Source organism: Scyliorhinus torazame, chromosome 20 (genome assembly GCF_047496885.1).
Source record: "Scyliorhinus torazame isolate Kashiwa2021f chromosome 20, sScyTor2.1, whole genome shotgun sequence".
NCBI lineage: Eukaryota > Metazoa > Chordata > Chondrichthyes > Carcharhiniformes > Scyliorhinidae > Scyliorhinus > Scyliorhinus torazame.
This window is the reverse complement of record NC_092726.1, coordinates 77,650,200-77,794,378: the sequence shown is the minus strand read 5'-3', so window position 1 is coordinate 77,794,378 and position 144,179 is coordinate 77,650,200.

Genomic DNA, 144,179 nt, shown 5'->3' with positions numbered 1-144,179 from the left:
TGAGGGAGCACTGACAATGCTGTCTGTGTGTGGGAGCACTGACAGTGCTGCCTCTGTGGTGGGAGCACTGACAGTGCTGGCTGTGTGGTGGGAGCACTGACAGTGCTGGCTGTGTGGGGAGCACTGGCAGTGCTGACTGTGTAGTGGGAGCACTGACAGTGCTGGCTGTGTGGGGAGCACTGACAATGCTGGCTGTGTGGGGAGCACTGACAGTGCTGGCTGTGTGGGGGAGCACTGACAGTGCCAGCTGTGTGGGGGGATCACGACAGGTCTGGCTGTGTGTTGGGAGAACTGACAGTGCTGGCTGTGTGTGGGAGCCCTGACAGTTCCAGCTGTGTGGGGGGATCACTGACAGTGCTGGCTGTGTGTTGGGAGAACTGACAGTGCTGGCTGTGTGTGGGAGCCCTGACAGTTCCAGCTGTGTGGGGGGGATCACTGACTGTGCTGGCTGTGTGGTGGGAGCACTGACAGTGCTGGCAGTGTGGTGGGAGCACTGACAGTGCGGGCTGTGTGGGGGAGCACTGATAGTGCGGGCTGTGTGGGGAGCACTGACAGTGCTGGCTGTGTGGGGGGATCACTGACAGTGCTGGCTGTGTGGTGGGAGCACTGACAGTGCTGACAGTGTGGGGGGAGCACTGACAGTGCTGGCTGTGTGGAAGGGAGCACTGGCAGTGCTCCCTGTGGAGGGGAACACTGCCACTACTGCACTTGGGTGGGAACACTGGCAGTGCTGGCAATGGAGGAGCACTGGCAGCACTGGCTGTGGGGAGCATTGGCAGTGCTGCTTGTGGGGGACCCACTGGCAGTGCTGGCTGTGGGGAGCAGTGGCACTGCTGGCTCTGGGGAGCAATGGCAGTCCTGGCTGCAAGCGGGAGCACTGGAAGTGTTGGCTGTCGGGGTGGAGCACTGACAGTGCTGGCTGTGTGGGGAGCACTGACAGTGCCAGCTGTGTGGGGGGATCACTGACAGTGCTGGCTGTGTGGTGGGAGCACTGACAGTGCTGGCAGTGTGGGGGAGCACTGACAGTGCTGGCTGTGTGGAAGGGAGCACTGGCAGTGCTCCCTGTGGAGGGGAACACTGCCACTACTGCACTTGGGTGGGAACACTGGCAGTGCTGGCAATGGAGGAGCACTGGCAGTACTGGCTGTGGGGAGCACTGGCAGTGCTGCTTGTGGGGGACCCACTGGCAGTGCTGGCTGTGGGGAGCAGTGGCACTGCTGGCTATGGGGAGCAATGGCAGTCCTGGCTGCAAGCGGGAGCACTGGAAGTGCTGGCTGTCGGGGTGGAGCACTGGCTGTGCTGGCTGTGTGGTGGGAGCACTGACAGTGCTGGCTGTGGGGAGCACTGACAGTGCTGGCTGTGTGGGGGAGCACTGACAGTGCTGGCTTTTTCGGGGAGCACTGACAGTGCTGGCTGTGGGGAGCACTGACAGTGCTGGCTGTGTGGGGGAGCACTGACAGTGCTGGCTTTTTCGGGGAGCACTGACAGTGATGGCTGTGTGGGGGATCACTAACAGTGCTGGCTGTGTGGGGAGCACTGGCAGTGCTGGCTGTATGGGGATATCACTCACCGTGCTGGCTGTGTGGGGGAGCACTGACAGTGCTGGCTGTGTGAGTGAGCACTGACAGTGCTGGCTCTGTGGGGGGAGCACTAACAGTGCTGGCTATGTGTGGGGAGCACTGACAGTGCTGACTGTGTGGGTGGAGCACTGACAGTGCTGGCTGTGTGGGGAGCACTGACAGTTCTGGCTGTGTGTGGGGAGCACTGACATTGCTGGCTATGTGGGGGGTGAGTCACTGACAGTGCTGGCTGTGTGGTGGGAGCACTGACAGTGCTGGCTGTGTGGTTGGGAGCACTGACGGTGCTGGCTGTGTGGGGGGAGCTCTGACAGTGCTGGCTGTGTGGTGGGAGCACAGACAGTGCTGGCTGTGTTGTTGGGAGCACTGACAGTGCTGGCTGTGTGGTAGGAGCACTGACAGTGCTGGCTGTGTGCGGGGAGCACTGACAATGCTGGCTGTGTGGTGGGAGCACTGACAGGTCTGGCTGTGTGGTGGGAGCACTGACAGTGCTGGCTGTGTGAGGAAGCACGGACAGTGCTGGCTGTGTGGTGGGTGCACTGGCAGTGCTGGCTGTGTGAAAGGGAGCACTGGAAGTGCTGCCTGTGGAGTGGAACACTGCCACAACTTCACTTGTGTGGAACACTGGCAGTGCTGGCAATGGGGGAGCACTGGCTGTGCTGGCTGTGGGGAGCAGTGGCAGTGCTGGCTGTGGGGAGCACTGGCAGTCCTGGCTGTGGGGGTGCACTGGCAGTGCTGGCTGTGTGGTTGGAGCACTGACAGTGCTGGCTGTGTGGTGGGAGCACTGGCAGTGCTGGCTGTGTGGTGGGAGCACTGACAGTGCTGGCTGTGCGGTGGGAGCACTGACAGTGATGGCTGTGTGAGGGAGCACTGACAATGCTGTCTGTGTGTGGGAGCACTGACAGTGCTGCCTCTGTGGTGGGAGCACTGACAGTGCTGGCTGTGTGGTGGGAGCACTGACAGTGCTGGCTGTGTGGGGAGCACTGGCAGTGCTGACTGTGTAGTGGGAGCACTGACAGTGCTGGCTGTGTGGGGAGCACTGACAATGCTGGCTGTGTGGGGAGCACTGACAGTGCTGGCTGTGTGGGGGAGCACTGACATTGCCAGCTGTGTGGGGGGATCACGACAGGTCTGGCTGTGTGTTGGGAGAACTGACAGTGCTGGCTGTGTGTGGGAGCCCTGACAGTTCCAGCTGTGTGGGGGGATCACTGACAGTGCTGGCTGTGTGTTGGGAGAACTGACAGTGCTGGCTGTGTGTGGGAGCCCTGACAGTTCCAGCTGTGTGGGGGGGATCACTGACTGTGCTGGCTGTGTGGTGGGAGCACTGACAGTGCTGGCAGTGTGGTGGGAGCACTGACAGTGCGGGCTGTGTGGGGGAGCACTGATAGTGCGGGCTGTGTGGGGAGCACTGACAGTGCTGGCTGTGTGGGGGGATCACTGACAGTGCTGGCTGTGTGGTGGGAGCACTGACAGTGCTGACAGTGTGGGGGGAGCACTGACAGTGCTGGCTGTGTGGAAGGGAGCACTGGCAGTGCTCCCTGTGGAGGGGAACACTGCCACTACTGCACTTGGGTGGGAACACTGGCAGTGCTGGCAATGGAGGAGCACTGGCAGCACTGGCTGTGGGGAGCATTGGCAGTGCTGCTTGTGGGGGACCCACTGGCAGTGCTGGCTGTGGGGAGCAGTGGCACTGCTGGCTCTGGGGAGCAATGGCAGTCCTGGCTGCAAGCGGGAGCACTGGAAGTGTTGGCTGTCGGGGTGGAGCACTGGCAGTGCTGGCTGTGTGGTGGGAGCACTGACAGTGCTGTCTGTGGGGAGCACTGACAGTGCTGGCTGTGTGGGGGAGCACTGACAGTGCTGGCAGTGTGGTGGGATCACTAACAGTGCTGGCTGTGTGGGGAGCACTGGCAGTGCTGGCTGTGTGGGGATATCACTCACCGTGCTGGCTGTGTGGGGGAGCACTGACAGTGCTGGCTGTGTGTGGGGAGCACTGACAGTGCTGACTGTGTGGGTGGAGCACTGACAGTGCTGGCTGTGTGGGGAGCACTGGCAGTGCTGGCTGTGTGTCGGGTGCACTGACATTGCTGGCTATGTGTGGGAGCATTGAGAGTGCTGGCTGTGTGTGGGGAGCACTGACAGTGCTGGCTGTGTGGGGGGTGAGTCACTGTCAGTGCTGGCTGTGTGGTGGGAGCACTGACAGTGCTGGCTGTGTTGTTGGGAGCACTGACGGTGCTGGCTGTGTGGGGGGAGCTCTGACAGTGCTGGCTGTGTGGTGGGAGCACAGACAGTGCTGGCTCTGTTGTTGGGAGCACTGACAGTGCTGGCTGTGTGGTGGGAGCACTGACAGTGCTGGCTGTGTGCGGGGAGCACTGACACTGCTGGCTGTGTGATTTGAGCACCGACAGTGCTGGCTGTGTGGTGGGAGCACTGACCGTGCAGTCTGTGTGGTGGTGGCACTGACAGTGCTGGCTGTGTGGTGGGAGCACTGACAGTGCTGGCTGTATGGGTGGGAGCACTGACAGTGCTGGCTGTGTGGTGGGAGCACTGACAGTGCTGGCTGTGTGCGGGGAGCACTGACACTGCTGGCTGTGTGATTTGAGCACCGACAGTGCTGGCTGTGTGGTGGGAGCACTGACAGTGCTGGCTGTGTGGGAGAGCACTGACAGAGCTGGCTGTGTGGTGGGAGCACTGACAGTGCTGGCTGTGTGGGGGGAAACACTTGCAATGCTGGCTGTGGGGAGCACTGTCAGGGTTTTCTGTGGGGGAGCGCTGGCAGTGTTGGATGTGGGAGGAGGGAGCACTTGCTGTGCTGGCTGTTGTGAGGGGGTACTAGCAGTGATGGCCGTGTGTGGGGAGTACTGGCAGTGCTGGCTGTGGGTGGAGCACTGGCAGTGCGAGTTGTGGAGGGGGGCACTGTCTGTGGAGGGGAGCATTGCCAGTTCTGGCCTTGTGGGGGAGAGCACAGGCAGTGCTGGCTGTGGGGGAGCTCTGGCAGTGCTGGCTATGGGGGGGTGCACTGGCAGTGCTGGCTGTGGGGGTGCACTGGCAGTGCTGCCTGTGGAGGAGAGCACTGGCTGTGTAGGGGAGCATTGCCGTTATTGTCTGTGTGGGGAGCACTGGTAGTGCAGTATGTGTGTGGGGATGAGCACTGGCAGTGCTGTATATGGGGAGCACGGGAAGTGCTGGCTGTGGGAGCACTGGCAGTGCTGGCTGAATGGTAGGGAGCACTGGCAGTGCGGGCTGTGGAGTAAAAACTGGTAGTGCTGGCTGTGTGTGGGTTGCACAGGCAGTGCTGGATGTGGGAGTAGCACGCAATGCTTGCTGTCTGTGGGAGCACGGGCAGTGCTGGTTATGGGGGGCGCACTGGCAGTGCTGGCTGTGGGGAGCACTGACAGTGCAGACTGTGGGGGGAGCACTAGGAGTGCTGATGTGAGTTGAGCACTCTGCAATGCTGGCTGTGGGGGGAGTACAGGCAGTGCTGGCTGAGAGGGGAGCAATGGCAGTGCTGTCTGTGGGGGTGCACTGGCTGTGCTGGTCGTGCGCGGATGCTCTGGCAGTGCTGGCTTGGGGACCACTGGCTGTGCTGGCTGTGGGGTGCACTGACATTGCTGGTTTTGCAGGGGAGAACTGGCAGTGCTGACTGTGGGAGCACTGGCAGTGCTTGCTGTGGGGAAGCACTGGCAATGCTGGCTGTGGGGAGCACTGGCAGGGTTGCCTGTGGGGAGCGCTGGCAGTGTTGGACGAGGGAACACTGGCAGTGCTGGCTGTTGTGAGGAGGCACTGGCAGTGATGGCCGTGTGTGGGGAGCTCACACACACACAGGCACACACACACAGGCACACACACACAGGCACACACACACAGGCACACACACACAGGCACAGGCACACACACACACACAGGCACACACACACACACAGGCACACACACACACAGGCACACAGACACACACAGACACACACAGACACACAGGCACAGGCACACACACACACACACACAGGCACACACACACACACACACAGGCACACGCACACACACAGAGGCACACACACAGGCACGCACACTGCAATGAAGTTACTGACAAAATCCCCTAGTCGCCAAAATCTGGCGCCTGTTCGGTAACACTGAGGGAGAATTCATAATGTCCAATTCACCAAACCTTCGGGACGTCAGGGAGGAAACCGGAGCACCCGGAGGAAACCCACGCAGACAAGGGCAGAACGTGCAGACTCCGCACAGACTGTGACCCAAGCCGGGAATCGATCCTGGGACATGGAGCTGTGAAGCTACAGTGCTACCCACTGTGCTACCGTGTAACTTACAGTGCCGTGTAAAGAATGACACACATACACCCCCCCCCCCAGACACACACAGACGCGTACAGAAAAACACATACTCAAACTCAGACAGGTTGGGTCAATACATCTTTCAAATGGAGAGAGATCACATCTCCACCTTTAACTTGGAGAGGTGTATCTGGCCTGTGTGTGACCCAAGTCACACACTGACTCTGAACATCCTCACAACAGCTTGGGGACAGGCATTTCTAAAGCACTTTTCATAACCTTTGGGTATCACAAACTGCTTCACAGGCAACGGAGCCCTTTTGAAAAGTGGTAATTTAGGAAATGGACCAGCTAATTTCAGAGAGAGAGAGAGACACAGAAACAGGATGAGATTGTGCTGTACATGTTTCAGAGCTGTCACTGAGACACACATGAGATGTACAATATCAATTATTATTCTGAAGCATTTGATTAAATCACCCCGAGACTAAATTCCAGTGTTTCAGAGTAAAGCTTCATCTACACTGCCCATCAAACACTCACAACTGTCTGGGGTTAAATACAGAGTAAAAATCCCTCTGGCCTGTCCAAGGAATTTTTCATTGCAGATAGTTATTTTTATTTTTTGGAAAAGCAGAACTTAAATCGCACAGAATCCCAGGGTGGACTCTTGTTTATTGCAATCATGAGTTCAGCACTTCACATTTAAACATGAAGTTTAAGCTCCGATTACAGGTGTCTGCTTGTCTGGAAATTCAATGTTCCTGTAGCTTTTTCACTTGTCTGAAGTATTTGAATAATAGGCCTTGGTTAATCAATCCTTTCTCACAGCACATGGAAATTGTGAATCTTCAAGGCTCTCAGTCCAATGTAGTTAACAAACAACTGCATCCTTTGATCAGCAATCCATTTCCCAACCTTAAATAGATCTCACACATTTCCATAATGCAGGAATATCTCCATCAAAACTTCGAATCAGTTCACAATACACTTGTTAACACTTGCCTGTATGAAGTAAATTCTACTGACAGATTCCGAAAGCTGCACAGAAAAATGACTGGTTATTTTAAACTTTGAAACGGAATTATTTTAACTTGTCCATCAGTCCTATTAAACTGAAATGTTGTCCCTGTGGGATGACAGTCTCTCAGTAAGATTGAAACATTGAGGAACCCCACGTACTACATTTGACAACATCTGTGGCACTTCCAAAATCTACGATACATTGCTGTCTGTATTGTGTGAATCCAGCTGTGAAATATCTGCACAGTTTAAACTTCCACTGTTTCTGCCTTCTCATCATTGATAAAGAACAGAGTTAATCTTTGTAAATCTAAAGTACATCATCTTACATTTCCCGACACTGAAATGAGTCCACCAGTTCAGTCTTCAGACAAAATATGAATATCTCTGCAATTTGGTTCAGCAATGTTGCTTACAATGCTGTCTAATGCTTGGTGTCATTGGCAAAATAGGATGCATTAAAGGGCTAATTTACATAACGAAACTGTGTATGTGCGTGTGCGCGCACGCACACATGTGTCTATGTAGGAGTGTATGTGTGTGTACGCATGTCTCTGTACACGTGTATGTATCTGTCAGTGTGTGCACGCGCATGTGTTTGTGTTTGACAAACTAATCCCACCGCAGTTTTCTCCACATAGCCCTGTATCAATCCCCACACTAATCACACTGCGCTACTATCTCCCCATAGCCCGAGAGCAATCCCCAAACTAATCACACTGCCCTACTATCTCCCCATAGCCATGTATCAATCCAAGCTAATCCCACTGTCCCGCTCTATTCTCATAGCGCTGTATCAATTCCAAACTAATCCCACTGCCCCATCCTCTCCCCATAGCCCTGTAACAATACCCAAACTAATCACACTGCCCTACTATCTCCCCAGAGCCCTGTATCAATCCCAAACAAATCCCACTGCTCCACTCTACCCTCACAACCCTGTATCAATCCCAAACTAATCCCACTATCTTCACATAGCCCTGTTCCAATCCCAAACTCATCTCACTGCCCCACTCTTTCCCCGTAGCCCTATATCAATCCAAAACTAATCCCACTGCCCCACTCTCTCCTCATAGACCTGTACCAATCCCAAACTAATCTCACTGCCCCACTCTTTCCCCGTAGCCCTGTATCAATCCAAAACTACTCCCACTGGCCCATTCTCTCCCCATAGCCCTGTATCAATCCCGAAAACTATTTGCGTTGCCCCACTGTCTACCCAAAGCCCTGTATCAATCCTCAAACTAATCCCACTGGCCACTCTTCCCATAGCCCTGTGTCAATCTCCAAACTAATCCCACTGCCTCACTCTCCCCATAGCCCTATATCAATCCCAAACTAATCCCACTGCCTCACTCTCCCCATAGCCCTGTATCAAACCTCAAAATAATCCCACTGCCCCACCCTCCGCATAGTCCTGTATCAATGCACAAACTATTCTGACTGCCTAACACTCTCCCCATAGTCCTGTATCAATCCCCAAACTAATCCCACTGCCCCACTCTCTCCGCATAGCCCTATATCAAACCTCAAACAAATCACACTGCCACACTCTCCTCATTGCCCTGTATCAATCCCCAAACTAATCCCACTGCCCCACCCTCCCCGTAGCCCAGTGTCAATCCCCAAACTAATCTCACTGCCCCGCTCTCTCCACATAGCCATGTATCAATCCCCAAACTAATCTCACTGTCCCACTCTCTCCCCATAGTCCTGTATCAATCCCCAAACTAATTCCACTGCCCCACTCTCCCCCCGTCGCCCTGTGTTAATCCCCAACTAACCCCAGTGCCCCACCCTCCGCATAGCCCTGTATCAATCCCAAACTAATCCCACTGCCCCGTTCTCTCCGCATAGCCCTGTATCAATCCCAAACTAATCGCACTGCCCCACTGTCTCCCCATAGCCCTATATCAGTCCCCAAATTAATCCTACCTTCCCCGTAGCCCAGTGTCAAACCCCAAAATTAACCCATTGTCCCGCTCTCTCCCCATAGCCCTGTTTCAATCCCCAAACTAATCTCACTGTCCCACTCTCTCCCCATAGTCCTGAATCAATCCATAAACTAATCCCACTGCCCCGCTCTCGCCCACCATAGCCCTGTATCAATCCACAATCTAATCCCACCGCCTCGCTGTCTCCCAGCATAGCCCTGTATCGATCCCCAAACTAATATCACTGCCTCACTCTCTCCACATAGGCCTGTATCAATCCCCAATCTAATCTCAGTGCCCCCACTCTATCCCCATAGCCCTGTATCAATCCCCAAACTAATCCCACTGCCCCGCTCACTCCCCATAGCCCTGTATCAATCCCAAACAAATCCCACTGCCCGGCTCTATCTCCATAGCCCTGTACCAATCCCGAAACTAATATCACTGCCCCGTTCTCTGCCCATAACCCTGAATCAATATCCAAACTATTCCCACTGCCCCATTCTCTCCCCCTAGCCCTGTATCAATCCCCAAACTAATCCCACTGACCACTCACTCTCCATAGACAGTACCAATCCCAAACTAATCTCACTGCCCCACTCTTTCCCCGTGGCCCTGTATCAATCCCAAACTAATCCCACTGCCCCATTCTCTCCCCATAGCCCTGTATCAGTCCCGAAAACTATTCGCATTGCCCCACTGTCTACCCATAGCCCTGAATCAAGCCGCAAACTAATCCCACTGGCCGCTCTTCCCATAGTCCTGTGTCAATCCCCAAACTAATTCCACTTCCTCACTCTCCCAATAGCCCTATATCAATCCCAAACTAATCCCACTGCCTCACTCTCCCCATAGCCCTGTATCAAACCTCAAAATAATCCCACTGCCCCACCTTCCGCATAGTTTTGTATCAATCCTCAAACTAATCATACTGCCTAAATTTCTCCCCATAGCCCTGTATCAATACCCAAACTAATCCCGCTGCCCCACTCTCTCCGCAAAGCCCTATATCAAACCCCAAACTAATCCCACTGCCACACTCTCCTCATTGTCCTGTATCAATCCCCAAACTAATCCCACTGCCCCACCCTCCCCATAGCCCGGTGCCAATCCCCAAACTAATGCAACCCTCCCCGTAGCCCTGTATCAATCCGCAATCTAATCCCACCCTCCCCGTAGCCAAGTGTCAATCCCCAAACTAATCTCACTGCCCCGCTCTCTCCCCATAGCCCTGTATCAATCCCCAAACGAATCTCACTGTCCCACTGTCTCCCCATAGTCCTGTATCAATCCCCAAACTAATTCCACTGCCCCACTCTCTCCCCGTCGCCCTGTATCACTCCCCTAACTAATCCCACTGCTCCACTCTCTCCCCATAGCCCTGTGTCTATCCCAAACTAATCCCACTGCTCCACTCTCTCCCCATAGCCCTGTGTCTATCCCAAACTAATCCCACTGCCCCGCTCTCTCCGCATAGCCCTGTATCAATCTCAAACTAATCCCACTGCTCCACTGTCTCCCCATAGCCCTGAATCAATCCCCATACTAATGTCACTGCCCCACCCTCCCCATAGCCCGTGTTAATCCCCAAACTAATCCCACCCTCCCCGTAGCCCAGTGTCATTCCCCAAACTAACCCCACTGCCCCACTCGCTCTCCCTAGCCCTGTATCAATCCCTAAACTAATCCCACTGACAAACTCTCTCCCCATTGCCCTGTATCAATCCCTAAACTAATCCCACTGACAAACTCTCTCCCCATAGCCCTGTATCAATCCCAAGTAATCCCACTGCCCCGCTCTCTCCCCATCGCCCTATATCAATCCCCAAACTAATCCCACCCTCCCCGCAGACCAGGGTCAATCGCCAAACTAATCCCACTGCCCCACTCTCTCCCCATAGAACTGTATCAATCCCTAAACTAATCCCACTGCCACACCCTTCACATAGCCATGTATCAATCGCAAACTAATCCCACTGAGCCGCTCTCTCCCCATCGCCCTATATCAGTGCCCAAATTAATCCTACCCTCCCCGTATCCCAGTGTCAATCCCCAAAATTATCCCATTGCCCCGCTCTCTCCCCATAGCCCTGTATCAATCCCCAAACTAATCTCACTGTCCCACTCTCTCCCCATAGTCCTGAATAAATCCCCAAACTAATCCCACTGCCCCGCTCTCGCCCACCACTGCCCTGTATCAATCTCCAATCTAATCCCACCGCCTCGCTGTCTTCCAGCATAGCCCTGTATCGATCCCCAAACTAATATCACTGCCTCACTCTCTCCACATAGGCCTGTATCAATCCCCAATCTAATCTCACTGCCCCACTCTATCCCCATAGCCCTGTATCAATCCCCACACTAATCCCACTACCCCGCTCACTCCCCATAGCCCTGTATCAATCCCAAACAAATCCCTCTGCCCGGCTCTATCTCCATAGCCCTGTATCAATCCGGAAACTAATATCACTGCCCCGTTCTCTGCCCATAGCCCTGTATCAATATCCAAACTATTCCCACTGCCCCATTCTCTCCCCATAGCCCTGTATCAAGCCCCAAACTAATCCCACTGACCACTCACTCTCCATAGCCCTGTATCAATCCCAAACAAATCCCACTGCCCGGCTCTATGCCCATAGCCCTGTATCAATCCCGAAACTAATATCACTGCCCCGTTCCCTGCCCATAGTCCTGTATCAATATCCAAACTAATTCCACTGCCCCAATCTCTCCCCATGGCCATGTATCAATCCTCAAACAAATCCCACTGCCCCATGCTCCGCATAGCCCTGTATCAATCCCCAAACTAATCTTACTTCCTAACTCTCTCCCCATAGCCCTGTTTCAATCCCCAAACTAATCCCACAGCCCAACTCTCTCCGCATAGCATATAGCAAACCACTAACTAATCCCACTGCGACACACTACTCATTGCACTGTATCAATCCCCAAACTAATCCCACTGCCCCACCCTCCCCGTAGCCCGGTGCCAATCCCCAAAATAATTCAACCCCCCCCGTAACCCTGTATCAAACCGCAATCTAATCCCACCCTCCCCGTAGCCAAGTGTCAATCCCCAAACTTATCTCACTGCGCCGCTCCCTCCCCATAGCCCTGTATCAATCCCCAAACTAATCTCACTGTCCCACTCTCTGCCCATAGCCATGTATCAATCCCCAAACTAATCCCACTGCCCGGCTCTATCCCCGTAGCCCTGTATCAATCCCGAAACTAATATCACTGCCCCGTTCTCTGCAAATAGCCCTGTATCAATATCCAAACTATTCCCACTGCCCCATTCTCTCCCCATGGCCCTGTACCAATCCCAAACTAATCTCACTGCCCGACTCTTTCCCCGTAAACCTGTATCAATCCCAAACTAATCCCACTGCCCCATTCTCTCCCCATAGCCCTGTATCAATCCCGAAAACTATTCGCATTGCCCCACTGTCTACCCAGAGCTCTGTATCAATCCCAAACAAATCCCACTGGCCGCTCTTCCCATAGTCCTGTGTCAATCCCCAAACTAATCCCACTGCCCGGTTCCCTGCCCATAGCCCTGTATCAATATCCAAACTAATCCCACTGCTCCATTCTCTCCCCATAGCCATGTATCAATCCTCAAACTAATCCCACTGCCCCATGCTCCGCATAGCCCTGTATCAATCCCCAAACTAATCTTACTGACTAACGCTCTCCCCATAGTCCTGTATCAATACCCAAACTAATCCCACCGCCGCACGCTCTCCGCATAACCCGATATCAAACCACTAACTAATCCCACTGCGACACTCTCCTCATTGCCCTGTATCAATCCCCAAACTAATCCCACTGCCCCACCCTCCTCATAGCCCGGTGCCAATCCCCAAACTAATTCAACCCTCCCCGTAGCCCTGTATCAATCCGCAATCTAATCCCACCCTCCCCGTAGCCAAGTATCAATCCCCAAACTAATCTCACTGCCCCGCTCTCTCCCCATAGCCCTGTATCAATCCGCAAAGTAATCTCACTGTCCCACTGTCTCCCCATAGTCCTTTATCAATCCCCAAACAAATTCCACTGCCCCACTCTCTCCCCGTCGCCCTGTATCAATCCCCAAACTAATCTCACTGCTCCACTCTCTCCCCATAGCCCTGTGTCAATCCCAAACTAATCCCACTGCCGCGCTCTCTCCCCATCGCGCTGGATCAATCCCAAACTAATCCCACTGCCCCAATGTCTCCCCATAGCCCTGTATTAATAACCAAATTATTCTCACTGCCCCACCCTCCACATAGCCCGGTGTCAATCCCCAAACTAATCCCACCCTCCCCGTAATCCAGTGTCATTCCCCAAACTAATCCCACTGCCCCACTCTCTCTCCATAGCCCTGTATCTATCCCAAACTAATCCCACTGCTCCACTCTCCCCATAGCCCTGTATCAATCCCCAAACTAACTCCATTGCCCCGCTCTCTCCCCATAGCCCTGTATCAATACCAAACTAATCTCACTGCCCCGCTCTCTCCCCATAGCCCTGTATCAACCCCCAAACTAACTCCATTGCCCCGCTCTCTCCTCATAGCCCTGTATCAATACCAAACTAATCTCACTGCCCACTCACTCCCCATAGCCCCGTTTCAATCCCCAAACTAATTCTATTGCCCCTCTCTCCGCATCGCCCTGTACCAATCCACAAACTAATTCCACTATCCACTCTCACCATAGCCCTGTAACAATCCCTAGACTAATCCCAATTCCCCACCCTCCCCGTTGCCCAAAATCAATCCCCAAACTAATATCACTGCCTACTCACCCACATTATCCCAGTATCAATCACAAAATTAATATCACTGCCTCACTCTCTCCTCATAGCCCGGTGTCAATCCCAAAGTAATCTCAGTGCCCCGCACTCTCCCCATAGCCCTGCATCAATCCCCAAATTAATATCACTGCCTGACTCTCTCAACATAGACCTGTGTGAATCCCAAACTAATCTCACTGCACCGCACTCTCCCCATAGCCCTGTATCAATGCTCAAACTAATCCCACTGCCCTGCTCTCTCCCTATAGCCCTGTGTCAATCCCCAAATTAATCTCACTGCCCCGCTCACTCCCCATAGCCCTGTATCAATCCCAAACAAATCCCACTGCCCGGCTCTATCTCCATAGCCCTGTATCAATCCGGAAACTAATATCACTGCCCCGTTCTCTGCCCATAGCCCTGTATCAATATCCAAACTATTCCCACTGCCCCATTCTCTCCCCATAGCCCTGTATCAAGCCCCAAACTAATCCCACTGACCACTCACTCTCCATAGCCCTGTATCAATCCCAAACAAATCCCACTGCCCGGCTCTATCCCCATAGCCCTGTATCAATCCCGAAACTAATATCACTGCCCCGTTACCTGCCCATAGCCCTGTATCAATATCCAAACTAGTCCCACTGCCCCATTCTCTCCCCATGGCCATGTATCAATCCTCAAACAAATCCCACTGCCCCATGCTCCGCATAGCCCTGTATCAATCCCCAAACTAATCTTACTTTCTAACTATCTCCCCATAGCCCTGTATCAATCCCCAAACTAATCCCACAGCCCAACTCTCTCCGCATAGCCCTGTATCAATCCCCAAACTAAACCCACTGCCCCACCCTCCCCGTAGCCCGGTGCCAATCCGCAAAATAATTCACCCCCCCCTGTAACCCTGTATCAAACCGCAATCTAATCCCACCCTCCCCGTAGCCAAGTGTAAATCCCCAAACTAATCTCACTGCCCCGCGCTCTCCCCATAGCCCTGTATCAATCCCCAAACTAATCTCACTGCCCCGCTCACTCACCATAGCCCTGTATCAATCCCCAAACTAATCTCACTGTCCCACTCCCTGCCCATAGCCATGTATCAATCCCCAAACTAATCCCACTGCCCCGCTCTCTCCCCATAGCCCTGTATCAATCCCGAAAACTATTCGCATTGCCCCACTGTCTACCCAGAGCCCTGTATCAATCCCAAACAAATCCCACTGGCCGCTCTTCCCATAGTCCTGTGTCAATCCCCAAACTAATCCCACTGCCCCGTTCCCTGCCCATAGCCCTGTATCAATATCCAAACTAATCCCACTGCCCCATTCTCTCCCCATAGCCATGTATCAATCCTCAAACTAATCCCACTGCCCCATGCTCCGCATAGCCCTGTATCAATCCCTAAACTAATCTTACTGCCTAACGCTCTCCCCATAGCCCTGTATCAATACCCAAACTAATCCCACCGCCCCACGCTCTCCGCATAGCCCGATATCAAACCACTAACTAATCCCACTGCGACACTCTCCTCATTGCCCTGTATCAATCCCCAAACTAATCCCACTGCCCCACCCTCCCCGTAGCCCTGTATCAATCCGCAATCTAATCCCACCCTCCCCGTAGCCAAGTGTCAATCCCCAAACTAATCTCACTGCCCCGCTCTCTCCCCATAGCCCTGTATCAATCCGCAAAGTAATCTCACTGTCCCACTGTCTCCCCATAGTCCTGTATCAATCCCCAAACTAATTCCACTGCCCCAGTCTCTCCCCGTCGCCCTGTATCAATCCCCAAACTAATCCCACTGCTCCAATCTCTCCCCATAGCCCTGTGTCAATCCCAAACTAATCCCACTGCCCCTGTCTCTCCCCATAGCGCTGTATCAATCCCAAACTAATCCCACTGCCCCACTGTCTCCCCATAGCCCTGTACTAATAACCAAATTAGTCTCACTGTCCCACCCTCCACATAGCCCGGTGTCAATCCCCAAACTAATCCCACCCTCCCCGTAATCCAGTGTCATTCCCCAAAGTAATCCCACTGCTCCACTCTCCCCATAGCCCTGTATCAATCCCCAAACTAACTCCATTGCCCCGCTCTCTCCCCAAAGCCCTGTATCAATACCAAACTAATCTCACTGCCCCGCTCTCTCCCCATAGCCCTGTATCAACACCCAAACTAACTCCATTGCCCCGCTCTCTCCTCATAGCCCTGTTTCAATACCAAACTAATCTCACTGCCCACTCACTCCCCATAGCCCCGTTTCAATCCCCAAACTAATTCCATTGCCCCTCTCTCCGCATAGCCCTGTAACAATCCACAAACTAATTCCACTATCCACTCTCACCATAGCCCTGTAACAATCCCTAGACTAATCCCAATTCCCCACCCTCCCCGTTGCCCAAAATCAATCCCCAAACTAATATCACTGCCTACTCACCCACATTATCCCAGTATCAATCACAAAATTAATATCACTGCCTCACTCTCTCCTCATAGCCCGGTGTCAATCCCAAACTAATCTCAGTGCCCCGCACTCTCCCCATAGCCCTGCATCAATCCCCAAATTAATATCACTGCCTGACTCTCTCAACATAGACCTGTGTCAATCCCAAACTAATCTCACTGCACCGCACTCTCCCCATAGCCCTGTATCAATGCTCAAACTAATCCCACTGCCCCGCTCTCTCCCTATAGCCCTGTGTCAATCCCCAAATTAATCTCACTGCCCCGCTCACTTCCCATAGATCTGTATCAATCCCAAACAAATCCCACTGCCCGGCTCTATCTCCATAGCCCTGTATCAATCCGGAAACTAATATCACTGCCCCGTTCTCTGCCCATAGCCCTGTATCAATATCCAAACTATTCCCACTGCCCCATTCTCTCCCCATAGCCCTGTATCAAGCCCCAAACTAATCCCACGGACCACACACTCTCCATAGCCCTGTATCAATCCCAAACAAATCCCACTGCCCGGCTCTATCCCCATAGCCCTGTATCAATCCCGAAACTAATATCACTGCCCCGTTACCTGCCCATAGCCCTGTATCAATATCCAAACTAATCCCACTGCCCCATTCTCTCCCCATGGCCATGTATCAATCCTCAAACAAATCCCACTGCCCCATGCTCCGCATAGCCCTGTATCAATCCCCAAACTAATCTTACTTCCTAACTCTCTCCCCATAGCCCTGTATCAATCCCCAAACTAAACCCACAGCCCAACTCTCTCCGCATAGCCATATATTAAACCACTAACTAATCCCACTGCGACACACTACTCATTGCCCTGTATCAATCCCCAAACGAATCCCACTGCCCCACCCTCCCCGTAGCCCGGTGCCAATCCCCAAAATAATTCAACCCCCCCGTAACCCTGTATCAAACCGCAATCTAATCCCACCCTCCCCGTAGCCAAGTGTCAATCCCCAAACTAATCTCACTGCCCCGCACCCTCCCCATAGCCCTGTATCAATCTACAAACTAATCTCACTGTCCCACTCTCTGCCCATAGCCATGTATCAATCCCCAAACTAATCTCACTGTCCCACTCTCTGCCCATAGCCATGTATCAATCCACAAACTAATCCCACTGCCCGGCTCTATCCCCATAGCCCTGTATCAATCCCGAAACTAATATCACTGCCCCGTTCTCTGCAAATAGCCCTGTATCAATATCCAAACTATTCCCACTGCCCCATTCTCTCCCCATAGCCCTGTACCAATCCCAAACTAATCTCACTGCCCGACTCTTACCCCGTAAACCTGTATCAATCCCAAACTAATCCCACTGCCCCATTCTCTCCCCATAGCCCTGTATCAATCCCGAAAACTATTCGCATTGCCCCACTGTCTACCCAGAGCCCTGTATCAATCCCAAACAAATCCCACTGGCCGCTCTTCTCATAGTCCTGTGTCAATCCCCAAACTAATCCCACTGCCCCGTTCCCTGCCCATAGCCCTGTATCAATATCCAAACTAATCCCACTGCCCCATTCTCTCCCCATAGCCATGTATCAGTCCTCAAACTAATCCCACTGCCCCATGCTCCGCATAGCCCTGTATCAATCCCTAAACTAATCTTACTGCCTAACGCTCTCCCCATAGCCCTGTATCAATACCCAAACTAATCCCACCGCCCCACGCTCTCCGCAGAGCCCGATATTAAACCACTAACTAATCCCACTGCGACACTCTCCTCATTGCCCTGTATCAATCCCCAAACTAATCCCACTGCCCCACCCTCCACATAGCCCGGTGCCAATCCCCAAAATAATTCTACCCTCCCCGTAACCCTGTATCAATCCGCAATCTAATCCCACCCTCCCCGTAGCCAAGTGTCAATCCCCAAACTAATCTCACTGCCCCACTCTCTCCCCGTCGCCCTGCATCAATCCCCAAACTAATCCCACTGCTCCAATCTCTCCCCATAGCCCTGTGTCAATCCCAAACTAATCCCACTGCCCCTGTCTCTCCCCATAGCGCTGTATCAATGCCAAACTAATCCCACTGCCCCTGTCTCTCCCCATAGCGCTGTATCAATCCCAAACTAATCCCACTGCCCCACTGTCTCCCCAGAGCCCTGTATTAATAACCAAATTAGTCTCACTGCCCCACCCTCCACATAGCCCGGTGTCAATCCCCAAACTAATCCCACCCTCCCCGTAATCCAGTGTCATTCCCCAAACTAATCCCACTGCTCCACTCTCCCCATAGCCTGTATCAATCCCCAAACTAACTCCATTGCCCCGCTCTCTCCCCATAGCCCTGTATCAATACCAAACTAATCTCACTGCCCTGCTCTCTCCCCATAGCCCTGTATCAACCCCCAAACTAACTCCATTGCCCCGCTCTCTCCTCATAGCCCTGTATCAATACCAAACTAATCTCACTGCCCACTCACTCCCCATAGCCCCGTTTCAATCCCCAAACTAATTCCATTGCCCCTCTCTCCGCATAGCCCTGTACCAATCCACAAACTAATTCCACTATCCACTCTCACCATACCCCTGTAACACTCCCTGGACTAATCCCAATTCCCCACCCTCCCCGTTGCCCAAAATCAATCCCCAAACTAATATCACTGCCTACTCACCCACATTATCCCAGTATCAATCACAAAATTAATATCACTGCCTCACTCTCTCCTCATAGCCCGGTGTCAATCCCAAAGTAATCTCAGTGCCCCGCACTCTCCCCATAGCCCTGCATCAATCCCCAAATTAATATCACTGCCTGACTCTCTCAACATAGACCTGTGTCAATCCCAAACTAATCTCACTGCACCGCACTCTCCCCATAGCCCTGTATCAGTGCTCAAACTAATCCCACTGCCCCGCTCTCTCCCTATAGCCCTGTGTCAATCCCCAAATTAATCTCACTGCCCCGCTCACTCCCCATACCCCTGTATCAATCCCAAACAAATCCCACTGCCCGGCTCTATCTCCATAGCCCTGTATCAATCCGGAAACTAATATCACTGCCCCGTTCTCTGCCCATAGCCCTGTATCAATATCCAAACTATTCCCACTGCCCCATTCTCTCCCCATAGCCCTGTATCAAGCCCCAAACTAATCCCACTGCTCCACTCTCTCCCCATAGCCCTGTGTCAATCCCAAACTAATCCCACTGCCCCGCTCTCTCCCCATAGCGCTGTATCAATCCCAAACTAATCCCACTGCCCCACTGTCTCCCCATAGCCCTGTATTAATAACCAAATTAGTCTCACTGCCCCACCCTCCACATAGCCCGGTGTCAATCCCCAAACTAATCCCACCCTCCCCGTAATCCAGTGTCATTCCCCAAACTAATCCCACTGCCCCACTCTCTCTCCATAGCCCTGTATCTATCCCAAACTAATCCCACTGCTCCACTCTCCCCATACCCCTGTATCAATCCCCAAACTAACTCCATTGCCCCGCTCTCTCCCCATAGCACTGTATCAATACCAAACTAATCTCACTGCCCACTCACTCCCCATAGCCCCGTTTCAATCCCCAAACTAATCCCACTGCCCCGCTCTCTCCCTATAGCCCTGTGTCAATCCCCAAATTAATCTCACTGCCTCACTCTCTCCCCATAGCCCTGTATCAATCCCCAATCTAATATCACTGCCTCACTCTCTCCCCATAGCCCTGTATCAATCCCGAAACAAATCCCACTGACCACTCACTCTCCATAGCACTGTATCAATCTCAAACAAATCCCACTGCCTGGCTCTATCCCCATAGCCCTGTATCAATCCCCAAACTAATCCCACTGCCCCACTCACTCCGCATAGCCCTATATCAAACCACTAACTAATCCCACTGCGACACTCTCCTCATTGCCCTGTATCAATCCACAAACAAATCCCACTGCCCCGCTCTCTGCCCATAGCCCTCTAACAATCACTGAACTAACCCCACTGCCCCACACTCTCCCGTAGCCCTGTATCAATCCCAAACTAATCTCACTGCCCACTCACTCCCCATAGCCCCGTTTCAATCCCCAAACTAATTCCATTGCCCCGCGCTCTCCCCATAGCACTGTATCAATACCGAAACTAATCCCACTGCCCCCACTCTCTCCCCAAAGCCCTGTATCAATTCCCAAACTAATCCCACCGCCCCACTATCTCCCCATAGCCCTGTACATATCTCCAAACTAATCTCACTGCCCCGCTCTCCCCCCCCCATAGCCCCGTTTCAATCCCCAAACTAATCCCATTGCCCCGCTCTCTCCCCATAGCACTGTATCAACCCCAAACTAATTCCATTGCCCCGCTCTCTCCCCATAGCACTGTATCAACCCCAGACTAATCCCATTGCCCCGCTCTCTCCCCATAGCACTGTATCAACCCCAAACTAATTCTATTGCCCCGCCCTCTCCCCATAGTCCCGTTTCAATCCCCAAAATAATTCCATTGCCCCGCTCTCTCCCCATATCCCTGCACGAATCCTCAAACTAATGCCACTGTCAGTCTCCCCATAGCCCTGTATCAATCCCGAAACTAATCCACTACCCCACCTTTCCCGTAGACCAGAGTCAATCCCCAAACTAATATCACTGCCTACTCACCCACCATAGCCCTGTATCAATCCCCAACTTAATATCACTGCCTCACTCTCTCCACATAGCCTTGTGTCAGTACCAAACTAATTTCACTGCCCCGCTCTCTCCCCATAGCCCTGTATCAATCCTCAAACTTATCCCAGTGCCCCGCTCTCTCCCCATACCCTGCGTCAATCCCCAAACTAATCTCATTGCCTCACTCTCTCCCCATAGCCCTGTATCAATCCCCAATCTAATCCCACCGCCTCGCTGTCTCCCAGCATAGCCCTGTATCGATCCCCAAACTAATATCACTGCCTCACTCTCTCCACATAGTCCTGTATCAATCCCCAATCTAATCTCACTGCCCCACTCTATCCCCATAGCCCTGTATCAATCCCCAAACTAATCTCACTGCCCAGCTCACTCCGCATTGCCCTGTATCAATCCCAAACAAATCCCACTGCCCGGCTCTATCCCCATAGCCCTGTATCAATCCCGAAACTAATATCACTGCCCCGTTCTCTGCCCATAGCCCTGTATCAATATCTAAACTATTTCCACTGCCCCATTCTCTCCCCCTAGCCCTGTATCAATCCCCAAACTAATCCCACTGACCACTCACTCTCCATAGCCCTGTATCAATCTCAAACACATCCCACTGCCCGGCTCTATCCCCATAGCATAGTATCAATCCCGAAACTAATACCACTGCCCCGTTACCTGCCCATACCCACGTATCAATATCCAAACTACTCCCACTGCCGCTTTCTCTCCCCATGGCCATGTATCAATCCTCAAACTAATCCTAATGCCCCATGCTCCGCATAGCCCTGTATAAAACCACAATCTAATCTTACTGCCTAACTCTCTCCCCATAGCCCTGTATCAATCCCCAAACTAATCTCAATTCCCCACTCTCTCCGCATAGCCCTATATCAAACCACTAACTAATCCCACTGCGACACTCTCCTCATTGCCCTGTATCAATCCACAAACATATCCCACTGCCCCACCCTCCACATAGCCCGTTGCCAATCCCCAAACTAATTCAACCCTCCCCGTAACCCTGTATCAATCCGCAATCTAATCCCACCCTCCCCGTAGCCAAGTGTCAATCCCCAAACTAATCTCACTGCCCCGCTCTCTCCCCATAGCCCTGTATCAATCCCAAAACTAATCACACTGTCCCACTCTCTGCCCATTGCCCTGTATGAATCCCCAAACTAATCCTACTGCCCCGCTCACTCCCCATAGCCCTGTATCAATATCCAAACTATTCCCACTGCCCCATTCTCTCCCCATAGCCCTGTGTCAATCCCCAAATTAATCCCACTGACCACTCACTCTCCATCGACAGTACCAATTCCAAACTAATCTCACTGCCCCACTCTTTCCCCGTAGCCCTGTATCAATCCCAAACTACTCCGTCTGCCCCATTCTCTTCCCATAGCCCTGTATCATTCCCGAAAACTGTTCGAATTGCCCCACTGTCTACCCATAGCCTTGTATCAATCCCAAACAAATCCCACTGGCCGCTCTTCCCATAGTCCTGTGTCAATCCCCAAACTAATCCCACTGCCCCGTTCCCTGCCCATAGCCCTGTATCAATATCCAAAATAATCCCACTGCCACATTCTCTCCCCATAGCCATGTATCAATCCCCAAACTAATTCCATTGCCCCGCGCTCTCCCCATAGCCCTGTATCAATCCCCAAACTAATTCCATTGCCCCGCTCTCTCCCCATAGCACTGTATCAATTCCCAAACTAATCCCACCGCCCCACTCTCTCCCCATAGCCCTGTATATACATCCAAACTAATCTCACTGCCCCGCTCTCTCCCCATAGCCCTGTATCAATCCCCAAGCTAATTCCATTGCCCCGCCCTCACCCCATAGCCCCGTTTCAATCCCCAAACTAAACCCGTTGCCCCGCTCTCTCCCCATAGCCCTGTATCAACCCCAAACTAATTCCATTGCCCCGCCCTCTCCCCAGAGCCCCGTTTCAATCCCCAAACTAATTCCATTGCCCCGCTCTCTCCCCATAGCCATTCACGAATCCTCAAACTACTGCCACTCTGACTCTCCCCATAGCCCTGTATCAATCCCGAAACTAATCCACTACCCCACATTTCCCGTAGACCAGAGTCAATCCCCAAACTAATATCACTGCCTACTCACCCACCATAGCCCTGTATCAATCCCCAACTTAATATCACTGCCTCACTCTCTCCACATAGCCCTGTGTCAGGGCCAAACTAATCTCACTGCCCCGCTCTCTCCCCATAGCCCTGTATCAATCTTCAAACATATCCCACTGCCCCGCTCTCTCCCCATAGCCCTGTGTCAATCCCCAAACTAATCTCATTGCCTCACTCTCTCCCCATAGCTCTGTATCAATCCCCAAACTAAAATCACTGTCCCAATCTCTCCCACCATAGCCCTGTATCAATCCCCAATCTAAGCCCACCGCCTCGCTGTCTCCCAGCATAGCCCTGTATCGATCCCCATACTAATATCACTGCCTCACTCTCTCCACATAGTCCTGTATCAATCCCCAATCTAATCTCACTGCCCCACTATATCCCCATAGCCCTGTATCAATCCCCAAACTAATCCCACTGCCCAGCTCACTCCCCATAGCCCTGTATCAATCCCAAACAAATACCACTGCCCGGCTCTATCCCCATAGCCCTGTATCAATCCCCAAACTAATCCCACTGACCACTCACTCTCCATGTCCCTGTATCAATCACAAACAAATCCAACTGCCCGGCTCTATCCCCATAGCCCTGTATCAATGCCGAAACAAATATCACTGCCCCGTTACCTGCCCATAGCCCTGTATCAATATCCAAACTAATCCCACTGCCCTATTCTCTCCCCATGGCCATGTATCAATCCTCCAACTAATCCCACTGCCCCATGCTCCGCATACCCCTGTATCAATTCCCAATCTAATCTTACTGCCTAACCCTCTCCCCATAGCCCTGTATCAATCCCCAAACTAATCCCACTGCCGCACTCTCTCCGCATAGCCCTATATTAAACCACTAACTAATCCCACTGCGACACTCTCCGCATTGCCCTGTATCAATCCACAAACTAATCCCACTGCCCCACCCTCCCCATAGCCCGGTGCCAATCCCCAAACTAATTCAACCCTCCCCGTAACCCTGTACCAATCCGCAATCTAATCCCACCCTCCCCGTATCTAAGCCCACCGCCTCGCTGTCTCCCAGCATAGCCCTGTATCGATCCCCAAACTAATATCACTGCCTCACTCTCTCCACATAGTCCTGTATCAATCCCCAATCTAATCTCACTGCCCCACTATATCCCCATAGCCCTGTATCAATCCCCAAACTAATCCCACTGCCCAGCTCACTCCCCATTGCCCTGTATCAATCCCCAAACTAATCCCACTGCCCCGGACACTCCCCATAGCCCTGTACCAATCCCAAACAAATCCCACTGCCCGGCTCTATCCCCATAGCCCTGTATCAATCCCGAAACTAATATCACTGCCACGTTCTCTGCCCATAGCCCTGTATCAATATCCAAACTATTCCCACTGCCCCATTCTCTCCCCATAGCCCTGTATCAATCCCCAAACTAATCCCACTGACCCCTCACTCTCCATAGACAGTATAAATCCCAAACTAATCTCACTGCCCCACTCTTTCCCCGTAGCTCTGTATCAATCCCAAACTAATCCCACTGCCCCATTCTCTCCCCATAGCCCTGTATCAATCCCGAAAACTGTTCGCATTGCCCCACTGTCTACCCAAATCAATCCCAAACAAATCCCACTGGCCGCTCTTCCCATAGTCCTGTGTCAATCCCCAAACTAATCCCACTGCCCCGTTCCGTGCCAATAGCTCTGTATCAATATCCAAACTAATCCCACTGCCCCATTCTCTCCCCATCGCCATGTATCAATCCTCAAACTAATCCCACTGCCCCAGGCTCCGCATAGCCCTGTATCAATCCCCAATCTAATCTTACTGCCTAACTCTATCCCCATAGCCCTGTATCAATCCCCAAACTAATCCCACTGCCCCACTCTCTCCCCTTAGCCCTATATCAAACCACTAACTAATCCCACTGCGACACTCTCTTCATTGCCCTGTATCAATTCCCAAACTAATCCCACTGCCCCACCCTCCCCATAGCCCGGTGCCAATCCCCAAACTAATTCTACCCTCCCCGTAACCCTGTATCAATCCGCAATCTAATCCCACCCTCCCCGTAGCCAAGTGTAAATCCCCAAACTAATCTCACTGCCCCGCTCTCTCCCCATAGCCCTGTATCAATCTACAAACTAATCCCACTGCCCCGCTCTCTCCCCATCGCCCTGTACCAATCGCCAAATTAACCCCACTGCCCCTCTCTCTCCCCATAGCCCTCTAACAATCACTGAAGTAACCCCACTGCCCCACTCTCTCCCGTAGCCCTCTATCAATCCCAAACTAATCTCACTGCCCACTCACTCCCTATAGCCCCGTTTCAATCCCCAAACTAATTCCATTGCCCCGCGCTCTCCCCATAGCCCTGTATCAATCCCCAAACTAATTCCATTGCCCCGCTCTCTCCCCATAGCACTGTATCAATTCCCAAACTAATCCCACCGCTCCACTCTCTCCCCGTAGCCCTGTATATATCTCCAAACTAATCTCACTGCCCCGCTCTCTCCGCATAGCCCTGTATCAATCCCCAAACTAATTCCATTGCCCCGCCCTCAACCCCATAGCCCTGTTTCAATCCCCAAACTAATCCCATTGCCCCGCTCTCTCCCCATAGCCCTGTACCAACCCCAAACTAATTCCATTGCCCCGCCCTCTCCGCATAGCCCCGTTTCAATCCCCAAACTAATTCCATTTCCCCGCTCTCTCCTCATATCCCTGCACGAAACCTCAAACTAATGCCACTGTCACTCTCCCCATAGCCCTGTATCAATCCCGAAACTAATCCACTACCCCACATTTCCCGTAGACCAGAGTCAATCCACAAACTAATATCACTGCCTACTCACCAACCATAGCCCTGTATCAATCCCCAACTTAATATCACTGCCTCACTCTCTCCACATAGCCCTGTGTCAGTACCAAACTAATCTCACTGCCCCGCTCTCTCCCCATAGCCCTGTATCAATCCTCAAACTTATCCCACTGACCCGCTCTCTCCCCATAGCCCTGTGTCAATCCCGAAACTAATCTCATTGCCTCACTCTCTCCCGATAACCCTATATCAATCCCGAAATTAATCCCACTGCCCCACTCCCTCCCCACATAGCTGTATCAATCCCCAAACTAATGTCACTGCCCCGATCTCTCCCCATAGCCCTGTATCAATCCCCAAACTAATCCCACTGCCCCGCTCTTTCCCCACTGCCCTGTATCAATCCCCAAACTAATCTCACTGCCGCTATCTCTCCCCATAGCCCTGCATCAATCCCCAAACTAATCCCAATGCCCCGCTCTCTCCCCATAGCCCTGTATCAATACCAAACTAATCTCACTGCCCTGCTCTCCCCATAGCCCTGTATCAATCCCCAAACTAATCTCACTACCTCACTATCCCCATAGCCCTGTATTAATCCCCAAACTAATCTCACCTCCGCGCTCATTCCCATAGCCCTTTATCAATCCCAAAATGATCCCACTGACCAGCTCTCTCCCCATAGCCCTGTATCAATCCCAAAATGATCCCACTGCCCCACTCTCTCCCCATAGCCCTGTATCAATACCCCAACTAATCCCATTACCCAGCTCCCTCCCCATTGCCCTGTATCAATCACAAACTAATCCCACTTTCCTGCTCTCTCCATAGCCCTGTATCAATCCCCAAACTAATCCCCCTCTCCCCACAGCCCTGTGTCAATCCTAAACTGATCCCATTCTCCCGCCAGCCCTGTGTCAATCCCCAATCTAATCCCACTCTTCCCACAGCCCTGTAACAATCCCCAAACTAATCCCACTGCCCACTCTCTCCATAGCCGTCGATCGAACCCGAATCTAATCCCACTGTCCGTTCTCTCCCCAAGTCCCTCTATCAATTCCCCCAATTTTGTTGCTTAAATTTAGAGTGCGAAATTATCATTATTTTTCCATTTAAGGGGCAATTTAGCGTGGGCAATCCACCTACCCAGAACATCTTTTGGTTGTGGGGGTGAAACCCAGGCAGACTCCGGTGGAATGTGCAAACTCGACAGAGACAGTGACCCAGGCCCGGGATTCGAACCCAGGTGCTCAGTGCCGGAGACTGCAGTGCTAACCACTGGGCCACGTGCCGCCCTTATCAATCCCAACTTTATGTGACTGTCCCACTCTCTCCACAGGCCTGTGTCAAATCCCAAACGAAATCCATACCCCATAGCTGTGTCAATTCCAAAACTAATCCCATCACCCCATATCCCTGCGTCAATGCCAAAACTAATCTAACTGCCCTGCTCTCTCCCCGTAGCCCTGTATCAATCCCAAAACGAATCCCACTGCACCGCTCTCTCCCCATAACGCTGTGTCTAGCCCAAACTAATCTCAATGCCCCACTTTCTCCCCATAGCTCGATAGCAATCCCAAACTAATCTCACTGTCCACTCTCTACCCATAGCCCCTTTTCAATCCCCAAACTAATCCCATTGCCCGGCTCTTGTACCATTGCCCTGTATCAATCCCAAACTAACCTCACTGCCCCACTCTCTCCCCATAGCCTGTATCAATCCCAAACGAATCCCACTTCCCGACCCTCTCCATATATCCCTGTATCAATGCCAAGCTAAACCCACCGCCCCACTCTCTCCCATAGCCATGTATCAATCCCAAACGAATCTCAATCTCCCGCTCTCTCCCTATAGCCCTGTATCAATCCCGAAACTAATCCGACTTCCTGACACTCTCCATATACCCCTGTATCAATGCCAAGCTAATCCCACTGCCCCACTCTCTCCCATAGCCCTGTATCAATCCAAAACTAATCTCAATGCCCCACTCTCTCACATAGCCCTGTATCAATGCCAAACAAATCCCACTGCCCCACTCTCTCCCATAGCCCTGTATCAATCCCAAACTTATCTCACTGCCCCGCTATCTCCCTATAGCCGTGTATCAATCCGCAAACTAATCCCACTGAGCCGCTCTCTCCCCATAGCCCTGTATCAATGTCAAGCTAATCTCACTGCCCCACTGTCTCCCATAGCCCTGTATCAATCCCAAAAGAATCTCAATGCCCCGCTCTCTCCCCATAGCCCTGTATCAATCCCGAAACTAATCCCACTTCCTGACACTCTCCATATACCCCTGTATCAATGCCAAGCTAATCCCACTGCCCCTCTCTCTCCCATAGCCCTGTATCAATCCCAAACTAATCCCACTGCCCCACTCTCTCCCATAGCCCTGTATCAATCCCAAACTTATCTCACTGCCCCGCTATCTCCCTATAGCCCTGTATCAATCCGCAAACTAAACCCACTGAGCCGCTCTCTCCCCATAGCCCTGTATCAATGTCAAGCTAATCTCACTGCCCCACCGCCTCCCATAGCCCTGTGTCAATCTCAAACTAACCCCATTGCCCCGCTCTCTACCCATAGCACCGTTTCAATCCCCAAACAAATCCCATTGCCCCGCTCTCCCCCAAAGCCCGTTTCAATCCCCAAACAAATCCCATTGCCCCGCTCTCTACCCATAGCACCGTTTCAATCCCCAAACAAATCCCATTGCCCCGCTCTCCCCCAAAGCCCGTTTCAATCCCCAAACAAATCCCATTGCCCCGCTCTCTCCCCATAGCCCCGTTTCATTCCCAAGCTAAGCCCATTGCCCGGTTCTCGCCCCATTGTCCAGTGTCAATCCCAAACTAATCCCACTACCCAGCTCTCTCTCCTGTATCTATTCCCAAACTAATCCCACTGCCCCACCCTCTCCACATACCCCTGCCTCAATCCCCAAACTATTCCCACTGCCCCACTCTCTCCCTATAGCCCTGTATCAATCCGCAAACTAATCCCACTGAGCCGCTCTCTCCCCATAGCCCTGTATCAATGTCAAGCTAATCTCACTGCCCCGCTCTCTCCCCATAGCCCTGTATCAATTTCAAACTAACCCCATTGCCCCGCTCTCTCCCCATAGCCCTGTATCAATACCCAAACTAATCCCACAGACCCTCTGTCTCCCCATAGCCCTGTATCAATCCCAAAACGAATCCCACTGCACCGCTCTCTCCCCATAGCGCTGTGTCTAGCCCAAACTATTCTCAATGCCCCACTTTCTCCCCATAGCCCGATAGCAATCCCAAACTAATCTCACTGTCCACTCTCTACCCATAGCCCCTTTTCAATCCCCAAACTAACCCCATTGCCCGGCTCTTGTCCCATTGCCCTGTATCAATCCCAAACTAACCTCATTGCCACGCTCTCTCCCCATAGCCTGTATCAATCCCAAACTATTCCCACTTCACGACACTCTCCATATACCCCTGTATCAATGCCAAGCTAATCCCACTGCCCCACTCTCTCCCATAGCCCTGTATCAATCCCAAACGAATCTTAATGCCCCGCTCTCTCCACATAGCCCTGTATCAATCCCGAAACTAATCCCACTTACTGACACTCTCCATATACCCCTGTATCAATGCCAAGCTAATCCCACTGCCCCACTCTCTCCCATAGCCCTGTATCAATCCCCAAACTAATCCCGACTGCCCCATTCTCTCCCCATAGCACTGTACCAATCCCCAAACTAATCCCACTGCCCCACTCTCTCCACATAGCCCTGTATCAATTCCCAAACTAATCCCACTGCCGTACTCTCTCCACATAGCCCTGTACCAATTCCCAAACTAATCCCACTGCCCCACTCTCTCCACATATCCCTGTATCAATTCCCAAACTAATCCCACTGCCGCACTGTCTCCACAAAGACCTGTTCCAATCCCCAAACTAATCGCACTGCCCCACTCTCTCCCCATAGCCCTGTATCAATCCCCAAACTAATCCCACTGCCCCACTCTCTCCCCATAGACCTGTTCCAATCCCCAAACAAATCCCATTGCCCCGCTCTCTCCCCATAGCCCTGTATCAATCCCTAAATTAATCAGATTGCCCGGCTCTTGCCCCTTTGCCCTGTATCAATCCCAAACTAACCCCACTGTCCCACTCTCTCCCCATAGCCTGTATCAATCCCAAACTAACCCCACTTCCCGACACTCTCCATATACCCCTGTATCAATGCCAAGCTAATCCCACTGCCCCACTCTCTCCCATATCCCTGTATCAATCCCAAACAAATCTCAATGCCCCGCTCTCTCCCCATAGCCCTGCATCAATCCGAAACTAATCCCACTTCCTGACACTCTCCATATACCCCTGTAACAATGCCAAGCTAATCCCACTGCCCCACTCTCTCCCATAGCCCTGTATCAATCCCAAACTAATCCCACTGCCCCGCTCTCTCCCATAGCCCTGTATCAATCCCAATCTAATCCCACTGCCCCACTCACTCCCATAGCCCTGTATCAATCCCAAACTTATCTCACTGCCCCGCTCTCTCCCTATAGCCCTGTATCAATCCGCAAACTAATCTCACTGAGCCGCTCTCTCCCCATAGCCCTGTATCAATCCCAATCTAATCCCACTGCCCCACTGTCTCCCATAGCCCTGTATCAATCCCAAACGAATCTCACTGCCCCGCTCTCTCCCCATCGCCCTGTATCAATACCCAAACTAATCCCACAGACCCTCTGTCTCCCCATAGCCCTGTATCAATCCCAAAACGAATCCCACTGCACCGCTCTCTCCCCATAGCGCTGTGTCTAGCCCAAACTATTCTCAATGCCCCACTTTCTCCCCATAGCCCGATAGCAATCCCAAACTAATCTCACTGTCCACTCTCTACCCATAGCCCATTTTCAATCCCCAAACTAATCCTATTGCCCGGCTCTTGTCCCATTGCCCTGTATCAATCCCAAACTAACCTCACTGCCCCGCACTCTCCCCATAGCCTGTATCAATCCCAAACTAATCCCACTTCCCGACACTCTCCATATACCCCTGTATCAATGCCAAGCTAATCCCACTGCCCCACTCTCTCCCATAGCCCTGTATCAATCCCAAACGAATCTCAATGCCCCGCTCCCTCCCCATAGCCCTGTATCAATCCCGAAACTAATCCCACTTCCTGACACTCTCCATATACCCCTGTATCAATGCCAAGCTAATCCCACTGCCCCACTCTCTCCCATAGCCCTGTATCAATCCCAAACTAATCCCACTTCCCCACTCTCTCCCATAGACCTGTATCAATCCCAAACTTATCTCACTGCCCCGCTCTCTCCCTATAGCCCTGTATCAATCCGCAAACTAAACCCACTGAGCCGCTCTCTCCCCATAGCCCTGTATCAATGTCAAACTAATCTCACTGCCCCACCGCCTCCCATAGCGCTGTGTCAATCTCAAACTAACCCCATTGCCCCGCTCTCTCCCCATAGCCCCGTTTCAATCCCCAAACAAATCCCATTGCCCCGCTCTCCCCCATAGCCCCGTTTCCATCCCAAACTAATCCCACTGCCCCACTCTCTCCCCATAGCCCCGTTTCAATCCCCAAACTAATCCCATTGCCCCGCTCTCTCCCCATAGCCCCGTTTCAATCCCCAAACAAATCTCACTGCCCCGCTCTCTCCCCAAAGCCCTGTATCAATCACAAACTAACCCCATTGCCCCGCTCTCTCCCCATAGCCCCGTTTCAATCCCCAAACAAATCCCATTGCCCCGCTCTCTCCCCATAGCCCCGTTTCAATCCCCAAACAAATCCCATTGCCCCGCTCTCTTCCATAGCCCCGTTTCCATCCCAAACTAATCCCATTTCCCGGCCCTAGTCCCATTGTCCAATCCCAATCTTTTTTTAAAAATATATTCATTACATTTTTTAACACAGTTTTTGTCCCTTACAAACAATCCCCCCACCCCACCCCCCACCCCCCCGGAACAAAAAAAAACGAGAAATCGCGCAGAGCAAGATATATACATGGCAAAATGATATATTTACACAGCTTTGTACACTGGCCCTCACCCGTACGTGCCAGTTTCCCCAACCCTTCATGTTATCTCTTGCTCTTCCACACCCACCCAGGCAGTCGCCCTTTCCCCCCCCCCCTTCCACCCCCCTCCCCGGACGTCCCCCCCACCCCCCCCCCCCCACCCCCAGTGCTGCTGCTGCTGACCGACCTTCCTCTAACGCTCCGCGAGATAGTCTAGGAACGGTTGCCACCGCCTGTAGAACCCCTGCACAGACCCTCTCAAGGCGAACTTAATCCTCTCCAACTTTATGAAACCAGCCATATCATTTATCCAGGCTTCCACGCTGGGGGGCTTCGCCTCCTTCCACATTAGCAAGATCCTTCGCCGGGCTACTGGGGACGCAAAGGCCAGAATGCCGGCCTCTTTCGCCTCCTGCACTCCCGGTTTGTCCACTACTCCGAAAATTGCTAGCCCCCAGCTTGGCTTGACCCGGACTTTCACCACCTGGGATATTGCTCCCACCACTTCTCTCCAGAACCCCTCCAGTGCCGGGCATGACCAAAACATATGGACATAGTTCACCGGGCTCCCTGAGCACCTCCCACATCTGTCCTCGACCCCAAAGAACCTACTCAACATCGCCCCCGTCAAGTGCGCTATGTGGACCACCTTAAATTGTATCAGGCTGAGCCTGGCACACGAGGAGGAGGAATTAACCCTACCTAGGGCATCGGCCCACAGACCTTCCTCCATCTCCTCCCCCAGCTCCTCCTCCCATTTACCCTTCAACTCATCTACCAGCGCGTCCCCCTCTTCTTTCAACTCCTGGTGTATTTCCGACACCTTGCCCTCCCCGACCCATACACCCGAGATCACCCTATCTTGAAAGTCTTGTGCCGGGAGCAACGGGAATTCCCTCACCTGTCGCCTCACAAAATCCCTCACCTGCATATATCTAAAGGCATTTCCCGGGGAGTCACTCGAACCTCTCCTCCAGTGCCCCTCGGCTCGCAAACGTCCCATCGATGAACAGGTCCCCCATTCTTCCAATCCCCGCCCGATGCCAGCTCTGGAACCCTCCATCCATCTTCCCCGGGACAAACCGGTGGTTACCCCTGATCGGGGACCACACCGATGCTCCCATTGCACCCCGGTGCGGTCTCCACTGGCCCCAGATCCTTAGCGTTGCCGCCACCACCGGGCTCGTGGTATACTTTGTCGGCGAGAGCGGCATGCTCGTTCCTTTACAGGGCGCCATCTCCATCCTCTTCCATGCCGCCCCTTCTCCCTCCATAACCCACTTGCGGATCATCGCCACATTTGCTGCCCAGTAGTAGCTCCCCAGGTTTGGCAGCGCCAAACCTCCTTGGTCCCTACTGCGTTCCAGGAACCCTCTCCTTACCCTCGGGGTCTTTTTCGCCCACACAAACCCCATAATACTCCTGCCTACTCTCTTAAAAAAGGCCTTAGTGATCACGATGGGAAGGCACTGAAACACAAACAGAAACCTCGGAAGGACCACCATTTTGACCGACTGCACTCTACCCGCCAGCGAGAGCGGTAACATGTCCCATCTTTTGAAATCCTCCTCCATTTGCTCCACCAACTTCGTCAGATACAGTTTATGTAGGGTCCCCCAACTCCTGGCTATCTGGATCCCCAGATACCGAAAGTTCCCCTCCACCCTCCTAAGCGGTAGGTCCCCTATCCCTCTTTCTTGGTCCCCCGCCTGTAATACAAAGAGCTCACTCTTCCCTACATTGAGCTTATAGCCTGAAAACTCCCCAAACTCCCATAGAGTCTGCATGACCTCCACCATCCCCTCCATTCGATCCGCCACGTACAGCAACAGGTCAGCCACATATAGCGACACCCGATGCTCGTCTCCCCCTCGGACCACCCCCCTCCATTTATTAGACTCCCACAATGACATGGCCAATGGTTGCATCGCCAATGCGAACAACAGGGGGGACAGGGGGCACCCCTGCCTCGTCCCTTGGTACAGTCGAAAGTACTCCGACCTCCGCCGGTTCGTCACTACACTCGCCATCGGGGCTCTGTAAAGGAGTTTAACCCAATTGATAAACCCTACCCCGAACCCAAACCTACGCAGCACCTCCTAGAGGTACTCCCACTCTACTCGGTCAAAGGCCTTCTCTGCGTCCATAGCTGCCACTATCTCCGCCTCTCCCTCCTCCGATGGCATCATTATCACGTTTAAGAGCCGCCGCACATTGGTGTTTAGTTGCCTGCCCTTTACAAATCCCGTCTGGTCCTCGTGGATTAACCCCGGGACACAGTCCTCGAACCTCGTGGCCAGCACTTTTGCCAGCAACTTTGCATCCACATTGAGGAGCGAGATCGGCCTGTACGATTGACATTGCAGTGGGTCCTTGTCCCGCTTTAGGATCAACGCAATTGTCGCTTCCGACATTGTCTGGGGCAGGGTACCCTCTTCTCTTGCCTCACCAGTAGCGGGGCCAACAGGTCTGCGGACTTCCTGTAGAAATCCACCGGGAATACGTCCGGTCCCGGGGCCTTCCCCGCCTGCATGCTCCCCAAACCCTTGCTCAGCTCCTCCAACCCAATCGGAGCCCCCAAACCAGCCACCTATTGCTCCTCCACCCTCGGGAATCTCAGCTGATCTAGTAATCGTCTCGTCCCCTCTTCCCCCGCTGGGGGCTGGGATCTGTACAGCTCTTCATAAAAGGCCTTGAATACCTCGTTTATTTTCGTCGCACTCAGAACCGTGGCTCCCCTTCCATCTTTGACTCCCCCTATTTCCCTTGCTGCCATCCTCTTACGGAGCTGGTGTGCCAGCATCCGACTAGCCTCTTCCCCATACTCGTAGGTCGCCCCCTGCGCTTTCCTCCACTGTGCCTCCGCCTTCCCTGTGGTCAACAGGTCAAACTCCGTCTGGAGCCGTCGTCTTTCCCCAAGTAATCTTTCCTCCGGGGCCTCTGCGTATCTCCTGTCCACTCTCAAAATCTCCCCCACTAACCTCTCCCTTTCCATACCCTCTGTCTTCTCCCTGTGAGCCCGAATGAAAATTAGCTCCCCCCTGATCACCACCTTCAACGCCTCCCACACCACCACCACCCGCACCTCCCCGTTGTCGTTGGCCTCCAAGTACCTTTCGATACACCCCCTCACCTTCCCACACACCACCTCGTCCGCCAGCAGTCCCACATCCAGCCGCCACAACGGGCGTTGGTCCCTCTCCTCTCCCAGCTCCAGTTCCACCCAGTGCGGGGCATGGTCCGAAACAGCTATAGCCGAATACTCCGTCCCCTCCACCCTCGGGACGAGCGCCCTACCCAGAACAAATAAATCTATCCGGGAGTAGGCTTCGTGTACATGGGAGAAGAAAGAAAATTCCTTGGCCTGCGGCCTTGCAAACTGCCATGGGTTCACTCCCCCCATCTGATCCAAAAAAACCCAAGTACCTTGGCTGCCGCTGGCCTCTTTCCAGTCCTTGATTTGGTGCGGTCCAGTGCTGGATCCAACACTGTATTGAAGTCCCCTCCCATTATCAGGCCTCCTATCTCCAGGTCCGGAATGCGCCCCAACATGCGCTTCATGAATCCTGCATCATCCCTTGCAGCCGACCGCTCACCATTACATATCGCCCTCCATTGTCCGCTACAATAGTCTTGGCCTCAAATGACACCCGCTTTCCCACCAATATTGCCACCCCTATATTCTTCACGTCCATTCCCGAGTGGAATACCTGTCCTACCCATCCCTTTCTTAGCCTGACCTGGTCCGCCACCTTCAGGTGTGTCTCTTGGAGCATGGCCACGTCCGCCTTCAGTCCCTTAAAGTGCGCGAACACTCGAGCCCTCTTCACCGGCCCATTGAGGCCCCTCACATTCCACGTTATCAGCCGGATTGGAGGGGCTCTCACCACCCCCCCCCCCACCCCCCACGCCCCGCCGACTAGCCATCTCCTTTTCTGGGCCAGTCCCGTGTCCACACCTCCCTCACCCACCAGTCCCCCAGAGGGGGGACCCCGGTCCCGTCTACCTCTTCTGTGTCCCATTCCCTTTCGTCCAGTGCAGCAGCAACCCTTTTTCTCCCCCTCCCCCCCCTCCCCTCCCCCCCCGCTAGACCCCTGTCTAGCTTTTTTGCTCCCCCCATGTCACTCCCATAAGTCAGCTGACGCCTGATGACCCCAGCTTCCCCCGCCGTCCCATTGACCTCCCCACGTGGTAGTCTCCCAATCCATATGCATTCCTTTGTTCCCCTTCCCGCCTTTCTTCCCGCGCGTGGGAAAAAACCCCGCACTTTCCAAAGCTCGCTCCACCCCCTCCGGTGCAGTTCCTGTCGCAGCCTTGTCTCTCTCCCCCAGCCCATGTAACATTTCCTGCGCATGATTGACCCCCTATATACAACAACCATCACACATCAAACCTCAAACATCCCCCCTACCCTCACAAACCCTCCGTTAGAGTCCAACTTTTCGGCTTGTACAAAGGTCCACGCCTCTTCAGGCGTTTTGAAGTAATAGTATTGGCCCTTGCATGTGACCCACAGCCGCGCTGGCTGCAGCATTCCGAATTTCACTTCTTTCCGGTACAATGCCGCTTTGGCCCGGTTGAAACCCGCTCTCCGCTTTGCAACCTCCGTGCTCCAGTCCGGGTATAGTCGGATCTCTGCATTGTCCCATTTACTGCTCCGCTCCTTCTTGGCCCATCTCAGGACCCACTCTCTGTCCGTGAACCGGTGGAACCTCACCACCATCGCCCTTGGCGGCTCATTTGCCTGGGGCTTCTTCGCCAGCACCCGGTGTGCCCCGGCCAACTCCAGCGCCTCCAAGGGGCCTTCGTGCCCATCAGCGCCTCGAGCATCGTGCTCGCGTATGCCCCGGCATACCCAGGATTCACAGATTCTTTCTCCTTGACCTGTTCTCCAGGTCCTCGAGTCTTCCCGCCCACCTCTTGTGTAGCGCCTCGTTCTGCTCCCCTCTCACCGCCAGGCCCACGAGCTCATCCTCGTTCTGACTGACTCTTTTCTGTACCACCTGGATCTTAGATTCGTGGGCCTTCTGCGTGATCCCATGACCTTCAATTGCCGAAAGCATAGGCGCCAACATCTCTTTGCGCATCTCCTCGCGCTGCTCCTCGAATCAGCGCTTGATGAACTCCTGCAGCTCCCCTTTGTCCCTGGTCGCCGCCATTTTGTTTTCTTTCCCTCGCTTCTCCCGTTGCTCCAGTGCCGCTCCTTTGGCCGTTACACTTCTGGTCCTTTTCATAGAAGTTGGCAGTGTTTGCTTCACCAGTCTGCCCCCAAAAGTCTATGGAAACTCCTGAAAAAGGTCTGAGAGTCGGTTCCAGATGAGAGCTGCCAAATGCACGACCTACTCCTCCATGGCCGCGACCAGAAGCCTCGTCCCTGCTTCTTCAATGGCCCTGGTAGATCTTTTCACAGTTGTTCCCTCTGCTGCTAGGATTCACCTTTGATAGAGTCAAGTCAGATTGCAGCTTTAAGCTTGCCCTTCCCCCGCCTGCATGCTGGAAGAGGCCTTTGTCTATTGCTGCAGCTCAAGCCAAATCTTTTACTGTTTCTGCCGGGTCTGGTAGTCAAAAGGCTTAACATTCCTGGGGGACACTGTCAGGGGAATGCTGCAGTCTTCTTCCCACGCCGGGAAATGTCAAACAAATGCCGTGGGGGCCCTGTAAAAGAGCCCAAAAGTCCGTTCCAAGCGAGAGCTGCCGAATATGCGACCTAACTCTGCATAGCCGGACCCGGCAGTCAGTGTGTATGTAAAATGTACACTGCTGGAAGGAAAGTCAGTGAAAACAGTGCCTTACAGTAAACAGAGAAATTAAACCCTACACTACTGGAAACAGTCTATGTAAAACTTACCTCCAGTAAACAGTATTTAAACAGCACCATACAGTAAACAGAGTGAAAGTAATCCTTACATTAAAGTGAACAGACCCTTTGTAAACTGTGCCTTCTAGTAAAACGTGTTAATGTAAACCGTACACTGCTGTAAACAAAGACTATGTACACAGTGCACTAACGTAAACAAAATGTAACCTGTGCCCGACAGTAACAGAGTCTATGTAAACAGTGTCCTACAGCAAAGAGGGTGAAAGTTAACCATACACTTCTGTAAACAGAATCTATGTAATCAGTGCCCTACAGTAAACAGTGTTTCTGTAAATCGTACACTGCTGTAAACAGTGACTATGTAAACAGTGCCCTACGCTACACAGTCATCCTAACAGGGCGCTATAGTAAACAGTGTTTCTGTAAATCGTACACCGCTGTAAACAGTGACTGTGTAAACAGTGCCCTACGCTAAACAGTCATCCGAACAGGGCGCTATAGTAACCAATGTTTATGGAAACCGTACACTACTGCAAACAATCTTTGTGCATGTGCCCTGTAGTTTATATAGTCTATTTAAATAGTGTCCTGCATTAAACGCTATACTAAAACCGTACATTTCTGCAAACGAAGGCTATGGAAACAGTGCCGTACAGTAAACAGTCTCATTGTAAACCGTACACTGCTGTAAATAGTCTCTGTAGACAGTGACCTACAGTTATCTGTGTTTATGTAAACTGTACATTACTGTAAACAAAGTCTATGTAAATATAGCACTACAGTAAACAGTGTTTATATAAACGGTATACACTGGAAACAGACTATATAAACAGTGTCCTGCTGTAAACAGGCTGCATAAACAGTGCCGGATAGTTAACAGTCTTTATGTAAACCGTATACTGCTGTAAATAGTCTACGTAAACAGTGTCCTGCTGTAAACAGTGTTAATGTAAACCGTACACTGTTGTAAACAGTCTATGTAAACAGTGCCTAATGTAAACAGAGTCAATTTAAACAGTGCCCAACAGTAAACAATATTTAAACCGGACATTGCTGTAAACAGAGTCTATGTGAACTGGACCTGCAGTAAACAGTGTTTATGGGAACAGTACCACTGTTGTAAACATCGTCTATATAAACAGCGTACTGCAGTAAACAGTGTGTATGTAAACCGTACACTGCTGTAAAGTCGACGTAAACAGTGCCCTACAGTAACCAGTGTTTATATAAACCGTACACTGCTATAAATAGTATGTGCAAACAGTGCGTACTGTAAACAGTGTTTATCAGAACCGCACCCTGCTGTAAAAAGAGTCTGCGTAAACAGTGCCATACATGATTGCTGACCATACAACTGTAGTGGGTAGGATCTCAAACAGCGATGAGACAGAATACTGGACGGAGATCGAGAACCCAGTGGTGTGGTTGAACGACAATAATCTCACCCTCAATGTCAGCAAAACTGAAGAGCTGGTCATTGACTTCAGGAAGTGAAGTATTTTATACGCTCCTCTCTGCATCAACGAAGCCGTGGTGGAGATGGTTTACAGCTTCAAATTATTAGGTGTGCACATACAGATCATATGTCCTTGGTCGACGCTAAGACCAAGAAAGCACTGCAGCGCCTATACGTCCTCAGGAAACTAAGAAAATTTGGATTGTCCAAACTGACTCTTACCGATTTTAGTAGATGCACCATAGAAAGCATCCTATCTAGCTGCATCACAGCCTGGTATATCACCTACTCGGCCTAACAACGTAAGAAACTATAAACAGTCGTGAACACATCCAGTCCATCACACAAACCCGCCTCCCGTCCATTTACTCTGTCTACACCTACCGCTGCCTTGGGAAAGCGAGCAGCAGAATCCGATACCCCTAACATCCGGTCTACTCACTCTTCCAACCTCTTCCATCTGGCAGGAGGTACAAAAGTCTGAGAACACGCACGAACAGACTCAAAAACAGCTTCTTACCCGCTGTTACCAGACTCCTAAACCAACCTCTTATGGACTGGTCTGATCTATTCGCACGCTTCTCTACTGAGTAATACTCCACCTGTATGCTTCACCCGATGCCAGTGTCTATGTATTTACATTGTGTAGTTTATGTTTACCCGATGTATTTTCTTTTCATTTCCGGAATAATCTGTGTGAACTGTACGCAGAACAATGCTTGTCACTGTGCCCCGGTTCACGTGACAATAAACCATTCCAATCCAATCCAGCTCTGCCCAATAACCAAAAGCCTGTGTTCCAGGGTGTGCGCGACTGCTGCAGTCATGGAGAAAGAAACATCTTAGGTTGAAATGCAATTAGGCATTGTAAAAGCTTGGGCGAATGCAATTTTGTTTGGATTAAGGAGATTCCCTAATTTTTAATTGAAGAAGAGGACGTTTACTCAAGCAAATTAATGAATCCATTTTGTGTTTTCACATGACACACTGTACCCCATATCTGCAAGAACACTCAAGACGTTCTGAAAATTGAAAAAAATGAAAATCGCTTATTGTCACAAGTAGGCTTCACATGAAGTTACTGTGAAAAGCCCCTAGTCGCCACATTCTGGCGCCTGTTCGGGGAGGCTGTTACGGGAATTGAACCGCACAGCTGGCCTGCCTTGGTCTGCTTTCAAAGCCAGCGATTTAGCCCTGTGGTAATCAGCCCCTGAACCATCCAGGACCAAGCATCCCGCTTGATTGCGCCCACTTCCGGAAGCACTGACACCCTCCACCGCGGACGCACAGTGACAGCGCTGCAATCCATCCCAAAATGCACTGTGGTAACTCATCAAGGTTTCTGAGCCAGCACCTTCCAAATCCACAACCACTATCCTCTGGAAGGACAGCAAAAGGCCGTAGGTGGAGTTCTTCCCTCAAGTCACACACAACTCCCACTTGGGATCATAGAATCGTTACTTCACGGCACCGGGAAAAATTCCTGAAACTCCCTCCCTAAAAGCATGGTGGGTGCATCTGCATCTCATGGATTGCAGCGGTTCAAGAAGGCAGCTCACCACCTCCTTCTCGAGAAGAACTAGAGATGGGAATTAAATACTGCCCGAACCAGCAACTCGCAAATCCCATAACAGTGATCTCTCTAATGCTTCGAATTTCTGGGAGCTGGTTTAGCACAGTGGGCTAATCAGCTGGCTTCTAATGCCGAACAATGTCAGCGGCGTGGCTTCAATTCTGGAACCGGCCTCCTCGAACAGGCGCCGGAATGTGACAACTAGGCGTTTTTCACAGTAACTTCATTGAAGACTACTTGTGACAATAAGCGATTGCTATTATTATGAACTGTTCTCAATTATTCCGGTGGAGTGCATCAAGTTACTTCAGCTTCGGAGGAATCTGGTTCTATGGTATTCCTAACAACAGGACTCCTGGTACACAGAAACAATGTGCTTGATGCAGTAAAGTGGAAGGGTGTGTGATGCAATCTAACCTGGCTTCAAACGCTCTCCCCCTTTCTCTCTTTAACACTCTCCTTCGTTCTGTTTCTGTTTCTGTTTTCTTTCTCTTGGTATCGGGTGAAGGTTTGATTTGCTGCAGTTCCCCTGAGCAGAATATTCTTCCACATCGTTTTCCAGTCAGACACATTCTGTGACATTGTTGCTTTTTGGAACCACTGCAAACATGAAGTGTACTTGGAATTTCACAACAGGATATTTTCTCCATCATTACTGTGTCTGTGCCCATTACTGTGATACAGACACATGGTTAGGATATTGAATACAGGAGTTGGGACGTCTTGTTGAAGTTTTAAACGACATTAGTAAGGTCACACTTGGAATACGGTGTATAGTTCTTTTATTCAAACGACATTATTAAACCAGAAAAAGGGCTGAAAAGATTGACAAGGGCGCTATCGGTACTTAATGGTTTGAGTTGTCAGGAAAGACTGGATCGAATGGGTCTTTTTCCCGAGGATCTTTGGAGGTTCAGGGGTGAACACACAGAGGTCTATAAAATAATGAAGGGCATAGATAAGGTACATAGACAACACTTTTCCCCCAGAGGTAGGGAGTTGACAACTAGAGGGAATAGGTTTCAGGTGAGACGGGAGATATGCAAAAGTGTACAGACGGCAATTTGTTCACACTGAAGGCGGTGAGTGTCTGGAACTGTAATTGGCAGCAATCGAGGCGGTTACAATTTTGCTTTTTACAAAGCGTTTTGATAGTTATATGGGTAAGATGAGTACAGCGGGATATGGGCGAAATGAGGGCAATTGGGACAGGCTTAGTGGTAAAAACTGAGCGACATTTGCAAGTTGAACCTCCGGGCCTGTTTCTATGCTGCAAACCTGTCTAACTCTATCCCACCTTCCATCTCTGGAATGCAGCAGATTCGAGCACACCCTCTGTCTGGCCAAATCGGTTTGAAATGTTGCTGTGGGTGTCTCCATCCATTATTTTTATGACAATGATCTTTAACAGAATGAAAGGATCTGAGGAACAGGCAGGAAATGACATTCAGGCAGAAGCTCAGCTATGATCAAGTTGAATGGTGGAAGAGGAGTCAGTGGCCGTGCAGTCTCCCCATGTTGTCATTGGTTATCAGTTCCAGTTGTCACATTACTTGCTGATGGATATGGCTGCAAGATAAGATTTCTAAGTTACATCCAAGAGTTATTTCTATATTCATGGATACAGTTCATTTAGAGCCACATTATGCGGACCTAACGTAATTTTAGATGTGTCGAACGGATCTCACATCTTCACCTTTTATATCCAATAACGCAGCCCCAGCGTATCCCAGCATCCCGAACGGGGAACTACTAACCGATTCCCACAGCGAGTGGTTCTGATCTGGTCTGCACGGCCTGGGATTTCGGTGGAGGCAGATACAACAGTGGTTTCAAAACGGAATGGGAGTGACAAGAATCAAATGCATCCCTCTGGGGAAAGGCGGTCGAATGAGATTGAATGATCTGATAAATCTATATTGGCGCTGAGGTCAAACGGAATGAATGTCCCCCGTCGCTACGTCACGCACTTTTAAGTTGCTTGGTGTCGCCTGGCTGTGAGATGGTAGGGACCAGCACCTGGAGTTTCCCCTCGATGTTATCCACCACGTGAGTATGATCACGGCAATGAGACCATAAGACCATAATACATTGGAGCAGAATTAGGCCACTCGGCCCATCGAGTCTGCTCCGCCCTTCAATCATGGTTGATATTTTTCTCAGCCCTATTCTCCTGCCTTCTCCCCATAACCCTGATCCCCTGATTAAACAATAATCTATCTATCTCTGCCTTAAAGACACTCAGTGAATTGGCCTCCACAGCTTTCTGTGGCAAAGAGTTCCCCAGATTCACCACCCTCTGGGTGAAAGAATTCCTCCTGATCTCTGTTTTAAAGGATCGTCCCTTCTATCTGAGATGGTGCCCTCTGGTTTTAGTTTTTCCTACAAGTGGAAACATCCTCTCCACGTCCACTCGATTCAGTCCTCGCAGTATCTTGTACGTTTCAATGAGATCACATTTCATCCTTCTAAACTCGAACGAGTACAGACCCAGAGTCCTCAAACGTTCCTTATACGACAAGTTGTTCATTCCAGGGATCATTCTTGTGAACCTCCTCTGGACCCTTTCCAAGGCCAGCACATCCTTCCTTAGATATGCCCAAATCTGCTCACAGTACTCGAAATGTAGCCTTATACAGCCTCATAAGTACATCCCTGGTCTTATTTTAACCCTGTTGACATGAATGCTAACATTGCATTTGCCTTCTTAACTGTTTTTCAAACATTTTATACATGGACTCATTTTTAGCAAACGACCAACCTTCGGGACCCATTGCGGCCGACCTTCGTGGCCCAGGAAGGCAGTCATTCGTGACCCACCATTTGTGCTTACCTTTAATGCGAGAGCTGAGCTTGCTTGGTCCTCACAATCTCACTCCAAGCAGGTTCACAGGGGGAGAGGTCTCTGCACATTCCGGGTGCTGGATTCAGCCGGGTCCTTTCGTAGAATTTGCAGTGCAGAAGGAGGCCATTCGGCCCATCGAGTCTGCACCGGCTCTTGGAAAGAGCACCCTACCCAAGGTCTACACCTCCACCCTATCCCCATAACCCAGTAACCACACCCAACACTAAGGGCAATTTTGGACACTAAAGGCAATTTATCATGGCCAATCCACCGAATCATCACATCTTTGGACTGTGGATGGAAACCGGAACACCCGGAGGAAAGCCACGCACACACGGGGAGGATGTGCAGACTCCGCACAGACAGTGACCCAAGCCGGATTCGAACCTGGAACCCTGGAGCTGTGAAGCAATTATGCTATCCACAATGCTACCGTGCTGCCCCTTTGCGCCGTCATCTTAGTGAGGACGGAAAATCCAACCTCGTACACGGAGGTCGTTGTGAAGGGCAAAAGCAACAAAATGCTTGTTTTACTCAGCTCCGGAGACTCCTCGGAGACGCTACTCCAAAATGCTGACAGTTTGATTGACTCGTGCCGTGATTTTAATGCGCTGTCAAAACTGAGGCGCATTTGGAATCAGTCTGCCAGCTCATCTACACTTTCCTTACTAATGCTGTTTTCTTTGACGTCCCGGTGCAGTGTGGGGGACATCTGGTGATGTTGGCTTTGCATCGCAATTCCAAACTTTCAATGGGTTTTGGAAAGCTGCGATATCTTCACAGAGCCGAAAGCAATCACCATTCTTCTCTTGTTCTTTGAGGTCCAGTTCATTTGGAATTGAAAAGATGATAGTTAGCCTCCAAATTTCATCAGCAATCGAATCAGCAGAGAGGACAATTTCTCCAGGAGGAAAGTGTGGAATTCGTACCTCAGTTCGTAAGCTCTGAATGTCTCCCCTGTTCAGTGATCATTACTTCAAGCGGATGATGTCAACCGTCATTGGGATTGACTGATCGCTGTATCGATTCAATGCTTTAATGTAGTTTTAATGGGCAGCAAAACACTTTCAGCCACCCTTCGAGGGCGACGATGTGATGAATTCCAATGGCTCTCATTATATCCCTTGCCAAACGTTCAGTTCAGTGCATGGTGAGACCATGAGGGATATAGACACTCTCCAGATCACTTGAGTAATGTTTAGGGATGCAAAACAGATCGAGATAATAGCCTTGTTCATCATCAGTGATCACCGCGCCTTCAGCTGCCGCCATCCGCGATCGCACTTTGACCCCAGGTTCAGGTCCCAACACTCCGGGCCTCATGAGCACTAATGAACGCCGCAACGGCTGGCCCCGTGACCCTCCCGACACCTGCCCGCGACCCACCTGCGTGTTGCCACCTCGACTTTGAAAATGCCTGATTTATGTGCATTGTATCCGTGCCGGAATCCAGCGTCAGCTTTAGCTGACTGGCTACTTCACAGCATCAACGTAATTGTAAGTTCAAACCTGTCTCGCCATGAGCGCTGTCTGGCGTTTTTAATATTTCCAAAACATGTGTTTGCAACGATTAAAAGCAGACCCAGATTTCTAAATTAGAAGTAGATGTATTTTTTAGAGGTTGCACTACAATTATTTTTAATGCGGCTTTTAGAACATAGAACATAGAACAATACAGCGCAGTACAGGCCCTTCGGCCCACGATGTTGCACCGAAACAAAAGCCATCTAACCTACACTATACCATTATCATCCATATGTTTATCCAATAAACTTTTAAATGCGCTCATGTTTACTTTCAATGCTTTACTTTCCACGTGTTTACTTTCTGGTTCTCACTGAGGAAAGGCAAGTTCGAATCTAGCTCTGCAATATAACTGACCTCTTTGATTTGATTTATTAGTCTCACATTATTAGTCTACAGTGAAAAGAATTGTTTCTTGCATGCTATACAGAGAACGCATACCGTACATAGGGAAGGAAGGAGAGACTGCAGAATGTAATGTTACAGTTATAGCTCTGGTGTAGAGAAAAGATCAACTTAATACAAGGTCGGTCCATTTAAATGTTTGATGGCAGCAGGGAAGAAGCTGTTCTTGAGCCGGTTGGTACGTGAACTCAAACTTTGGTATATTTTTACAGCCGGAAGAAGGTGGAAGATGGTATGTGCGCGGTGTGGGGTCCTAAATTATGCTGGCTCCATTTCCAAGACAGCGGGAATTATAGATAGAGTCGATGGATGGGAGGCTGGTTTGCGTGATGGATTGGGCTACATTCACATCCTTTTGTAGTTTCCTGCGGTCTTGGGGAAAAGCAGGATCCGTACCAAGCTGTGATACAACCAGGAAGAATGCATTATATAGTGCATCTGTAAAGGTTGGTGAGAGTCGCAGCTGACATGCCAAATTTCCTTAGTCTTCTGAGAAAGTAGAGTCTTTGGTGAGCTTTCTTAACTATAGAATCGGCATGTGGGGACCAGGGCAGGATGTTGGTGATCTGGACACTTAAATGATTGAAGTCTTTGTACTTAATTCCCATTGATGTAGACCGGGGCATGTTCTCCACTACGCTTCCTGAAGTCGATGACAATCTCCTTCGTTTTGTTGACATTGAGGGAAAGATTATTTTCGTGCCCCAGTTTACCATATTCTCTATCACACTTTATCAATTATTCACAACTTAAATGGAGGAAAAGTGCATTAGCAAAACTTACTTTATTGATTATCTGATTTTATAATTTAGAAATAATATTATATCGTGGGAGTGTGCCTTTAAGAAAGGTTTTTGCCTCATCACATGGCTTCAGTGATGTCATTTTGTGGGTGAAGCTGAGCTGTGGCTGTGTGATGTTTTTACTTTCGCTTTCAATTTTGATTATTGTGGACTCAGACAGAGAAAAGAAGTGTTTTCGTCAGTTTATCTATTTTCACTGTTAATATCGGACTTAGTACAAGAAAAACATTGGTTATAGTTATCTGCTTTGGTAAATCAAAAACATATAGTTTTCTCTCCGGAATGGTTTTAAACCTGCTGGTGAGACGAAATTAAATTCTCAGGAAAAATCAGTCTTATTCAGGTGAGAATGCAGAGTGCTGCCACGGCCTTGAAATTTGTTTTTTCGTTCATGGGATTTGGATTTGGATTTGGAACAGTTAAGGGGCGTTTCATTATGTATTATGCATAGGGTACTGTAGGTATATGGTATCGTTCTGTTTGTAATTGATAATCATTCTTGCTGTGTTTGTTTATATACATATGTTTACTCAGCTGCATAGATCATCATAGAATTTACAGTGCAGAAGGAGGCCATTCGGCCCATCGAGTCTGCACCGGCTCTTGGAAAGAGCACCCTATCCAATGTCAACACCTCCACCCTATCCCCATAACCCAGTAACCCCACCCAACACTAAGGACAATTTTGGACAGTAAGGGCAATTTATTATTGCCAATCCAACTAACCTGCACATCTTTTGACTGTGGGAGGAAACCGGAGCACGCGGAGAAAACCCAGGCACACAGGGGGAGGATGTGCAGACTCCGCACAGACAGTGACCCAAGCCGGAATCGAACCTGGGACCTTGGAGCTCTGAAGCAATTATGCTACCCACAATGCTACCGTGCTGCCCCACGGGTTTTTAGAATAAAGCTTGTGTTGATTAAAGTGTTTAGGAAGACTGTTGAATCACACCTGAAGGGGAGGCTCTTTTGTTCATCCTAGCCAAATTCAACATAAAGCTTGTCGGTCAGTTGGACTTCATAACATTGTTTGGAGTTTCTTAACCCTGGCCTATAACAATTATTTACTCAGGCAAATGCAATTATCTATTTTGTGTTTTGTACGTGATACAGTATTCCACATATCACGAAAAGCACTCAAGTAGTTCGACACCATCCTGGACCAAGTATCCCGCTTGATTGCTCCCCCTTCCAGAAACATTCAATCCCTGCACCACAAACGCCCTGTTTACCATCCCAAAATGCACTGCAGTAACTCACCAAGGTTCCTTAGACATCAACTACCAATCGTACAAACACTATCATCTTGAAGGACAAGAACTCCATAAAAGCACGTTGGGTGTACCCACACCTCATTGACAGCAGCGGATCAACAAGGCAGCTCATCGCCACCTACTGAAGGGCAATTCGGGATGGGAATTAAATTCTGCCCGAACCAGAAACTCGCAAATCCCGTAAAAGTAAACTTTTTATAGCATTGATGCTTTGAATTTCTGGAACATGGGATGAACTGATTCCCATTATTACGGTAGAGTTCATCATATATCTTCTGCTTCAGAGGAACCTGGATCTAAGGTATTTCTAACAGCATGAATCCAGGAAAACAGAAACAATGTGGTTGCGGCAGTAAGGTGGAACGGAGTGTTGTGCAATATATCGTGGATTTAAACACTCTCTCCGCCTTTCTCTCTTTAACACACTCCTTTGTTCTGTTTCTGTTTTGTATCTCTTGGTTTCGGGAAAAGGTTTATGTTGAGCAGAATATTGTACCATATTTTCTGTTCAGTAAGACATATTTTGCGACTTTGTTACTTTGTGGAACCATTGCAAACATGAAGGATAATTGGCACTACATGACACGAAGGTGGGTATTTGCTCCATCATTACAGTGTCTGTGCCCATCATTACTGTTATACAGACACATGGTCAGAACATTGGAAATAGGAGTTTGGACGCCTTGTTGAAGTTGTACAAGACATAAGTAAGTCTACACTTGGAATACTGTGTACAGTTCTGGTCTCACTAGCATAGAGATAATATTATTCAACTAGAAATAGTGCTGAAACGTTTTACCAGGATGCTACCGGAAATTGATATTTTGAGTTATAAGGTGCGTTTGGTCCGCTGGGACATTTTCCCCTGGAGTGTAGGAGGCATAGGGGAGAAATTCTCGAGGTCTATCAAGTTAATAGGGCAGAGGTAATGTAGATCGTCAACATATTTTCCCAAAGATAGGGGAGAGTAAAACAAGTGGGTATAGGTTAAAGTTAGAGAGGAGACACACAAAAGGGTCCAGAGAGTAATTCCTTCACAAATAGTGCGCTGAGTGTCTGGACAGAGTTGCCAGAGGAAGTAATAAAAGCGGGTACAATGTTGTCTTATTAAAGGGATCAGGGGTTATGGGGAGAATGCAGAAGAATGGCGGCATGGATAAGTTGGGCCGAAGGGCCTATTTCCATGCTGTAAATCTCTCGCACTCTGTGACCCTATCCCATCTTCCAGCTCTGTCACGCTGCAGATTCGAGCACTCCATCTCTATGTCCAAGTGATTTTGAAATTTTCCTATGGGCGTCTGCCTCTATCTTTCTCATGGACAATGATCCCTGAGTGATTGAAAGGATCTGAAAAACAGGCAGGAAATGACATTGAGGCAGAAGCTCTGCTGTGATCAAACTGGATGTTGGGGCAGGAGTGAGTGGCCGGGTCGTCTCACTATGTTGTCATTTGCTATCAGTCCCAGTTGCCACAGCGCTCGCAGATGATTATAACTGCGCGATAAGATTTTTAAGTTACATCTTTCCATCAATTAATTCAATGTTCGGGGATACAGTTCAGTTATCTTGTCTGCACAGCCACTGAGCTTGGTGGAGGCAGATACAACAGTGGTTTTCAAATTTCAATATGAGAAACGACAGCAATCAATGTCATGCCTCTGGGAAAAGGTCGGCCGAGTGGGATTGAATGATCTGCTAATCTACAGAGCCGCTGAGGTTAAACGGAATGAATGGCCTCTGTCGGTACTTCACGCACTTTTAAGTTTTTAGTCACGTCTGGCTGTGAGATGATATGCACCAACACACTGGAGTTCCCGTCAATGCTACCCACCACGGCGAGTGTGATCACGGTAATCCGTCATATACAATGTGTCCATGTTCGAAGCCAGCGTCAGCTTTAGCTCACTGGTTACTTCACAGCATCAACTTAATTGTAAGTTCGAACCTGTCTCACCGTGGGCGCTGCCTGGAGCTTTTATTATTTCCAAAACATGTGTTGCATAAATAAAAGCAGCAGCACATTTATAATTAGAAGTGGGTGTATTTTGTTTAGAGGTTGCATTCATTGTTTTGAAAAGGGGCTTGCGCCACGTGTTTACTTTCTGATCTCACACTGCGGAAACACAAGTTCGATTCCAGCTCTGTACACTTTGAAGGTGGTTTGTGGAGGAGCTGTTGTCAAGTGACAGTTAACCCGAGTCAATTCTTCAGTGTTTCCCTCCCTACCTCCTCCTCTCACCGAAAGAAAGACAATCACTGTAAGGATCCCAGCCGTGTAAAGATCAAGAGGGAGACTCGAGGGCAGGAAGAAGTGGAAAGGAGTTAAACTTTGACGTCACAGCCTGCAGTGAAAGAGCGCGAGGAGAGCGGCGGAGACTCAGTGAAAGAGCGCGAGGAGAGCTGCGGAGACTCAGTGAAAGAGGGCGAGGAGGGCGGCGGGGTCACAGTGAAAGAGCACGAGGAGAGCTGCGGAGACTTAGTGAAAGAGGGCGAGGAGAGTGGCGGGGACACAGTGAAAGAGCGCGAGGAGAGCGGCGGAGACTCAGTGAAAGAGCGCGAGGAGAGCGGCGGAGACTCAGTGAAAGAGCGCGAGGAGAGCAGTGGAGACTCAGGCAAAGAGCGCGAGGAGAGCGGCGGGGACTCAGTGAAAGAGCGCGAGGAGAGCTGTGGAGACTCAGTGAAAGAGGGCGAGGAGAGCGGCGGAGACTCAGGGAAAGAGCGCGAGGAGAGCGGCGGGGACTCATTGAAAGAGCGCGAGGAGAGCTGTGGAGACTCAGTGAAAGAGGGCGAGGAGGGCGGCGGAGACTCAGGGAAAGAGCGCGAGGAGAGTGGCGGGAACTCAGTGAAAGAGCGCGAGGAGAGCAGCGGAGATTCAGTGAAAGTGGGCGGCGAGGAGAGCGGCGGAGACTCAGGGAAAGAGTGCGAGGAGAAAGGCGGGGACACAGTGAAAGAGCACGAGGAGAGCGGCGGAGACTCAGGGAAAGAGCGCGAGGAGAGTGGCGGGAACTCAGTGAAAGAGCGCGAGGAGAGCAGCGGAGATTCAGTGAAAGTGGGCGGCGAGGAGAGCGGCGGAGACTCAGGGAAAGAGTGCGAGGAGAAAGGCGGGGACACAGTGAAAGAGCACGAGGAGAGCGGCGGAGACTCAGGGAAAGAGCGCGAGGAGAGCGACGGGGACTTAGTGAAAGAGCGCGAGGAGAGCGGCGGAGACTCAGTGAAAGAGCGCGAGGAGAGCGGCGGAGACTCAGGGAAAGAGCGCGAGGAGAGCGGCGGGGACTCAGTGAAAGAGCGCGAGGAGAGCGGCGGAGACTCAGTGAAAGAGCGCTAGGAGAGCGGCGGGGACACAATGAAAGAGCGCGAGGAGAGCGGCGGAGACTCAGTGAAAGAGGGTGTGGAGAGCGGCGGTGACTCAGTGAAAGAGCGCGAGGAGAGCGGCGGGGACTCAGTGAAAGAGCGTGAGGAGAGCGGCAGAGACTAAGTGAAGGAGCGCGAGGAGAGCGGCGAGGACACAGGATAAAAGAGCGTGAGGAGGACTGCGGAGACTCAGTGAAAGAGCGCTAGGAGAGCGGCGGAGACTCAGGGAAAGAGCGCGAGGAGAGCGGCGGGGACTCAGTGAAAGAACGCGAGAAGAGCTGTGGAGACTCAGTGAAAGAGGGCGTGGAGAGCGGCGGTGACTCAGTGAAAGAGCGCGAGGAGAGCGGCGGGGACTCAGTGAAAGAGCGCGAGGAGAGCGGCAGAGACTAAGTGAAGGAGCGCGAGGAGAGCGGCGAGGACACAGGATAAAAGAGCGTGAGGAGGGCTGCGGAGACTCAGTGAAAGAGCGCTAGGAGAGCGGCGGAGACTCAGGGAAAGAGCGCGAGGAGAGCGGCGGGGACTCAGTGAAAGAACGCGAGAAGAGCTGTGGAGACTCAGTGAAAGAGGGCGTGGAGAGCGGCGGAGACTCAGGGAAAGAGCGCGAGGAGAATGGCGGGGACTCAGTGAAAGAGCACGAGGAGAGCGTCGGAGACTCAGGGAAAGAGCGCGAGGAGATCTGCAGAGCGCGAGAAGAGCTGCGGGGACTCAGTGAAAGAGCGTGAGGAGAGAGGCGGAGACTCAGTGAAAGAGCGCGAGGAGAATGGCGGGGACTCAGGGAAAGAGCGCGAGGAGATCTGCAGAGCGCGAGGAGAGCGGCGGGGACACAGTGTAAGAGTGCGAGGAGAGCGGCGTAGGCTCAGTGAAAGAGCGCGAGGAGAGCGGCGGGGACTCAGTGAAAGAGCGCGAGGAGAGCAGCGGAGACTCAGTGAAAGAGGGCGGCGAGGAGAGCGGCGGAGACTCAGGGAAAGACTGCGAGGAGAGCGGCGGGGACACAGTGAAAGAGCGCGAGGAGAGTGGTGGGGACTCAGTGAAAGAGCGCGAGGAGAGCGGCGGAGACTCAGTGAAAGAGTGCGAGGAGAGCGGCGGAGACTCAGGGAAAGAGCGCGAGGAGAGCGGCGGGGACTCAGTGAAAGAGCGCGAGGAGAGCGGCGGAGGCACAGTGAAAGAGCGCGAGGAGAGCGGCGGAGACTCAGGTAAAGAGTACGAGGAGAGCGGCGGGGACTCAGTGAAAGAGCGTGAGGAGAGCGGCGGAGACTCAGTGAAAGAGCGCGAGGAGAGCGGCGGAGACTCAGTGACAGAGCACGAGGAGAGCGGCGGAGACTCAGTGAACGAGCGCGAGGAGAGCTGCGGAGACTCAGGGAAAGAGGGCGAGGAGAGCTGCGGGGACACACGATAAAAGAGCGCGACGAGAGTGGCGGGGAGACAGTGGAAGAGCGCGAGGAGAGCGGCGGGTACACAGGATCAAAGGGCCCGAGGAGGGGAGTGGGGAGAGAGGATACAAGAGCGCGAGGAGTGCGGCGGGGACACAGCTGCCGGAGAAGTGGCCGTCAGATTTTCGGCAGGAGCAGTGGCCAGGGGTCTGTCAGGAAGGTAAGTTTTCCTCTTTCAAAACTTTAAAATCTTACCTTGAAGAGTGGCATCACAGCAAAGCAGTGACCTGATTGGCTGGGAAGGAAAGTGCTCCAATTAGCAGTAGCTGGGAGAAACGTAACTCTTCGTGTGTTGGTAAGTGTGGAAGGGAAGTTAATGAGTTACCAATTTAGAAGCATGCTGGGAATATTAACTATATTTTAACACTATTTTTGAGCGAAAATAAGGAGGTCAAGTAATGTAAACGAAATGCTGCTTAGTATCTGGTACTGGCCTTATTATGATAATAAGTTGCTCTTCAGAAGGACAACAACATGCGGACTCGAATTGTTTTCAAACCAAGGGCAAAACATTCATATTTCGTCTAGCGTATGTTCCCAAGCTTTATCTCTTCAAAGTTGTTTATTTCAACCTATCAATATAATGGTTTTTCACTGCAGAACTCAGAGTGCAGTGCCTTGGCTTTGCAGCTGAAAGAATCTCTCTCCACAAGTATATTTGTGTAAATAAATTTCCTTAAATCGAACCACGAGGTATTTATCTTTATTTTGATTTTCACGACAAATTTACTCAATTTCCAATGATTGATTTTATAGGCATTAGCTATTCTTCGAGACGTATATTTTTTCTTTGTCAATTCAGAAAAGAATTGCAGTTTTCCTAATTTAACGGGACGTGAACCCCGAAACGAATCTCTAAACAGGACTGTCTCAGCTGAAAGGGAGAGAGCTACAGCGCGACCCCAGCTGAAAGGGGGGTCTGCGGCTCGGCAGCCTTAATTACTGGCCAGTGACTCATGCTCGGAGAGTTATCTTAGTTAATAAATCAATGATAGCGGCATGGGAAGAAAAAGGTGCCTTAGAGACTGAAATAAAAATAAAAAGACTTCGAGGTTCGTGAAAGGATAAACAGCGGTGTGCGCTCCCTGTAGTATTTGTGAATGATTTCCGATTTCCGCGGTTGTTGTTATTGTTATATCTATGTTCTAAAGCATTTTGCAGAAGGGACGATGAGCACTAAACTCGCCGCTCCCTCACAGGTCGTCCCAAAGCCTCGGTAAAGATATCCGGAGCGAGAAATAAGGTGAGCTCCTGAAAGAGGACAGATAAGGGAGTCAAAATGAGTAAGACAATGAAAAGAAACAATCGTAAAGCAAAGGAATGAGATTGGTAAACCTATATGTCCCGTATAGGAATCTAATGAAGCTGATCCCCTTTCGGAGAAAAGAACAGGGGAGTAAATCGAAGATTCAGGTAAAAGCGAGATTTGTCTGTCGCCGTGAGATAAGGCTAACGGTTAACTGTGATATTTGTGAGCTGTGAGAATCTGTGTGTTTTGTTTAACCAATTAATTTTAGTCAAAGCATGAAGTGGGTTGTATTTTTTATCGTCTGTCTGTGTGAGTCAGAGATTATAACTTCAGTGATTTTTGTTGAGATTTCTCTAATGAACGGTAACATTGGAAATTACGATCAGTTTAATAGAAAGAAAGTGCCTTTACGAATGAAAGTAATTGAATATGAATACGTTTTTAGATTACGTGAAAAACCGTAAATGGCATCATGCCAAGTTCTCTGCCCCTTAGATTCTGCAGGAAACATTAACCATTTCAGCAGACAGTTGATCTTTTCTGAATTGACAAAGAAAAAATATACGTCTCGAAGACTAGCTAATGCCTATAAAATCAATCATTGGAAATTGACTTAAATGTGTACTATGTATAGCCTCCTCCCAGGGAATGTGTTGCTGCTTCTAAAGTACTCTTATGGTGCATCTTTGCTTTGAAGCTTTGGGATTGCAGTCCCACGCGACATAAATGGGGGCTGGGTTCCCAATAATGATAATCGTTTGAATGAAGGAAATGAGTCCCTCGAACACTGGTTGGAAATAAAGGGAAAGAGGCTATCGTGCAAGGGGCCAAGGAGCAATTAACCCCCAGGAAGGATGTACCGCAACTAGCGACACCTGACCCTATTAGGCAGACAGACGCTCTGCAAATTAGGAAGGGTAATACATCGCATTGGTAATGGAATGTTTATAGAACTGTCTCAAATATGAGCTCATCAGCTGAAAAATGTAATAACTTCTGAGACTGCGCCCGATCGCTCTGTGTCTGTGTTCTATGCTGGAAGCTGAACTTGAACCCTTACAGTACCACTGTAAAAAAAATAAAATAAAAACTGCAGGAAGTCTTACAAAAGATTAATGACCCTTGGGCACAGCTACTAAAACACTTGTTAGAGTCCAGATGAGAGAATATAGTGACCCATTGCACGGCTTGGTATGCTCGTGAGGATGAGCACGCATACAATTTACAAACACAAAGTCACTTAGGAAAGCAGACCTCATTACATGTCACTCCTTTTTATTTTTCGGTGTTGTGGGATTAGGAATGTTAGTACAGTTGACCTATAGACAGAGGGACCTTTTTAGGATGGGTTTACCTTCAGAACCCCATTTAACATTGGCCGTAAGACAAAGCAAATAGGAGAAGTGATCAAAGAGGCCAAATGAAAAAAATAATACATGGGATTTATATTGAAATGGACGGACGAAATTGCCTGATAGAATTTTATGGCAAACAGGATGGGAAAGTGACCTGGAAAGAGGAGCAATGACCCACTACATTTGAAAGACAACAACCTCCCCGAGAGAGCCATCATTTGCTCCCTTCAATCCTGGCCCAGGTACTGGCACATCTACGGGCCCCAACATAAAAATCATGTTGGAAAAGTACATTCTGCCCCAGCGCATAGGGTGCAGATACAGAAGAACGTTGCCCTGCCCTGCCTAAAACTATACAGGTTGGCACCGGAAGCAGAAAAAGAGATAGAGGGAGTGACCAATGCACTATTACAGCAAGGGGTGCTGAAGAGAACACAAAGCCCCCGTAACACCCCTATACTCCCCATTCCAAAGGTAGGAAGTCCCAATGAGTGGTGGTTTGTGCAAGATCTTTGAGCCATCAATAAAATTGTTATCACTATTTTCCATTGGTGCCAGACATAAATGTCATTTTGTCTTCTATACCACCAACAAGGACACTTTCTCAGCCTTTTTCTCCATACCATTGCACCCGGAAGGTCAACATCAATTTACCCTACATATCGGAATTAACAGTATTAAAAGTGACTTGGACGAGTGCCAGTTGTCTGCAGGCTCAACAGTCCCTCAATATGATGACAATTTATTGATAGCCTCAGAGGGAGGGCTAGTTTGTCAACAGAATACCCTTGTGTTATTATCACATCTGGCAGAAAGAGGGCATAGGGTCTCAATGGGCAACCTGCAATTCTGTCAGGAGACAGTTCCGTATTTTGGATTTCAGCTGCAGCAAGGACAGCGGAGGCTTGGGTCTGAAAGAATACCGGCTGTAGCAAGGGTACCAACACCACGCACGGAAAAGGAAACCTTTACCTTCCTCGGAATGGTGGGCTATTGCAGGCAGTGGATACTGGACTATAGAACGATGGACACAGTATTGCGAAAGGCTACCCTACGGGATGCCCCTTCAGTTGTTACCTGGATCCCAGAGAGGGAGCAAGCATTTCGTAATTTGAAACAAGCCATGATTAGCGCCGCTGCCTTGGGACTTCCTAATTTCAGCAAACCCTTTACTCTTTATGTGAATGAAGCAGGGGGATTTGCAACAGGGGTCCTGGTGCAAGAGCATTGAGGAGGGAAAAGACGCCTTGCCTATTACCCGGTGTGGTAAAGGGTATGTCAAATTGCTTAAGAGCAGTAGCAGCCACAGCGGCCATAGTAGAAAAAACATCAGTTTTGCTGCTGCTTAATTCATCCGCAACGTAGCATTTTACTGCGACTCGACACACTGGGTACGAAGTAATCCTCTCTAAAACCAACTTTACCTACAAGCGAGCGCCAGCTGTCAACCCTGCTACACTCTTACCCGCGCCCTAGGAAACAGAACATATGGATGATCATGACTGTTTACTATTGGTTGAAGCCACCACAACCTCTCTACCTGATTTATTGAGTCACCCACGAGAAAATCCAGACATCATCTTTCTCACCAATGGGTCAGCAAACCGACCAAATGATCTGACCCTCCTGGCCGGCGATGCAATAGTAACTCCATTCAAGATTGTGGAAGCTTTTGCTCTGCTTTCGGGAAAGTCTGCTCAAGCGGCCGAATAGTTTGCCCTTACTAAAGCATGTATTCGAGCTACAAATAAAACAGTCAACAGTTATACTGATTCCCGATCCGCTTTTGGGGCCGTACATGATTTTGGCCAGTTATGGAAAAATAGGGGATTCATTACTTCCTCCGGCCAACCTATTAAACATGCTAAATTGGTTTTAAATTTACTAGATGCGGTTCAGCTGCCCAGCAAGATAGCCGTTTTAAAGTGTGAAGCGCATACTATCGCAGACGATGACGTCTCATGCGGCAATAGATTTGCTATAACATAGCAAAGGAAGGGGCTCTCAAACATCAGCCACAACTGCCAGCGGCTGTAATTGAACTTCCATCCACCATAACAGAACCAAAGTTAAAACAGACACAGGAGCAAGCCTCGCTACAGGAGCATCACTCTTGGTTAAAAGCAGGTTGCTATCGAGACAATTTTGTTAGGTGGTTAAGGGCTTTGAAAATAGACCAAACGTATGAAGCTCACAGGGAAACTAGACTTTTGGAGGAGTTTAAAAATTCAATTCCTGATGTAGTGAGAACTCATATGGAAGAACAGAGGGTTAAAACTGCGAGATTAGCAGCAGAAATGGTAGATGATTATGAATTAGTTCATAAATCAAAGCTTGGTTTCCGACATCAATTTCAGCTGGTGAGGGATAGAAACGGGGGACATGAGAAACACTCAAGTGGCAAAGGTAAAGGTGATGTGATGGGAGACAATAAAGAGAGTGTACCTCAGATTAAAAAATAAATCCAGGAGGGTGGAACATAAGTGAAAAGTTTCAATTATTTTCACTGTGATAAACTAGGCCATGTGAAGTCACAGTGTTCGTGGTTGAAGAAAAGCACTGGGAAGGCTGATATGGTAAAACAGGATAAGACAGTGGGGTTTGATAAAGTGGTCAAGGAAAGCCCAAGTGAAGCAAAGGAGGTGCAAAATATTGTACAGCCTGTTCAAGAGGTGATTGATGAGAAGGTGCCAGATCTTTTTAAAGAATTTACTTGTGTGGGTAAAGTTTACTCATGTGTATCAGGAGCAGTAGGCAAATAAGTCACAATTTTAAGAGATACGGGAACTAGTCAATCTTTGATGGTAAGGGATGAGGAGTTATGTAGTCCGGGATCAATGTTGCCAGAAAAGGTGGTAATATGTGGAATTCAGGGTGAGGGGAGTAGTGTTCCATTATAAAAGGTGAGGTTGAAAAGTCGAGCGAAGAGTGGCGAAGTGATAGTAGGAGGAATAGAGAAATTATCGTGTCCAGGAATAGTTTATCTTGGGTGATGATAGAGCTGGATCGCAGGTGGGAGTTGATAAGCCAATGGAACATCAGACAACTGAAGTGTTAAAGGACGAATATCCTGCGATTGTGATACCAATCGGTATTAACAGTGACAGGGAAACTCATTTCACTAGCAAATTGACCAAAGCCCGAACAGAAGCCATGCGATTTGACTGGAAATTGCATATCCCCAATCAGCCCCAATCCTCAGGAACGGTGGAAAGGGCAAATGGAATAATTAAAACTGCAGTTACAAAAGTGTGTCAACAAAATGGGCTGCTGTGGCCAGATGCCAGACCCATAGTAATGTATGCCCTGAGAAATCAGAGAAATCGTAATACGGGTTTAACCCCGGATGAGAAAATAATTGGAACGTCCCATGTCAACTGGAACTAAACCCCCAATGACTCCAGCGGCAGTACCCATAATATGGGCAGATGAGGCATCACTAAAGTATGCCCAGGCCATGTGTGAAACCGTTGAAAAAAAACAAATACATGAAAAGGTGCAAAAAGTTCAGATGCATCCAAAAGAGGGAAATACACACCCTGAAAACCTGGAGATCAAGTGTATGTGAAAGCATTAAACAAAGATTATTTTTCTCCCAGGTGGAATGGACCCGACCAAGTGCTGCTAACAACCCGAACAGCCGTTAAAGTAAAAGAAAAGCCAGATGGGATCCACGCAACTCGTGTAAACTACATCATACAGAACTTTGAGAGTACTAATGAGACGCTAACCTGAAGAGAATGACGGCGTTGATGTTTTTATATTATCATATTACTCCAACATCATGTCGAGGGTAAATTGCATACTGGCACCTTAATATACATGTCTCACTCATACACAGAGAGGGTAAATAAATTCAGTTGTTCGGTTTGTACACAAATTTCCAGATGCTTGGAGGAGGGCTTCCCTGTGCGACCTATCCCATTCGGCAGTAAAGAGATAGCAGAATAGACTCTGAGACAAAATAGTACAGGGCGTGGAGAAGATACACAGATATGTTAGATTGGAGATCAGCTGGATACGAGATGATTAGGTTTGAAGGATGGTGGTGGCCTAGATTTAATGTGACACGTCAGCCGCCCTGTTTGATCCTTCCCAATTATACTGGAGTTCCAAAAGGTAGCATATGCTTTAGGAAACATAAAACATATGGGACCTACCCAGTCGGCACAAGTCAGTGCGGCCAGACCTTGAATTGGCAACCCCCTATGCCCCGCCTTACAGTTAAAGGGCTATTCGTCTTTGACTGGTCAGCGGTTGAAAATCGTACTAATGGAGGCCCCTGGGAAGGGGACCGATTAGACTCATGATGACTGATAGTAAAGGAAACCTGACCGCATATAACAGCACATACTTTATCTGTGGACGCAAGGCTTCTTCATGGTTACCAGAAAATTGGGAGGGCTCCTGCTATTTGGGATACGTAGTGCCTTATGTACATCACGTCCAACAACTAAAGAACCATCCACATCACAGGACGACACGCAGTGTTATGACATGGGCACAAATGTTGGGAATCATGATGCCACCATTAGGAATGCATACGAACTACGCGTATTAAGAGACATCCTTGAGCAGGTAGCTAATGACACTGCGGAAGCTGTTCACCAAATAGAGACTGAGATGGTTGCTATAAGAGCAGTTGCCCTACAGAATAGGATGGCCCTTGATTTCTTGTTGGCTGAAAAGGGAGGTACTTGTGCCCTGATTGGCAGTGACTGCTGCACATACATCCCTGATAACTCAGAGAAAATTGATAACCTGGTGGATCACATTCGTCGCGAGGTAGCACGATTGCATGAGGATGAGGGATGGGACTTTGGCTTTGGATGGTTGGGAACATTCGGACAGAGGATTGGGATTTAGATTGTAATCATTATTGCAATGCTGATTGTCGTATGGTTACTGTTTAAATGTTGCTCAGGATGTTGTCAGGACATGGGGGCGCGGATGTCAGCTTTGCCTCCATGGTCCCAGCCTCTTAACAAACAGGTGTCTATCATACGTCCATTCCCCGTACATTATAACCCACCCTTTGCTGCTGAGGACACTGTGATATACTAACAATGTGTTGATCATATGATCAACAAGGAGGGAATTGTAGAAGGAACTTTAGTTGGCGGATTAGTTGCCTTAATACCCTGTATTCCTTCTTAACTGGCTGCTTGACTATTTCATGGCAATAGGCACTTGGCAAAGCATGATGGACATATTAGCTTTATTTCAGTCAAGAAGTTCTGCATGCAATAGGCAGAAGGTCAGACTGTCTAAACAAGTGCACAGCTGCACATTTTGCTGAGCGTAGACAATTATTATTGCTCTTAGGCTGGAAATTCAAGGCCTGTTGTTTAATCCTGCTCGCTTTTCTGTGTCTGGGCTTATCAAAGGAATGCCTTGATTTTTCTAAATATTGCTTATTAAACCATATTAAGTACTGCTATACTCTTGTAAGGTGGGGACAATTAGAAGGACGGTGGTCACTCTAACTTCCTCCACAAACTTCGTGTTATCATAAAAGACCTTTGGGAAACCTCGAAGTTTTGGCTAGTTTTTTCCACAAGAGTGCACATTGAACTTTGAATGCTAAAAAAGTCCAATCTTGAGAAAAAAAAGACCCTCGGCTACGATTGTTCTCAGACTCTGGTCCATTGCTGGAATATTCCACTCGATCGATCTCAGATTCTGATCCCTCCTCTCGGTATCTCTGAAGCCACTGATCTCTGTCAGTGTTGAAGCTGGTGCCCACACTACAGTTTGGGAGAACACATTGAAATGACTCCATTATTAATAGCAGAGGAAAAGCCTCCACTGACACAATTAGGATCCATGGAGACTGACATAAATTACAGTCACTGAACAAATAGGGTCAGCCAACCCCTTTCAATCCAACACTTTTTACATCACAATGAAGTAGAATATTAACCCGGTCTAGCTGAGCCATGATGTGGAGCTGCCGCAGTTGGGCTAGGGTCTGCACAGTAAGAAGGCTGACAATGCCAGGTTAAAGTCCACCAGGTTTGGTTCCAATCACTGGCGTTCAGAACGCCCGAGGAAGGAGCTGCGCTCCGAAAGATCGTGATTGGAAACAAACCTGTTAGACATTATCCTGGTGCTGTAAGACATCATACTGTAGCTTAGCCGTGTAAGAGTGGCTTGAGATTGGATTGGATTTGTTTACTGTCACGTGTGCCGAAGTGCAGTGAAAAGTATTATGCTGCGTACAGTGCAGACTGATCATTCCAGACATAAAAAACAGAGAGCATGCATAAATACACAATGTAAATACATAGCCACAGGCATCGGGTGAAGTATCCAGGAGTACAGTGCTGCTCAGTAGAGAAGATGTGTGAGGGGAACAGAACAGTCCACAGAGGGTCATCCATGATTCTGATAACTGAGGGAATAAGCTGTTTTTGAATCTGTTAGCGCGTGTGTCAGACTTCTGGCTCTCCTGTCCGGTGAAATACGTTAGAAGAGTGAGTAAGCCACTCGGGGATCTTTGATGATGCTGCCCGCTTCACTTCGCCAATGCAGCTGCAGCTGTCGACAGAGTCAATGGATGGGGGCAGGTTCGTGTGATGGACTGGGCTGTGTTCACGACTCTCTGTAGTTTTCTGTGGTCTTAGGCCGAGTAGGTGCCATACCAGGCTGTGACGAAGCCAGACCAGATGCTTTCCATGATGCATCTGCAAAAATTAGTAAGAGTCAACATGCCGAGTTTCCTTAGTTTCCTGAGGCAGCATAAAACCATAAGACCATAATGTGGAGGTGCCAACATTGGACTGGGGTGTGCACAGTAAGAAGTCTTACAAAACCGTGTTAAAGTCCAACATGTTTGCTTCGAATCTCTCGCTTTCGGAGCGCAGCTCCTTGATTCACCTGAGGAAGGAGCAGTGCTCCGAAAGCTAGTGATTCGAAACAAACCTGTTGGACTTAAACCTGGTGTTATAAGACTTCTTGCTATAAGACAATAAGACATAGTAGCAGAATTAGGCCACTCGGCCCATCGAGTCTGCTCCGCCATTCAAGAATGGCTGCTATTTTTCTCATCCCCATTCTACTCCCTTCTGCCTAGAACCCGTGATCCACTTATTGATCAAGGGCATATCCATCTCTGTCTTAAAGACACTCAGTTATTTGGCCTCCACATCCTTCTGCTGCAGAGTTCCACAGATTCACCACCCGCTGGATGAAGAAATTCCTCCTCATCTCTGTTTAAAAGGATCACCCATTTAGTCTGAGATTGTGTCCAATGGTTCTAGTTTTTCGTACAAGTGGAAACATCTTCTCCAAATCCACTCTATGCAGGCCTCGCAGAATCCTGGATGTTTTAATAGAGACTGAGACTGTGCTGTAATTCCCACTGACCTGTGCTGACCCAGTTCAGCACCCTCTGAAACAGACAGAGAGAAGCAATGGAACACGGAGAATGCCCAGTAGTTCTGAATGGCATGTGCTGTCCCAGCAAATACCCCTCTGAAACAGTACGAAGTCTTACAACACCAGGTTAAAGTCCAACAGGTTTGTTTCGATGTCACTAGCTTTCGGAGCGCTGCTCCTTCCTCAGGTGAATGAAGAGGTATGTTCCAGCAACACATATATAGACAAATTCAAAGATGCCAGACAATGCGTGGAATGCAACCATTAGCAGGTGATTAAATCTTCACAGATCCAGAGATGGTGTAACTCCAGGTTAAAGAGTTGTGAATTGTGTCAAGCCAGGACAGTTGGTAGGATTTCGCAGGCCAGATGGTGGGGGGTGAATGTAATGTGACATGAATGCCAGGTCCCGGTTGAGGCCACACTCATGTGTGCGGAACTTGGCTATTAGTTTCTGTTCGGCGATTCTGTGTTGTTGCGCGTCTGAAACAGACCGAGAGAAGCAATGGAAGACGGAGAAGGTCTAGTAATTCTGACTGATCAGTGCTGTCCCAGTAAATATCCCTCTGAGCAGTACCGATTTCAGACGAGACTGTACTGAGTAACACAGCGCAATGAGAAGTACTGGACAGTCTTTGTGTAAATATCTATCGCACAGGGCCATTGCTTCTCGCAGGTTGTCTTAAGGGGAGCTGACTTGAGACAGCAAAGGGCAGTGGGAATTACTGGACAGTCTGTAACTTTGTACATATCGATCACATGGTATCATTGCTTCACTCTTATTGTTACAGAGAGGCACCGCGACAGCACAGGATGGTGAGAAATACTGGGCAATGTCTGTGTAAATATCTATCACAGAGCATCGTTGCATCTCTCTAACTAATAAAACGGGAAATGAAAACATTAATGGTAAGTGACGCGGCAGGTTGTTAAAGGCAGATATGGGTTCGACGACAAGGAAAATTAGGAGAAAGGTTAAGAGGAAATATAACTTAGGAGAAGTTACTGATCGAGGTGTTAAGATTAAGAACAGAGGTTAAAAAAAAAGCCAACATAAGTTACTTTACATGAATGCTCGTAGTATTCAGAATAAGGTAAATGAGTTGATGGCGCAAATCATCGTGAATGACTATGATTTAGTGGCCATTACTAAAACATGGTTAAAGGATGGTCATGACTGGGAGTTAAATATCCGATGGTATCAAACCTTTCGGAAGGACAGAGTGGATGGTAAGGGAGGTGGTGTAGCTCTGATATTTAAGGATGGCATCCAGGCAACAGTAAGGGATGACATCGGTGCTATGGAGGATCAGGTTGAATCCATTTGGGTGGAAATCAGGAATAGTAAGGCGAAAAAGTCACTGATAGGAGTGATCTATAGGCCACCAAATAGTAACATTATGGTGGGGCAGGCAATAAACAAAGAAATAACAGATGCATGTAGAAATGGTACAGCAGTTATCATGGAGGATTTTAATCTACATGTTGATTGGTTTAAACAGGTCGGTCAAGGCAGCCTTCGGGAGGAGTTTACAGAAGGTATCCGCGATAGATTCCTAGAACAGTATGTAATGGAACCTACGAGGGAACAAGCGGTCCTAGATCTGGTCCAGTGTAATGAGACAGGATTGATTCAGGATCTCATAGTTAGGGATCCTCTCGGAAGGAGCGATCACAATACGGTGGAATTTAAAATACAGATGGAGGGTGAGAAGGTAAAATCAAGCACTAGTGTTTGTGCTTAAACAAAGGAGGTTACAATGGGATGAGAGAAGAACTAGCTAAGGTAGACTGGGAGCAAAGACTTTATGGTGAAACAGTTGAGGAACAGTGGAGAACCTTCCAAGTGATTTTTCACACTACTCAGCAAAGGTTTATACCAACAAAAAGGAAGGACGGTAAAAAGAGGGACAATCGACCGTGGATATCTAAGGAAATAAGGGAGAGCATCAAATTGAAGGAAAAAACATACAAAGTAGCAAAGATTAGTGGAAGGCTAGAGGACTGGGAAATCTATAGGGGGCAACAGAAAGCTACTAAAAAAGCTATAAAGAAGAGTACGATAGATTATGAGAGTAAACTTGCTCAGAATATAAAAACAGATAGTAAAAGTTTCTACAAATACATAAAACAAAAAAGATTGGCTAAGGTAAATATTGGTCCTTTAGAGGATGAGAAGGGAGATTTAATAATGGGAGATGAGGAAATGGCTGAGGAACTGAACAGGTTTTTTGGGTCGGTCTTCACAGTGGAAGACACAAATAACATGCCAGTGACTGATGGAAATGAGGCTTTGACAGGTGAGGACCTTGAGAGGATTGTTATCACCAAGGAGGTAGTGATGGGCAAGCTAATGGGGCTAAAGGTAGACAAGTCTCCTGGACCTGATGGAATGCATCCCAGAGTGCTAAAATAGATGGCTAGGGAAATTGAAAATGCACTAGTGATAATTTACCAAAATTCACTAGACTCTGGGGTGGTCCCAGCAGATTGGAAATTAGCAAACGTGACAGCACTGTTTAAAAAAGGAGAGAGGCAGAAAGCGGGTAATTATAGGCCAGTGAGCTTAACTTCAGTAGTAGGGAAGATGCTGGAATCTATCATCAAGGAAGAAATAGCGAGGCATCTGGATGGAAATTGTCCCATTGGACAGACGCAGCATGGGTTCATAAAGGGAAGGTCGTGCCTAACTAATTTAGTGGAATTTTTTGAGGACATTAACAGTGCGATAGATAACGGGGAGCCAAAGGATGTGGTATATCTGGATTTCCAGAAAGCCTTTTGTCAAGGTGCCACACAAAAGGTTGTTGCATAAGATTAAAATGCATGGCATTAAGGGGAAAGTAGTAGCATGGATAGAGGATTGGTTAATGAATAGAAAGCAAAGAGTGGGGATTAATGGGTGTTTCTCTGGTTAGCACGCAGTAGCTAGTGGTGTCCCTCAGGGATCAGTGTTGGGCCCACAACTGTTCACAATTTACATAGATGATTTGGAGTTGGGGACCAAGGGCAATGTGTCCAAGTTTGAAGACGACACTAAGATAAGTGGTAAAGCAAAAAGTGCAGAGGATACTGGAAGTCTGCAGAGGGATTTGGATAGGCTAAGTGAATGGGCCAGGGTCTGCCAGATGGAATACAATGTTGACAAATGTGAGGTTATCCATTTTGGTAGGAATAACAGCAATTTTAAATGATAAAATATTAAAACATGCTGCTGTGCAGAGAGACCTGAGTGTGCTAGTGCATGAGTCGCAAAAAGTTGGTTTTCAGGTGCAACAGGTGATTAAGCAGGCAAATGGAATTTTGTCCTTCATTGCTAGAGGGGTGGATTTTAAGACTAGGGAGGTTCTGCTGCAACTGTATAAGGTGTTAGTGAGGCCACACCTGGAGTATTGTGTTCAGTTTTGGTCTCCTTACTTGCGAAAGGACGTACTGGCACTGGAGGGTGTGCAGAGGAGATTCACTAGGTTAATCCCAGAGCTGAAGGGGTTGGATTACGAGGAGAGGTTGAGTAGACTGGGTCTGTACTCGTTGGAATTTAGAAGGATAAGGGGGGATCTTATAGAAACATATAAGATTATGAATGGAATAGATAGGATAGATGCGGGCAGGTTGTCTCCACTGGCGGATGAAAGCAGAACTAGGGGGCATAGCCTCAAAATAAGGGGAAGTAGATTTAGGACTGAGTTTAGGAGGAACTTCGTCACCAAAAGGGTTGTGAATCTATGGAATTCCTTGCCCAGTGAAGCAGTGGAGGCTCCTTCATTAAATGTTTTTAAGATAATGATAGATAGTTTTTTGAAGAATAAAGGGATTAAGGGTTCAGGTGTTCGGGCCGGAAAGTGGAGCTGAGTCCACAAAAGATCAGCCATGATCTCATTGAATGGTGGAGCAGGCTCGAGGGGCCAGATGGCCTACTCCTGCTCATAGTTCTTATGTTCTTATGTTCTATTGCTGAGAGATCTGTACTAGGACTGCAGAGGACAGTGCGAAGCACTTGACACTAAATGTGCAAATAAAAATCTCATTGTATCATTGCTTCTCTCTGGCAGTCTCATGGACAGCTGTTTTGGGACAGCAGAAGACAGTGAAGATTACTGGACAGCCTGTAACTGTGCAAATATCTATCCCGACATATAACCCGCTAAAACTATAAAATATAAGAGCTTCATAGAACTAATCATCCCAACGACTTCATTATCTTTCCACATCTGTCTTAAAGTTCAGAGAATTTTGAAAGTGGCAAAACAAATGGAAAGGTAGTCAAGAAAGCATATGAAATGCTTTCCTTCATTGGACAGGTCATCGAATATAAAAGCTGGCAGGTCATGCTACAGTTGTCCAGAAACTTGGTCTGGCCGATTTGGAATATTGTGTACAATGCAGGTCGCTAAGCGGAGAGGCTGAATAGACTCGGATTGTTTTCATTAGGACGGCGGAGGTTGATGTGTGACCTGATACAGGTCTACAAGGTTATGAGAAGCATCGATAGAGTGGACTTGCAGGATCTCATTCCCAGGGTGGAGAGGTCAGTCACCAGGGGCCATAGCTTTAATGTGGGTGAGTCAATTTTTACAGCAGCTGTGCGAGGCAGGTACTTTGCACAGAGGGTGGTGAGTGACAGGAGAATGTGGACGCAGATAAAGGCCGAGTTAGACATTGATGTCTGGAGACATTTAGGGATGGATAAATTATGTTGGCCATGTGTAAGATGGGACATGGCAGAAGGAACAAAAAAACAGCTCGTGATATTCTGTTCACAGCAGTAAACGATAAAAATAACTCTTTTCTGGGAGCCCATTCAGACAGAGACAATGATACCATGAGATAGATGGTTCCACAAGGGGGAATCTCCTGTAACATGACTGATCTAGTGTATGGGCTTCAACGCAACTGCAGTTAGCCACTGTGCCGAGAAAATCTCTCTTTCCTTATTGTTTAAAGTAATGATTGGCTCCTGCTCTGGACTACATTTGAGTGCAGATTCCCAGAATCCTGGTTAATATTTCCTTTTCTCTGAAATGGCGGAGTTGGACAATGAGTTCTCGGGAAATTTAGGGATGGACAAGTCATGCTGGCTTGCGTGACACAGAGCATGGCAGAAGGAACAAAAAGCAGCTCATCATATTCTTTTTCACAACACGAATATAAAAACATACCTCTTCCCTGGGAGCCCTTCTCCAAGCAATTCTCCAAGCGCCAGACTGTAGAAAAACACCAGAATCAATCAAACACAATGTATTCAAATCAAATATATATAGTTCCAAGCTCATCTGTCCCACAACAATTCTCAAACATTCTGGACAATTGCAAGATTTGCACAGCACATGGAGACGGGTGAACTGAACTTTTCCACTGCACGGAGCAGGTTTAATAATAACGATTCAATTCAAACCCACATACTGGAGATCTGACACAGTAATAACACATACTTGAGCAGTTCAGCAGGTCAGGCACGTCGATGAAGATAAACCTGGTTAAAGATTCAGTTCAAGATGTTCTTCCATCAAAACTGAAGAATTTAAGAAATGTCAGAGTAAATAAACTGGCGGAAGTGAGCAGTGGTCAGGGTGAACAAAGGAGATCTGTGAGAGGGTGGAGACCAACAACATTGAAGAACAAAATATTTCATGATAAAAAGAGAGAGAAACGACTTCGCCAAGGGGTAGTTGTGCCTACCAAATCTGTTAGAATTCACCGAGGAGTTGGCGAGGAAGTTGGACAGAGGAGAACATGTGGACGTGATGTACTAGCATTTCCATAAGGCCTTTGACAAGGTGCCGTGCAGGAGGTTGCCAAATAAGATAATAGACTATGGTGTTGCGGGCAAGATACTGGCGTAGATAGATGATTGTCTGATTGGCAGAAGGCATAGTGTCAGGATAAAGGGGTCTTGTTCAGGATGGCTGTCGGTGGGTTTTATGTCATGGGATACTGATGCAGTTACAGACTGTCCAGTAAATCACTCTGGCATGTGCAGTTCCAGTGCCGCTTCCTCTAAAACAGTTCCAGAAAACAATGATATTATGGGATAGATATTTACAATTTTTAAAGACTGTCCTGTAATTCTCACTGAATTGTACTCTCCCAGTACAGCACCAACTGACACTGTATCCCTCCATTACCCGCCCGTTCATTAGCCTATCAAGATACATCTGAAACACTGCTATCGTTCCGGACTCCACCACCTCCACTGGCGACTCGTTACAGCGACCCACCAATATTTAGGTGACAAAACGTTCCCCGAACATCGCCCCTAGGCATCGCCCTCTCACCATGAACTTGTGCCCGCTTCTAATTGAGGCTTCTGACTATTCACATTGTCTATACCTCTCGTAATTTTGAACCTCAGTCATGTGACTCCTCAGCCTCCGTCTTTCCAATGGAAAAAAGACGAATTTATTCAAACTCTCTACAACAGCTAACACCCTCCAGACCAGGCAACAGACTCGTAAAGCTTGTGTGCACTCTCTCATAGGCTTCCACGTCCTTCTGGTCGTGTGGCGACCACAACTGCTGCGATATTCCAAATGTGGACTAGCTAACGTTTAATACAACAGTAACATGACCTGCCAACTCCTGTACTCAATGCCCGTCCCATGAAGGCAAGCATGCTGTATGTCTTGTTCGCCACATTATCCACCTGCTTTGCCACTTTCATGGAAGGATGGACCTGAACGCCCAGATCCCTCTTATGACAATCGTCCCAAAGGTCTAATTTAATGCATAATTCACAGCTGGATTTTATCTTCCAAAATGCATTACCTCGCATTTGACAGGATTGTACTCCATCTACAATTTCTCAACCGAACTCTCCAATCTCTCTATATTTTGCTGCATTCTCAGACAGTCCACTTCACGACCTCAATTCTCAAACAATCTGGACAATTGCAAGAATTGTACAGCACATGGAGACGGATGAACTGACCTTTTCCACTGCACAGAGCAAGTTTAATAATAACGATTCAATTCAAACCCACATACTGGAGATCTGACACAGTAATAACACATACTTGAGCAGTTCAGCAGGTCAGGCACGTCGGTGAAGATAAACCTGGTTAAAGACTCAACTCAAGCTATGTAATGTCATCTGCAAACTTTCTAATCAGACCATGTACATGTTCCTCCAGATTCTTTATATGTATTACAAACAGTGGTGCCAAAACTGATCCCTGTGGAACACCAGTGGCTACAGATCCACATTCAGAAAAGCTCCCTTCCACTGTTCCTCTCTGTTTTCTACATCCAATCTAGTTCTTTCTTCATCCAAACCTCTGGATTACCTAGTCTTTTCGACATGGAGCTGATCCCCGAGATTTCATTGAGACAGGGCAGCAGGCCAAGCAGAGAAGTTCACAGTTTGAACAAGGTAGAGAATTAAATGAATCGGAAGCTCACAGGCAAGCTTGTGGTCTGAATGGAGGTATTGCGTGCCGTTTCACCACTTCCATGACTGTGATACACTGTGTATCCTCAGCTGCCGCCTCTTCCCCAGAAGCATCAATTTAAACACGGATGCTTAACTGAAAACAGACTTTCACGTCCACAATTTGGAGCAGGCCTCAAAATCTGGTTGCGGCTGAATTTATACCTGATAACTTAGATGTGGAAAACAAAAAAGGATTGAGGAGAATTGATTCCAAACGTTCATTCAGTGAAAGATTCGTCAAATATCACCACGGGTGGAGGGTGGTTTAAAGAATAGGTTAGAAGCAAGAATAATAACACTTGCTAACTTGGTCATCTTCGTTAGTGATCAAAACATGAGTCATCATCGTGATCGTCCTTGCGAGTCTGATGACCAATGTGTAATCTTCAGCGAAATCTACGAGACAAGAATTCACCCGAGCTGCCCATGATTTATGTGGTTCATCCAACCTGATGTGGGCGAAAAAACAACACTTAAAGTAAAATTCAGCAGATGATAAAAAATGAATAACAAAAGAACAAAACACGGACACAATGCTAAGTATCTGAGAACTGAATTCACTACTAAAATATATAGAACTATTAATTTCATATTTATTTGGAAGGAGTAGATACAATATTTTCCAGGTGCCAGAGTTTCCAGATGAGGGCAGGTTGTTTCCACTGGTGGGTGAAAGCAGAACTAGGGGGCATAGCCTCAAAATTAGGGGAAGTAGATTTAGGACTGTGTTTAGGAGGAACATCTTCACCCAAAGGCTTGTGAATCTATGGAATTCCTTGCCCAGTGAAGCAGTAGAGACTCCTTCATTAAATGTTTTTAAGAAAAAGAGAGATAGTTTTTTGAAGAATAGAGGGACTAAGGGTTATGATGTTCGGGCCGGAAAGTGGAGCTGACTCCACAAAAGATCAGCCATGAACTCATTGAATGGTGGAGCAGGCTCGAGGGGCCAGATGGCCTACTCCTGCTCCTAGTTCTTATGTTCTTATGTTCTTAATATGAGTGTAAGTTAGCTATCAACATAGAATAAAGTTGCATGCGTTTTATTCTAAATATAAAAGATAAGAGATCTCAGAATAGACATTGGACAACTGGAAAATGACGCTGGGAAGTACTAATTGAGAAAAAGGAATTGGAAGAGAATCTGAAAGGTACTTGGCATCCGTCTTCACAGTGGAAGACACCAATGAGACACGAGAACGGCTAGAGAATCAGGGGGCAGAAGTGAGTGAGGGGCCATTACTAAGGATACAGTGTTTGGGAAAAGAAAAGGTGTGGGGACGGATTAGTCACCCAGACCGTTTCCACCACACACTTGCTTTCTGACGGGGACAGTTGAGGAGATTGTGCAGGCATTGGTGGTGATCTTTCAGGAATCATTATCGGCAGTGAGGTCCACTGCGGAGGTTAAAATTGCAAATTTAACACTCTGAATAAGGAGGGAGGGAGGCAGAAGACGGAAAATTATCGTCCGTTTAGCCTGATTTCGGTTATTTGTAAGGTTTTAGAGTCATTTATTAAGGATAACATTGAGGAGTACTACAGCTTCGCCTTCAATACCATAATCCCAGCCAAACACATATCAAAGCTCCAAAACCTAGGACGTGGCTCCTCACTCTGCAATTGCATGCTCAAGTTTCTGACCACAGACCACAATCAGTAAGAATTAACAACAACACCTCCTCCACAATAGTCTTCAATACCGGGGCCCTGCAAGGCCGCGTACTTAGCCCCCTCCTATACTCTCTGTACACACACAACTGCGTGGCACAATTTGGTTCCAACTCCATCTAAACGTTTGCTGACGACACGGCAATGGTGGGCCGGATCGCGAATAGCGACGAGTCAGAATACAGGAGGGAGATTGAGAACCTACTGGAGTGGTGCAACGACGTCAATCTATCTCTCAATGCCACCAAAACTAAAGAGCTAGACATTGAATTCAGAAAGCAAATTACTGTACACAACCCTGTCAGCATCAACGGGACCGAGGTGTTGATGGTTAACAGCTTCAAATTCCTAGAGGCACACATCACCAAAAATCTGTCCTGGTCCACCCACATCGAGGCTACCATCAAGAAAGCACAACAGCGCCTATACGTCCTCAGAAAGCTAAGGAAATTCCGCATGTCCACAGTAACTCATAGATTATCATAGAATTTACAGTGCAGAAGGAGGCCATTCGGCCCATCGAGTCTGCACCGGCTCTTGGAAAGAGCACCCATCCCAAGGTAAACACCTCCACCCTATCCCCATAACCCAATAACCCCACCCAACACTAAGGGCAATTTTGGACACTAAGGGCAATTTATCATGGCCAATCCACCTAACCTGCACATCTTTGGACTGTGGGAGGAAACCGGAGCACCCGGAGGAAACCCACGCACACACGGGGAGGATGTGCAGACTCCGCACAGACATGTGACCCAAGCCGGAACCGATCCTGGGACCCTGGAGCTGTGAAGCAATGGTGCTACCCACAATGCTACCGTGCTGCCCCCTTTTATGGATGCACCATAGAAAGCATCTTATCTGGCTGCCTCACACCTGGTATGGTAACTGCTCGTCCCAAGACCTCATGAAACTTCAGAGAGTCATGAAGACAGCCCAGTCCATCACACGAACCTGCCTCCCATCCATTGACTCTATGCACACCTATCGCTGACTGGTGAATGCGGGCAGCATAAACAAAGACTCCGCCCACCCGGCTTATTCAAATCTTCCAACTTCTTGCATCGGGCAGGAGACACAAGAATCTGAGAACATGCACGAACACGATCAAAGATAGCTTCTTCCCAGCTGTTACCGACTACTAAACGGCCCTATGATGGACTGAACTTAGTAACACTATACCACTGTATGCTTCACCCGACGCCGGTGTCTATGTATTTACATGTGCGTCGTGTGTTGCCCTATCATGTATTTTCTTTTCTTTTACTTTATTTCTTATGGACTTCATGATCTAGTTGAGCTGCTCGTAGAAAAATACTGCACCTCGGTCCACATAATAATAAACAAATCCAATCCAATCTAACTGCATGGGAAATAGGACTGAGTCACCATTGCTTCGTTAGTGCGAAATCATGCCTGACAACTCTCTTATATTTTCATAAGACGCACCAAGTAAGTTAGACAAAAGAGAACCTAGGACTGGAGCCATTTAGATTTCCAGAAGACCTTAGGTAATGTGCCGTACAGAAAGCCGCCAAATCAGAGCCCATGTCATTAGGGCAAGTTACTGGCATGGATAGATGCTTGGATAGTTGGCATTGACAGAGAGTGGGGACAAAGTGATCTTTTTCAGGATGGCACATGGTGATGACGCTTGTTCCGCAGGGGACAGTGTTGGGACGACAACTATTCGTGATATACACAAGCGATCTTTCAGAAGGAAGTGCGTGCATTGTTGCAACGTTTGCTGATGATTCCAATATATAGAAAGGGACAAGTAACTTTTTCTAAGTGGGAGGCTGCAGAAGGACTTTACCAGGCTGGGAGAGTGGGTAACGAAGAAGCAAATGAAATATGATATGTAACATCGTGCTTTTAAATACTTTGGCGGGGCAAATATTTTCTGGCACCATTTTCTCAATGGGAAAAATCGTTGGCTATCAGAAGCATAAAGAGAAGCCCCAGTTAAATATTCGGTGTAAGTTACCATTGAAGCTCAGCTGGTAGTTGGGAAGGCAAATGTACATGTTAGATTTCATGTTGAGGTGGCTACAATACAAGACACGGATGTACTGTTGAGTCTGTATAATGCTCTGCTCAGACTCCATTTGCAATATTGTGAGTAGTTTTAGGCGTCTAAAAGGGCCATCCTTTAGGGCGCTTCACAAAAGGCTCTGGGGCAAACTCAGAGAGTGTCCTTAAGACATAGATGAATATGTTATTGATAAATAACGAGACCGACGGCAGAATTGACAATACAGCTCATATTTCTTACCTGGTTAAATTACGGAATAGATATTTAAACAGTTACAAATTGTCTAGTGATTCTCACTGACCTGTGCTGTCCCAAAACTGCTCCCTCTGAAACAGCCGGAGAGAAGTAATGCTAAACTGGGATAAATATTTACACATCTCCGATCGAGTGATTCGTACAGTCCTCTGTGATCCCAGCACAGCTCCCTCTGTAACAGTCAGAGAGAAGCAATGATACCATGGGTGGATATCTGCACAGAGACTATCCCGTAATTCTCACTGAGTTATGCTGACCCCGTACAGCTCCCCCTGAAAAAGACAGAGCGAAGCAGTGAAATAATGGGACATATATTTAGACGGAGGCTGTCCAGTAATTCTGGCTGACCTATGCTTCCCCAGTACAACTCCCTCTAAATCATTCAAAAGAGCCGATGATACCGTGTTACATCAGAGTTAACAAACCAGGGGATGTGAGGAGTGGGACTAATTTTAAAAATGATCACAGGATCATACATTTACAGTGCAGAAGGAGGCTCTTCGGCCCGTCGAGTCTGCACCGGCGCTTGGAAAGAGCGCCCTACTTATGTCGTCGCCTCCACCCTATTTACCAGTAACCCCACGTCACTTTGTGTACACTAAGGGTCAATTTCGCATGGCCAATCCATCTAACCTGCACACCTTAGGAACTTGGGAAGAAACCGCAGCACTTGGACGATACCCACTCTGACGAGAGGGGAAAGTGCAAGCTCCACACAGACAGTCAACCGAGGCCAGAAATTAACCGGGGTTCTCTGGAGTTCTGGGAGAGCAGTGCTAGCCATTGTGCCACCTTGTCGCCGTGCCGAGAAGTTGTGTGTGAGGGTGGAACCCAATAAATATTGAAGAACAACACATTTCTGTATGGAAAGACAGGGGGACTGTTAATGGATGGAGTCATGAAACAAAGATTGTGCCGAAATGAGGTCTGATTAATACACGAAACTCATCTGAATGTAACATGATGAGCGAAAGAAACAAAACAAGACCAGCAAAGTGAAACACAAATCAAACACAGAAAGAAAGATGGAAACAGAGGTTTTGGGGTAAAGTTGTTTCACTCAATTTTGAGTCCAGAAATACAAAGGACCAAGGACAAATAACATTGCAGCGTAGGAACAGGCTCCTCTGTCCACCAAGCCTGCGCCTATCCAGATTCCTTATTTCGGCCTACTACATATTGCCCAAAAGATCTGTACCCCACCATTACCCACCCGTTCACCCGTCTATCAAGATACATGTGTTCCCCGCACAGCCGCCCGAACCTTACCCCCTCTCACCATGAACCTGTTCCCGCCGCGCGTAACTGAGACTTCCACCCTGGGAAAAATACTTCTGACTATTCACCCTGTCTATATCACCCGTAATTTTACAGGCATCAGTTAGGTCTCCTGTCAGCTCCCGTCTTTACAATAAAACAGTCCGAGTTTATTCAACCTGTCCTCACAGGTAACACGCACCGGACCAGCCAACATCCAGGAAAAAAATATTTGCTCTCGCTGCAAAGCAACCACCTCGTGTGGAGACGAGAATTGCACGCAATATTCCAAATGTGGCCCAGCTTAAGTTTATACAACTGTAACATCACCTGCTAACTCTTGTACTCAATGCCAGTCCCGATTAAGGCAAGCATGCCGTATGCATTCTTGAACACCTTATCCAACTGCATTGCTAATTTCTTGGAACTATGGACCTGATGCCCAGATCTCTCTGTATGTCAATGATGAAGGATTGTGCCATTTGCTCTTCCAAAATGCATCACCTCGCATTTCTCCGGATTGAACGCCATCTGTTAATTATCTGCCTAACAGTCCATTCTATCTGTATTCTGTTGTATTCCCAGAGAGACCCTTCACGATCTGCAACTCTAGCTATCGTAATGCCATCTGCATACTTGCTAATCAGACCATCGACATTTTCGGCCAGATATTTATATGTATTGCAAACAACAGTGGTCCCATCTCTGATCGCTGTGGAACACCACAGGCTACAGATCTCCATTCTGAAATACTCCCGTCCACTCTTACTCTCTGTGTTCTACAGCCAAGCCAGTTTCTATTCCATCCAAAGAGGAGGATTGGGAGTCTGGACGAGAAGGAGCTGATTCTCGAGATTGCATTGAGCTTCACTGGAACATTGAAGCGGACAAAAAGCAGAACGGTTACAGTTAGAGCAAGGTGGAGAATTTAAAGAATCGGAAGCTCATGGCCAAGCTTGTGGAGGCTTAGATGAATTGTGTGCCTTTGCCACAACTTCCTTGTCTGCGAAACTCTATGTATCCTCAGCTGCCACCTTTACCCACGAGGCACCAATTTAAATACGCTTCCTTAATTGCATACACACTCCGAACCCCAGAATATGGATAAGCCCTCTGGTCTCGCCTGAATTTATAACTGATAATATCGACAATGTAAAAGAAAAAGGGAATTAGGTGAATTAATTCCAAAACATTATTTCGGAGTGTCCTTGAGACAGACATGAATAGGTTATTGATTAATAAGGAAATCCAGCAGCCGAATGGCCCAATGTTGCTCACATTTCTTCTGCTCATACCGGATTATATCACGGGATAGATAATTCCACTTACAGACTGTCGAGCAATTCTCACTGACCGGTGTTGTCCCAAAACAGCTCCCGCTGGAACAGCCAGAGAGAATAAATTATACCATTGGATAAACACTTACAATGAGACTGTCCAGTGATTCTCATTGTTCTTTCCTGTTCCAGCACAGCAGCCTCTGAAACATTCAGATAGAAGCTATGATATCATGGTATATATATTTGTACAGTGGCAGACTGTCCAATAATTCGCACTGACCTGTGCTGTGATAATACAGCTTCCGCTGAAACAGTCAGAGGGAAGCAATGAGACCATGGGATAGATATTTGCTCAGTTATAGACGGTCCAATAATTCTCACTGACCTCTGCTGTCCCAATTACAGTTCATTTTGGAACAGTCAGATAGAAGCAATTGTACGTGCAGTAGATATTATCACAGAGACTGTCCAGTAATTCTCACTCACCCGTGCTGAACCTGATGGACTCCTCTTAAACAGACAGAGAGAAGCATTTAATACTGGGAGAGATATCTACACGGAGACAGTCCAGTAATTCTGACTGAACTGCGGTGTCGCAGTGCAGCTCCCTCTGAAACAGACAGCGAGAAGCAATGATACAATGCACATCTATTTGAACAGAGGCTGACCTGTAATTCTACCTGACTGTTCTGGCCCAGTACCGCTCTATCTGAAACAGACAGAGAGACGCAATAATATCATGGGATAGATAATTACACGTTGCCTGTCCAGTAAATCTGACTGACCTGAGTAGTCCCAGTACAGCTCGCTCTGAAACATTCAGAGAGAGAACAATGAAACTATGGGGTAGTTATGTCCACATATGTGTCCTGTGCTGTAACTTGACTGACATGGTTTATGGATATCCAGCAGAGGGCAGCAGATCGGAGCCGCTGATTGGCTGTTGCGGGGAAAATTTGCATCATGCATTGCGGTCACTGTATCCAGAAGGTGTACCTGAGCAAGATACCCTCCCTGTTCAAGTGAAGGCAAGCATCCAGCAGAGGGCAACAGAGCGGAGCCGCTGATTGACTGTTGCGGAGAAGATTTGCATAAGTGCATTGCGGTCACTGTATCCAGAAGGTGGTTGTGGAGGAGCTGTTGTCAAGTGACAGTTAAACCGTAAACACTTCTTCAATGTTTCACTCCCTACCTTCTCCTCTTACCAAAAAAACCCAATCACTGTAAGGATCCAGCCGAGTAAAGATCAAGAGGGAGACTCGAGAGCAGGTAGAAGTAGAAAGAGGTTGGACCGTGACGTCACGCAGCTGGAAAGTGATTGGCTGGTGACTGGTAAGTAGTTTTTCTATTCACTGAGGTGTGTTGCTAAGGTAAGGTTTTTCTATTTCAATTTTTTTTTTATCGTGTAATTGATAACAATTTTTCTCTTTTTTTCCTTTTTCATTTATCTATTATTTGATATTTTAGTTGGATTAAGTTAAGCTTAAGATTAAAAATGGTAGAAGATCTCAGACCCATGTTATGCTCCATTTGCTCAATGCGGGAGCTCAGGGACATGGCTGATGTCTAGGGCTCCTTCACGTGCCGGAAGTGTGTCCAGATGCAGCTCTTGTTGGACAGAATTAGGGCTCTGGAGCTGCCGATGGACTCACTTTGGAGCATTCGCGGTGCTGAGGAGGTCGTGGATAGCACGTTTACCAAATTGGTCACACCACAGATTAGGATTGCTGAGGGAGAAAGGGAATGGGTGACCAAAAGGCAGAGGAAAAGCAGGAAGGCAGTGCAAGTGCCCCTTGCGGTCATCTCCCTCCAAAACAGGTAAACCGTTTTGGATACTGTTGGGAGAGATCGCTCACCAGGGGAAGGCAGCAGTCGCCAGGTTCATGGCACCCTGGCTGGCTCTGCTGTACAGAAGGGCGGGGGAAAGAGTGGAAGGGTTATAGTCATAGGGGATTCAATTGTAAGGGGAGTGGATAGGCGGTTCTGTGGTCGAAAACGAGACTCCCGAATGGTATGTTGCCTCCCAGGTGCACGGGGATGTCTCAGATCGGCTGCGGGACATTCAGAAGGGGGAGTGTGAACAGCCAGTTGTGGTGGTGCATATAGGCACCAATGATATAGATTAAAAACGGGATGACTTCCGACAAGCAAAATGTAGTGAGTTTCGAGCAAAGTTACAAAGTCGGACCTCAGAGGTAGGAATTTCAGTATTGCTACCAGTGCCACGTGGTCGACAGAATAGAAATGAAAGAATAGGCAAAATGAAAGTCTGGCTTGAGAGATGGTGCAGGAGAAAGGGGTTCATATTTTTGGGACATTGGGACCACTACTACAGATTGGACGGTCTACAGCTGGACCGGATTGGAACCAATGTCCTTGGGGGTGCTTTTGCTAACGCTGTTGGGGAGGTTCTAAACTAAAGCCGCAGGGGGATGGGAACCAAATGAGGAGATTAATGGACAGTAAGGAGGTGTAACTAAAGACTGTAAGAAATTAGATCATGAAGTCACCGTGACTAAGGGGAAGATTAGGCAGGGAGCAGATGATCAACGCAAAGTGACTGGTGGTCTGTGGTGCATTTGCTTTAATGCAAGAAGTGTAGTAGGTAACGCAGATGAACTTAGGGCTTGAATTAGTACCTGGGAGTATCATCTTATTGCTATTACTGAGACTTGGTTGAGGGAAGGGCATGACTGGCAACTAAATATCCCAGGGTATCGATGCTTCAGGCGGGATAGAGAGGGAGGTAAAAAGGGGTGGGGGAGTTGCATTACTAGACAGAGAGGATATCACAGCTGTGCTGAAGGAGGGCACTATGGAGGAGTCGAGCAGTGAGGCGATATGGGCAGCGCTCAGAAATAGGAAGGGTGCGGTAACAATGATGGGGCTGTACTACATACCTCCCAACAGCGAGAGTGAGATAGAGGTACAAATATGTAAACAGATTATGGAAAGATGTCGGAGCAACACGGTGGTGGTGATTGGAGATTTTAATTTTCCCAACATTGACTGGGATACACTTAGTGTCAGAGATCTAGATGGAGCAGAATTTGGAAGGAGCATCCAGGAGGGTTTTCTACAGCAATATGTAAATAGTCCAACTCGTTAAAGGGCATTAATGGCCCTAGTGTTGGGGAATGAGCCCGGCCAGGTGGGTATAATTTCAGTGGGGGATTAATTTGGGAATACCGATCACAATTCCGTAAGTTTTAGAATACTCACGGACAAAGACGAGAAGGGTCCTAAAGGAAGATTGCTAAATTGGCGGAAGGCCAACTATACCAAAATTCGGCATGAGCTGGGGATTGTGGTTCGGGAACAGCTGTTTGAAGCTAAATACACATTTGATATGCGGGAGGCTTTTAAAGAGAGGTTGATTAGAGTGCAGGACAGACATGTTCCTGTGAAAATTAGGAATAGAAATGGCAAGATAAGGGAACCATGGATGACAGGTGAAATTGGGAGACTAGCTATGAAGAAAAAGGGAGCATAAATAAGGTCTAGGCGACTGAAGACAGACGGAGTTCTGGAAGAATATCGGGAATGTAGGACCAATCTGAAACGTGGAATTAAGGGGACTAAAAAGGGTCATGAAATATCTTTAGCAAACAGTGTTAAGGAAAATCCCAAAGCCTTTTATTCATATATAAGGAGCAACAGGAGAACTAGAGAAAGGGTTGGCCCACTCAAGGACAAAGGAGGAAAGTTATACGTGGAGTCCGAGAAAATGGTTGAGATTCTTAACGAGTACTTTGCATCGGTATTCACCGAGGAGAGGGACATGACGGATGTTGAGGTTAGGGATAGATGTTTGATTACTCTAGATCAAGCCAGCATAAGGAGGGAGGATGTGTTGGGTATTCTAAAAGGCATTATGATGGACAAGTCCCCAGGTCCGGATGGGATCTATCCCAGGTTACTGAGGGGAGTGAGAGAGGAAATAGCTGGGCCCTTAACAGATATCTTCGCAGCATCATTGAACACTGGCGAGGTAGCAGAGGACTGGCGAATTGCTAATCTTGTCCACTTGTTTAAGAACGGTAGCAGGAATAATCCAGGTAATTATAGACCGGTGAGCGTGGCGCCAGTGGTAGGCATGCTGCGAGGGAAGATATTGAGGGAGAGGATCTGTTCCGATTTGGAAGAAAATGGGGTTATCAGTGAAAGGCAACATGGTTTTGGGCAGGGAAGGCCATGTCTTACCAACTTAATAGAATTATTTGAGGAAGTGACAAAGTTGATTGATGAGGGAAGGGCTGTAGATATCATATACATGTCAGTAAGGCATATGATCATGTTCCCCATGGTAGGCTAATGGAGAAAGTGAAGTCTCATGGGTTCCAGGGTGTACTAGCTAGATGGATAAAGAACTGGCTGGGCAACAGGAGACAGAGAGTAATAGTGGAAGGGAGTTTCTCAAAATGGAGAAACCAGTGGTGTTCCCCAGGGATCCGTGCTGGGACCACTGTTGTTTCTGATATACATAAACGATCTGGAGGAAGGTATAGGTGGTCTGATTATCAAGTTTGCAGATGACACTAAGATTGGTGGAGTAGCAGATAGTGAAGGGGGCTGTCAGAGAATACAGCAGAATATAGATAGATTGGAGAGTTGGGTGGAGAAATGGCAGATGGAGTTCAATCCGGGCAAATGCGAGGTGATGCATTATGGAAGATCCGATTCAAGAGCGAACTATACGGTAAATGAAAAAGCCCTGGGGAAAATTGGTGTATAGAGAGATCTGGGTGTTCAGTTCCATTGTACCTGAAGATGGCTGCGCAGGTCGATAGAGTGGTCAAGAAGGCATACAGCATGCTTTCCTTCATCGGAAGGGGTATTGAGTACAAGACGGAGGTTGAGGGGGGAACCTCATTGAGGTCTACAAAATCATGAGAGGTATAGACAGCGTGGATAGCAAGAAGCTTTTTCCCAGAGTGGGGGACTCAATTACTAGGCGTCACGAGTTCAAGGTGACACGGGAAACGCTTAAGGGAGATATGCGTGGAAAGTTCTTTCCACAGAGGGTGATGGGTGCCTGGAACGCATTGCCGGAGGAGGTGGTAGAGGTGGGCACGATAGCGCCATTTAAGATGTATCTAGACAGATACATGAATGAGCACGGAGCAGAGGGATACAGATCCTTAGAAAATAGGCGACAGTTTTAGATAGAGAATCTGGACCGGCGCAGGCTTGGAGGGCCGAAGGGCCTGTTCCTGTGCTGTAATTTTTATTTGTTCTTCTTTCTTTGTTCTTTGAAACACAAACTGCAGTCAGCCCCGTGCCGATGAAATATTTCTATCCTTACTTCTTGGCGTGATGATTCGCTCCTGCTCTGGTCTACATGTGACCGAATATCCACAGAATTCTGGATGAATGTGACCTTCCCTATGAAATTGCCGAGTTAGACACTGCATTCATGGGAAATCTAGGGAAGGATAAATCATGCTAGCCTTGTGTGAGGTGGCACATGGCGGAATGAACAGAAAAAACAGCTCATTATTTTCCAATTCCAGTCACATCCATCCCACAACAATCCTCAATCCATCTGGACAGTTGCTAGAGTTGGAGACCACATAGAACATAGAACATAGAACAATACAGCGCAGTACAGGCCCTTCGGCCCACGATGTTGCACCGAAACAAAAGCCATCTACCCTACACTATACCATTATCATCCATATGCTTATCCAATAAACTTTTAAATGCCCTCAATGTTGGCGAGTTCACTACTGTAGCAGGTAGGACATTCCACGGCCTCACTACTCTTTGCGTAAAGAACCTACCTCTGACCTCTGTCCTATATCTATTACCCCTCAGTTTAAAGTTATGTCCCCTCGTGCCAGCCATATCCATCCGCGGGAGAAGGCTCTCACTGTCCACCCTATCCAACCCCCTGATCATTTTGTATGCCTCTATTAAGTCTCCTCTTAACCTTCTTCTCTCCAACGAAAACAACCTCAAGTTCATCAGCCTTTCCTCATAAGATTTTGCCTCCATACCAGGCAACATCCTGGTAAATCTCCTCTGCACCCGCTCCAAAGCCTCCACGTCCTTCCTATAATGCGGTGACCAGAACTGTACGCAATACTCCAAATGCGGCCGTACCAGAGTTCTGTACAGCTGCAACATGACCTCCCGACTCCGGAACTCAATCCCTCTACCAATAAAGGCCAACACTCCATAGGCCTTCTTCACAACCCTATCAACCTGGGTGGCAACTTTCAGGGATCTATGTACATGGACACCTAGATCCCTCTGCTCATCCACACTTTCAAGAACTTTACCATTAGCCAAATATTCCGCATTCCTGTTATTCCTTCCAAAGTGAATCACCTCACACTTCTCTACATTAAACTCCATTTGCCACCTCTCAGCCCAGCTCTGCAGCTTATCTATATCCCTCTGTAACCTGCTACATCCTTCCACACTATTGACAACACCACCGACTTTAGTATCGTCTGCAAATTTACTCACCCACCCTTCTGCGCCTTCCTCTAGGTCATTGATAAAAACGACAAACAGCAACGGCCCCAGAACAGATCCTTGTGGTACTCCACTTGTGACTGTACTCCATTCTGAACATTTCCCATCAACCACCACCCTCTGTCTTCTTTCAGCTAGCCAATTTCTGATCCACATCTCTAAATCACCCTCAATCCCCAGCCTCCGTATTTTTTGCAATAGCCTACCGTGGGGAACCTTATCAAACGCTTTGCTGAAATCCATATACACCACATCAACTGCTCTACCCTCGGCTACCTGTTTAGTCACCTTCTCAAATAACTCAATAAGGTTTGTGAGGCATGACCTACCCTTCAGAAAGCCATGCTGACTATCCCTGATCATATTATTCCTATCTAGATGATTATAAATCTTGTCTCTTATAATCCCCTCCAAGACTTTACCCACTACAGACGTGAGGCTCACCGGTCTATAGTTGCCGGGGTTGTCTCTGCTCCCCTTTTTGAACAAAGGGACCACATTTGCTGTCCTCCAGTCCTCTGGCACTATTCCTATAGCCAATGATGACATAAAAATCAAAGCCAAAGGTCCAGCAATCTCTTCCCTGGCCTCCCAGAGAATCCTAGGATAAATCCCATCAGGTCCCGGGGACTTATCTATTTTCAGCCTGTCCAGAATTGCCAACACCTCTTCCCTACGTACCTCAATGCCATCTATTCTATTAGCCTGGGGCTCAGCATTCTCCTCCATAACATTATCTTTTTCCTGAGTGAATACTGACGAAAAATATTCATTTAGTATCTCGCCTATCTATTCAGACTCCACACACAATTTCCCATCCCTGTCCTTGACTGGTCCTACTCTTTCCCTAGTCATTCTCTTATTCCTGACATACCTATAGAAAGCTTTTGGGTTTTCCTTGATCCTTCCTGCCAAATACGTCTCATGTCCCCTCCTTGCTCGTCTTAGCTCTCTCTTTAGATCCTTCCTCGCTACCTTGTAACTATCCATCGCCCCAACCGAAACTTCACACTTCATCTTCACATAGGCCTCCTTCTTCCTCTTAACAAGAGATTCCACTTCCTTGGTAAACCAAGGTTCCCTCGCTCGACGCCTTCCTCCCTGTCTGACCGGTATATACTTATCAAGAACACGCAGTAGCTGATCCTTGAACAAGCCCCACTTATCCAGTGTGCCCAACACTTGCAGCCTACTTCTCCACCTTGTCCCCCCCAAGTCACGTCTAATGGCATCATAATTGCTCTTCCCCCAGCTATAACTCTTGCCCTGCGGTGTATACTTATCCCTTTCCATCATTAACGTAAACGTCACCGAATTGTGGTCACTGTCCCCAAAGTGCTCTCCTACCTCCAAATCCAACACCTGGCCTGGTTCATTACCCAAAACCAAATCCAACGTGGACTCGCCTCTTGTTGGCCTGTCAACATATTGTTTCAGGAAACCCTCCTGCACACACTGTACAAAAAACGACCCATCTATTGTACTGGAACTATATCTTTTCCAGTCAATATTTGGAAAGTTAAAGTCTCCCATAATAACTACCCTGTTACTTTCGCTCATATCCAGAATCATCTTCGCCATCCTTTCCTCTACATCCCTAGAACTATTAGGAGGCCTATAAAAAACTCCCAACAGGGTGACCTCTCCTTTCCTGTTTCTAACTTCAGCCCATACTACCTCGGAAGAAGAGTCCCCATCTAGCATCCTCTCCACCACCGTAATACTGCTCTTGACTAGCAGCGCCGCACCTCCCCCTCTTTTGCCTTCTTCTCTGAGCTTACTAAAACACCTAAACCCCGGAACCTGCAACATCCATTCCTGTCCCTGCTCTATCCATGTCTCCGAAATGGCCACAACATCGAAGTCCCAGGTACCAACCCATGCTGCCAGTTCCCCTACCTTGTTTCGTATACTCCTGGCATTGAAGTAGACACACTTCAAACCACCTACCTGAACACTGGCCCCCTCCTGCGACGACACATCTGTGCTCCTGACCTCTATACTCTCATTCTCCCTTACCCTAAAACTACAATCCAGGTTCCCATGCCCCTGCTGCATTAGTTTAACCACCCCCAAAGAGCACTAACAAATCTCCCCCCCCCAAGATATTTGTGCCCCTCAGGTTCAGATGTAGACCATCCTGTCTGTAGAGGTCCCACCTTCCCCAGAAAGAGCCCCAGTTATCCAAAAATCTGAATCCCTCCCGCCTGCACCATCCCTGTAGCCACGTGTTTAAATGCTCTCTCTCCCTATTCCTCATCTCACTATCACGTGGCACGGGCAACAACCCAGAGATAACAACATGGAGACGGGTGAACTGAGCTGTTCCACTGCACGGGTCAGGTTTAATCATAAAGATTAAATTCAAAACCTAATCCTGTGTGGACTGGAAATCTGACACAGGAACAGTACATACTTGGGAAGTTGAGCAGGTCAGGCAGCATCGATGAAGATACACCAGGTTAACATTTCAGTTTAAGATATCCTTCCATCAGAACTGAAGAATGATATAAGTGTCAGAGTTAATAAACTGATGGAAATAAGGAGGGATCAGGGTGGAGAAATGAGAAGCTCTGTGAAAGGGTGGGACCAGCAACCATTGGAGAACAAAGTATTTCATAATACAACGCCAGAGGGAATGGTCATAGAACTAATAACGAAACAAGTTGTGTCTAAACGAAGTGTTATTGATAGGTGGAACCGATTCGAATGTAATAGGATGAGATAAATCAACAAAACAAGACAAGAACCCCAAAAAGTCAAACAGAAATCGAAAACATGCAACAAGATGGAGACCGAGGTTATGAGATAAAGTTGTTGAACTCAGTGTTGATTCCAGAAGCCTGTAGATTGCCGAGTCTGAACAATAACGCTGATTATCGAGCTTCCTTTGAGCTTGACTGGAACAGTCCAGAAGACCATGGAACGGAAGGTCGGAGTTGGAGCAAGGTGGAGAATGAAACTGAGAAAGAATCGGAAGTTCATCGTCCAGCTAGTGGATTGGATGAAGATGTTGTGCGACGTTCTGCACCACGGCTGCGATGCTCTGTGTATCCTTAATTGCCACCTTTTCCCATGAAGCACCAACTTGAACATGGAAAACTGACTGCATAGACGCTCCCAAGTCCAACATCTGGATAACCCCTCAAATACCTGTCGTCAGCCTGAATTAATTCGTGACAAAATGGACATGATTAAAGATAAAGGGAGATAGGAGAATTGATTCCAAAACGTTTTTTCAGGGAACAATTTGACAAATAATGCCACAGGTAGATAAAAGTTGGAGGTATATTTTGGGTTAGACAGAGATTATTTAATAATAAAAACAGATGTTACCTTGATCGGCCTATTCTAGTGATTAAAACATGAGAGGCATCGCGTTAAACGTCCATGAGATTCTAATAACCAGTGTGTAGTCTTCAGAGGAATCGACCAGACAAGGACTCACCCCGAGTAAACCAGGATAGATGTGGTTCACCCACGAGAGCGGGTGATGAATCATACTCACAGTAAAATCCGGCAGATGATAAAAATATAAGTAATGCAAGATCAGAACATGGAGACAGATGGTAACCGACAGTTGACAGCTGAGCAGTTGATAACCGAAGGGGCGACTAAAAATCTGTAGGGATCAACTTTATATTAAATAGTGGGATAGGTAGGCACAGAAATGTCAGCCAGCTAGTAATATAAATTAAGATTGTGGTAGTTTTGGATATTTAAACGAAAAGAGAGAATTAGTAATGGATATTGGACCATTCGAAAATGATGCTGGAGAAGAGGTAATGATGAACATTGAAATGACAGAGGAACTGAAGTTGTACATTGCATCAGTATTTACGATGGAAGGTACCTAAGAACAAAGAACAATATAGCACAGGAATAGGCCATTCGGCCCTCCAAGTCAGTGCCGAACATGATACCTGCCGAAGCTAAAGCCGTATGGACTTACAGAGTCCGTATCCGTCGTTCCCATACTATTCATATATTTGCCTAGATGCCCTTAAATGCCGCTATCGTACCTGCTCCCACCACCTTCCCAGGCAGCATGTTCCATATATTTACCACAATCTGTGTAAAAACCTTCCCTCGCACATCTGTTCTAAACGTTTCCCCACGCCCTTTAAACCCATGTCCCCACGCACATGACTCTCTTACCCTAGAATAAAAACTCTGACTGTCCACTCTGCCGATGCCACTCAATCCCCGAGACCTCAATCAGTTCGCCTCTCAACCTCCGTCATTCCAGTGAGAGCACAGTGCCTATCCACTCTCTCTTTACAGCTAATGCCCTTTATCACTGACAACGTCCGAGTAAACCGCTTCTGTAGCCTCTCCAAAGCATCCACCTCCTTTTGGTAGTGTGGCGACCAGAATTGTACACAAATTCCAAATGACGACTAACTGAGTTCCTTTAAAGCTCCAACATGACATGCCAATTTTAATATTCAATCCCTCGATCTATAAAGGCCAGCATGCCGTAAGCCTTCTTGACCACCTTATCCACATGTTCGTTGATCGGTGGACATGCACGCACACATCTCTCTGCCTGTTAGTACTCGCAAGTGTTCTACCATTTAATGTGAAATTTCTACATGCATTGGACGTTCCAAGTGCATTACCTCGCACTTGCCCAGATTGAACTCCACCTGCCATTTTTCCGCCCAAGACTCCAACCAGTTCATATCTTGCTATTCCCACGGACAATCCTCTTCACTGCCCGCAACTCCACCAATTCTTGTGTCGTCTGCGAACATACAAATCAGGCAAGCTACATTTTCTTCCAAATCATTCAGATGTACACCACAAACAACAAATGCACCACAATTGATCCTTGTGGAACGCCATTACTCACAGCCTTCCATTCAGAAAAGCACCGTTCTGCTGCTACTCTCTGTATTCGGTATCTGTTATAACCTGCCTACTTACCATTGGCTGGGGACTAATGACAATCCCACAATCCTGTGGGAGTATGAGCTTCCCCAATGAGGGGGGCGGAGAAACCATTAGTAAACTCCTAGTATAAATAAAGCTGGCCAGTTTAAGAACCAGCAGGAAGGAGTGTGCAGCAAGGGAAGTTGCTGCTGCTGTTATATATATATATGTTATTGTAAATAAATGTTATTACTTTGTATCCTTAAAACTCGTGCTGGATTCTTCGTGGCCCTCACAAAAGTATCCAAGCCAGCTCTGTGTCCCACTTGACAGCTCTCTTCTGATGCCATGTCACGTCACCTTTTGTTCCAGTCTACCATTAGGTACCTTGTCAAAGGCATTCCTGAAGTCGATGGATGCAAAAACACCTGCATTTCATTCATCTACCATCTTTGTCACTTTCTCGAAAAACGCGGTCAAATTATTGACGCACGACCTCCGATTCACAAAACCATGCTGTTCTCCACTAAAACGTATATTTGTTTCCAAATATAAGTTAACCCTGCCTCTACGAATCTTTTCCAATAGTTTCCCTCTCACTGACATAACACTCACCGGTTTATAATTTCCTGGATTATCCCTTCTGCTCTTCCTAAACAATGGAACAATGTTGGTCACTTTCCAGTCCTCTGCCACTTCACCTGTAACCAATGAGGATACAAAGATTACTGTCAAGTCCCCAGCAATTTTCTCCCTTGCCTCGCTCAGTATTCCGGGGTGGATCCCATCAGGCCCTGGGGACTTAAATACATGAATGCTTTTTAATATGCCCAACTCCCCTGAAAAATTCTGCTCCATCCATGCCTCTAGCAGCAAGTGTGTCCCAGTCAATATCGGATAAGTTAAAATCACCCACAACAACAACCCGATTGTTTCCAAGATGTCTCTCCATATCTGCTCCTCTATGTCCCTCTGGCTGTTATGATGCATGTAGTAAACCCCAAACATTGTGACAACGCGCTTCCCATTCCTGAGCTCTACACATATAGCCTCGCTACCTTAACCCTCCAAAGTGTCCTCCCTCATCACAACAGTGGAATTCTCCTTACCAATAATGCAACTTACCCACCCAATTTGCATATCCCCCCATCCTGCCTGAAATCCTAGAATTTTCAGTTGCCAATCCTGTCCCTCTTTGTACCAAGTTTTTGTAATAGCAACAACATCATTATTTCACGTACTAATCGAAGTTCACCTGTGTTCCCTGAAATACTCCTCGCATTGAAACTGATGCACTTTAGCCCACCAACCCCATTGCGTTGTCCATCCACTTCCGGCCTACTCATCCTTTTAATCTTACTTGCGTTGGTCTGTAGCTCTCCCTTAGTTGTTTTTCTCGCTGACCTCCTGCTCTGGTACCCACCCGCTGCCATACTAGAAAGTTCAATCTGTTCCTCTGTCTTCCACTTTTCTCCTTACTAGATTTTGTTTTTCTCCCCTCTTTACTACCCCGACTACCTATATCGGTTCCATCCCCTGGCAACATTATTTTAAACCTTTCCCAACACCGCTAGCAAACAACCCCCCATTGGTTCCAGCCCTGCCCAGGTGCAGACCGTCCGATTTGTAATGGTCCCACCTCTCCAAGAACCGGTCCCAATGTCTCAAAAATCGCAATCCCTCCCTCTTGCACCACGTCTCAGGCTACATATTCATCCAGTCGATCCAGTCATTCCTACTCTGATTGTCACGTGACACCGATGGCAATCCCGAGATTACTACCTTTGAGGTCATACTTTGTAGTTTATCTTCTAACTCCCTAAACTCAGCATGTAGAACCTCATCCCGTTGTTTACCTACATCGGTGGTGCCTATATGCACCACCAGCTGGCTGTTCAACCCCGCCTTTAGGATGTCCTGCAGCCAATCTGAGACATCCAGCACCCTTCCTGGAGACTCGTTTGCGTCCGCAGAAACATCTGTCTACTCCCATTTGAACCGAATTCCTATTGCTGTATTTCTACCATGCGTTTCCCTGCCCTCCTGCGGAGAGGGCCAGCCAACATGCCATGAACCTCGCTACTGCTGCCTTCCCTTGGTCAGCCATTTCCCCCAAAAGTATACAAGACGCTGCACCTGTTTTGGAGAGAGATGACAGCAGGGCACTCCTGCACTGCCTTCCTACTCTTCCTCTGCCTGGTGCTGATTAATTTCCTATCTCCCTCAGTACGCTTTATTGTCCGTGTGACCAGCTCATTAAAAGCGCTGTCCACGACTTACACAGCATCGTGGATATTCCAACTCGAGTCCATCCGCAGCTCCAGAGCCGTGAAGCGGTCTGACAGGAGCAGCAGCAAGACACACCTCTTGCACGTGAAGGAGCAAGGGACCGTGGCCACTTCTCTAAACTCCCACATCGCACAAGAGGAGCATGACAAGGGCGTGTGATCTCCTGCCATGTCTTAACACTTAAGTTAACTTAGAACAACAAAAACTACAATGCCAAGAGAGAAAGAGAAAATTGAAAGGGAAAACATCTTTCCAACCACCAGCCAATCACCTACTGGGCGAGGTGACTCAGTTGACTTCTCGCAGAATGAATCTTGCTTGTCCTTCTCACAGAGCCTTTTCTTTTTGTTAGAGGAGAAGGGAAACACTACTGTAGTGTTTCGGGCTTCACCACTCCTCGACACCCTCCTCGGCTACTACAGTGCAGTCGAGGTGGCTGAGTTGACTTCGGCCAGAATACACTTCTGCCGCCTCTATTTGACGATGACCTTCCTCTTGTTTGTCACTGGAGGAGTTCTTTGGCTACCTACAGTACAGTCGAGGTGACTAAGTTGACTTCTAAAATAATCCTCTTTTGCCTAATCTATTGAACGATCACAGACAGAAGGGGAAGTTTTATTTTTTATATTGAGCGAAGAAACAGTAGCAATTCAGGAGTGGGTGGCCTGGGAGACATTTTCTTTCACTTGTCTGAATATTTGATAGTAAAATGGTCTCGTCTCTCCCTCTGAGTCCCTACCTTTCTCCCCGATTAAGAGAAATGGGTGGGTGTATTAATTGTACGAGGGAAGAGGGAAAAGATAGCAGAGCTTAGGAGGGGTTTGTGGGGGTGCGTTGAGGGGTGGGAAGAGGCATAGAGTGCGTGGGAATGCCTAGGAAGTGTAAGGTTGGTGATTAATATTAAAGACCACACAACAATTCAGGAGTGAAAAGGTAGAGTGGTTGAGCTGGACAGTGAATAGAAGGTGAGGGTAACCACTAATACTGGAGTGAGCATATAAAGTGGGTGAGTTGGGCAGTGACTGGGAGAGGTTCGGAGGTGGCAGATTAAACATACGAGGGAGACACATGCCTTGGGAGTGTGTCTCCAGTCTTTATTCGCTGACCATCCTCTGATGTACCTAACCCTCCCTCCCACCATCCATCCCCCCATTCCCAGGGTGCTTTAATGTTTTTTTTAATGAAACTGTTCCATTCTCCAGAAGTGTTCATAAAATGGGTTTTACATAACTGAGATTGTGACTATCAAAGGTGGAGAAGCACCGGGATCCTGCTGTGCCTTTTTATTTCAAAAATGATTGGCTGTAATCAAATTCTCTTTCTCAGTTGATTTAAAGCTTGGAGGACGCAAAGAGAATCTTAACTCAGCGGGTAATCAGAAATGAGCTAGAAACTGAGAGAAACATAATAAATGTGACTACGTCATTGTCATGTATTATTAACCCCCCCCCGTTCCCCTCAGAATAGACTTGTGGGATAGTCACTCAAGACATGGGGTCTGTTTGTGGAGGTGCAGGAGTCTCAGTGTCTCTGATGGGAGTGAGTGGGCTTATAGATCAGGGACATTTTCACACCCAGCGTTGGATGACTTATTACAGTTTCGGAGATGGAGTTTGGGAGGAGGAGGGAACACAGGCTCGGTGCGGGGGGTGGGGGGGGGAGGTTGCAAATATCCTGAGGGTGGGCTAACATTTTTTTTGAGGGTGTGGAATTTGGGGTGGGCAAATGTGGGAGCGCGGCAAATTTGGAGGGTCAAAGAAAATCCTTCATGATAAATTATGTGGAGAACTGTTGTATTAGGTAACGTGACTACAAGGCGGAACCCACAGCCTGAGAGATATGCCTGGAGGCTCCAGCCAGAAGACCTTTGGTGACCATCCAACTAATACATTCAGGACAGCGCGCCTTAGAAAGACAGTGAATTGGAAAAACAACTTCGACATTCAACGGAGGAAACTTGTTTTTCATCACACATTAATCATCATCTGTTTTTCTCTTTCCCAGCCCTCTGCATGTGCATGTCTTGTGTGAACGTAGAGGGGGAGGGGCGGGGCGGTAGGAGGTGAGAGTAGTAGATCAGTTATCTTATTGTGATTATTGCATGTTTTATATCTATTTTTTGTAATACAGTGTTGTGTTTCACTTACACGTCTGGTGACTGTAATTCACCAACAATCTCATGAATGATTTATGAATTATTGGTTACTTAACTTTTGGAGGGACTCCAGGCCCTGTGAACCGCACACTCACTCAGAGAGTTGTAGAAGATTGTGCTGTACATCATATTAAGATATAGTTATGTGTAAATGTATTACTAATATGGTGCAGTACATAACAATGAGAGATAGTTCTGTGCGGAGTGTCTTGCTGAGGTCGAACTGTATGTAACACTGAGTGCTAATTATATGTGAAGCTTCATGCTAATCCATACTGTACACAACACTGAGAGATAGTACTTTGTGAAGTATTTTGTTAAGTTTGTATCGACAGAACACTGAGAGATAGTTCTCTGTGAAACCTCTTGCTAATCTGTACTGTATATAAAACTGAGAGATAGTTCTATGTGAAGCTTCTTGTTAATCTGTACTGCGCATTGCACTGAGAGATTGTTCTCTGTGAAGCCGCTTGCTAATCTGTACTGTAAGCAACACTGAGAGATAGTTCTATATGAAGTCTCTTCTTAAGGTCATACCATACAGCACACAGAGAGACAATTCTATGTGATGCCTCTTGCTAAGTTTGTGCCGTACAGAAAACTGAGACCAGTTAATTTAGAAGCTTATTGCTAAGGTTGTGTTGTACATTACACTGGGAGAGAGTATTAAATGAAGCTTTTAACGAAGGTCGTGCTGTATATTACACTGAAACATAGTTCCATATGAAACCTCTTGCTAACATGTTGCTGTACATAGCAGGTAGAAATACTTCTATGTGAAACCCCTTGCTAAAATGATGCTGTACATAACACTGAGAGATAGTTTTATGTGAAGACCCTTAAGAATTTTGTTTAATACACAACGCTAAGAGTTGGTTTTATGTGAAGCCTCTTGCTGAGGTCGTACTGAACATAACAGTTAGAGATAGTTATAAGTGAACACCCTTGATATTATTGTGCTGTACATAAGACGAAGAGATAATTCTATGTGAAGCGGCTTGCTGAGGATCGACTGAACATAACACTGATAATTCTATGTGAAGGTCCTTCCAATTGTTAGATGACAGTAAAATAGTGGGGCAGTAAGCTGCAATGATGAAATAAGAAATTTACAAGTGGATATCGATCGGTTAGGTGAATGGGCCAAAATCTGGCAGATCGATTTAAATGTGGAAAACCGTGAGGTCATACATTTGGTCGGAAAAATCGAAATACATCCAGATGAGGAGAGAGTGCGGAGTGTTCTGGTGCAGAGGATGTGACTATCCTCGTGCATGAGTCGCTGAAAACTATCATGCATGTCCAGCAGATAATAAAGAAAGTAAAGGGAACGTTGGCATTTATTGATGACGAGAGTATAAGGGTAAGTAAATGTTGTTGCAACTGAACAGGGTATTTGTGAGACAGTATTTGGATTATTACACAAAGTTTTGGTCACCGAATTTGAGGAACGATGAAGTGACTTGGGGGCAGTTCATGGAGTTTCACTATATCGATTGCAGGGATCAGGAGTTTGTCATACGAAGAGATTGAGCAGTTTCGGACAATTCTCTCGAGAAGTTAGAAGAATGAGGAGAGATGAAAATGAGGTATTTACGACGATAAAATATGTGGATGAAGTAGACGTGAGGTGGATGTTTCCTCTTGTGGAGCATTATAGAACGAGAGGTCATAGTTTCGGTGTAAGTGGTTGCAAATTTAAAACAGAGACAAGGAAAAACTCCTTCTCACAACGGGTTGTGAATCTGCGGATTCGCGAACCCAGTGTGCTGGTTGCCGGGACAGTGAGTAAATGTAGGGAGGAATGAGACAGATTTAACGGTGAAGCACGTTCAAGAGGCTAAATGTCCCAGTCCTGCTACTAGTTCTAAAGTGCTAATGTTCCATGAAAGTAATATACTGTCTATTTCCACCTTCTAGCTCATGGTCAGCAGCCCTGTACGTAACTGCATCTCAAGAACAAACCTTGTGTTCTTGGTTAATAAGAGTTTTCTTAATTAGTTATGGCATCATTGGTTTGGGGGAGAAGGCAATAGAATTACGATGAGGAACATATCAGACACGACTGACTGGCGTAGTCGACGTTTTGGGCCGAATTTCCGAACTGAGCTCCTATATCTTATATTCTTATGGAAGACACTTGCTAACGTTGAATTGTATATAACCCTGATCGAATTATACTGTCCAACGTGAAGCTTCCTGCAAAGATGTGATGAACATAACCTTGATAATTCTATGTGAAACGTCTATAAAGGTTGTACTGTAAATCATAATGAGAGATTGTTCAATGTGAAGCCTCTTGCTAAGTTTTTGCTGTACATAACAGTTATTCAACAAATGTAACGTTTCACATAATCCGACATTTAAGCAGTATCTATCATTCTGAAATAAATATAACCTGCTCTAACACCATATTAACAAAAGGAGCACTCAGATTTCCAAGGAAAATTGAAAGATTATTCAGTCCCTCAACCATTATCACTTTTCCATCCCTCACTGACGCATAACGCCAATCCATATAGATCAATATTCTCCTCTGTTATGAAATAAAACATGTTGGATTAAAAGGAGTTAACAGAAACTGTTTGTTTAGTAACCGTCATTAACGTCAGTCTCCATCGATCGTTATCGTATCACTAGAGGGTTTCCATCTTCTATTAATAAGGGATTATATTCAATGTGTTATCCCAAACTGTCAGCTTGAGTGTGAACTCGAACACGAACAGAGATCAGTGGCTCCAGATAGACGGAGAGGGAGCGCAGAATCTGAGAGCAACCGAGTGGAAGGTTACAACAATGTGTCAGAATTTAAGAAAGACCAATCAGAACGTTACAGAAGTCGATCAGAATCTGGGAACAATCAATTGGAACGTTTCAACAACGGACAGGAATGTATTGTGGAGTATGACGACTATTTCCCAAATACTGATGCCATTCACATTCACGATTCGAGAAGTACTTCTGATTACTCAAAAGGTATATTATCCGATCCTGGCTATTATTGGTGTCCCTGGTAAGTCTCTCCATCCAGACTATAATTCTACAAATCCTGTTTAACTGCATTACTGTTCTTGCTGTTTACTCTGCCTTGCTTTTCTAATGTTTTAGTTGAACCTCTGAATCAATTTATTAAATCTACGAAACGTGCTAACCCTTTAGTGTTTTTTTTTAAACTTCACTCTGTCTCCTAGTGGAATTGCTGCTGAGTAGAAAATGCAGCATTTATATTCACAATCCACTTTCCATTGAATTTCTGTCCTTTTGAATATAAGTAATGGAAACATGGACAATGCCTTGAATTCATCTCACAAACTTTGTTCCGTATCCAATGACTGCCTTCCTGTACCTAAGGATGGACCAGGATCATTATCCCCTCTCGTCCCCTTTATCCTGGAGCTGATTTTTGAACCCACATGCACTCCATCATCATTAATACCTGCTGTCACCTTCAGAATATCGTCCTCTGGCTCACCCAGTTGTCAATGTGGTTTTCAGACTCGACTATTCCAGTATCAAATCTCATCGCAGAATTTGCTCTCCATATGCAATCATCTCAGCAAATCCACTTGAACCATCTTCCTTGTGCTCACTGGACTCTCTCACCATTCGCTCTGACAAAGCGATAATTTGCTCACTAATCTGCCCAAATCCCTGCATGGCTTTCACCGTCTTATTCTCCCATTCTGCGTCCATTTACCCAAATGGTTCTGCCTTTTCATGTTTAAACAGCGCCGAAAACACGCTGGGGAACCCACCCCACCTCGCCACCCCAATCTTCGCGTTGCCTTCCCCACGCCATATCTCTCCCTAATACCAGTTTTCGCTGATACTTGTCCCTGTGCTGTGAAATGTCGATTCATAAAGGGTGCAGTCACACGGCTTGTCACTTCCAGAGTGGCCTGTCCATCTCCCGAAGCTGGACGGACAACGTGTCGAGGTGTATCGAGCTTCGGCAGGGAATATGAGGTAGCTTCTGAATGTAACATCAGTTAGTTGTTTCAATCAGCCCAGTAGTTTCTGAATTTTAATATTCCCTTTCTTGTCTTTCAAAGCCCCGCTCCCCTCCCCCCCCCCCTAATTTATAACAGACCATTTTCTCATACCTCCACAGCCTATCCCCGCTAATTGAGTGTAGAAATTCCAGTTGAAAGTGAATTAATGTCCCTCCGTATCTATCCCTGGTTTTGAATTTGTCTCCGTAGAGTCACTGGTGCTGGTGTGACAGGGTTCATAAAACATGAAATCCTTTGTGTTCAGTTTCTGGCGTCTCCCGTGTCGGGCTGTATGTTGAACCGAGGATTTCAGAAGCTCTGACACATGTTTTTGAAATTTAGGCTGTGGCTGTTCACTGAATTTCTGTGTTAGACACTCTCAGCTGAACATGCGTTCAGCAACACGAGGAGCATCCTCTCGTGTCCATGATCCAGGGATATAATTTGTACCTGAGTCGCTTGTAACTTCCTTCTGTTACTTGTGAATGGAGATGTTGTGCATGGGTTTCTGGAGGTTGTGCTGAGATGCTGCATACATTCAGGGAGGACAGAGCATTTGGTGACCCAACTCTTGGACGAGGAATGGGGACTGTAGTTACTGTGTATCTGGATCAGTCACAGGCCCAACAAATGGAGCAGATGCTGCAGGGAGGGGAAGTTCTGTAAAGAGAGAGATAGAGGACGGCTCTTCGCTACCGACCCCAATTCTGCAAGAACGCAGCGGTATTGTCGCTGAACTGGTCATTCAGTGATAAAGGGACAATTCTCGAATAGGCACAGGTTCCAATTCGACCAGGGAAATTGTTGAAATTTAAATTTAATATGACACAAAGTACGGAATTAAAAGTCTAATGATAACTTTGTACCCATTGTAGATTGTTGTGAGAGCATATCAGGTTCACTAATGCCCTTTCGGAAAGGAAATCTGCAGTCCTTACCTGGACTGGCCCTCATGCAACTCCTGAATCACTGCAATGTGGTTGAATCTTAACTTCCCTCTGAAATAGCCGAGAATGTTACTGAGTTGTATCAAAGTTCTCTAAGTATGTACATAAATAACACTGGAAGGACCACCCGACATCGATATTGGAACGAGAGATAACAACGGCAAATTCAGCAGTGTCGATCCTGCTAAGTCCTAATTATTAAAATCTGGGGCCTGTTCTCGCAAATAAATCAACCATCAGCCTGACGCCATCATATACATTATTTTAGAGGGATGGGAATTGATGCAGCTACTGAAGATGGATGGGTCCAGGACACTACCTGGGCTGATATTCCAACCAGACATACAGAGGCCAAGACAGAAGTGGAAGAAACGTAAGGAAGAGTAGGAGACAGAAATGTATTTTCCGGAATGTATTCCACCCTGAGCGACTCTGTTCCCATTGAACAACTTCCCTTTTCCACCATGGATACCCCAATCTCCACTGTTACAACTGCACGAGACCACCCCATCACAGCGTTCTCTTGCCCACCATTCTGTAATAAAAAACAGCAACCAAATGTTTTCATTCTCTTTTTACCAGCCAACAGAACCAGGTGGTTGAAGGATGGGCAAGATTGGCAGCTGAACGTTGGTAGATATAAATGTTTCAGGACAGATAGAGGAGGATTTAAAAGCGGCGGGCAAGGAGCATTACTTGTTAAAGAGAATAATATCGCCCTACTGCGGGAATACACCTCAGAGGGTGTATACAATCAGGTAATCTGGGTAGAATTTAGGAAGAGTAAGGGGGTAACATTGTTGAGAGTTTATTACAGGCCCGCAAACTGCCAGCGAGAGATAGAGGTCTATATAGGTAGATAAATTTTGCATACATGCTAAAATAACAGGGTTGTTGTCGTGGTGGAATTGAGCTTCCCCGACATTGACTGGGACTCAATGAGTGCTGGAGGTTTGGATGGGCAGAGTCTGTAATGTGTACCCAGGAAGGCTTCTGATGCAGATAGTCCAACTCGGGAAGGGGCAATACTGGACCTGGTATTGGGGAATGAGCCTGGACAGGTGGCTGAGCTTTCAGTAGGGGAACATTTTAGGAGTATTAACCACAATTCCGTACGTTTTAGGGTACATTTGGACAGGGATGCGGGTACCACTCGGGTTAAGGTGCTTAATTGGGGAAAGGCAAATTGCGATAACATCAGACAGGAATTGAAGAATTTGGATGGGGTGCGGCTGTTGGAGGGCAATTCTACATGGGACATGGAGGAGTTTTCAAGGGACAGTTGATTGGATTCGGGAATGTCACTTTCCTGAGAGAACGAGGGATAAGTATGGGAATTTTAGGGAGCCTTGGATGACGAGTGGTATTGTGATTAACGCCATTAAGGAACAAAATAGCCTATTGTACGATCTAGAAGGGTGGTGACAGACAATAGCCTTAAGGAGTATAACGAAAGCAGGAAGGTACACACACGGGAAATTAGGAGGGCTCGGGGCGGGGGGCGGCGGGGGGGGGGGGGGGGGGTCATGAAAATTCCTTGGCAAATAGGACTCACTTGAATCCCCAAAATGTTAATTCGTATGTAAAAAGAAAGTGGATGGCCAGGGAAACGATTGGACCAATTAAGGAGAGTGGGGGGAATTTCTGTGTTGAGCCAGAGGAAATGGCCGAGATACTAACTGAATACTTTGCTTCTGTGTTCGCCACAGAAAGGGACTTTGTGGATGATGATTCTTAGGTAGGGTGTGTCGTCAGTCTCGGTCACATTGACATCGAAAAGGAGGAGATATTGGGTATTTTAAAAAAGCATTAAGTTAGATACGTCTACTAGGCCGGATGAGATTCTCACCGGATTACTGAGGGAAGCAAGGGAGGGAATTGTTGGGGCCCTGACTGACATCGTTGTATCCTCATTGAGATCCCAGAGGACTGGAGAATAGCTAATGCCGTACCGCTGTTTAAGAAAGGTAGCAGGGATAATCCATGAAACTATAGGCTGGTAAGCCTCAGATCGGTAGCAGGTAAATTATTGGAGGTGATTCTCAAGGACATAATTTATACACATTTGGAAAGAAATGGACTCGTCAGCGACAGACAGCATGGTTTTGAGAAGGGGAGGTCGTGTCTCACTAACTTGATCGAGTTTTTTGATGAGGTGACAAAGGTGATTGATGAGTGGAGGACAGTGGATCTTGTATACATGGACTTCAGTAAAGCCTTTGACAAGGTGTCTCATGGCAGTCTGGTACAAACGGTGAGGCCCAATGGGATTACAGGTGAGATGCTAAGATGGATACAGAACTGGCTCGGTCACAGAAGGCAGAGTTGCAGTGGAACGGTGTTTTTTTCTGAAAAGAAGGTTGTGACTAGTGGTGTCCCATAGAGATCTGTGCTGGGGCCTCTGTTGTTTGTAGTATACATAACCGATTTGGAGGAAGGTGTAGTTGGTCAAATTAGTAAATTCGCGGATGACACCCAGGCATAGAGTGTGAGGATTGTCAAAGGATACCACAGGACACAGACAGGTTGGTCACAGAAATAGCAAATGGAGTTTAACCTGGACAAATATTAGGGAATGCATTTTCGTAGATCGAGGTGAAATATTGATTAAACGGCAAAACTATTAGGTATATAGAAAATCAGAGCTATCTAGGCGTACAGGTCCTTTGAAAGTGGCAACACAACTGGACAATGTATTCAAGAAATCATATGGAATGCTGAGCTTGATTGGACGGCTCATCGAGGATAAAAACGGACAAGTCATGTTACTGTTGACTGGAAACCTAGTGAGGCTGCACTTATAATATTGCGCACAATTCTGGTCGCCACACGAGCAATGGATGTGGGGCCTTTGGTGAGGGTGCAGGGCAGGGTTACCAGGATGTTGCCTGGTCTGGAGGATGTGGCTATGTGGTGAGGCTGAATAGACTCTGACTATTTTCATGAGTACGACGGAGGTTGAGGGTGATTTGATAGGGGCCTGCAAGATTCTGAGGAACATGGATAGAGTGGATGGGCAGGCACACTTTTGCAGGTTGAAGGGAGCAGTCATCAGGGGGCATAGATCTCAGGTCCGTGGGGCAAAGTTGAGAGTAGATGCGAGAGGAAGGGGTTTTTACACAGAGGGTGGTGCCTCAACGCCCTCACAGAGGATGTTGAGGATGCAGACACATTAAAGGCGTTCAAAGGGCACCTCGACGAATATGTAGATAGGATGGGTATAGAGGGATACGGCTCAAGGAAGTGCTGAGGTTTTTGGCCAAAGTTGGTGTCATGACCAGCACAGGCTTGGAGGGCCGAATAGCCTGTTCCTGTACTGTATTGTTCTGTGTTCTTTGTTAACCCTCTCCTCCGGCCACACGTGTATTCCCATCGTTCCTTTCTTGTGAATTCTCTAAATTGCCGAGTGCTCCTACACAGTGCTTCCCCAGTGAGTGCAGCTCAGCTGGGCGTAGTCTGCTGGCTTTCACTGGGGGGAACGGCAGACCGCCTTTCCGTTCATCCTAGGCGGGGGGTATCGGTGGGCATGTATGGGTGGCTGGGCGTGTGTTTATTTATATTTGGGAAGTGAGTGCTAGTGCGTGAGTGTGTAGCTGTGTGTGGGAGGGGTGTGGTTGTGCGTGTTAGTGCATCTGTGTATCTAGGCCGGTATATATGTGTTTGCTTGTGTGTGTGTGTGTGTGTGTGTGCAGGTGTTTGAGTGAACGTGTAGTTGTGCATGTTTAGATGTGGGTATGTGGACGAGTGTGTTGGCGTGTGTATACGTGTGCATGTTTGTTGATGCGTGTGTGTGGGGGGACTGTGATTATGTGTAAGCAGGTGTGGTTGAGTGTGTGCTTGGTTGTCTGTGTAAGTGTGCATGTGGGTCTGTGATTTCTGTTTCTTGGTCTGTGATTGTGGCTGTGAGTATATATGTGTGTGTGTATTTTGAGTGTGCGTGTGAATGTACGTGTGGTGACAATCTAGGTGTGTGTGTGTGAGTATGATTGTTTGTTGTGGAAGACTGTGAATGTAAGTGTGTGTGGGTGAATGTGTGGGTCTATCAGGATTTGTATGTGGCTATGTGTGTTTGACTGAGTTCGTATGTGTGGGAGAGTGGCTGTGTGTGTCAGTATCTGTGCGTGGGGGTTGTGCGTGTTGTCTGTGTGGGTGTGTTTGTGTGTGTCTGTAGCTAAGAGTATATATGTGTGGGTGCCTTTCAATGTGTCTATGGTAGAGTGTGAGTAGGTGAGCGTTTGGGTCGCCATGTGCTTCTGTCTGTGTGGGCGTGTGAAGTAGTGTTGGTGAATGTGTGGGTATGTGTATGTGCCTGGAGGCGTGGCTGTTTGTGAGTGCGTGTTTTAATGGGTATGTGAATGGGTGTGTGTGCGTCTGTGTAGGACTTTGTGTCTGTGGGTGAGTGAGTGGGTGAGTGTGTCTGTTTGTGAATGTGTGTCAGGAGCCTTTCGGTGTGTGGGTCTGGGTGACTGGGGATCTATGTGTGTTTGTGGGCGAGATTGGGTGCGTCTGTGGGGCGTATGTGTGGTTTCATGTGCGCGTGCGCCTGTGTTAGTCTGAATGGGTGTGTTGGTGCATGGGCGTGTGTATGTATGAGTAAGTGAGTGTGTGTGGGTAAGTGTGTGTGTGTGAATATAAGTGTTTGTGAATGTGCATGTTTGGGTGTGCAGGTGTGGGTGAGGCGAGTCTGTGTTTGTTTGTGGGCGAGTGTGTGGTTTTATATGTGCGTGTGTGTGTTAACCTGTATGAGTGTGTTGGTGCATGGGCGTGTGTGTGTGTGGGTGTGTGCATGCATGTGTGGGTGTGTGCGGGTGGGTGTCTCTGTGTTTATGTATGTTTGTTGCTGTGTGTTTGTAGTGTGTATGTGGGCACGCGTATGTGTCGTTGGGTGTATGGTGGGGCTGGGTGCATGTTTGCTTGTGTGGGCGACTGAGTGCTTGTGTGTGAGTCTGTGGAAATGTGCGTCTGTGTGGGTGTGTTTCTGACTGTGGGAATGTGGGTGGATGTTTGGGTGTTGGCCTGTGTCTGTGGATCTTAGTGTGTCAGTGAGTGTGTGTGGGGATGCTGACTGTCTGGGTGTGTGTAGGTGTGTGTGCGTCTGTGCATGTGCGTAAGTGTATGTTTGAGTGGGTGGGTTAGTGGGTGTGTGTGTGACAGCGTCTTTGTGTGAGTGCCTGTGGGAGCATGTGTGTGTCCACGAGTGTATGTGTGTGTGGCTGCGTATGTGGGTTTGTTGGGGGTCTGTGTGTGAGTCTGTGTGTGGGGGCGTGTTTGGGCTTGTCTGTGGGTTTTGGGCTGTGAATGTTGGTGTTTGGTTGTGAGAGTTTGTGTGTGCGGGTATGTCAGTGCGAGAGTGGTTAAGTGTGAGTGTTCGTGTGTGTGTGTGCCTGTGCCTGGCAGTGTGGGTGTATGCTTGGATGTGGGTGTGTTTGAGGTATGTGCCTGAGTGTGTATATGTGTGTCCATGTACCGGTGAGTGTGTATATTTATCTTTCTGTGTCTGGTTTGCGTGTATTTTGTCTGTGCTGTGCGCGCATGTAGTTGCATCTCTGAGTCATAGTTTGAATACTTTTTTTACGTGTCTGTGAGGGTGTTTATGTTGTCTCTGTGTGCGTGTATGTGTGTTTCTCTGTTTCTTTGGGTGGGTGTATTTTTTTCTATCTGTGTGTGTCTGGGTAAATTTGTTTGTCTATGTCATCATCACCTCAATCTAACCTGCAAAGCCTTCCCCGTCCTGGTCCATAATTTAATTGTTAATTTCCCTTCCTCACAGTGAACCTCATCACAATTGTGATCCTGAAGAGAAACAACTGTGGGCTGTCCAAATGTGTGACTTGTTACCTGTTGGCCATGGCAGTGGGGGATCTACTGGTCGTTATTCTCGACCTGATATTGAGGCACATCCCCATTGTTTATAAGGAAGACTTTAATTTCCTGCGGTCCATCCCCGTGTGTAATATCCACGCCGTGCTCCTTTATGCGGCCACTGACTGTTCTGTCTGGTTCACCGTCACTTTCACCTTTGATCGATGTGTGGCCATTTGTTGCTCAACGCTGAAAAGTAATTATTGCAGCCAGAAAACGGCGGCTGTGGTTCTGGGAACAGTGACTGTGCTGAGCTGTTTGAAGAACATCTTCTGGTATTTTATGTTCACAGGTCGGTATTCGCTGTGGAACGACCCCTGGTTTTGTGATGTCGCAATCAATGTTCAGTTCTCGCTGGTGTGGTCATCAATCGAGCTTCTCCACATTATTCTAACCCCGTGTGTACCATTTGTCCTGATTCTGCTGCTCAATTGTTTCACCGTCAGACACATTGCAGTGAGCAGCAGGGCCCGCAAGAGACTCCGGGCTCACAGCAGTGGGGAGAGTCCCAGAGACCCAGAAATGGAGAGTCGGAGGAAATCCATCATTTTGCTATTCATTATCTCAACCAATTTTATCCTCTTATGGTTAATGTTAATGGTTTATTCTATGTGGAACCGGATGTTATATCTGAACGCTACATCTGTCTCATTAGCTCTATATGTTTCAGAATTCGGTTTCATGTTGCAGCTTCTGAGCTGCTGCACAAACACTGCGATTTATGCCGTGACACAGACTCAGTTCAGACAGCAGTTGACGAGTGTGCTGAAATTTCCCTTTACGCCAATTATGCAATTGATTAAATGCTGAGAGAGAAACCCCCAGACACGTCATCTGTTACCTCCCATTGGCCACTCAAACTTCTGTTACCAGCCAGCCTCACTGATTGGTCATCCTGCATTGCAGGTTGACGGCCCTCTTACGTTTCCAGGGGAGATGGTTAACGCCCATGTAGTCTTTCCAGCGTAGGGGGTTAGTAGCCATCTTTTATTTCCAGGTGAGAAATTAGGTAGCCACCTTGGGTTATCGTTCATGCATTGGCAGGGTTGAGGGTGTCGATGATTCGATGGTCTGCGGTCTGCCGTCTGGGAGAGAGACCTTTCTCACATGCGCACAGGCAGCTGTGCGTTTATGTTTATGCCTCAATCTTTTAATCTGGGACGCGGCTATTTACCCCCCAGGGCAGTGGCTGGACAGAGGAGCGGGTTCAAGTGCTAACACGGGGAGGGGGGGGGGCGTTGGGGGGAGCAGAAGCCGCCGCAGGTAAAACTGAAGCAGCTCGTCATGGCCGGGCGGACGTGGAGGAACAGCAGCATCCTCATTATGAATCGGAAAACATAGAACATATAGAACATAGAACGATACAGCGCAGTACAGGCCCTTCGGCCCACGATGTTGTACCGAAACAAAAGCCATCTAACCTACACTATGCCATTATCATCCATATGTTTATCCAATACACTTTTAAATGCCCTCAATGTTGGCGAGTTCACTACTGTAGCAGGCAGGGCATTCCACGGCCTCACTACTCTTTGCGTCAAGAACCTACCTCTGACCTCTGTCCTATATCTATTACCTCTCAGTTTAAAGTTATGTCCCCTCGTGCCAGCCATATCCATCCGCGGGAGAAGGCTCTCACTGTCCACCCTATCTAACCCCCTGATCATTTTGTATGCCTCTATTAAGTCTCCTCTTAACCTTCTTCTCTCTAATGTCTCGGATCGTGTTTTCCGGGTCCTTAGGGGGGAGGGGGAGCAGCCCCAAGTCGTGGTCCACATTGGCACCAACGACATAGGTAGGAAAGGGGACAAGGATGTCAGGCAGGCTTTCAGGGAGCTAGGATGGAAGCTCAGAACTAGAACAAACAGAGTTGTTATCTCTGGGTTGTTGCCCGTGCCACATGATAGTGAGATGAGGAATAGGGAGAGAGAGCATTTAAACACGTGGCTACAGGGATGGTGCAGGCGGGAGGGATTCAGAATTTTGGATAACTGGGGCTCTTTCTGGGGAAGGTGGGACCTCTACAGACAGGTCTACATCTGAACCTGAGGGGCACAAATATCCTGGGGGGGGAGATTTGTTAGTGCTCTTTGGGGGGGGGGGGGTTTAAACTAATGCAGCAGGGGCATGGGAACCTGGATTGTAGTTTTAGGGTAAGGGAGAATGAGAGTATAGAGGTCAGGAGCACAGATTTGACGTCGCAGGAGGGGGCCAGTGTTCAGGTAGGTGGTTTGAAGTGTGTCTACTTCAATGCCAGGAGTATACGAAACAAGGTAGGGGAACTGGCAGCGTGGGTTGGTACCTGGGACTTCGATGTTGTGGCCATTTCGGAGACATGGATAGAGCAGGGACAGGAATGGATGTTGCAGGTTCCGGGGTTTAGATGTTTTAGTAAGCTCAGAGAAGGAGGCAAAAGAGGGGGAGGTGTGGCGCTGCTAGTCAAGAGCAGTATTACGGTGGTGGAGAGGATGCTCGATGGGGACTCTTCTTCCGAGGTAGTATGGGCTGAAGTTAGAAACAGGAAAGGAGAGGTCACCCTGTTGGGAGTTTTTTATCGGCTTCCTAATAGTTCTAGGGATGTAGAGGAAAGGATGGCGAAGATGATTCTGGATATGAGCGAAAGTAACAGGGTAGTTATTATGGGAGACTTTAACTTTCCAAATATTGACTGGAATAGATATAGTTCGAGTACAATAGATGGGTCGTTTTTTGTACAGTGTGTGCAGGAGGGTTTCCTGAAACAATATGTTGACAGGCCAACAAGAGGCGAGGCCACGTTGGATTTGGTTTTGGGTAATGAACCAGGCCAGGTGTTGGATTTGGAGGTAGGAGAGCACTTTGGGGACAGTGACCACAATTCGGTGACGTTTACGTTAATGATGGAAAGGGATAAGTATACACCGCAGGGCAAGAGTTATAGCTGGGGGAAGGGCAATTATGATGCCATTAGATGTGACTTGGGGGGATAAGGTGGAGAAGTAGGCTGCAAGTGTTGGGCACACTGGATAAGTGGGGCTTGTTCAAGGATCAGCTACTGCGTGTTATTGATAAGTATTTACCGGTCAGACAGGGAGGAAGGCGTCGAGCGAGGGAACCGTGGTTTACCAAGGAAGTGGAATCTCTTTATTAAGAGGAAGAAGGAGGCCTATGTGAAGATGAAGTGTGAAGTTTCGGTTGGGGCGATGGATAGTTACAAGGTAGCGAGGAAGGATCTAAATAGAGAGCTAAGACGAGCAAGGAGGGGACATGAGAAGTATTTGGCAGGAAGGATCAAGGAAAACCCAAAAGCTTTCTATAGGTATGTCAGGAATAAGCGAATGACTAGGGAAAGAGTAGGACCAGTCAAGGACAGGGATGGGAAATTGTGTGTGGAGTCTGAAGAGATAGGCGAGATACTAAATGAATATTTTTCGTCAGTATTCACTCAGGAAAAAGATAATGTTGTGGAGGAGAATGCTGAGCCCCAGGCTAATAGAATAGATGGCATTGAGGTACGTAGGGAAGAGGTGTTGGCAATTCTGGACTGGCTGAAAATAGATAAGTCCCCGGGACCTGATGGGATTTATCCTAGGATTCTATGGGAGGCCAGGGAAGAGATTGCTGGACCTTTGGCTTTGATTTTTATGTCATCATTGGCTACAGGAATAGTGCCAGAGGACTGGAGGACAGCAAATGTGGTCCCTTTGTTCAAAAAGGGGAGCAGAGACAACCCCGGCAACTATAGACCGGTGAGCCTCACGTCTGTAGGTGGTAAAGTCTTGGAGGGGATTATAAGAGACAAGATTTATAATCATCTAGATAGGAATAATATGATCAGGGATAGTCAGTATGGCTTTGTGAAGGGTACGTTATGCCTCACAAAACTTATTGAGTTCTTTGAGAAGGTGACTGAACAGGTAGACGAGGGTAGAGCAGTTGATGTGGTGTATATGGATTTCAGCAAAGCGTTTGATAAGGTTCCCCACGGTAGGCTATTGCAAAAAATACGGAGGCTGCGGATAGAGGGTGATTTAGAGATGTGGATCAGAAATTGGCTAGCTGAAAGAAGACAGAGGGTGGTGGTTGATGGGAAATGTTCAGAATGGAGTTCTGTCACCAGTGGAGTACCACAAGGATCTGTTCTGGGGCCGTTGCTGTTTGTCATTTTTATCAATGACCTAGAGGAAGGCGCAGAAGGGTGGGTGAGTAAATTTGCAGACGATACTAAAGTCGGTGGTGTTGGCGACAGTGCGGAAGGGTGTAGCAGGTTACAGAGGGACATAGATAAGCTGCAGAGCTGGGCTGAGAGGTGGCAAATGGAGTTTAATGTAGAGAAGTGTGAGGTGATTCACTTTGGAAGGAATAACAGGAATGCGGAATATTTGGCTAATGGTAAAGTTCTCGGAAGTGTGGATGAGCAGAGGGATCTAGGTGTCCATGTACATAGATCCCTGAAAGTTGCCACCCAGGTTGATAGGGTTGTGAAGAAGGCCTATGGAGTGTTGGCCTTTATTGGTAGAGGGATTGAGTTCCGGATTCGGGAGGTCATGTTGCAGCTGTACAGAACTCTGGTACGGCCGCATTTGGAGTATTGCGTACAATTCTGGTCACCGCATTATAGGAAGGACGTGGAGGCTTTGGAGCGGGTGCAGAGGAGATTTACCAGGATGTTGCCTGGTATGGAGGGAAAATCTTATGAGGAAAGGCTGATGGACTTGAGGTTGTTTTCGTTGGAGAGAAGAAGGTTAAGAGGAGACTTAATAGAGGCATACAAAATGATCAGGGGGTTGGATAGGGTGGACAGTGAGAGCCTTCTCCCGCGGATGGATATGGCTGGCACGAGGGGACATAACTTTAAACTGAGGGGTAATAGATATAGAACAGAGGTCAGAGGTAGGTTCTTTACGCAAAGAGTAGTGAGGCCGTGGAATGCCCTACCTGCTACAGTAGTGAACTCGCCAACATTGAGGGCATTTAAAAGTTTATTGGATAAACATATGGATGATAATGGCATCGTGTAGGTTAGATGGCTTTTGTTTCGGTGCAACATCGTGGGCCGAAGGGCCTGTACTGCGCTGTATTGTTCTATGTTCTATGTTCTATAAAACAACCTCAAGTCCATCAGCCTTTCCTCATAATATTTTCCCTCCATACCAGGCAACATCCTGGTAAATCTCCTCTGCACCCGCTCCAAAGCCTCCACGTCCTTCCTATAATGCGGTGACCAGAACTGTACGCAATACTTCAAATGCGGCCGTACCAGAGTTTTGTACAGCTGCAACATGACCTCATGACTCCGGAACTCAATCCCTCTACCAATAAAGGCCAACACTCCATAGGCCTTCTTCACAACCCTATCAACCTGGGTGGCAACTTTCAGGGATCTATGTACATGGACACCTAGATCCCTCTGCTCATCCACACTTCCGAGAACTTTACCATTAGCCAAATATTCCGCATTCCTGTTATTCCTTCCAAAGTGAATCACCTCACACTTCTCTACATTAAACTCCATTTGCCACCTCTCAGCCCAGCTCTGCAGCTTATCTATGTCCCTCTGTAACCTGCTACACCCTTCCGCACTGTCGCCAACACCACCGACTTTAGTGTCGTCTGCAAATTTACACACCCACCCTTCTGCGCCCTCCTCTAGGTCGTTGATAAAAATGACAAACATCTAAAAATCACTGAATCCACTTGCATAAATTATGGTTCAATGTTTTCAAATTGCTCAAGAGCCAAATTTATTCTGTGGCGATATTTTCCTTTTCAGACAGCACACAATTCGAGGAGGTGGGAGGTGGATCAGAGCCAGAGGTAACCCACACTTTCCACCAAAAAAGGGTTGATGATGGAACGAGTCCACCGTGTGCCCCTTATAAACAGGTGGAGGGGGAGGAAATATGGGACACACATCACTGGCTGTGACCCGGAAAAATGGCGGAGTGGGGAATGCGGAACAGAGTTTGCCGAGAGTGACTGCAGTTAAACAGGGCTTGGGCGCGGGAATGAGGGTCAGAGATCACCGACCGTGTCCGCCGCTGATACTCAGGAGGTGGAAGAGGATGAGTGACACAGTGCATCGACAGGGTTCCCAAGAAACAATGGGTGAGGATGGTAAGGAGCAGCGGTCAGCGACAGTGCCCCTGAAAAAATTGGGGTGGGGTGCAGATGCGCTGAGGAGGGGGTGGGGGGTGGGCGGAGAGCTAGCCGACATAAACGGTTCCCTGATAATCGGTGTGGGGAGGGTTGGGGAAATGATAAGCTGGGTTAAGCAACAGTGTCCCCTGATAAGACCATAAGACATAGGAGCGGGAGTCCGACCATTCGGCCCATCGAGTCCACTGCACCATTCAATCATGGCTGATTTCAACTCCATTTACCCGCTCTCTCTCCATAGCCCTTAATTCCTCGAAAAATCAAGAATTTATCAACTTCTGTCTTAAAGACACTGAACGCCTCGGCCTCCACCGCCCTCTGTGGCAATGAATTCCAGAGACCCACCACTCTCTGTTCTCTTCTCCTCATCTCTGTTCTGAAGTGACTCCCTTTTATTCTAAGGCTGTGCCCCCGGCTCCTAGTCTCCCCTGCTAATGGAATCAACTTCCCTACGTCCACTCATTATCTTGTAAGTTTCTATTAGATCTCCCCTCAACCTCCTAAACTCTAATGAATATAATCCCTGGATCCTCAGACGTTCATCGTATGTTAGGCCTACCATTCCTGGGACCATCCGTGTGAATCTCCGCTGGACCCGCTCCAGTGCCAGTATGTCCTTCCTGAGGTCTGGGGCCCAAAAGTGCTCACAGTATTCTAAATGGGGCCTAGCTAATGCTTTATAAAGCTTCAGAAGTACATCCCTGCTTTTATATTCCATGCCTCTTGAGATAAATGAAAACATTGCATTTGCTTTCTTAATTACGGACTCAACCTGCAAGTTTACCTTTAGAGAATCCTGGACTAGGGCTCCCAAGTCCCTTTGTACTTCAGCATTATGAATTTTGTCACCGTTTAGAAAATAGTCCATGCCTCTATTCTTTTTTCCAAAGTGCAAGACCTCGCACTTGCCCACGTTGAATTTCATCAGCCATTTCTTGGACCACTCTCCTAAACTGTCTAAATCTTTCTGCAGCCTCCCACCTCCTCCATACTACCTGCCCCTCCACCTATCTTTGTATCATCGGCAAACTTAGCCAGAATGCCCCCAGTCCCGTCATCAAGATCGTTAATATATAAAGAGAACAGCTGTGGCCCCAACACTGAACCCTGCGGGACACCAGTAGTCACCGGTTGCCATTCCGAAAAAGAACCTTTTATCCCAACTCTCTGCCTTCTGCCTGACAGCCAATCGTCAATCCATATTAGTACCTTGCCTCGAATACCATGGGAGTGTGGTAAATGAGGGTCAGGGTTGAGCGAAAGTTTTCCCAAATAAACAGTGATGTGGGGGTGGGGTGGGGGCGTGGAATGTGCAATTGGGTTCACCATCTCCGATAAACCTATGTCGAAATATACATATAAACTAGAAGTCGGAATAGGCCGTCCGGCAGTATGAGCATGCGTGGCCGCTCTTCATGATCAGAGAATAGAAATAGAAGTTACAGCACAGAAGGACGCCATTCGGCCCATCGAGTCTTCACCGGCCCTTGGAATTAGCACCATACTTAAGGCCACATCCATAACCTAGTAACCGCACCTAACCGTTTTTGACACTAACGGCAATTTATCATGGCCAACCCACCTATCCTGCACATCTTTGGACTGTGGGATGAAACCGGAGCACCCGGAGGAAACACATGCAGACGCATGGAGAACGTGCAGACTCCGCGTGGACATTGATCCGAGCCGGGAATCGAACCTTGGAGCCTGGAGCTGTGAAGCAACTGCGCTATACACTGTGCTATCGTGGCTAATCATGAAGTTCAATCCCCTGATCCCACCTTCCCCGAATGTCCCTTGGTCCCCTTAGTGCCTAGAGGTTCATCGAAGACGTTCTCGAAAATGCACAACATTTTGGCTCCGACTACTTTCTGTGGTGGTGACATTAATAGACTCACTACTCCCTGGGTTAAGAGATTTCTCGTCACTTTAGTGCTAACAAATTTATTTGGGTGTGTTTGTGTGTGTGCGCATGTAATTGTGTTTGTGTCAGAATGTGTATATGTATGTGAATTTGTGCGTGTGTGCCAGTGTGTCTGTCTGTCAGTGTATGTGTCAGTGTGCCTGTGTGTGCGCGCGTCAGTGTCTCTGCCTGTTTGTGTGTTCACGTATGTGTGTGCTTGTGTGTGTATACATGTGTGTGCGCATCCACGCGCATGTCAGTTTGACTATTTAGTAATGAATGGAGATAAAGAGATATAATGTTCGCCAACGTGCACGCACATCGGCAGCAGTAAACAGTAATGCAGACATATTATAATGCCTGAAGATCAAGGGCCCAATAGCCAAAGATGGATTTTTGGCAAATGTGTGTCTCCCATTTTAAAAAGAAGAGAACAGATGGCTTTCTAAATAGAAAAAATCTGGATACAGTGGAGGGTCAAAGAAACTTGTCGGTCTCGGAGGTGGAGGGAGGGAGGTGATGTATATTTATGTGCAGTGTAGATTTACCTGAATGTTACCAGTTCGGAAATTGGTAAATTCTGGTGAAAAAACACAAGCAAGTGCTGCTTTCCCTGGAGTTCCGAAGAATCAAGAGGAGATTTGAGGAAAGCTTTCAGGCGAACAATGGAAACTGGTTCGGGTATGATTGAGCCCTCCCAATGTTCTCCAGTCTCACCATCCTCCAATATCACTTTTCATTAAATCCTGAGAATCCACACTTTTAATTGTTTCACCATCAGTGGTTCTGCCGTCAACTGCATGGACTCTATCTCTGGAATTCCTTCCCTGAACCTTTCTGTGTTAATACCTCACTTTTCTCCATTAAGGCCTTCCTGACTGTCTGTCTGGACTTTGCACGTTCTCGCTGCGTCTGGATTTCCTCCGGGTGACCCAGTTTCCTCCCACAGTTCAAAGGTTAGGTGGATTTGCCATGCTAAATAAAATTGCCCCATCGTATCCAAATCCGTGCATGTTAGGTGGTTTGACCATACCAAAAATTATTGCGCCTCCATGTCCAAAGGTTTAGAGGTTAGGTGGGTTTGTGGGGAGAGTGCAGCGGAGTGGACTGAGGTATGATGTTCTCTCACAGGGTCAGTGTAGTACAATGGGCCAAAACACAATCTTCTGCATTGGAGGCATTCTATATTTCTTTGTTTGAAAAATATCCAGAAACTAACGACGTTTGACGAAACCTTTGGTGAATTTGCCCCAAGTTTCCCCAGTTGTTTGGATCTAAGTCAACACCATACACCAAAGTTCTCTAATGACCTCTGACACTTTTACAGTCTCGACATCCACCATTCCTTCTTAACTGTATTCAGTATCTTCACCTTCGAAGCTTTCAATTGCAGAAATCTTTTATTTTGTCAAAGCTTTGACAAAGGGACACCTGGACTCGAAACGTCCGCTGTTTTCTCTCCCTACAGATGCTGCCAGACCTGCTGAGATTTTCCAACATTTTCTCTTTGGCTTGGGCAGTGAGCTTAGTTTGCGAATTTATTCAGGGTTATGTGGCGAGAGTGGGACAGTCTGATTTGTTCGATGAGATTATTTGGAAATTTGTACAGGGTGATTTGGAGATGGCCGTGCAATGGGATTCACTTTGGATTGGCGCAGGGCTATCGGGAGGGACCTGGGCATTGAGGTTAGTTTTGGGGACTGATGCAGGGCTATGGGGAGAGGGACATGCAGTGGGAGTGGTTCAGGGATTGATATCGGATGTTGGGGAGAGAGCTGTACAGTGGGGTAAGTTTGGGGAGTGACACTGGCATACGGGATACTTCAGGGCAGTGCGATTACTTTGGCGATTGGTATAGGGCTCTGGGGAGAGAGCGGGATAGTGGGATCAGTTTGGGTACTGATGCAGCAAAATGGCTAGAGCGTCGGGTAGTGAGATAAATTTCTTGATTGATATATGACAACGTGGAGAGAGCGGGATAGTGTGAATTGTTTGGTGATATTATTTTGGAGATTCTCGCAGTATTATGCAGAGGGGGTGGTGTAGTGGAATTCATTGTGGAAAGGAAATGGTCTATGGGGCGGCAGCGGGATATTGAGATTTATTTCCGGATTGATACAGAGCTATGGTTCGAGTGTGAGGCAGGTGGATTAGCTTGGGAATGATACAGTTTTGGGGGGAGAGAGCGAGAGCGAGAGATTAGTTTGGCTATTAATACATGACCATGGGTAGAGAGCGGGCCAGTATTATTAATGTGTAATTGATACATGGTCATGGGGAGTGAGCGAGGCAGTGGGATTATTCTGTGCATCAATAGATGGTCATGGGGAGATAGCGGGGCAATGGAAATGGTTTGAAACTTATACATGGTTATGGGAGTGAGTGAGGCAGTGGGATTATTTTGGGGATTAATAGATGGTCATGGGGAGAGAGGGGGGCAGTGGAATTGGTTTGAAACTCACACATGGTTATGGGGAGAGAGTGAGACAGTGGGATTATTTTGGGAATTAATAGATGGTCATGGGGAGAGAGCGGGGCAGTGGAATTGGTTTGAAACATATACATGGTTATGGGGAGAGAGTGAGGCAGTGGTATTTGTTTCGAATTAATACGGGGCGATGGGGAGAGAGTGAGGCAGTGGGATTGATATTGGGATTTATACATGGCTATGGGGGAGAGTGAGGCAATGGGATTAGTTTTGGGATTGATACAGGGTGATGGGAGGAGTGCAGCAGTGGGATTAGCTTTGGGATACATGGTTATGGGGAGAGAGTGAGGCAGTGGCATTAGCTTTGGGATTGATACAGGGTGATGGGAGGAGAGTGCAGCAGTGGTATTAGCTTTGGGATACATGGCCATGGGGAGAGAGTGAGGCAGTGAGATTTATTTGACTTTGATACATGGTTATGGGGATAGAGCAGGGCAGTGGGAATGTTTTGGGGATTGATATATGGCTATGCGGAGAGACTGGGGAAGATTTATACACGACTGTGGCGAGAGAGTGACCAGTAGGATTCGTTTAGGGAGTGATACAGGGCAACGGGCAGCAGGCCGTACGACGAAACAGTCGTTTGCACTTCTGCCTCACAGAGTGAGGGACCCGAGTTTGATTCTGACCTCGGGTGACTTTCTGAGTGGTGTTTGCACATTCTCCCATTATCTGCGTAGGTTGTTTCCGGTTGCTCCCCTTTCTTCGCTCAGTGCAAAGACGTGCAGTTTAGGTGGCTTGGCCCATAGTGGGTGTGCCGAATTGGCTTTAGGTAGGGTGGTCCTTTGCAAGGTCTACGTAGAATCGGTGAGCTGAACGGGCTCCTTCTGCACTGGAGGGATTATATGAAATTTGTGAATTCTATGGGGGCAGTGGAATTAGTTTAGGAATCCATACAGGGCAATGGGCAGCAAGACGGTCAGTGGGATTAGCTTGCTGATTGATAGAGGGCCAAGCGCAGCAAGAGGAACAGAGGGATTAATTTGGGGATTCATACAGTGCCACGGGCACAAGAGGGACCGTGAAATTAGTTTTGCGATCGTTCAAGGGCTATGAGGAGAGAGAACAAAAAGGCCAAACCCAATAGCTTCTGGCAAGAACCGCCGTGCGTGCACCAACTCACGCCATCGTCCCCACACAAAGTCCCCTCGATTAGATTCCGATCTGTAACTCACTCCCGGTTATCTGCGATTCGGTATCTCAAACACCCAGAACCCCTCGATTAGATTACAGTGTGTAATTTACTCATGGGAAGTTATTTCTCTATTATATAATCCACCCTGGACCGCTTAATTGGATTTTAGTCTGCACATCTAGCCCGTCTGTTTGTTATGCTACATGTAATCCATCCCGAAATCTTTAATTCGATTCAACGCTGTAATTCATTCCCGGTACCTGCTGTTCAGTATATAAACTGCTCCGACCCCCTCGATTAGGTTCCAGTCTGTAACTTAGTACTGGGTATCTGTTATTCTATCTATAAATCACCCAGAACCAGTCGATGATCAGTCGATGATTAGTCACCTGTTAACATAGTTCATCCCAATAGTCAGAGTGAACTTGAATTGATTGTTTGGTCGAATAATCAATTATCTCATTTATTAATTGTGTGATTGAATTAAATCAGTGAATAGCTCATTATGTTGAAGTCCAACAAACATTACACGACCAATTATTATTTGCGCAACATTGATTGAAAATCCCAAATTAGTTTTCAGTCCATTAAACACAGCAAATAACTAAACGCATTTCATTGCACTTTTTACTGATTGCCAAAGAATTGGTCATTCCAATAATCACAAGCGGTTTCCAATTACTGTTCAGACCATAATCAAATGAAGATTGATAATCAGTGGAACAGAATCTGTAATTCCTGACCACACAACAATAATAGCATCAATTAAAAATGCATTTGTTCAGCTCACAATCTCAATCAATGGGATTCTCCCTCGGCAGCATCCTCCAATTCCGCCGGCAGCGCCCCCATGTCGGCGGGTTTCTCGCTGGCGTGGGGTGGCCACAATGGGAAACATCATTGACCGGCTGCGGGAACCAACATTCCTGTTGCAGCGGGGGCATGCAGTGCTGGTAACGGGACTCGCGGGACGGTGAACCGTGTACATGACATTGAAGCGAAATTCATTTTCCAAAAGAATTATCATGGCAAGATACTGATTACTTTCAATCCACTGATCACTAACGCTATGTATAAGTATTTTAACTTGTCACAATAATATGTATTGAGAAATAATTTCCATGTCTACAATACCAGCAATTATATCTCAGGTTTTTATTCCATTAATCATTGTTGTGCCATGACCGAATAGTGTGACAATTCTCTCTGCCTGTTTTACCAAAGAAAACTAAGCACTCCAGTGATGGAATCTAGGATGATATATATTACACCGTCACGTTTTGCACAAAATTGATATAAAGCATAAAATTAGTTTTCAGTCCATTGAACACGGCAAATAACAAAGAACATTTAATTGCAGCTTTCAGTGCGATTATTAAAGGATTGTTTCTTCCAATACTCTTAGGTGTATTCTAAATATTGTTCAGACAATAATCACAATATTATTTTATTTCAAATAAAGTCTGTAAATCCTGACTTCACAATAATAATACAATAAATTGAACATGTGGGAGTAGGCAGTGCAGTGAATTTACCAGACTGATTCCAGGGATGGCGGGACTGTCATACGATGAGAAATTGACAAGGTTGGGATTGTTCTCCCTGGAGTTCAAAAGAATGAGGGGGATCGCATAGAGACGTATAAAATTCTATCAGGACTAGACAGAGTAGATGCAGGGAAGATGTTACCAATGATGGGTGTGTCCAGGACCAGGGGTCAGTATCAGGATTCAGGGTAAACCATTTCGGACAGAGATAAGGAGGCATTTCTTCACACAAAGAGCGGTGAACCTGTGGAGTTCATTACCACAGGCAGTAGTTGGTGCTAAAACTTTGAATCTATTCAAGAGGCGGCTGGATGTAGCACTTGGGGAGAATGGGGTCAAAGGCTATGGGGAGAAAGCAGGATTAGGCTATGGAGTTGGATTATCAGCCTTGATCGTGATGAATGGCGGAGCAGGCTCGAAGGGCCAAAAGATCTCCTCCTGCTCGTATCTTCTATGTATCTATGTATCTCTGTGCATCTTGGCTCACAATTAACTAAACTGTGATTGTTGTTCAATCGAATCATCTTGACAAGAACCTGATTATTTTCAATCCAATGATTACTGAGTATATCTAGAAATGTTTGTACTTTTCGGAATAATATGCATTTAGAAATGTCTATGAATACCAGTAATTATCTTTCACGTTTTAAATCCATTCATTACTAGAATTATCGCTGCTATTTGGCGGAATACATTGTGATCTCACTGCCTGTTTCTGCTGAAGATGCCTCAGCTGTTTGAGTGATCGAAGCCGGGAAGTAATGGCCTGAAAAACAATTATATATTCTGTTACATATTTGTTTAAATTATTGAGGCTATCTGACTGCCAGAACTGGATAACCACAAACTCCCGCTGGTGTTGTTCGGAATACTGGTCCTATTGGTTCCCTTCTGTATCCTCTCGGGTTTGTCCTCGGCAAAATACTGACAGTTTCACAATACGAAAATGATCAGTCACTACTGCTTTCATTCATTATTTATCAATTAAAGTATGTTTCCATGGTTTAATGGACTGCTAGGGGTCCAATGTGATGATTAAGATTGGAGCTGGCAGATTGTATGAGGATCAAACACTGCCCTGGCCTTGGTATTTTATTTCTCAGTATTACACAGCAGATTCATAGCTCTCCGTGACACAGACACTCTCCCAATTCTTGAGGATTCCTGATTTAAGAGCGGCTCGGTAGCACAGTTATTAGCACTGTTGCTTCACAGCGTCAGGGTCCCAGGTTCGATTCCTGTCTTGCGTCACTGTCTATAACGGAGTCTGCATGTTCTCCACGTGTCTGTTCGGGCTTCCTCCTGGTGCACAAGTTTCCACCCACAAGTCCAGAAAGACGCCCTTTTAGGTGAATTGGACATCTGAATTCTCCCTCAGAGTACTCGAACAGGCGCCGGAGTGGGCGACTAAGGGGCTTTTCACATTCATTGCAGTGTCAATGTAAACCTACACGTGACTTTAATAAAGATTATTATTACTTTTATTTATAAAGATTATTATTATATTAATAGTTGAACACATGATGCCTTGTATTCAGCTGCCGAGCCCAGAAGGTGTGGGATTATCTCCTCCAGTCTCTCAGTCCCATTACCTCGTCTTCATTGTTCAAGACAAACACTTGAAACATATATTTTTGGTTACGATTTATGACTACTGGATGAGCAATACCTGATATAAATAGTTAGGTCAATGAATAAAGGACAAAGAAAAGTGCAACATACAGGCCCTTCGGCCCTCTAGCCTGTGCTGGACATGCTGCCCACCTAACTTAAATCTTCCATACTTCCGGCGTCCGTTTCCCTGTATTCCCATGCTACTCTTATTTCTCAACGCGCCTTTGAAACGTCACTATCGTACGTGTTTCCACCGCCTCCTCCTGAAGTGCCTTCCAGGCACAAACTAACCTCTATGTAAAAAAACGTCCACGCACATCTCCTCTAAACTTTGCCCCCCCACACTTAAATCTCTGTCGCTTCTTAATTTACTCTTTCAGGCTGGGAAAATGCCTCTGACTATCCATTCTGTCCCTGCCGCTCATAATTTTGTAGGTTTCTATCAGGTCGCCCCTCAACCTCCGAAGTATCAGTGATAACAAACCGAGTTCATCTTTTGTCTTTAAAAAAAATAATTTAGAGTACACAATTCATTTTATCCAATTAAGGGGCCATTTTGCGCACCTAATCTACCTACCCTGCACATCTTTGGGTTCTGAGGGCGAAACCCACGCAAACACAGACAGTGACCCAGTGCGGGATCGTACCTGGGACCTCGGCGCCGTGAGGCAGCAGTGCTAACCATTGTCATCCAACTGACGCTAATAGCTAACCTTCTCCATGCCAGACAATATCATTGAAACTCTTCCATACCCTCTCTAAAGCCTCCACATCCATCTGGTGGTGTGGAGACCAGAATTGAACCCACATTCTGAGTGTGGCCTAATCAAGGTTCTATAGAACTGCAGCAGCTAATAAATTAACTAGGTAGAGGAGCAGCTGAACCTGAGGGCAGGGATTAATGTTTAGCATTTCATTTAACAGTAAAAATCAAGCGCCAGGGCCATATCGTAAATTATAACTGAATCTGATAACAATGTAAGCATTTATTTTGAATTAATTAACTAGTGCATAAATGTCACTCAGAGGGGTGCAGTGCTCGAACTGTGAGATGTGGCAGATTTGTGACTATTCCAGCGTTCCGGTCCACCACGCCTTTAGAAAGTGTAAGCAATGGCAGTTCCTCACAAACCGCGTGGTTCAGTTGAAGCAGCAGTCAGATGCACTAAGGAGCATGCAGGTGGCGGAACGCGTCATAGATAGGAGTTACAGAGACGTGGTCACATCCAAGGAGCAGAGGAATTTGTGGAATGTCTAAGAGGTGTCTTTTTGGTGCAGCTTGTGATAGAACCTACTCGGGGACAGGCAATTCTGGATTCAGTGATCTGTAATGAGGCAGACTTGGTCAAGGAAGTCAAGGTGAATGAACCCTTAGGAAGCAATGACAACAATCTGATAGAAAACATTCTTCAATTTGAGAGGGAGAAGATGGAATCAGACCTAACGGTATTACAATTAAATAAGGGTAAATACAAAGGCATGGGGGAGGGGATGGCCAGAGTTGCTTGGAAATGGAGCCTAACAAGGAAGACAGTGGAACGCCAATTGCAGGAGTTTTCGGGGGTTATTCGGGAGGCACAGCAGGATTTCATCCCAAGGAGGAGGAGACATGCGAAGTGAAGGACAAGGCACCCATGGCTGACGAGGGAAGTCAAGGACAGCAGTCAAGCCAAATAAAAAGAAGAAAAGGTGGCGAGGATTAGTGGGAAGCCAGAGGATTGGGAAAATTTTAATAGCGAGCAGTGAACAACAGAAAAGGCAATAAGGCGGGAGAAGATTAAATATAAGGGCAACTAGCTATGAATAAAATAATGTAGGAATATATATTTTTCAATACATAAAAGGTAAGAGAGAGGCAAGAACATAGACGGGAGCACTGGAAAATGTGGTTGGAGAAGTAATAATAGGAAAGAAAGACATGGCAGAGGAGGTGAATATTTAATTTGAACCAGTCTTCACAGTGGAAGACACCAGTGGGATGCGAGTGATCCAGGAAAATCAGGGAACAGAGGGGACTGCAGTGACCATCACTAAGGAGACGTTTCTGGGGACACTGGAAGGATGGACTACATGATTTCCTGAACAAATCCACATTATAAAATAGTCAAAGCCTGCATTCCTCCTTCCAAAGAGTGGGCAATGAAGTGGCATATGGAATACAATGTGGAAAAGCATATGTGGAAATCATAAAATAGATAGCTGAGGAGATTATGGAGGCAGTGGTGGTAATCTTTCAGGAATCACTGAAGGCAGAAAGGGTCCCAGAGGACTGGAAAGTCCCTAATGTAGCACTGCTGTTTAAGAAGGCAGGGAGGCAGAAGACGCAAAATTATGGGCTGGTTAGACTGACTTCGCGCATGAAATGAAAATCTCTTATTGTCACGAGTAGGCTTCAATGAAATTACTGTGAAAAGCCCCTAGTCGCCACATTCCGGCGCCTGTTCGGGGAGGCTGGTACGGTAATTGAACCATGCTGCTGGCCTGCCTTGGTCTCCTTTCAAAGCCAGCGATTTAGCCCAGTGTGCTAAACCAGCCCCTTCATTAGTAACGTTTTAGAGTCAATCATTGAATATGAGATCGCGGAGTACTTGGAAGTGCATGGTAAAATAGGACTGAGTCAGCACCGCTTCGTCAAGGGGAGATCATGTCTGACAAATGTGTTAGATTTCTTTGAGGAGCGAGCAAGGAAGTTAGACAAAGGGGAATTTATTTAGTTTTACAGAAGGCCTTGACAAGGTGCCTCATAGGAGACTGGAGAGCCCATGGTGTTAAGTGTAAGATCCTTGCATGAACAGAGGATTGGCCGACTGGCAGAAGACAGATAGTGCGGATAAAGGAGTCTGTTTCAATCTGGCAGCCGGTGACTACTGGTGTGCCTCAGGAGTCTGTGCTTAGATCACACATTTTCACACAAACATTAATAACCTGGAAGAAGGAACATGAGGCACTGTTGCTACGTTTGTAGACGATACAAAGTTCAATAGTGGAACGATAGTATTGAGGAAGCTGGGACTGCAGAATGATTTGGCAAGCTCGGAGAGTGGGCAATGAAGTGGCAGATGGAATACAATGTGGACAAGCATGAGGGTATGCACTTTGGAAGGAGGAATGCAGGCGTTGACTATTTTATAAATGTGGAAATGTTTAGGAAATCATATGCACAAAGGGACTTGGGAGTCCGTGTGTAAGATTCTCTTAAGGTGAACGTGAAAGTTCAGTCGGCAGTGGTGAAGGCAAATGCAATGTTTGCATTCATGTCGAGAGGGCTACAGCACAAGGATAGGGATGTACTTATGAGGTACTTATGCCCAACTCTCTCCATATAGCCCTGTGTCAATCCTCAAACTAATCCCACTGCCCCGCTCTCTCCCCATAGCCCTGTATCAATCCCAAACTAATCCCACTGCCCCACCCTCTCCTCATAGCCCTGTATCAATCCACAAACAAATCCCACTGCCCAACTCTCCCCAATAGACCTGTATCAATCTACAAACTAATCCAACTGCTCGACCCCCTCCCCCGAGCACTGTATCAATCCACAAACGAATCCCACTGCCGCGATCTCTCCACATAGTCGTGTGTCAATCTACAATCTAAACCCACTGCTCGACTCCCTCTCCATAGCGATGTATCACTCCACAAACCACTCCCACTGCATGACTCGCTGCCCATTAACCTGTATCAATCCCCAAACTAAAGCCACTGCTCGACTCCCTCCCCATGGCCGTGTATCAATCCCCAAACTAATCCCACTGCCCTGCTCTCTCCCCATAGCCCTGTATCAATCCCAAACCAATTCCACTGTCCCACTCTCTCCTCATAACCCTGTACCAATCCCCAAACTAATCCCACTGCCCCGCTCCCTCTTCATTGATCTGTATCAATCCCCAAACTAATCGCACAGCTCGACTCCCTTCCCATAGCCCGGTATTAATCCACAAACTAATCCCACTGCCGCGCGCTCCCCCATAGCCCTGTATCAATCCCCAAACTAATCCCACTGCCCCGCTCCCTCTTCATTGACCTGTATCAATCCCCAAACTAATCGCACTGCTCGACTCCCTTCCCATAACCCGTTATTAATCCACAAACTAATCCCACTGCCGCGCGCTCCCCCATAGCCCTGTATCAATACCCAAACTAATCCCACTGCCCCGCTCCCTCTTCATTGACCTGTATCAATCCCCAAACTAATCGCACTGCTCGACTCCCTTCCCATAGCCCGGTATCAATCCACAAACTAATCCCACTGTCGTGCGCTCCCCCATAGCCCTGTATCAATCCCTAAACTAAATCCACTGCTCAGCTCACTCCCAAAAGCCATGCATCAAGCCGCAAATTAAACCCACTGCTCGACTCCCTCCCCATCGTCCTGTATCAGTCCACAAACTAATCACGCTGCCCTACTCTCCCCCTCCATTGTCCTGTATGAATCTCCAGACTTTTCCCACTGCCCCACTCTCCCCCATAGCCCTGTGTCAAGCCCCAAACTAATCCCACTGCCTCACTCTCTCCCCATAGCCCTGTCTCTTTCCCCAAACTAATCCCCCTGCCCCACCCTCCCCGTAGCCCAGTGTCAATCCCCAAACTGATCCCACTTCTCCAGCCTCTCCCTATTGTCCTGAATCGTTCCACAAATAGATCCCACTGCCCCAGACTCTCCCTATTGAACTGGATCATTCCACAAACAGGTCCCACTGCCCCAGCCTCTCCCTATTGTCCTGGATCATTCCACAAACTGATCCCACTTCTCCAGCCTCTCCCTATTGTCCTGAATCGTTCCACAAATAGATCCCACTGCCCCAGACTCTCCCTATTGAACTGGATCATTCCACAAACAGATCCCACTGCCCCAGCCTCTCCCTATTGAACTGGATCATTCCACAAACAGATCCCACTGCCCCAGCCTCTCCCTAATGTCCTGGATCATTCCTCAAACAGGTCCCACTGCCCCAGACTCTCCCTATTGTACTGGATCATTCCACAAACAAATCCCACTGCCCCAGCGTCTCCCTAATGTCCTGGACCATTCCACAAACAGATCCCACTGCCCCAGCCTTTCCCTAATGTCCTGGTTAATTCCACAAACAGATCCCACTGCCCCAGCCTCTCTCTATGGTCCTGGATCATTCAACAAACAGATGTCACTGCCCGAGCCTCTCTCTATTGTACTGGATCATTCCACAAACATATCCCACTGCCCCAGACTCTCCCGATTGCCCTGGATAATTTCACAAACAAATCCCACTGCCAAGACTCTCTCTATGGTCCTGGATCATTCCACAAACATATCCCACTGCCCCAGCCTCTCCCTAATGTCCTGGATCATTCCACAAACAGATCTCACTGCCCCAACCTATCCCTAATGTCGTGGAAAATTGCACGAACAGATCCCACTGCCCCAGCCTCTCCCTAATGCCCTGGATAAAGCTACAAACAGATCCCACTGCCCCAGACTCTCCCTGTTGTTCTGGATCATTCCAGGAACTGATCCCACTTCCTATGGCTTCTCACTATGGCTCTGGATCATTCCACAAATAGATTGGACCTCAAAGGTAGTGATCTCAGGATAACTCCCGGTGCCACGTTACTGTCAGAGGTGAAATGACAGGATATATAGGGTGAATACGTGGCTGAAGAGATGGTGTCAGGAGGATGGTTTCAGATTCCTGGCGAATTCGGACCGGTTATGGTGGAGGTGGGACCTGCACAAACTGGACCGGTTAAACCTGGGCAGGACTCGAATTGATGTCTGGTGAGTGTGGGGGGGGGGGGATATTTCCGAGACCGGTTGGGGACGGTTTAAACTAATATGCCAAGGAGGTGGGAACCCATGCAAGGAGACAGAGCGCACGAAGGCGCAAGGGCAAAAGCAAAAAGGTAGAAAAATGAATAAGAAAAGTGATAGGTGGAGAAACAGAGGCCAAAATTCAAACAGGGCAGTGGAGAAAAATATTGGGAGCAAGAAAAACATTGTGAAAAAGACCAACTTTGAAGCTCTGTGCCTTAATGCACGGAGCATTTGGAATAAAGTGGATGAAGAATCGTGCAGAACTATATCAATGCGCATGATATAATTGGGACTACGGAGATATGGCTGTAGGGTGGACACGGGTGGGAACTGAATGTCCCAGAGTTCTCAGTATTTAGGGAGAACAGGTATAAAAGAAAAGGACCTGGCGTGGCACTGCTGGTTTAAGAGGAAATTAACACAATAGTGAGAAAGGATATAGCTCTGACAATGTGGAATCTGTATGAGCTGAGAAATACCAAGGGGCAAAAAACATTAGGGGGTGTCATATATAGTTGATTCGGAGACTAGTGTGCTGAATCAGAATAAAGGGAACTATGAGGATATGAGCCGTGAGTCGGCCTTGATGGATTGCGGAGAGTTACGTTAAAGGATGACAGTGGATAGACAATGGCAAACATTCAAGGAACGCATGGAGGAACGACAGCAACTGTTCATTCCTGTCTGGCACAAAAGGAAAGGGGGTAAGAGGGCCAATCCATGGGTTACAAAGGAAATTATAAATAGCATACGAGACAAGGAAGAAGCATACAGATCGGCCAAGAAAAATAATAGGGTTGAGGATTGGGAGCAGATTAGAATTCAGCAAAGAAGGACGAAGGGATTGATTAAGAAGGGAAAGTACAATACAAAAGGAAGCTAGAAGGGACCATAAAGACTGGCGCTTAAGGTTTCGACAGATATGTGAAGAGAAAGAGATTGGTAAAATGAAATGTGGGGCCACTACAGACAGAAACAGGGGAATGCATGATAAGGGACAAAGACATGGCTCAGCAATTGAATACATAATTTGGTTTTATATTCACAAATGAGGACACCAATCAGATCCCAGTAATGTTGGAGAATGAAAGGTTCAGTTAGAGGAAGAACTGAGGGAGATAAACATTAGTAGATAAATGATGCTGGAAAACTGATGGAATTGAATGCGGATAAATCCCCAGGGCCTAAGAATCTGCATCCCGGAGTGCTTAAAGAGGTGGCTCTGGAAACAGTGGATCATTGGTGGTCATCTTCCGGGATTCTATAAACTCTGGAACTGTCCTGCAGATTGGAGGGTAGCTCACGTCTCTCCCACATTCAAAAAGGGAGGTAGAGAGAAAGCAGGGAAGTATAGACCAGTCAGCCTAACATCGGTAGTGGAGAAAATGCTTGAATCCATTATCAAGGACTTAATAGCGGAATATTTAGAAGACAGTGTCAAGATCAGTGAGACTCAGCATGGAGTTATGAAGGGAAAGTCATGCTTGATAAATCTGTTATAATTTTTGAAGAGGTCACCAGTACAGTTGACAAGGGCGAGCCAGTCGATGTGATATATTTGGACTTTCATAAGGCGGTTGACAATGTCCCACATGAGAGATTATTGTGCAAAATTAAAACGCATGGGATTGGAGGAAATGTATTGAGGTAGATAGAAAACTGATTGGCAGAGATGAAACAAAGACTAGGGGTTGATAGATCCTTTTCAAGTTGGCAGACAGTAACCAGTGAGATATCACAGGGATCGGTGCTGGGACCCTAGCAAGTCACAATATATATTAATGATTTGGATGAGGGAACAAAATGTAACACCTCAAGGTTTGCAGAGGATACCAAATTAGGTGGGAGGGTGAATTATGACGAGGATGCAGGGATCCTACAGCAAGATCTGGAGGTTGGGCGAGTGGACAAACTAATGGCAGATGCAGTATAATTTGGATAACTGTGAGGTTATTCATTTTGGAAGTAAAAACAGAACGGCACATTACTAGCTGAATGGTTGGGAGAGGGGAGTGTGCAGTGGGGCCTGGGTGTTCCTGCGCACCATTCGCTGAAGGCAAGTATGCTTGTGCAGCAGGCGTTAAAGAAGGCTAATGGTGGGCAGCACGGTGGCGCAGTGGTAGCACTGCAGTCTCATGGCGCCGAGGTCCCAGGTTCGATCTGGGTCACTGTACGTGTGGAGTTTGCACATTCTCCCCGTGTTTGCGGGGATGTCGCCCCCACAACCCAAAGATGTGCAGGTTAGGTGGATTGAACACACCAAATTGCCCCTTACCTGGAAAAATGAATTGGGTACTCCAAATTTTAAAAAAAGGCTAAAGGTATGTTGGTCTTCATTGCGAGAGGTTTCGAATATAGAAGCAGGGATGTGTTGCTGCAATTGTACAGGGCCTTGGTGAGGCCACACTTGGAATAGTGTATACAGTTTTGGTCTCCTTCTCTGAGGAATGATGTTTTTGCTCTTGAGGGAGTGCAGCGAAGGTTTACCAGATTAATTCCAAGGATTGCGGGATTGTCATGTGAGGAGAGTTTGACTAGGTTGGGATTGTTCTCGCTGAATTTCAGAAGAATGAGGATGGATCTCATAGAGACTGATAAAACCTAACAGGACTAGACAGGGTAGATGCAGCGAAGATGTTACCAATGGTGTGTGTCCAGAACCAGGGGTCACAGCCTGAGGATTCAGGGTAAACCATTTCGGACAGACATAAGGATACATTTCTTCACACAAAGAGTGGTGAGCCTGTGGAATTCATTACCACAGGCAGCAGTTGATGCTAAAATTTTGAATATATTCAAGTGGCGGCTGAATATAGCACTTGGAGAGAATGGGATCAAAGGCTATGGGGAGAAAGCAGGATTAGGCTGTTGAGTTGGATGATCAGCCTGATCGTGATAAGTGGCGCAGCAGGCTCGAAGGGACAAATGTTCTCTTCCTGCTCCTATCTTCTATGTATTCTATATGTATCTAAACATCCCGTCTGCACCTGCACCCTGCTTCCCCAAACAACATTCACTCACTCCTATATACGTCCACCTCCAACTGCTTAAATCCTTCTGTTCCGTCTATTCCCAACCCCATAGTCCACTGTCATCCAGACACTCCCCAGCACAATCTATCCAATCAGTCCTAGCACGGTCCTGTACAAAAACCCTCAACGCCTTGGCCTTCTGTTGTCACACCCCTTCCCCCCTACATACCTTCACACTGCACATCATCGTCGTCGGTTACCCTCCAGACCTATCCACACCCTCTGTCTCATATCTTCAAGTCATTTATTAAACCCTCCAAATAATCAGCCATCCTGTCCAAAAAACGCTTGACCAAAGCTTTCCACTCCACCGCTCCTAATGTCACTCCCTGTCCACGCCCACACTTGCACTTTCTCGAGACAACAATGCCTTAATCCGTTCCCTTACGGCTACCAAACCTTTGAAACTCGGATATACGCAATTATAGCCAGGCCGTTTCATTGCCTTCACCTCTTCTGCCAACTCAATAACCACCTCCACACCTCCACTATCATTCCTCCACTCATCATGCAACATCCATCTCATTTTCGTCCCTTCACCGGACCATTTTCAAGCTCTCCAAGGAACCCGCAGCTTGGCCTACTCCCAATGACGTATCTCTCCAGCAATTACTATTCGATATTGACCACCGCCGATCCACTTCAACATATTGTTGCCCTCCCCCAGAAGCTCTTACAATGAGGGTCTACAGCGTTAACCACGTGGGAGTTCAGCACCCTCCCCCATCTCACCTCTATCACGTGTTCATCCTGCAGCACAATGCAACTGATGATTCTCTTCTCTGCGGCAATGTTTCAATTCCATCTCTACTACCCGTCCGGCTTCTGGCATCTCGAACCATATTCTAAATCAGCCCACATAGACTGAGCATGTCAGTTTGAACTGCTCCTCTGAACTGCCTCATTCGCTGTTTCTTTCTGTTATTAGAATAACACCTTGACTTCAAATGTAATGACCATTGTTGCAGATCGACAAAAAAAATGTTTGAAATGTAAGCATGTTCTCAGGACAATCAATACAGGGGGCGGGATTCTCCGATCCCACGGCCGAGTGTCCACGCCATCGTAAACGCCATCGCATTTTACGTGAAGGGGTCGGTCCCACGTCTAATTCTGGCCCCGCTCCAGCTGCAGCACCCGGCACGAACTGGGCACCGCAGGATCCGCGCATGCGCAGTTGCGCCGGCACCAACGAGGACATGCACAGTGGCGCTCATGCGCAGTGTCTCCTTCAACGCACCGGCCGCGAAGCAACATGGCACAGGGCTAGAGGAGCCGGAGCGCAGGAAAGGAGGCCCCCAGCCACAGAGGCCGGACCGCCGATCGGTGGGTTCCGATCGCGGGCCAGGCAACATCGGAGGTCCCCCCTGGTCCCCCCTGGGGTCGGAACCCCCTCCCCTCTGATGTGCCATCAATGAACACAAGACGAGTAGTGAACGTAACTGAAGCTATAATAGACTAAACAGAACACCTCCTGGCCTCTGATCCCGAACTGGGTCAGAGGCGGAGACCAGCCACCTTTATACCGAACCCGAGGGGAGGCGGAGCCATCGGGCAGTCGTTTACCACATTATATGTAATACAGTAGCCGTTTACCACAATACACATATTACACACTACAGTGGTTTACCACATTTACCCCCTGTTAAAAAGAAGAGTCCAGCGGGGTTGAAGTGGACTTAAAGATTAAGTCTGTCAGGGGCCTTGACCTTACGCCGTGATCACTTCAGTCCCGGCTATCGTGTGGGCACCGATGTCGAGACGTACGCGTCCGGGAGCGTGTTGTCCTCTTCCTCACCCAGTAGTTGAGTCGATTGGAGAAGAGGGGGGGCGATGTATGGGCGGGGGTGGTGGTGATGGTCGCCGGTGGGCCTGCGGGTGCCAGATCTGGAAATAGCTGGGTGGAGGTGGAGGGAGTCGGTGTAGGGTCGGGGCTGGTGGTGATGGTCGCTGGGGAACCTGATCCCGGGGGGCGGGGGGGGGACTGTGTCCTGTCGCCCGTTTTGATGTGCCACGTGGGCATATGGTGGGTTGGTCTGGAGTAGCAGGACCTTCTCGATGAGGTGATCTGATTCATGGCTCCTCACATGCTTCCCGAGATGGACGGGCCCTGGGGCTGTCAGCCAGGACGGGAGCGCGACCCTGGAGGTGGAATTCGTGGGGAAGGCAAACATATGTTTGTGAGGGATCTCGTTGGTGGCAGTGCACAGGAGCGACCGGATGGAGTGGAGCGCATCGGGGAGGACCTCCTGCCAGCGGGAGACGAGGAGACTTCTAGACCGTAGGGCCAGGAGGACGGCCTCTCAGATCGCCGCGTTCTCCCTCTCCACCTGTCTGTTGACCCGGGGTTGTAGCTGGTCGCCCTGCTAGAGGCGATGCCCTGGCTAAGCAGGAACTGACACAACTCGTCGCTCATGAAGGAGGAACCGGATCGCTATCGATGGATGTGGCGAACCGAAAATAGATGAAAAGACTGTGCAGGGCTTTGATGACGGTGGCAGCGGTCATGTCAGGGCACGTTATGGCGAAAGGGGAACCTGAGTACTCATTAATGACGTTGAGGAAGTACATGTTACGGTCAGTGGAGGGGCCCTTTGAAGTCGATGCTGAGGCGCTCAAAATGGCGAGAGGCCTTTAGCAGGTGCGCTCTGTCTGACCGATAGAAGTGTAGTTTGCAGTCTGCGCAGACCTGGCAGCCCCTGGTCACGGTCCTGATCTCCTCGGTGGTGTAAGGCTGGTTGCGAGCCTTGATAAAGTGAAAAAAACTGATGACCCCCCGTGTGACGGAGGTCACTGTGGAAGGCCCGAAGTCGGTCGACTTGTGCGCTGGCACATGTACCGTGGGATAGGGCATCTGGGGGCGCATTGAGCTTCACAGATCGAATCAAGATATCATAGTTGAAGGTGGAGAGCTCGATCCTCCACCGCAGAATCTTGTCGTTCTTGATTTTGCCCTGCTGTGTATTGTTAAACCTGAAGGCAACCGACCGTTGGTCAGTGAGGAAAGTGAATCGCCTGCCGGCCAGGTAATGTTTCCAATGTCTCAGAGCTTCTACAATGGCTTGGGCTTCCTTTTTGATGGAGGAGTGTCGAATTTCGGAGGCATGGAGGGTACGGGAGAAGAAAGCCACGGGCCTGCCCGCCTGGTTGAGGGTAGCGGCCAAGTCAAAGTCAGACGCATCGCTCTCCACCTGGAACGGAATGGACTCATCCACAGCGTGCATCGCAGCTTTGGCAATATCTGCCTTGATGCGGTTGTAGACCAGGCGGGCCTCAGCCGTCAGGGGAATAATGGTGCATTTAATAAGTGGATGGGCCTTGTCCGCATAATTGGGGACCCACTGATCACAGTAAGAGAAGAACCGCAGGCATGTCTTCAGGGTCTTGTGGCAGTGGGGGAGGGGTAGTTCCAAGAGGGGGCGCATGCGGTCGGGGTCGGGCCCTAGGAATCCGGTTTCCACAACTTAGCCAAGGTTGTGCAGAAAATGCATTTTTCCTTATTATAGGTGAGGTTCAGGAGTTTAGCGGTGGATGATCTGAGGTCTCCAAGGGGTATGTACTACACGATGGAGTTATTAAGGGTCTCGGCAGACAGCAGCGACTTACGAGGAACCCCATTATGATAAATGATAAAAGTTTAAGAATTTTTGTAGCTTGATGCCACGGCGGGAAAATTATTACCAATGCAGCAAACAATATTGCATTGAAGAGCTGTAATCGTTATTAAAGAAGTAATGTAATGTAAATTGGTAGGGACTGTTATGTATGATATTGGGGATATGTGTGCCGTTCAAGGAACCTGAGCAGTGAATGTTTTAATAGAGGGGGATAGTGGTAGTTTAGTGTGTTTTCTTGATTTAACTACATAGAACATCACGAATAATATTGATGTTGTTAACGCGCCATATTTAGTATGTAGTGACGATTGGTTCCAAAGCCGAGAAGGGATGTGTCGATATTGTACTTTATTTTTAGTATTGGAATTGTGAAAACAGTTACAAATATGTAAAGTTGTAACACACGGTCTATTTGTGTGGTTAGGTAATGAGTAATGTGTTAAGATAAGACTTAATTTTTTTTTTAACTGTGTATTTAACAATAGGGAGATTTTTTTGGAAAGAATGACAGTTCGATGTGGTTTTGCGAATACTGTTGGCATATTGTATTGCAAATGTTGTAAGGGAAATTATAATAGACAAAAGGGATTTGAAGGAAGTTCGTCAGAAATATATTCTCTCATGTACACCAGGGGTTGGCAGTCATACATGGTTCAGGACAATGTTAGACATTAATGTGGGAGAAGTCAGGGGTAGAAGCAGGATTGGTTGAACCTGAAAATTAATGAAGCAAGCGTTGATACATGATATCATAATTTACCTTTCCGATGAGAAACGGAAAGCAATTTGGATGACAGAAAAATGAGACACTTAACAGCCAGTGATGGACAAAATACTTTTTGGTTCCTGATGGACTGAGTTGTGTGCTTTTTCTAAGGGACATGAGGAGACTTCTACGGTGCTGCTACCCCAAGGAAGTAAAATGCTTTGGAGGTAGTGGAACCCGGGTCTTGCTATTGTGTTACCTTCCTGAGCAACTGCGGCTATGGTTCACGGTAATTGGACTTGAGGAAAGAACGAAAAAAGACACTGGTCTGTGATATGGATACAATTACGAGGTGATTTCGGTGCACAATTTAAAATCACAAAACATACATACAAATGAGAAAGATCGGGGATAAATGTTAGTCAGTACAATTAGATGGGGGGGCTAATTGATCAAATGATATAGTTATGTTTCAAATGTCAACACAGGGTGCTATTGAAAATATGGAAAGATGTGTCTTTGAAACATGGAAGTCTGGCAATATCTGGTCTGAGAGAAACATGAGAGGATACAGGGAAAGATCCCACAAAGGGTTAACAGCAGCTGCCAGGAGGATTGTAAAATGCAGATAGCCTTGGTCAAGCAGGCTGAGCAAACAAGACGAACAGGATGTTGAATGAAGCCAAAAACAATGGCTCACACCTTCATTGAAAGTAACTAACTTAGTAAGGATCTGGAAAGGAAAGGATGAGGTTCTAGGTGTGAAAATGTGCTAATACCAGGTAAATTAAAGAAAACTGGAGACTTATCAGTCTACGAGAAACTTAATATAAAGCCAAAATCAAAGTCAAAATTGAGCTGACACAATTGGAAAATAAAACTATAAACATTACAGGAATTAAAAGTAACACCTCTTGAAATCAAAGCATTTTGAACATCACAAAGGAAACAATGTAATCAGATCTATGAGATGAAGTCATGTCAAAACGAATACTTAGTTGGATTAAAAGGTTCAGATCAAAGGTCCTTTTTACAAACAAAGAAAATAAGAGTTACTTTACAATAACATCAAAAAACTTAATTGTTAGAAAGCAAATATAAACCTTGAGACAGGGCAGGAACTATCAGATTCAGATCCAGATCCAGATCCAGAAGCAGAACTCAGAGATAGAGAGAAGGAACAAGCAGCTAGTCACAGACAGCTCGGCCATGGGAAATGGACCGGGCAGAGCAGCCCAGCTAAAATAGCTGATACATCTAAAGAAGACCAGACTTTAAAGAAGATTGATTGTCAAGTTGGGCCTGAAGGTCCCTTCAACCAACCAGAAGGATCCAGAGGCAAGGTCTTTGTACTTTTCTGTAAAGACAGTGAGTGCATCTTTTAAAAAGAGAAAAAATATATAATAATAAAATAACTTAAAAGTTTTAACCTGAAATAGTGGTTATTCCAAAATCAGCTTTACTTACTTACCCAGGATCGATGGTACTAAGTGGTAAGTACATTAAATCTTCGGTGAAGGTATGGGTTATACCGGGGGATAACTTGAAAATATAGTTTGACCTGAATAGCACCCACTGAAGCTTGCATCGGAGTCGGGGAGTGTGAATCCCTGATCACCATTTAGAATGTCGTGCCTTTTTGGTACAGGGGGACTTCTAAGAATAGTGGTGAGTTTTCAATAGCAAATGTCACTGTCGGCCCTGATCCCATAACCTCTACCGGCAGCGAGTTCCAGGCACACACTATCTTCAGTGTAAACCACTTACCTCGTGCATCTCCTCTAATTGTTGTCCCTCGAACCTTTAACCTATGTCACACAGTAATTGACCCCTCTACCCTGGGAAAATGTCTCTGACTATTCACTCTGTCTATGTCCCTCATAATTTTGTAGACCTCTATCAGGTCGTCCCTCAACCTTCTTCATTCCAGTGAGAACAAACCAAGTCTATTCAATCGCTCCTCATAGCTAATGCCCTCCATACCAGGCAACATCCTGGTAAATCTCTTCTGCATCCTCGCTAAAGCCTCCACATCCTTCTGGTAGTGTGGCGACCAGAACTAAACGCTATACTGCAAATGTGTCCTAACTAAGTTTCTATACAGCTGCAACATGACTTGCCAATTTTGATACCCAATATCTCGGCCAATGAAGGCAAGCATGCCACATGCCTTCTTGACTACAATCTCCGCCTGTGTTGTTCCTTTCAGTGACGTGTGGACCTGTACACCTAGATCTCTCTGACTGTCAATGCTCTTGAGGGTTCTACCATTCACTGTATATTGCCAACCTCCATTAGACATTCCAAAATGCATTACCTCACATGTGTCTGGATTAAACGCCATCTGCCACCTTGCAGCGCAAGTCTCCAAACGATCTAAATCCTGCTGTATCCTCTGACAGTCCTCATCGCTATCTGCAATTACATCAACCTTTGTGTCATCCGCAAACCTACTGATCAGACCAGTTACATTTTCCTCCAAATCATTTATATATTCTCCGACCAGCAAAGGTCCCAGCACTGCGGAACACCACTAGTCACAGCCCTCCAATCAGAAACGCATCCTTCCATTGCTACTCTCTGCCTTCTACCACCTAGCCAGTTCTGTATCCACCTTGCCAGCTCACCTCTGATCCCCTGTCACTTCACCTTTTGTACCAGTGTGGCATGAGGGACCTTGTCAAAGGCAATTCTAAGGTCCATATAGACAACAACCACTGCCCTACCTTCATCAATCATCTTTGTGACCTCCTCGAAAATCTCTGCCAAGTTAGTGAGACACGACCTCCCTTCACAAAACCGTGCTGCCTTTCGCTAATATTAACACTTGCTTCCAAATGGGAGTAGATCCTGCTTGGAAGAAATCTCTCCAGTAACTTTCCTACCTCTGACGTAAGGCTCAACGACCTGTAGTTCCCTGGATTATCCGTGATACCCTTCTTAAACAAAGGAACAACATTGGCTATTTTCCAGTCCTCCGGGACATCACCTGATGACAGTGAGGATCAATAGAATTCTGTCAAAGCCTCCGCAATTTCCTCTCTAGCCTCCTTCAGTATTCTGGCCTAGACCCCATCAGGTCCTGGGGACTTATCTACATTAATATTTTTCAAGCCGCCCAACACCTCGTCTTTTTGGATCTCAATGTGACCCAGGCTATCTACATACCCTTGTCCAGACTCAACATCCACCAATTCCTTCTATTTGATGATAACTGATGTAAAGTGATCATTTAGTACCTCGCCCATTTCCTCTGGCTCCACACATAGATTCCCTCCCCTCTCCTTCAGTGGGACAACCCTTTCCCTGGCTACTCTTTTGCTTTTTATGAACGTGCAAAAAGCCTTGGGATTTTCCTTAATCCTATTTACCAATGACTTTTCGTGACCCCTTTTAGTTCTCCTGACTCCTTGCTTAAGTTCCTTCCTACTTTCCTTATATTCCACGCAGGCTTCGTCTGTTCCCAGCCTTTTAGCTCTGACAAATGCCTCCTTTTTCTTTTTGACGAGGCCTACAATATCTGTCGTTAGCCAAGGGTCTCGAAATTTGCCGTATTTATCCTTCTTCCTCACATGCCGGTTCTGAATTCCTTTCAACTGACATTTGAAAGCCACCCACATGCCAGATGTTGATTTACCCTCAAACATCCGCCCACAATGTATGTTCTTCATTTCACACTGGGCTAAATCGCTGGCTTTGAAAGCAGACCAAGGTAGGCCAGCAGCACGGTTAAATTCCCGTAAAAGCCTCGCCGAAGAGGCGCCGGAATGTGGCGACTAAGGGGCTTTTCACAGTAACTTCATTTGAAGCCTACTTGTGACAATAAGTGGTTTTCATTTTCAATATTGTTATAATTAGCCTTCCCCCAATTTAGAACATTCACTCTAGGACCACTCTTATCCTTGTTCACCAACACTTTAAAACATAATGAATTGTGATCACTGTTCCCGAAATGCTCCCCTACTGAAACCTTTGCCACCTGGCCGGGTTCATTCCCTAATATCATGTCCAGTGCAGCCCCTTCCGTAGTTGCACTATCTAAATATTGTTTTATGAAGCCCTCCTGGATGCCCGTTAAAAACTCTGTTCCCTCCAAGCCCCTGGCACTAAGTGAGTCCCATTCAATATTGGGTAAGTTAAAGTCTTCCATCACCACAACCCTGTTGCTTCAACTACTTTCCAAAATATGTCTACCTATCTGCTCCTCTATCTGCCGCTCACTGTTGGGAGGCCTGTAGTAAACCCCCAACTAATGACTGCACCCTTCTTATTCCTGATTTCTACCCATATAGCCTCGCTGCCCTCTGAGGTGTCCTCCCGCAGTACAGCTGTCCTACCCTCCCTAACCAATAGCGCAACTCCTCCGCCACTTTTACATCACCCTCCATCCCGTCTGAAACATCTAAAGCCTGGAATGTTAGCTGACAATCCCGTCCTTCCCTCAACCAGGTCTCTTTAATGACAACAACATCATCGTCCCAAGTACAAATCCAATCTTTATGTTCATCTGCCTACCTGTTGTACTTCTTGCATTACGTCAGATGCACTTCAGGCCACCAGACCCGCTGTTCTCAGCAACATATCCCCGCCTGCTCTTCCTCAGAGCCATACTGGCCCTATTCCCTAATTCTCACTCCATGTTTGCACCTTCTGACCTATTTCTCCGGTACCCACTCACCCCTGCCGTACTAGTTTAAACCCTCCCTTGTGACACTAGCAAACCTCACGGCCAGGATATTTATTCATCTCCAGTTTAGATGCAACCCGTCCTTCTTATACGGGTCATGCCTGCCCCGGAAGAGCTCCCAGTCGCACAGGTAACTGAAACACCAGGTCCCTGACTATAGAGTCCACTATGACTATTGCTCTTCTGCGCTTTGACCCTCCCAGCTGAACATCAGAGCCAGCCGTGGTGCCACTGCTCTGGCTGCTGCTGTTTTCCACTGATAGGCTATTCCCCCGACAGTATCCAAAGGGGTATACATGTTCGAGAGGGTGGCAACCACAGGGTATTCCTGCACTGACTTCCTGCCCCTTCTGGTGGTCACCCATCTCTCTACCTGCGCATTGGGTGTTACCACATTTATATGACTGCAATCTATGACGCTTTCTGCCACCTGCATGCTCCGAAGTGCATCCAACTGCTGCTCTAACCGAACCATGCGGTCTGTGAGGAGCCTCAGTTGGGTGCACCTTCTGCAGATGAAGGCATCCGGGACGCTGGAAACCTCCCGGACCTGCCACATCTCACAGTCAGAGCATTGCACATTTCTAACTGACATTGCCTTAATTAAGTCGTCAATTAATTTTAAAAATAAATGTAAAACGCTTTAGATGGAGCGGGGGGGGGGTCTTATTGACACTTACAGAATACTGCGAGGTCTGGATAGTGTGGACGTAATGTTTCCACATGTAGTAAATACTAGAAGCAGACGACACAATCTTAGACTAAAGGGACGATCCTTTAAAACAGAGACGAGGAGGAATTTCTTCAGCCAGAGGGTGGTCGACCTGTGGAACGCTTTGCCGTAGAAGGCTGTGGAGGCCACATCTTACTCGCCATTACAACGCTGGTACAAGGAATCCCAAAAATGTTTTATCCGCCGCTCACTACCAGAGGTGCTGGGACATTGTGTACCGTGGTAGGCAAAGCCCGCCCACGTAGAGCTCCTCCTCTGCGGCGGTATCAGCATATCTCAGCCGCAATTGCAAATTTATTTCCCATCCACTCGCGCGATACTGTGTGTTGACTCTCCAATTAACAGCAGTCCATATGTGAGCTACAAGAACACAGTTATCCATTCGGGCTACAACTGAGTCTTCACATATTTATACATTTATTTGTGGGGGGTGGGAGGGGGTGGGGGGGGAGGGGGGGGGGTTCCTTCGTGGTACTGATCTCCGAACCCGAAAACACATCCCAATTGAACACGGATTTCTCAAGGAAACTGGTCTGGTGACAAACACCACCACCGCAGGAAATACAGCAAAGTAAAAACAGAATCAGCTATCAATATATATAGCAAATGCTACCTTGATTAACTCCGCTGAGTGCAGTACATATATCTGTACTACCTGGGTGTCCCAATCTCAGAATGATCGCAGCAAACCCGGCCAACGGAGGCCACGCCAACTGAAGACCACAACCACAGCGTCTGATAGCCCTGATGTTCAGAAAGGTCATCCTGCTTTGTGACAGACTGTGCTACGAAGAATTTCACACTCCTTCATTTGTATTGCAATATATTGAATCATTTGTCGTGTGGCTCTTTTTTGTACATATTCCCCCTCGTTTATGTTGGGTTGTTTTGAATATCGTAAATTGGTGCAACATAATTATCGAATGAAAACTTTACTGTTGCATGGAATATATTAATTACATTTGTTGCACTATTGTGGGTTAGGCAGAAGATTGTTTACCCAAGATGCGGATACTTGCTCGCTCGGTTTGGTTAGGTTTTTGTGTTCCGGTTCGCTGACGATCGCTGGATCAAGAGGAGGCACTGTGGTGACTTAACACGTGCTAGCATTGAGCCCGATTATAATTGGACATCCTAAATTAAAGAATTGGACACTGTAAATTAACTGCAGTCAATGTCAGTAAATGTCCTGTTGGGAATTCACTTTGTCAAGTTCGAATATACAGAACTCAGACAGACTACTTGGACATGTCTAGATCTGCCCTATCAACGGGCTTCAAAAGATCACCGCAGTCTCTTCATATTCAGAAGCGCACTGTCACTGAACAGATCAAGCCAGACTCTTGGGCTCCCAGAGTTTCTCCTACTACCTGATATGGCAACAGGTTATGTGCAAGAAAACACCACAGAGAAGTATACCTGGGGGCAGGGCACAGTGTCGTCTTAAGCAAACATCAAGAAACCTACTGGATGTTGGGAACCACATTGGGCGGGCGGGAGAGTTGTTCCGGGAAAAGGCGGGGAGGGAGGAGGCTGAAAATAGATGTGGAAGGTACAGCAGCAGCAAAAAGTAGACTGGCGAGATGAACTTGACCATACGAAGACTGACCAGAGAAGGAAGGAAGAAAGATATTGCCAGCGAGAACCACTTCCGTGATGACAGACCAGGGAGAATCAGGACTGAGTCCCACAAACCAACCAGACCATCTTTTCGGGTAATCTCACTGGATCTTGAATAATTCTTGCACGTATACTTGGGTTAATTTACGGGTTAACATTGTTTAATAAATATTGTTGTTCTTGTATTTGTGTTTATCCTTTGTTCTCCTCGATATCAGAAGACACCGAGGTAAAATGTGGATTAAAATACTGGTTGAAGTATCTGAGATTTACAGACACAGCAATGGCCCCAAGTTAAAATGAGTTCATGAGCAGGGACAAATGTTCTTCCTCTCGCAATGCCTCTCTCTTTTCTCACTCGCTCCACATGTGTCACCTGCTGATCTCGCCATCTCTCTCTCTCTCTCGGAATCTGTAAATAAAATCCAAAAACATCAGTCAGCTATTTTATGTGACCAAAGCAATGCGACATTAATGATAGCGTTGGCTCTTCACTAAGGTAATGTTTGTACGTTAAATATGACACAGATATGGAGACAGAAACGACAATGGCATGATAGGGAATCTTGCAGTTTCAAGGACGAATTGATTAAAGTTTACATGAGAACAATGGACCCTGTGAGGATAGTTGAAGATGGATATGTGTTGCCGGTTGCAGAGTCTCAGTCAGGGGTCTATTCCCTTTCTCATATTTTCTTTCTCGGTCTGTTCATCCGCTCACTGGGGCGTAATATTGTTGCAGGGTAAAAGGAAGCCCTTCGTCCCATGGCGCTTGTTCCAGCTCTCCGTATCAGCAATTCGAGTCCTGCCACTCCCCTGTCTTCCTCCCTACCCCTGCACATTCTTCCGTTTCAGATAATGACTCCATTCACTCTTGAACATACCTCCATCGCTCTGTTCAGGCCGTGCATTTCACACCTTGACAGGTCGCTGTGCGATAACGTTTTCTCTCATATTGCTTTAACTTATTTTTTGCAACCTTTTTAATACCGATGTCCTCTGGTTCTCCATCCTATTACGGGTGGTAACCAGTTTCTCCCTATCTCTGTCTGTGTGAGAGAGAGTGTATGTATGCGTCTCTGCCAATATCTGTTTGATTGGTGGAGCAGGCTCGAAGGGCCAAATGGCCCAGACCTTCGCCTCTGCTCCATTAGACATTTTCTTTTGAAAAATATTTTATTGATGTATTTATATATTTCCACATCAAACACAAACAGAACTCAACAAGCCAACAGAGCTGCAAATAACCAAGTTAACTAAATATGTGAAGTCTACTTGAGACAAAAAGCGATTATTATTTTTAAACCCCTCCCCCCGCCCCCCGCATTGCTGACATCTGAACGGATCTCAAAGAAGTCGATGAAAGGCTACCATCATCGCCTAAACTCCTCAACAGGCCCTCTCAAGTTTAACTTAATCTATTCCGACCTGAGAGACTCTGTCAGGTCCCTCACCCACGCCCCCGGGTCCGGAGGCCCCTGTACCCTCCATTCCAATAAGTTCCGTCTCCCAGCAACCAGGGAGGCAAAGGCCAAGACATCGCCCACTCTCGCCTCCTGGACACCCGGGTCTTCTAACACTTCAAAGATCGCAACTTCTGGATTCGGAACCACCTTCACCTTCAGGATTTCCGACCTAACGGCGGCAAATCCCCTGCTAGAATCCCCGAAGCTTCGGACAAGCCCAAAACATATAGGCAAGATTTGCGGGCCCATCCGCACAATGTCCACCCCTATCTTCCATCCCTTCAAAAAACGTGCTCATCCTGGTCACCGTCATGTGCGCCCTAATAAGGTAATGTTTGTACGTTAAATATGACACAGATATGGAGACAGAAACGACAATGGCATGATAGGAAATAATCATAATCTGAATAAGGCTAAGGCTGGCGCACACCGAGGATGCATTCACCCCCCCCCCCCCCAACTCCAAGCCCCCTCCACCCGCTTCCCCAACTCTTCCACTTACGCTTCATTACCCCCACTGGGGCTCCCTCCCAATCCATCAACTCCTTATATATTTCCGGCACGTTACCTTCACTAGTCCTATTTGTGACACCATCTTGCCCTGTAGCCCCAGGGGCGACAGATGGGGAAAGGACGGTGCTTGCTTCTGAACAAAATCCCTCGCCTGTAAATACTGGAACCAATTCCCGGCGGCCAACTCAAATTCCTCCACCAACCCTTCCAAGCTCGATAAGTTGCCTTGAAAGAAAGGATTCCCACACCGCTCAATCCCCGTCCGTTAACACCTCGACCTCCCCCCCGGTCAAGTCGGCCCCCGAACCCTCCGGAGCAAGCCTCTAGGTCCCTCAGATCGGTGCCTAAATCGAGGCCCCCTACAGCATCAGGTGTCCGCATACAGCAGGCTCGCAACCACGACCAGGCCTGCGGAGTACCTGGCCGGCGAGAACAGTAAAGGCGCCATTAACAGTGCCCCCAAACTCGAGCCCATAAATGAGGCTGCCTCAATCCACTTCCAAACCGACTCTTCCCCCACTACCGAACCATGGCTGTATTCGCCGCCCAATGATAATAAATTACTATGGAAGAGTTAACTCACCACCGCCCCCCTCCGGCCGACCCTACTCCCGCAGCACCATCTTCACCGCGGGGCTTTACCCGCCCAAACAAACACCGAAATCAGTGCATTCACCCTCCTGAATAAAGCCTTAGTAATGAAGATTGGGAGGTCCTGAAACACAAATAAAAACCTCGCGATAACCGTCATCTGTACCTACAGCAGCGGTCCCGCGAGCGACAGCGGGAGCACATTCGGTCTTACAAAATCCCCCATCATTTGCTCCACCAGCAGAGCCAGATTGAGCTTGTGCAGCTGCTCCCAACCCGCGCCACCTCAATACGCAGATAACGAAAGCTCGCCCCCACCAATCTAAACGGCAACTCCCCCAGCCACTTCTCCTGCCCACTCGCTGGAATTCCAAAATCCTCGCTCTTCCCCATATTCAATATATATCCCGAGCACCGGCCGAATTCCTCCCATATACCTACAATCCCCCAATACCTGCCAAAGTCTTTGATATGTAGAGCAGTAAATCGCCCGCCTACAACGAGACCTAATGCCCCCCCCCCCCCCCCCCGCACTAACCCCTGCCAGTCCATTGACGCTCTGAGCGCCATTTCCGATTGCTCTGCAGCCAAGGCAAATAGCCGAGGGTAGAGTGGGCATCACTGCCTCGTTCCCCGGATTAGCCTGAAATATGCCAAACTCTCCTGGTATCTTCGGACACTGCCTGCTGCCCCCCGGTACAACAGCCAGACCCAGTCCATAAACCACTGCCCAAACCCAAAGCGCCCCAACTCCTCCCACAAATTATCCCACTCCACCCGATTGAAGACCTTCACTGAATCCATGTCGACCACCAATTTCACACTTCTTCCATCTGCGGTCATCATTATATCATTCAGCAGGCGCCTGATGTAGGCCGACAAATGCCTTTCCTTAATAAACCCCGTCTGGTCCTCCCGAATCACCACTGGCACACAGTCCTCAATCCATGAGGCAAAAACCTTGGCCAGCATCTTATCCTCCACATTTAATAGCGAAATTGGCCTGTCGGACCCATACTGCTCCGGATCCTTATCCTTCTTTAAAATTACGGAGATCGAGGACTGTGATAACGTCGGGGGATCAGCCCCTGCTCACTCGCCTCATTAAACGCCCTGACCAGCATGGGTCCCAAATCATCCGTCTTATAAAATTCCACCGAGAACCCATCCGGGCCCTAGGCCTTTCCTGCCCGCATCGGCCCCATACCCTCAACCACCACCACCACCACCTCCACCAGCCCAATGAGGCCTCCCAATCCCTCCACCATGTCCTCCTCCACGCTAGAGAACTCCATCACCTCTAAAAAAAACGCCTCATTCCCTCCACCCAGACCGAGGGTTCCAACTCATACAGTCGCTTAAAAAATCCTCAAATACCCCATGCATCCCCACCGAGTCCAGGATCATGGCCCCTCCTCCGCAGATCCTTCACTTATCCGATCTCCTTAGCTGCTTCCGGCTTCTAAAATTGTTGGGCCAACATCCTACTTGTCTTTCCTCCGTATTGACAGACCGCCCCTCAGCTCTCTTCAATTGCCCAACTGCCTTTCCCATGGGTATCAGTCCAAACTCCATCTGGAGTTGCTATTGCTCTATCAGCAATCCCGCCCCGGGGCTTCCGAAAATCCCCTATCCACCCGCATGATCTCATCCACCAACCTCACTATCTCTGCCCGCCCCATCTGATCTATGTGCGCCCGTATAGAGATAAACACCACCCCCCCCCCCCCCTCCAATACTTCCTTCAGTGTCTCCCATAGTGTGGCAGCCAAAATCTCACTCGTGTCGTTCAGCTCCACGTATCGGTGGAAACCCGCTCACAAAACTCCTCATCTGCCAACAGCCCCACATTAAACTCCAGTGCGCCCCCCCCCCCCCCCCACCGATTCACCGACAAATCCATCCAATGGGCGCATGATCTCCCGAGTACTCCGCAGCAACCAACCCCGCCAACAACGTTTTGTCCAACACAAAATAGTCGATCCGGGAGTACACCCTATTCACGTGGGAGAGAAACAGGAATTCCTTTGCCCTCGGTCGACCTATCCTACTCGGACCCCCCCCCCCCCCACCCCAATACACCCTGCCAGATGCTCCATAAATCCCCTCAGTTCCCTCAGCAGCGCCGACACCCTCCCCGACTTCGAGATCGACCTACCCATTTTCGGTAAGAGAACTGTGTAAAAATCCCCCCCCCCTCCCTATTTTCAACCGGTGCGAGTCCACTGCCCCAGCCTCTCCCTATTGTCCTGGATCATTCAACAAACAGATCCCACTGCCCCAGCCTCTCTCTATGGTCCTGGATAATTCCACAAACTGATCCCACTGCCCCAGACTCTCCCTAATGTCCTGGATTATTCCAGAAACAGGTCCCACTGCCCCAGATTCTCCCTATTGTCCTGGATCATTCAACAAACAGATCCCACTGCCCCAGCCTCTCTCTATTGTCCTGGATCATTCCACAAACACATCCCACTGCCCCAGCCTCTCCCTGTTGCCCTGGATCATTCCACAAACAGATCCCACTGCCCCAGCCTCTCTCTATGGTCCTGGATAATTCCACAAACTGATCCCACTGCCCCAGCCTCTTCCTAATGTCCTGGATCATTCCAAAAACAGATCCCACTGCCTATGGCTTCTCCCTAATGTCCCGAATCCTTCCACGAACGTATCCCACTGCGCCAGCCTCTCCCTATTGTCCTGGATCATTCCAGAAACAGGTCCCACTGCCCCAGACTCTCCCTAATGTCCTGTATCATTCCAGAAACAGATCCCACTGCCCCAGATTCTCCCTATTGTTCTGGGTCATTCGACAAACAGATCCCACTGCCCATGGCTTCTCCCTAATGTCCTGGATCATTCCACAAACAGATCCCACTGACCCAGCTTCTCCCTGTGGCACTGGATCATTCCACAAATAGATTGGACCTCAAAGGTAGTGTTCTCAGGATATCTCGCGGTGCCACGTGCTAGTCAGAGTAGAAATGACAGGATATATAGGGCGAATTTGTGGCTGAAGAGATGGTGTCAGGAGGAGGATTCCAGATTCCTGGCGAATTGGGACCGGTTCTTGTGGAGGTGGGACCTGGAAAATCGGACCGGTTAAACCTGGGCAGGTCTGAAATTGATGTCTGGTGAGTGTGGGGGGGGGGGGGGGGGGGGCGGCGGTATTTCCTAGACAGGTTGGGGATGGTTTAAACTAATATGCCAGGGGGATGGGAACCTAAGAAAGGAGACAGAGAACGAAGGAGCAAGGGCAAAAGCAAAAGGTAGAAAAGTGAATGAGAAATGTGATAGGTGGAGAAACCAAGGCCAAATTTCAAACAGGGCAGTGGAGAAAAATATTGGGAGCAAGACAAACATTGTGAAAAAGACCAACTTTGAAGCTCTGTGCCTTAATGCACGGAGCATTTGCAATAAAGTGGATGAACAATCGTGCAGATCGATATAAATGCGCATGATATAATTGGGACGATGGAGACATGGCTGCAGGGTGAACATGGATGGGAACTGAATGTCCCAGGGTTAGAACATAGAACATTACAGCGCAATACAGGCGCTTCGGCCCTCGATGTTGCGCTGACCTGTGAAACCACTCTAAAGCCCATCTACACTATTCCCTTATCGTCCATATGTCTATCCAATGACCATTTGAATGTCCTTAGTGTTGGAGAGTCCACTATTGTTGCAGGCAGGGCACTCCACGACCTTACTACTCTCTGAGTAAAGAACCCACCTCTGACAACTGTCTTATATCCATCTCCCCTCAATTGAAAGGTATGTCCCCTCGTGCTAGACATCACCATTCGAGGAAAAAGGCTCTCACTGTCCACCCTATCCAATCATCTGATCATCTTGAATGCCTCAATGAAGTCACCGCTTAACCTTCTTCTCTCTAACGAAAACAGCCTCAAGTCCCTCAGCCTTTCCTCATAAGATCTT